This window comes from Mesoplodon bidens (genome assembly GCF_964165515.1).
Source record: "Mesoplodon bidens genome assembly, chromosome: 2".
NCBI classification, from domain to species: Eukaryota; Metazoa; Chordata; class Mammalia; order Artiodactyla; family Ziphiidae; genus Mesoplodon; species Mesoplodon bidens.
Genome location: NC_138177.1, coordinates 85,532,242 through 85,654,137, shown reverse-complemented (window position 1 = coordinate 85,654,137; position 121,896 = coordinate 85,532,242). Strand labels below are relative to the sequence as shown.

General features: G+C 42.6%; 5 protein-coding genes across 10 annotated transcripts; 3 read left to right on the top strand and 2 right to left on the bottom strand.

Moving 5' to 3' along the window:
- Positions 1–2,926: 2,926 nt before the first annotated feature.
- BCL2L15 (BCL2 like 15) lies at positions 2,927–10,670 on the bottom strand. Of its 3 annotated transcripts, none has more exons than XM_081222624.1 (4): positions 10,345–10,659; positions 9,903–10,024; positions 5,493–5,717; positions 2,927–4,856 (listed from the first exon to the last, which is right to left on the bottom strand). In XM_081222624.1, the coding sequence occupies exons 1-4, from the start codon at positions 10,469–10,471 to the stop codon at positions 4,839–4,841; spliced, it is 492 nt and encodes a 163-aa protein (XP_081078750.1). In that variant the 5' UTR covers positions 10,472–10,659; the 3' UTR covers positions 2,927–4,838. The 3 variants fall into 3 exon arrangements, with proteins under 3 accessions (XP_081078750.1, XP_081078749.1, XP_081078748.1); XM_081222623.1 differs by lacking the exon at positions 2,927–4,856 and having other exon boundaries at positions 5,334–5,717; positions 10,345–10,501; positions 10,604–10,670; XM_081222622.1 differs by lacking the exon at positions 2,927–4,856 and having other exon boundaries at positions 5,334–5,717.
- A 2,638-nt stretch (positions 10,671–13,308) lies between these two features.
- On the bottom strand, positions 13,309–26,300 carry AP4B1 (adaptor related protein complex 4 subunit beta 1). 4 transcript variants are annotated; one of them, XM_081222545.1, is made up of 11 exons: positions 26,114–26,300; positions 24,924–25,113; positions 22,426–22,650; positions 21,677–21,807; positions 20,923–21,070; positions 19,902–20,398; positions 18,784–18,867; positions 17,789–17,892; positions 16,829–17,036; positions 16,199–16,480; positions 13,309–15,937 (listed from the first exon to the last, which is right to left on the bottom strand). In XM_081222545.1, the coding sequence occupies exons 2-11, from the start codon at positions 25,034–25,036 to the stop codon at positions 15,510–15,512; spliced, it is 2,220 nt and encodes a 739-aa protein (XP_081078671.1). In that variant the 5' UTR covers positions 25,037–25,113; positions 26,114–26,300; the 3' UTR covers positions 13,309–15,509. The 4 variants fall into 4 exon arrangements, with proteins under 4 accessions (XP_081078671.1, XP_081078670.1, XP_081078669.1 ...); XM_081222544.1 differs by lacking the exon at positions 26,114–26,300 and adding an exon at positions 25,214–25,433; XM_081222543.1 differs by lacking the exon at positions 26,114–26,300 and adding an exon at positions 25,256–25,433.
- Positions 25,656–33,367, top strand: DCLRE1B (DNA cross-link repair 1B). Its single transcript, XM_081222585.1, has 4 exons — positions 25,656–26,134; positions 26,752–26,917; positions 27,628–27,810; positions 30,179–33,367. The coding sequence occupies exons 1-4, from the start codon at positions 25,946–25,948 to the stop codon at positions 31,258–31,260; spliced, it is 1,620 nt and encodes a 539-aa protein (XP_081078711.1). The 5' UTR covers positions 25,656–25,945; the 3' UTR covers positions 31,261–33,367.
- An 8,432-nt stretch (positions 33,368–41,799) lies between these two features.
- On the top strand, positions 41,800–91,915 carry HIPK1 (homeodomain interacting protein kinase 1). Its single transcript, XM_081222660.1, has 16 exons — positions 41,800–42,166; positions 52,435–53,512; positions 61,034–61,157; positions 69,823–69,942; positions 70,723–70,809; positions 71,538–71,722; positions 72,047–72,209; positions 73,070–73,295; positions 77,108–77,229; positions 78,175–78,309; positions 80,943–81,085; positions 81,497–81,679; positions 82,172–82,378; positions 83,970–84,211; positions 85,892–86,022; positions 87,114–91,915. Exons 1-16 carry the CDS (start codon positions 41,824–41,826, stop codon positions 87,600–87,602), a joined length of 3,978 nt encoding a protein of 1,325 aa, XP_081078786.1. The 5' UTR covers positions 41,800–41,823; the 3' UTR covers positions 87,603–91,915.
- A 1,949-nt stretch (positions 91,916–93,864) lies between these two features.
- OLFML3 (olfactomedin like 3) lies at positions 93,865–96,669 on the top strand. Its single transcript, XM_081222610.1, has 3 exons — positions 93,865–94,082; positions 94,789–95,074; positions 95,386–96,669. Exons 1-3 carry the CDS (start codon positions 93,969–93,971, stop codon positions 96,204–96,206), a joined length of 1,221 nt encoding a protein of 406 aa, XP_081078736.1. The 5' UTR covers positions 93,865–93,968; the 3' UTR covers positions 96,207–96,669.
- Positions 96,670–121,896: the final 25,227 nt, after the last annotated feature.

The window sequence follows — 121,896 nt, the reverse complement described above, 5'->3', positions numbered from 1 at the left end:
AAAAAAAAAGCAAAGAAAACATGAAACACAAAAATGACTAAAAAAAAGATTAAAAACAAAACATAACAAGGAAAAAACAGAAAACACCAAAAAAGCAAAGTAAAAGCAGAAAAATAAAAAATATATTTTAAAAAAATTTTAATAAAAAATAAAATAATAATTTTTAAAAACAGAACAAAACATTAAAAAATGGTAATAATAATATTTTCCTGGGGTCTCAGCTGTCAGTGTCCTTGCCCCCACCATGAGTTGCAGCTAACCTCCACCTCCCTAGGAGGCCTCCAGTACCTCTGGGTAGGTCTCTGGACCCACTCTGGGCACTGTGTCGGTAGCTCAGCCTCTGACCTGGCCCACTGTCACTTGTATTTGCCCCCAGTCTCAGTTGTGGGAACACTCACTGTCCATTCAGATATTTCATATATGCAGGGTTTACCAAGTTGATTGCAGGGATTTAATCTGTGACTTGTGCAGCTGCATGTAAAGATTTTCATTCCTCTTCCTTAGTTGACCCGCCCCTGGGGCTCAGCTCTGCACATGCGCCACCCACAGGGGTCTGCTCCCGAAGCTGCCCTCGAGCACTCGGGTCTGCCCTGGTGATGATGAGAGATGTAGAGGTGGCATGGCTGCTGGGGTTGTGGGAGCCCCGGCGGTGACAGGTGTGCAGGGTTTGGGGGGTTGGCAGCTGTGAGAGATCCAGTCTTGTCAGTGAGGAGGTGCTCGGGGAAGCTGGTGGCCATGGGCATGAGAGATCTGGCCCTAGTAGGAGCCTATCCCAGCACTCATTGGCCACTGTGAGAGGATCAGCCCTGGTGTAGGCCCTTCCTAGTGCCCGGGGGCAGACACAAGAAAGCCAGCCACAGTAGGGGCTTCTCCTAGCACCTGGCGGCAGGTGTGTGCGTGCAGCCTTTCCTAGCACTTGGGGGTACAGGGGGTGGCGCATGGGGAGAGAGAAGCTGAAATGGCGGCTCCACCCCCTGCATGTCACTCAACAGTGGCACCTGGCTTCTGTGGCAGTCCAGGTTTCCTCCATAAGCATTCCTAGTTGCAATTGTCTTCTTCCCGTCCCCTCAGGCTGTCTCCTCACAGCCAACTGCTGTTGCCACAGACCTTCAACTTGTAAAAAACGCAGCATTTTCAAAGCACAATAAACCCAAGAGCAAGAAAACGAGGTACGCTTGTATTTCATTAGATTTCCTAATAGGTTTAACTAGTTAAAAACAGACTTAAGAACTAACTTGGTAACTGGTGAGAGCAGCAAGACATAGGCATAATAGAGAGTAGACCTGTAGCGTAGAGTACGCTCGATGTTATGAGCACCTGTCTATGTTTTTTTTTTTTAATTGGAGGATAGTTGATTCACAATGTTGTGTTAGTTTCAGGTGTACAGCAAAGTGATTCAGTTATGCATATACATATATGTATTCTTTTTCAAATTCTTTCCCAATTTAGGTTATTGCAAACATTGAGTAGAGTTACGTATGCTATACAGTAGGTCTCTGTTGGTTATCTATTTTAAATATAGTAGTGTGTATATGTCAATCCCAAACCCCCAATTTATCCCCCCCTCCACCTTTCCCCTTTGGTAACCATAAGTTTGTTTTCTAAGTCTATGAGTCTGTTTCTGTTTTGTAAACAAGTTCATTTGTATCATTTTTCTTACATTCCACATTTAAGTATCATATGATATTTGTCTTTCTCTGTCTGACTTAACTTCACTTAGTATGATAATCTCTAGGTCCATCCATGTTGCTGTAAATGGCATTATTTCATTCTTTTTAATGGCTGAGTAATATTCCATTGTATATACGTACCACAATGGATTTTCTTTATCCATTCATCTGTTGATGGACGTTTAGGTTGCTTCCATGTCTTGGCTCTTGTAAACAGCACTGCAATGAACATTGGGGTGCATGTATCCTTTCCAACCATAGTTTTCTCTGGATATATGCCCAGGAGTGGGATTGCTGGATCATGTCCTCTGCGTGTTCTCTCTTCCTCTCCCCTTGTAGGAAATGTGACTGGAAACTGTAACTCCACGTTTATTTCCAGCGGGCAGGTGATGAATTTCAAGGGCAACATCATCGTGGTCTACATCAGTCAGAACTCACAGGAGGGTCCGGAGGGGCCGGGCAGCGGCGCGGGGGAGCCGGTGGGCTGCCTGGTGCAGGAGGAGAGACCGCTGTGCTGCGACTCATTCGCTGGCCTCGGGCCGTGCTTCCCGGACACGTGTGCCAGCCTCGAGGTGGGCCCGGGACTGCAGGAGCGAGGCACCCCCAGGCCCGACAAGGCCTTGCGGCCAGTGCAGGAGCAGGGGAAGGCCAAGGCCGGCGTGCCCAAGATGCAGCGCTGAGCAGCCAAGAACCCACTGCGGTTCACAGCACCCCTCAGAGCTGCGATGCAGCCGGGCAGGCGCAGACCTGTGGGCCTTCCAGCCCACCCTTTGCGCTGCACACGTCAGGAGCCTGTAGATGTATTCTTTTTTTTTTTTTTTTTTTTTTTTTTTTTTTTTTTGCGGTAAGCGGGCCTCTCACTGTTGTGGCCTCTCCCATTGCGGAGCACAGGCTCCGGATGCGCAGGCTCAGCGGCCATGGCTCATGGGCCCAGCCACTCTGCGGCATGTGGGATCTTCCCAGACTGGGGCACGAACCCATGTCTCCTGCATTGGCAGGCGGACTCTCAACCACTGTGCCACCAGGGAAGCCCTCTCTAAGCGACTTTTAAATATACATTACAGTATTGTTAACTACAGTCACCATGCTGTGTGTTACATCCCCAGAACTTTTCATCTCATAGGAAGTTTGTATCCTTTGATGACCTTCACCTGTTTCCTCTACCCCCCCCACCCCCTGCCCCTGGCAACCACCAATCTGCTCCCTATTTCTATATCATTCAATTCAGATTGCATTTGCTGAGAATTAGATCAAATGCATAGAGAGAATTTTATTTCATGAACAGAACAGCATTAGTCAAAGTGAAAATAATGATTTCACCTAAGAGGTCAAATACCACAAAACTCACCATGCTGAGTTTACAGTAATGTAAGGGACAAAGGAATACATCAAGTGTCTTAAATTGGTAGCAAAAAAAGATAATTTCTACTAAGGAGAAACATGAAATCTCATTTCTGGATTACTAACCTAATTGTGATTTATCGAAGAATAGAGGAAATAGCATAACTTGAAAAAGTCAGAATACATTAACAGCACTACAGCTTTATTTCTGTGTATCTAGGGGAGCCAGATGGCTGGCTGGGTGAAGGGAGGGGATGTGGTTAACTCTGTTAAACTTTAGCCAAAGCCATTAACGCCTCTCTTAAAAAAATAGATATAGTAATGCTTTAGTAGTGATTTTCTTCTTGATGTTCAGGTAAATCGTCTGGTTTGGGGACTTAGAGATAAAGAAGTCTCTATGTGATGACTGCCTACTAATCTATGAGATTATTAAGAACTGTTATGAGATACACAGACCATAGAAACCATATGCTTTACCTCCAATCACTTGTGGCAGGGCCAGGGAAATGTATACCTTCTATCGAATACTCAGGAGTCACAGAGCTCCTTTTGCCAAAGGTTCTAAAGAAAGTGTAGACTATGCAAAATCTAACAAGTGCTCAGACTAAATTCTGAAAAAGGAGTTATCCTATCTACAGTTCTGTTTGGAATTATCAGGATTGCAACAGAGTTTAAATTACACAAGGAGAAATGTTCATTTAGCATTAGAGCAGGGGTCTGCAAACTTAAAGGGCCAGATAGTAAATATTTTAAGCTTTACAGGGCAGGCTATATGGTGTCTGCTATAACTACTCAGCTCTGCTGCTGCAATGCTAAAACGACCATAAATAATAGGTAAACAAGTGAGTGTAGCTGCATTCCAATAAAACTTGCTTTACAAAAAAAAAATTTTTAAAGCGGTGGTCTGATTGGGCCCGTGGGCTCTAATTTCCCAACCCTTGCTCTAAAGTGATGGTTTTCAAAATTTATGTGTACATTAGAATCACCAGTGGATCTGATTAAAAAGTTAGGAACCTAGGCCCCAGCCCTCCCCTACAGAATCAGAATCTCTAGTGGATGGGGCCTGGAAATCAGCAACCTATAAGGTCACATGCAAGTGGTATGTAAACTGCACTTTGAAAAACACTGTGGTATGTAGCTAGCCTCATCTAAGCTGGGATGGCCCTACTGTCCCAGAAGTGGGCCAGCACTTCCTGCATCCTGTGGCAATAAAAATGCAGCAACTGTTTTATTGCTCTTTGGCCTTCCTAGTACAAGAGCAGATGAACAAAGTGCTATTTTTTTGCTTCCAGCCTTGAAAATACATAAAATAATTTGGCTCAGGCGAAATTAATATGAGATTTAGGTTATGAATTTAAAAGAAAATCCTCAACTTAAAATAACAAGGTTTTCTAACCAAAGATCTCCCTGAAACCCTTTAGATTGCAAAATTAGTAGACAAGATCCTTAACAGAGGACAGGACTAAATCTGAAGGAATGGTTTACTGTGTGTTCCCTTTTCCCCACAGTATCTCCAGCAAATGCCTGCCCTGTTGCCTGGAATTCCACTACTGACAAGTCACTACTTTAAGTCTGGAGGTCTCTGCTTCAACAAAACCTCATTAAAATTCATGTAAGAACAGAAAGTATAAAATCTCTACAGACCTCTGGGAGCTGCTCCTAACTTTAACAATCAGTAGAAAACAGGTTACTCAGCTAAGTTCAGTTCTGTCCAAGAGAAAGAGGGTTTTGATTTGGTTGTTTCTGTTTTAATTGCCAGAGATCAATCACCTGATCAGTCAAAGAAGATCAAAGTTTTTCAGGCTGGAAAACAGCTCCACCTCTTCTTTAGCTCTCCAGATTTTCCTAGGAAGAACAATGAATATCCTACAGTCAAAGAAATGGTCTTCAGGAACTCCCTAAAGAAGCCAGAATGACCCACAGATAACTCCAGGGAAGGCAGCTCTTACTAAGGCTTCTGCTGATCTTGGAAATGAAGGGGAGTGCTCTAAGAGAGCAGATGTTCTAATGATTACTAAGACATGGACTTAGAATGCCTCCTACCGTTACCACTACAGCAGATGTCACTAATTGTTTTTTGTTAAATAATAGTAAGATGATTCTGAACTTCCTCAACACACACCAAAAAGATGTTAGAGAAAAAAGACCCAGAAATTTACCAGTAGAGCAAAGTCACACTGAGATTAGAACTCCACCACTAATATACTTCATAGATGATTATGTATAGGAAGTGGAAATTAGCTTGACAAAGTTAGCAGTCAACATTTTAGGCAGCCTGGCTCTGGGGTCCAAGACCCGCTGGCTGAGCTTCTGACTCCTCCCCTTTTCCATGGCAAAAAAATCCCAGCATTTTCAGCAACTGGAAGGCCAGTTTCCCTGCATGGTTTCCAACTGATGGAAAGAACCACTAATTGGAGTCCCAGAGATTAGTACAAAAACAATGCAAATGGCTAGCAAAGCCAGGGGCCCCAAAATACTTACCCAACCTCCCTGGCCCTGGATATACTCTCGGACGGCAGTGTTCCCAATGATCATATTTGTCATGGACGTAGCCACCTGTCTTGCCATCTCAGGAGTCATGCGGACCACACATTCAAGAAGTTTCACTGACACTGCCAGAAAGGCTCTCTCATAAGCCAAGCTGGAATCCTGGGCACACCAGGCCTTGCTGAGAGATTTAACTGTGTCCTGAAGCATAGCTCCTGCCTGGGGTAAGATATGGGATCTATCAGTGGAGTATCACTAAAAAAAGTACAGTAGGCTGCAGGTGTAGGAATCCAGTAAAGCAAGTGTTTCTCAAAGAGTGGCAAGTGCACATTGGTTGTATCTAAGGTAATCTTAAGAAGTAGATGGATATAATTCAAAAAGAGTCATGTACCACAATGTTCATTGCAGCTCTATTTACAATAGCCAGGACATGGAAGCAACCTAAGCGTCCATCCACAGATGAATGGATAAAGATGTAGCACATATATACAATGGAATATTACTCAGCCATACAAAGAAACGAAACTGAGTTATTTGTAGTGAGGTGGACGGACCTAGAGTCTGTCATACAGAGTAAAGTAAGTAAGAAAGAGAAAAACAAATACCATATTGTAACACATATATATGGAATCTAAAGAAAAAAAAAATGGTCATGAAGAACCTAGGGGCAGGATGGGAATAAAGATGCAGACCTACTAGAGAATGGACTTGAGGACATGGGGAGGGAGAAGGGTAAGCTGGGACAAAGTGAGAGAGTGGCATGGACATACATATACTACCAAATGTAAAACCGATAGCTTGTGGGAAGCAGCCTCATAGCACAGGGAGATCAGCTCGGTGCTTTGTGACCACCTACAGGGGTGGGATAGGGTGGGTGGGTGGGAGGGAGATACAAGAGGGAGGAGATATGGGGATATATGTATATGTATAGCTGATTCACTTTGTTATAAAGCAGAAACTAACACACCATTGTAAAGCAATCATACTCCAATAAAGATGTTAAAAAAAAGAACAGAAAAAAAAGAAGTAGATGGATAAACTTTTCTTACTTCAGTATTTTTAATTTATTGTACTGGGTATTAGAAAAAACCTAAGCAGCCCATCAAACCCATGATTTGCTCAGGATGAACAAAATGATTAAAGGAAAAACAAAATGATTTGAAAGAAAAATACCAAGTACATCATAGCAGAGTTGGTCAAATTCTGAAGGTATGGCTTGAATGACTGAAGTCTGGGAAACTCTAAAGTAAAAAATAGATTCGCTTTTCCTCTTTCTCTTTCCTTCCCCAAAAGTTTGATCCAAGAGTCATTAGACGGGGCCGAGCAAGGTCTATTGTGGTGTAGTGTAGGGGACCCATGGTGCTCAAAGCAGGGTGTCAGAATGCAAACAAGCCAAGAAGGGCATCCATGGTGAAAGTACCTAGATCCTGGTTTCCAAATAGCATTCTCCATTAAAAGAAACTAGAGCTCCCTGGAGAATGGCTAATTTCAGGCTGGGGCTTGGAAAATACAAGATCTTCTGTCAGAAATTAAAGAAGTACTCAGAGAATGATAGGGACATGCCAAAAAGACACAGTTCAGGTTGAAAGGTAGAAGCTAGGGCAATTTGAGCATGCACATAAATAATAATAGTAACAGATTATAACCCACTGAATAAAGTAGGAATTCATGGGTCCACGTTGATATAAAAAATAAATAAATGAATAGATTAAAATTTTGGTGAGAAATGGGGTATCTACGTGGTTTCAAAGTACTTCCCTACAAGACACTTATTAATTAAAGGTGAAAAGATTAATTTGATAGTGAAAAAGCCTTGCAGACACCATTTTAAGTGATTAAAGTTAACACCAGTACTGGGACAAATTGAAATCTGCGCCACTTCATAGGATGCAGTGAAATGAACACAGCAACACTTCTGTGCTATTCCTACCAAAGGTACGTATCCTGTATCGATTCAAGAGGAAACATCGAACAAACCCAAGTTAAGGGACATTCTTCAAAATAATTGGCCCATAATTGTCAAGGGTCAAGGTCATGAAAATCAAGGAAAGACTGAGGAACTACTCCAAATTGAAGGGGACGAAAGAGACATGACAACTAAGTGTAATATCTGATTCTGGCCTAGATCCTTCTGCTATGCAGGTGACCCTTGAACAACACAGAGATTAGGGGAAACAATCCCCTGCATAGTTGAAAACCTACATATAACTTTATGGTTGGCCCTCCATATCTGCGGTTCCACATCTGCAGATTCAACCAACTGCAGATCGTGTAGTACTGTACTATTTATTGAAAAAAAAATGCATATAAGTGGACCCATGCAGTTCAAACCTGTGTTGTTCAAGGGCCAGCTGTAAGTGAAAGTGACATCATTGGGACAACTGAGAAAATCTGAGTGGGATCTGAGGATGAGATGATAATGTATTAATGCTAAATTCCTGGTTTTGATGGTTAGACTGTGGTTATATAAGAGAATGTCCTTGTTTGAAGGGCGTGATGGAACAACATGTTGGCTACTTACTCTCAAATGATTCAACTTTTCTGTGAGTTTGAAGCTGTTTCCAAAATAATTTTTTTAATTAAAAAGAAAAAGTAGGGCTTCCCTGGTGGCGCAGTGGTTGAGAGTCTGCCTGCCGATGCAGGGCACACGGGTTCGTGCCCCGGTCCGGGAAGATCCCACATGCCGCGGAGCGGCTGGGCCCGTGAGCCATGGCCGCTGAGCCTGCGTGTCCGGAGCCTGTGCTCCGCAACGGGAGAGGCCGCAAGAGTGAGAGGCCCACGTACTGCAAAAAAAAAAAAAAGAAAAAAAGAAAAAGTAGATCCAGCTACCAGCTACCTAGGAAAGCTTCAGTGCAAGCAATTAAGTGTGATAAGTCCAGTTCTGCCTGAGCTGCATTCAGTAGGAAGATAAAGCATAATGGTTAAGGGTGTGGTTCAGCACAGAGATACAGAGAATAGATTGGTGGTGACCAGGAGATAGGGCGAGGTCAAAATGGGTAAAGGGGGGACTTCCCTGGTGACACAGTGGTTAAGAATCCGCCTGCCAATGCAGGGGACACGGGTTCGAGCCTTGGTCCAGGAAGGTCCCACATGCCACGGAGCAACAAAGCCTGTGGGCCACAACTACTGAAGCCCGCGTGCCTAGAGCCCGTGCTCCACAACAAAGAGAAGCCACTGCAATGAGAAGCCTGCGCACCACCACGAAGAGGAGCCCCCGCTCACCGCAACTAGAGAAAGCCCACGTACAGCAACGAAGACCCAATGCAGCCAAAAATAAAATATTAATTAATTAATTAATTAATTTAGAAAAACAAAAAGAACCAAAATGGGTAAAGGGGGTCAATTTTATGGTGACAGAGAGAAACTAGACTTTTGGTGGCAAGCATGCTGTGGTGTATACAAAAGTGGAATTATAATGTTGTACACATGAAACTTATGTAAAGTTATAAAGCAATGCTACCTCAATTTAAAAAAAGGTGTGATTCTGGAATCAGTCTGGGTTCAAATCCTAACTTCAATGCTTACTAAATAATCTAATTACTTATTTCCCTATTCTTCAGTTTCCTTATCTGCTTAAATGGATACTAAGTCAGAAAATACTTTTTGAGGGCCTATTGTATATCATGTTCTGTTCTAGGTTGTGTGAATATAGCAGTGGACAAAATGGGTTAGATGTTTGCTCTCACAGTGTTACATGCAGATGGGAGAGGTTGCACTGTGGATAACAGTTTCTATAATGCCTCATAGAGTGGTGTAAGGATTAAATGAGATAATAAGGGTAAAGCATTTAGAATACTGTCTGGCACATGGTAAGTGATAAGTTAATATTAGCTGTCATTATTGATATTAATCAGCAACCTCTTCTAGAACATTGCCTATGGTATTTACATCCCATACAGAGTCCAGGAATCAGGACACTGATGAAAAGCCAGATACGCCCTAGTGGGCTGCTGTAAGTACTTATCCTTCATTGCATCGGATTTGTCAAATGCCTATCCTTCCTGTATATAATTTTATTGCTGGACCTTGAGGAAAAAAAGATGTCCACTACCAGCAAAATAAATATTAAAACAGGTGCATAAAAGAATAAAATGCTTTACCAAGAATAAAATGCTATATATATGCTCTATGCCATTAAGCACAGCTCTGATGAAAAACAAATAGAAACAATCTGAAGGCTGATCAGCCTATGCCAAAAGCTCTCCACCTCGATACCACCTAGGCTTTGATTAAGGGCTAAAGAATTGGCAGTTGAAGAATTCCTGCTGTATCTCCTTGGATGCATTAAGCCCCCAAATCTTTCACAGAACATTTCTAGTCACAGTCATATAGGAGTAGTAAGAGAAGGATATCTGAAATAGAAAAAAAGCAGCAAACAATAGAAGGAAGTAGCAGAAACTTGACCTGTCCCTGAATGGTTTCTGCGATGATGTTTTTGGCAGGAGCTTCCAATTCTCCATTGAACTTGTCACCCAACATCCGAAGGCGACCAGCAATGATGGCCACATCAAAAGAGCAGACCTCTCCTAAAACAGAGGGAACACAGTCACATTCGTCACAATGCTTGAAGGGATGGCAAGTCCCAGGAATCTGGGCATTGAAGAAAGTTCTCTAGACTTTTTAAACAATTTGGGCATCATTCTCTCCCAAGAAAATCTTCAATATTCTGTCAACACCAATAGAAGACAGAAAACCTCCCTTCACTGAGAATCTCTTTCCCTTCTATAAAGACTTCAGATATTTCTGAAAGCTTAGAGTTTACCTTTTGAAACTTAAGAAGAAATAAGTAAGCATATTCAGATTCTCTTGTTGACCTGCAATTACCACTTCGGGCCAGAAGCCTTACCTGAATCTGGTTCGTCTGCACAACGAAGGGTCCGGTTAGCAACCTGACAAGTGGGACCTAAGAAGTCTGTGAGTAGAGAGTCTACAATGCATTCCGTTTGCTCCTCAAAGGTTCGGGGGCTCTTCATTTTAGGTGTTTATGGCCAAGTTTTGCTTTTCTACAAAACAAAGCAGCTTTCAGTTCAGAAGGAAGTCAGAAACACTGGTAAACCAGATGTGTCCCTCTTATAAAGTTTCTTAATGGAGTCCTGGAGCCTTACCCACCACCTGTCTTCAAAACAGCTGCTCAGAAAGGTGGGACTTCTCTGAAGAGCTCACCCACACACAGCTGGGGAGGTTTGTCGAAGACTTTCAGTTCCTTATCTCAGAGCCACACCCAAGCCAGTACCTAGGGTTAATGAATAACTTTAATAGTTAGATAGCCAATCTAGAACTGAAAGAGTCAAGGAAAAGCCTCTTGGGCAACACTGAGAAACTTCCTGCTGGGTTCTGGGTACGGTGTAATTTAAAGAAAGAAATTTTGAAGTTCTATTACACAAGCATTCAACTCCTGACTATGGCATTTGTTTGCCACTATCACACACCGATTACTTACTGAGTACCAGTGTGTAAGAAACTACACATACTTGGCACTATAAATAACCCAGAAAAACGACACAGATACAGTTCCCATCCTCATGGAGTCATATTTCAGCATGAATGACAGATATTAAATGACTAATCATATAATTTCTTGTGCTTATTAAGATACAGTGTGTTAGTACAGTGTATAATAAGGAAACAAACCTGGGGGTAAGGAAGGCTTCCTTGAGTAGTAACATCTGAGTTGAGCTCTGAAGGACAAGCAGGGATTCATTAGGCAAAGAGTAGGAATAAGACCATTCCAGATTTACAGGATATATAAAAGCTGAAAAGGTGAATAAAAATTTGGGCATTTGGGCTTCCCTGGTGGCGCAGTGGTTGAGAGTCCGCCTGCCCATGCAGGGGACACGGGTTTGTGCCCCGGTCCGGGAGGATCCCACATGCCGCGGAGCGGCTGGGCCCGTGGGCCATGGCCGCTGGGCCTGCGTGTCCGGAGCCTGTGCTCCGCAACGGGAGAGGCCACAAGCAGTGAGAGGCCCGCATACGGCAAAAAAAAAAAAAAAAAATTCGGGCATTTGAGGAATTGTAAATGGGGACAACACAAAGTATTTCACAGGGAAATAACAAGGATTAAATAAGATAATGTTATGTGGAATGACCCAACAGTATCTGACACACAGCAAGTGTTAAATATCTTCCTTTTAGCCCAAGGTCTAATGACCAGGATAAAAGGGATCTGGGATTTACTCTGTAATAGAATTAATTGGGATTTTCCTAACAGGGTTGGACTCCATTGTCGTTTTACAGGTTCTCAGGATTGGACACTTCATAGTGGCTGCCTTCTTAATGTAACTACACGTAGATTCTGGGTTTGTATCTCAGAAGCAGCACTCAAACCTATCAGCCCTTCCAGGTATTCTGACCTGGTGAACTAGTAAGAGATTCAAGCAGAAACAGTAAGTTAGTTGTTCAAAGTGGAATTTCTAGCTTGCAAGATAATCAGAGCCAATCTTCTGCTTTCTATTCCATTCTAAAAAAAAAAACATCATAAATTCCTTTCAGACTAGGAACAGGAATTATGTAGCTGAAGGGCCATTTTTATTTGTCATTATCAATCATTAGGGCTGAAACTTCAGTTTCTACTAAATAGCCTTCAGACCTCTAATGTCAGAGAGAATTCTAGGTCAACCTCCTTTCACACTAGAGTGAGCCACTGACAAGTTAAGGATTCCAACAAGTACATTTATGACATACTCCCAATATAATATACAAAAACAAAAAATTATAAGATACTATCCAACTGGTGTTAAATAGCTTGCCCAAGGTAAGTGGCATCAGTAAGTGGCAGAATAGAAATTTAAAACCAAGTGTGTCTTACCATTAATAATAAACCTTTTCCCACAATAATAAACCACCTTCCTCATTTCACTACTGATATGCTTATGGGCAAATGCCATCTTGGGAATCTAATCTTTGCGTAATCTTATCTATCCTTTGCATTATCTGTACAATCAATGTTGTAAGGCTACAGAAACAGAGTATACCCTTCATGAGCAATGTGGGGTAAAAATTCCTTCTTTGTTTATTTCTCTCTGGGCCTTCAATGTAGCACCCTCCCAACTACCCCTTCCCCTCCCTACCAGCCCACATACCCTTCACTCTTGCAGTTCAAATACTGTACTCTTAATTATTACTGAAAAATGAGGCCAGAATTTTTTCACTATCACTTGCTCCTCTTGCTGTTCTGGCGATAACAATTAATATCCCTTTCCCAAAGCCTCATCTCATTATATCATTGGCTCAAAATCCAGGATCTTGTCATCTGCACCAGGTCCACATGTGAATGAGGATCCTGGGATACAGCTCCTCTCAACATGAAGACCTATAACTAAGAAAAAAAGTTCTTTGTCTCCCCTCCCCCAAACACCCAATATATGAGAAAGGGACAAAATAATTGTAACAGAACTCCCATTCTAAAAGGAGGAGGGAATGGAGACATTTAACAGTCGCTGGTCCATAGCAGTAAAATGATCATCAGGAACTATGCAAATGATTGCCTCTGTAATATTCCAAAGCACCACTGTCATTGGTGGGCACTCATTGTATGTGTTACTATTTACCAACTAAGACAGACATTAGAAGTCCATTTATCTAAAAGCAGAGTATCAACTACCCTTGTGGATTTTAAAGATAAGCATCTACTTATATCATCAAACCATGTATCTGCAGAGGCTAGAGAGCTCCGAGGGAGAAGGAATATTAAATAATTAACTTCATGGTATACTTAAGCTTTAGTCATTTTGCTTGTAAATTAGTAAAACCAGACTACAGTTAAGAGAAATCAGTTCTTCATTGAGATCATTTTAAAATTACACTTTTCAAAAGCAACAGTTGCATATTCTGCCATGCCCCTACTTTACAGAAAAGCAACCAGGTAGGGCTTAATCTTCTAAAAGCTCCAATAGTTGGGATCACTTTAGCAACATTCAATTGCTGAGCTGTACCTAATTTTCTTTAGGTCAATATTTCAATTATAGTCTTTAATTTTTTAAAAAGTCAATCAATTTACTCAGTTTCTACCACTTACATTCTGTTCCCTTGTAACACTTAAAACTGGCAGCACTTAACACTTCGATTTTGTTTTAATACCTAATTAAACATTCACAGTTTAACTAAACAAGTCAAAACATGGAAAGCAATTCTGAAGCTGTTCTGATCCCCCTACTTCCAGTCCCTGGGGATCCATGGTCTAGATCAGACTTTTCAACTGGGGGTGATTCTGACCCCCACAGTAACTGGCAATGTCTGAAGACAGTTTTAGTTGTCACAACTAGGGGTTCTATTGGCATCTAATGGTATAGATCAGAGATACGGCTAATGATTATCCTACAGTGCACAGGAAAACCCCCTACGGCAAAGAATTATATGGCCCCAAATGTCCGTAGTACCACTTTTGAGAAACCCTAGTCTAGATGGAATTCCATCTATTGTCCTCTATGTGGTCAACACAATATAATAAAACACACTTCAAACACCAACCCCCAAACACCATCAGAATCTAATTACTTACAGCCATTCATTCAATGCTATTTATTGAGACATCGCTATGTGGTCGGCACCGTAGAGACAGTAGGAAAGAAAGATAATCACTGTCCTTAGAAACTGTCTGGTTGAGACAGACAACTCACAAACCCAGGCCCTTGCCAGAAAATTCAGCACTGTTATCTACTCTTATTAAAAGCTTAATTGAGAGAAATGATGGTGAAGCATTATTTGAAGGATATGCAGTCCACCTATGTATCTAGGAAGAAGTCCTTAAATTAAGCTGGATGATATTTGGGTCACAGTGTCTGTAATCCTTGAAGAAATGCCCTCACTAAGCTCCATATTAAAGTTATGCTGTTTGTACTGAAGAACACCATAAGCAAATCATGTGAAACTCTTTACTAACTTCCCATAGGAATCTTCTGCATATCACTCAGTGCCATCCATGTGAAACTACATGTAAATTTCTCTTCAAAATTAGAATTGAAATGTTTCTTCCTCCCTTGTAACAACTATACAACCATTTCTCTTTATTCTGACTACCAAATCTCTTAGAGAGCTAAATCTGAGGTTCAACTGTATCAACTACGTAGGCCCTTTCAGCCTGAACATTTGTATATGTTCCCATCCCTGACCCAGCTGGTTTTCACAGGTATTTTTATTTTTCCTGTGCTGGATTCCCTGGTTATTTATACTTTACCATCACCTTATTACATCTGTTTTTTCCATAAGTTGTCTCAGTGATTAAAACGTGGTCAGGTATGAATAAAATTAAACATGAGAAAGCGTGACAAGAAAACAATTACAACAGTGCTGCTAGACGTGTGCACTGACTGCTTTCACAGCTTGAATGAGACCCCTGATGAAGGCAGGAGGGTCACAGAAAACTTCCTGAAAGAGCTCATGCCTGAGCTGAACACTGAAAGATAGACGAGGTGTTACTTAAAGAAGACATGAGGGTGAGGAAATGGTCTAGGCAAGAAGAAAAAGCAGGTACCAAAGCACAAAGGTGAGAGAGAGCCAAGTGTATTCAGGGAACTGCAAGTGGTTTGCTTTTGCCAGAACAGAGGGTATCCTGGGGAGTGCTGAGACATGGCACTGACGAGGTACTTTAGATGCCAGGCTAAGGACTCTGAACTCTGGCCTAAAAAGCATGATTAGAAATATGAGAACAGTCAGGAATTTACTGCAATAATCTAGGGAAGAAAAGATGACCCCCACAAATGATGATCCAGTCAGTTTCCAGACACATCAGGCATCTTTAATGAGTAAAATAATCCCTTAAACTGATTAGGAAAGAATCCAAATCCTACCCTCACCCCATTCCCACCCCCTTACCAACCACATTAACCTTTACCACATCACCTGGAAAAACAGGGTCATTCACCAATGATCTTTGGACAAGAATGTAAGAATTCTCATTCCCAGATTCCCATTCTCCTTTGCCTTTGATATTATCTGGACTTACAAGCAGCTATAATAAGAAAAACTAAGGAACTCTGACAGCTATTCATCTCACTCAGGACAGGCAAGAAGCTGTTATGATTTTATGTCTCCAATTGTTCCAATCACAGTTTCTAATACAGAAATAAAACTGTTCAGTGTCTCTGTCCTCGCCTTGTTTTGTTTTACTGAGATCTGCATTTGCAAGTTCTCGGGCTCCAACAGCAGTTCTGTCAGGAACAGACAGCCAGTGTCATCCTGAGCGCTGAGGTAGGCTTTCCACGGCTGAGCCCCAGCCCTGTTCATCGCGATGGTCTGGATGTTCACGACTTGCAGGGCCATCTGGAGGGTGTCAGGATGGACTGCTCCCTGCCACGGGAACACCTGCTGATGAGCAACTTTGAGGCTCAGCCAAGTTTTCTCAAAACACTCAGCAGTAAGCTGGTGACTGGGGACTAGCACGAGGGCTCTGGAATCAGGGAGTTCTTGGACCCTCTCCTTGTTCTCTTCAGGAATCAGGGGTCCTACAAGAGTCAGAAAGGTCGTGTAAGAGATGCTCTTAGTCTGTAGAACTACATTTTAAAATCTAGATTTCCAGTAGTACACAATGTGACTTTTGTCTTTGGAGAAATGGCTTAAATCACCAATGATGAACTTCCTTCTTACTCACAGAGACAAAATTCGGGCAACAGTCTGAGGTTTAGCTAGGGTACTCTGCTCTCTACCAGTCATTGCAAAAGATAAAGATTTTTCATGACAAGGTATAAAGTAAGGACTATTTTTACCTGATGTGGCAAAAGGTGCAGTGTTAGGAAGCTCTGGGCCACGACGTTCTACTCCCTGGCATTTAGAGATGGTTGCCCAGCGGGCTTTGCCATATACTGGCACCAGTGTGTTGAAGTCCGAGGCCCAGCTGTTCACAGGTCTTTCTGCCTGATCCTCCAAGAGTCTGAGAGAAGGGTCAGATGGAGGGCTACACAGGATCCGCTTCACCTCATCAATGCCAGCTAAGAGGAGGCGATAGTGGAAGAGACCTCGGTCCCGTACTGCCATATCCTTTTCTTCCTCTGAGGTAGGACAACAGACTAAGTTAATTAAAAACAAACACGAAAACACTCTTTCTACCCCTGTGCCCACCAGAATAGGAGAAAAAATGAAGGAGGGAGGAAACCGTAGAAAACATTGACATTTTCTTCTTGGGTCCCAGATGGCTCACCAAACAATGAAAGCTGTGAGAACCGGTATGACTGGTCATGGCAAGTACCATTTCCTTCTTTTTTTTTTTTTTTTTTTAATTTGATTTTATTTATTTATTTTATACAGCAGGCCCTCATTAGTTATCCATTTTATACATATTAGTGTATATATGTCAATCCCAATCTCCCAATTCAACCGTTTCCTTCTGAAGAGCCTACCTATGCAGTAGTATAACAAACGGCCCAGCGTGTCCTGGCACTCGGCGGGTCGAGAGAGGAAAAGGCGCAGCAGAGCCGTGAGCAGCTCCATCTTGACAGCTGGAAATGTCTCCGACTTCACATTCTCTACGAAGTCTTCCAACACATAAGGAGCATTGGGGATTCTCTCCCCATGGACACCGAGTAGCCAAATAAGCGCCTGCTTCCCCTAGGTAATAAGGGAGTAAGAACAGGTGCTCAACATTTGGCTGTCCAGAACACAGGCCAAAGCAGACAGTAGATAGCAGCAGGTTTTGCTTTTCCCCTAGAGTCAGTAGAAAAGGTATATTTTATTTACTTCCACTTGCATTTATTAATCCACCCCCTACTAAACTCTCTACAACAAATAGGAATGAAATTCTACCACACAAAAGGAGACTTAAGACTCTCGCAGCCTATGCTGCTTAAGCAATAAGGCTTCCTCAGCTTTGAGGCTTCTTCCCCAATTTGGGGTTTAATGCTTCAGTGGACGCTACTGGAAGATTCCCCTAAGTTACTCTATTAAAGTGGTGATTAACCTAGAGTGCACATCAGAGTGACCTGCGAAGTTTCTTAAAACTCTATGTGTCTAGGGCTTCCACTCTTGAATATCTGAGTAGATACTGGAAGCCCAAATGTTTGTAAAAATTCCACAGATGAGTCTGATTTTCATGCCAGCTGAAAACCCTATGGTCTAAATCTCTGACTCAAAACTGTTCACAAGAACAATGGTATCAAAATATTTGTAAGAAAACCATAGCTAAATCCTAATGTTTTTATAATTTATATCCCACCTACACCCAAAACAGAATCTGAGGTGGCAATCAATTCTAAGAATTCCACTTCAGACACTGGGTGGAAAGAATAATTAGATTCCATTTCACAGAGCAGGGTCCCAAGCACTCCCCATCTGCCTAGAAGTAAAGGAGAATTACAGCCTACCTCGCTATCTTGAATGCTCTCTTCACAGCCGGGCAGGGCCTGACACACAGCTTCTGTACACTGAGGACACAACCAAACCAGGTCTCGGAAAGTCTGCACAACCACTAGAGCACAGCTCAGGACACAAGAGCACAGGATTAGAGCCTCCGCACGGGAAGGAATCTTAAGAAAAGTCACATATTCAGGCTAGATTACTGGGGGAATTTCTGTAAAATAGGTGTTTGGTGGGGTGGTCAAAAATTATCTGAGAAATGTCTGACATGGGCAACAATTTCTTAAATAAATGTTGCTCATCAGATTGCCATGAGGATAAACGAGTTAACGTATGTGAAAGCACTTGGCAAACCAGAAAGCATATACAAATGTGGGGGAATGCTGCTGTCAAATGATGCTCTGAGGACAGTATAAATGGAGCCACCAGGGCTGGAGCTACGGTGAAGCAAGCAAGGTGCCAGGGTGTAAAATTTAAGAAGACACACAGAGTTAGCATTTGCACAAACTTGAGAGCGAGTGCCTCTTTATATACATTCTTTTTTTGAAATATATATTCTTTCCATTCTGGTTTATCATAGGATATTGAATATAGTTCCCTGTGCTATACAGTAGGACCTTGTTGTTTGTCCATTCTCTATATAAAAGTGAGTGCCTCTTTAAATGTTTGCATCCTAGGCACTTTGCTTGCCTCCCCCTAGTCCCAGCCTTGGAAGCCACTGCTTACAGTATGCTGCCATAAAGCAAAAAGAGGGGTAAAGGTGGGGAAATAACAAGCAAGGTCACCCTCGCACCCTTCATGATCAATACAACAGCCTTGTAGACTCATGGCAACCTGAAGACTCCCTACCCTGTTAGATCTATATGTTTCTCTGATGGCAACAGATGATGATGCAAAGAAGAGTTTAAACCTCTGTTACTGAACAACAAGTATGTTTTGAGCAACTACTATAGGTCGGGAAATTGACCAAAAAAAAAAAAAATCCTAGAAAGGCAGCCATTACCTGTGGTAATGTGCTCTTGTCGAAGCCCCAGCAGCTCTGTTAGAATCTGCACACATTGATCCGTGTAGGTCCTGGCGATGCCACCTACAGAGGAAGGGAAAGCAGAAAAACGTGTTAAGTCAAAGACTAGCACCTCATTCTAAAATAATTTCCCATCAGCCAAAGAAAGACCAAGAGGACCAGAAATACCTAAAAAAAAAAGAAAAAGAAAAAGAAAATCACCCCTTGCTTGATGAAATAAGAATCTAAGTTTACTATAAAGGGAACTTTGGTAAAATGAATTTCCCATTGAACAAGGTTGAAAACTTTTAGTAACAAAGGTATTTATGTGGCAGCCAGTTTGTTGCAGCACACCTGTACAGGAATATTCCTGCTGGGAATACTGTGCAACAGCCTCCAGACTGCAGGATTTCTACTCCCCTCTTTGTGCCCTCTTCTCTGCCTCTAAAAATAACCATACTTTATTCTACATACGAGGGTTCCTTCTCCTTCTCTACTTGAAGTCCTCCAAAAGTTAGCTCCCCAGCTGCTTGCACTTGACGTGATCTAGCCCTTTAAATTCCAGACAGAGTAGCATGAAGAGGTCTGTAAGTCTTAGGTTTTACTCTGTGCTGGTCCACTCAGCATAATGCGTAGCCCAGAGCAGAAGCTTGATAAAAGATTGCTAAAATTTCAAAGGACTTTGAGTCAGGAAGGCTGGGTTCCAGTCCCAGTTCAGGAGCTACATGACCTTTGGGCAATTTAAGAAACTTTTTGTGCCTGAGTTTCTTCATCTTTGAAACGAAGTTAATAATAACACTTGTCCACTTTGCTTGACTGCCTCACAAGGCTGTGGGAAGATGATATACAGAAAAGCATTTTGGATAACAGACGACAAAAGGCAATATAAATTGTGTTACAGTTTGAGTCACCTATAGTCTATATCCTAGAAGATATGGAAACACCAGTGTTGACCAAAAAAACCTTTCTCCCCACCTTGTTTGTAGTCACTGACCCAACTGTTTGGTGCAAGATACTTTGCCTCTGAAGCAAGATTCACTCCCTTTTCTCTCTGTGGTTCCACAGCTTTCTAGCTGGTTGGTCTAGGCTCTCACAAAGGAAAAGCAACAGACACCTACCTATGGCAAAGACGGCAGCCTGCGCGAAGTCGGCAGACACATCAGTGCAGTACCCACGAAGCTCCTCCAGCACCTGCTGCACGTTCTCGTCGTTCACCAGCTCACACAGCACCTCCACCTTCTGGAGCTTGATGTAGTGGGGCTCCGAGTAGGAGCAAAAAAACTTTTTGTAGTGGCTGCTGAAGTGACCCGGCAAACTGTGCAGGACCTGGCGCACATGGCAGAGGGCAGCAAAACAGAGCTCGCGGCTCTCTGAAGAACAGGCGGCCAGCAAAGTTCCCTTGACTTGCATGAGCACGTCCGTTTGCACATGGGGGAAGTTTTTTGCCAAGATCAGAAAGAGTTTGGTGGCTCCCATCACCACACCTGGGCTACTGCTCTTGAGAAAACTGTCCAACAGGTTGAGAATGTCAAACAGCTCCTCCTCACTGCGGGGTTGGTAGCGTAGCAGAAAGTTCAATACTTCAGCCTGGCCCCACTGGTCCAGTTTTGACATTCTATCCAAAGAAGAAAACAAAAGTGCTGTCCTAGCAACAAAATTAGGACCACCTCCATGCTACTGCCATGTCAACAGTCATCTATCTGTTCATCACAACAAGGGGAGAATTCTTGAAAATAGGTTGTGCCATAATCAAATTATTCTTTTGATGTACTAAAGTTTACACAAAATAAGGCTTTAAATTCCAAGATGAGTTTACGGTACAAACGCACACTCATTGAAGGCCAAAGACATGCTCACTATACCCTAGATCCAGATTCTCTACATTTTAAGATAGTATGAATGGTTCAGTTTGGAGGACATAATGACTGCAGAGGACAGAACCCTGAAGGATCTGAAGGATCCCTAAGACAAATTAAAAAAAAATTTTCTCAATGAAACATGAGGAAGTTAATAGTTACAGTTAACTTTCTTTACTACTCTACAGAAGTTGTTCAAGACCTCTCCTTCATTCAATACTTCAACAAGATCCCACTAGGATGTAGATCTGAGCATGATAAAACAGCACAGAGGCATCCAAACCGATTTAAGAGATGGTGGGCGATGGGCTTATTGATGACAACACCTCCTTCCTGTTTCAGAATTTCCTCCAGAGACCTCAGGCAGTTCACAACCACAATTGGATCCTGGTCACGCAGCAAACTATATAATTCGTTTACCAGGGCACCATCTATAAAACGGAACAAAGATCTCACATAAAGAAAGGTTTCAGAGTCAAGGTGATAGAGCCAGAATAACAGTTCCAGGCAGACAAAGCTGAACTTCTCTGCCACAAAAATAACAAAGGCAGTAACAAAGTGCAAGGCCAAAACAATGGCCATTTTCAGACTGTGCTAAGCAGCTAAGGCACAGGATCTCACGTGGGCCCCAAAGAAAGGACTTCTCTAATCTCAGAAAATACCAAGCCCTGCATCCTACTTAAAAGAGACGTACAGGGCTTCCCTGGTGGCGCAGTGGTTGGGAGTCTGCCTGCCGATGCAGGGGACACGGGTTCGTGCCCCGGTCCGGGAAGATCCCACATGCCGCGGAGCGGCTAGGCCCGTGAGCCATGGCTGCTGAACCTGCGCGTCCGGAGCCTGTGCTCCGCAACGGGAGGGGCCACAACAGTGAGAGGGCCACGTACTGCAAAAAAAAAAAAAAAAAAAAAAAAAAAAAAAGAGACATACAGAAGTAGGGTCACATTATTATTTTCTACCAAAGCTACATACTCTTTTACAAAGTCATATAATGGAAGCACAAATAAATACTGATCATGGTAGATTACACTGAAACTTACCCACTTCAGAGTCTCCATGAAGAGTATGCATCTTGGCACAGCCAAGGACTGCTACCCTCCTGACATATGAAGCCTTATCATGCAGACCGTTGAGAACTGGCTGTTGGATATATTCCTGCACACCAGGCAACCTAAGCAACACATCCTAGAGTCAGTCAGATCCTAAGGTACTAGTTTTGACACAATTTAGCCCCTATTCACTTAACAGAGGGTTTAGTAGATGTTTGAATATGCATTGGTCAGATTCTTCTCCAACAACGTGGAGAAAGCTGCTGCCAAACTTAAAAAGCCTCACTTGACTCTTCACGTGGAATAATGCCACACAGGCAGGTTAAAAAAAATACACACACACACACACACACACACACATTTAGAAATCTTTAACTATTTCAGGGACTTCCCTGGTGGTCCAGCAGTTAAGACTCCATGCTCCCAATGCAGGGGGCCCGGGTTCAATCCCTGGTCAGGGAACTAGATCCCGTGTGCCGCAACTAAGACCCAGAGCAGCCAAATAAATAAGTAAATAAATATTTAACTATTTCACTAAGAGTAAGAATAGAAAAACTCCTTAATGAAATCACATATATAATTTTTTAAACCAAAGCAATGGCCGAAAACCTGAGTTCAGGTTACAACAGTGTCTTCCCAAGTATTAAGGAGCTCAAATAAATTGTTGTCATTAAAAACCTGCCCCATGACCACATGAACTTATCAGCCACTGAGATACAGGAAGGGAGGAGAGTGCTCACCTGAGGCTACACATGCTCCTTAGTGCCAACCCTCGCACCATCGGGTTGGGGTCTGAACAGTCTTTGCACAGTGTATTGATGGCCAGGAGAGCCAGATCTGGTTTCAGGGGGGCATAGGTACACATGTAGAGATAAACCAACTTCTTCTGAACAATATCCATAGTGGCACTGGCCTTCACCATTTCCATGAAAACACCAGACATGTCCGAGCCCTGAGTCATGTGCCTGAAACCAACACACACAGCAGGAAAAAAGTAAAATACATAATCCCCAATCTACAACAGAAAGCCTTTTACTTATACGTGCCCTGGATATCCAACTAGATTGTGATCTCTTAGGAGCAACCAGGTCTACTTCGTCTATCATATCACACAATACTTCACAATGGGCCTGCAATAAACGTTCTTCTATTCATTCAACGAACTAGTACATTCCAGTCACATTCAGATTTTACATTCCAGGGATATGTTCTGGGGAATAATCTTGAAGAAGGCATGGTCTCAGATCTCAAGGAACTCAGAAGTCTATCAAGGAGGCAGACAAGAACACCACTAATTACAGAATGATAGATTGGTATTATAACAGAAGTAACAGACAAGGTGCAGTGGGGAGCAGGAGGTCTAACACTGCCAAAAAGTCATAAAATGTTTCCACAGAGGAAGAAATAGTTGAGCGGAATGAGCAGGAGCTCCAGGCAGGTATAGTAGATAGGTAATGATACACACTGTGAGGCATGTGGACATGAGAAAGAATGGTACATTCTTTTTAGAGTATGCAGGTAGTTAACTGGGTGTTCCTTGGGTGCTATGATAAGAAATTTGGGCTTTATTCTGTAGATCACTGTTTCTCAAACTGTGATCTCCTATAGCAATTAGAGGGGATGTCTGTTTAAAATGCAGGTTCCTGGGTTCCATCCCACCCTACTGAAATCAGAATTACTGGATTGGATGAAAAATTTACATTTTCTAAAAAAGCACCCCAAGGGGGCTTCCCTGGTGGCGCAGTGGTTGAGAGTCCCCCTGCTGATGCAAGGGACGCGGGTTCCTGCCCTGGTCCGTCCGAGAGGATCCCACATGCCGCGGAGCGGCTGGGCCCGTGAGCCATGGCCGCTGAGCTTGTGCGTCCGGAGCCTGTGCTCCGCAACGGGAGAGGCTACAACAGTGAGAGGCCCGCGTACCACCAAAAAAAAAAAAAAAAAAAAAGCACCCCAAGGGACTTTTGTGCATACTGAAGTTTGTGATCCACAGATATACACAAGAGTTATATTGTCAAATTCATATGCTGGAAAATCAATCTGGCTGAAATGAGGGCCTAAGGTGACCTACTACTAAGCTACTGCAATTGCTTTAAAAAGGGAACCAGAACAGCAGTGCCAGTTAAAAAAAAAAAGGATGGACCACAATGTTCATTGCAGCTCTATTTACAATAGCCAGGACATGGAAGCAACCTAAGTGTCCACCCACAGATGGATGGATAAAGAAGATGTGGCACATACATACAATGGAATATTACTCAGCCATAAAAAGAAACGAAATTGAGTTAATTGTAGTGAGGTGGATGGACCTAGAGTCTGTCATACAGAGTGAAGTCAGAAAGAGAAAAACAAACACCGTATGCTAACACATATATATGGAATCTAAAAAAAAAAATGGTTCTGAAGAACCTAGGGGTAGGACAGGAATAAAGATGCAGACATAGAGAATGGACTTGAGGATGTGGGGAGGGGGAAGGGTAAGCGGGGACGAAGTGAGAGAGTGGCATGGACATATATACACCACCAAGTATAAAACTGACAGCTGGTGGGAAGCAGCCGCATAGCACAGGGAGATCAGCTCGGTGCTTTGTGACCACCTAGAGGGATGGGATAGGGAGGGTGGGAGGGAGATACAAGAGGGAGGAGATATGGGGATATATGTATATGTATACCTGATTCACTTTGTTATAAAGCAGAAACTAACACACCACTGTAAAGCAATTATACTCCAATAAAGATGTTAAAAAAAAAAAAGAGGATGGATACTTAGAACCATGAATCCATACCATCTGACTTGAACAGTGACAATCAGGTGTCACCAAGACTGACTCCCCATTTGCTCAGCTGGGTGGTGACGTTCATCAACACAAATACAAGTGGAAGAGCAGGTTTGGGGAGGGCGGAAGGATGTAGGTACTATTTTGCATGTCTTTGAAGAAATATCCAGGTGGAAATGCCAAGTAGGCAGTAAGATCTGTGTGTCTGATGATAAAAAAAAGGAGGTCTGTGCTAGACATAGAGCTGGAAGTCAGCAGTACAAGTTCAAGATATGGGTGAAACCACCGAGCTGAGTAAAAGAAGCAAAATATGTCCCACAAGGGAGATTTAGACGGCAGTCCAGAGAAGCAGGAAGACCAAATCATACAACTGCCATGGGTGCAAGTTCACTTAATCTTTCTGAGCGGCCAGGGGTAGAGAGCCCTGATGGGGAAGGCAATGGGGGAGTTAGAGCGTTAGGTGATACCTAATCACTCGCTGGATGACATTCCGATAGCGCAGCCTATCAGCCTGAATGTGAGGGTTACACAGAGCCTTCTTCAGCTCCTTCACCACGTCCTCGGAGCCCAGGTACGGCATCTTCTCGAACAGTCACGAGGCAGTTCCCAGAGATCCCTAGGTAACTCGTGGGCTCCTTCTGGCCCTGATGTGGGGACCTGGGTAAAGGAAACGTCAGTCAGTGAAAAGACGACAGGCGCGATCTGGCCCAGCCTTGGCTTCCCCCAGGGCCGGCAAGGGCCGGCACCCGGGCCCTACCACACTGGAACTTCAACCCTCTCGCTCCCTGGCGAGGCCCACCCTAGGCTCTGCGGATCCTTCCCGGGGACCTGCAGGCTGGTTCGCTCCGCCCACAGAGCTCTCCCGCAACCTCTAGGCCCTCTGCCCGACTTCCAGCCCCGCAGCCAACAGTCCGTGGACCCCTCCCTCTCCAGTTCCAGCCTTTCTTGCGCCTCCACGCGGTTGCCGTCACCAAGAGGCCCAATCAACCTTTCTGCGGAAGTCCCGCCTCCTCCAGGGGGACCACACAGAGCAGCTGCCAATCACCCTCTCCCAGTGAGCGCCGAGCGCAGCCTGGATCCCGACCTTAGGGTGCCCTTCCCCCAACCTCTCACCTCCCGGCGCCGCCGCGCGGCTAACCTCTGGCACAGCGGAGGCGGGCAATCGGAAATCGGCTACTTCCGCCTGTCTCCGCCCGGCAGCGCGCGCTTTGAGACCAGGGCCTCGGCCCCTGGTCCCGCGCGCCGGGGGGAGTGGCGCTCCGTTGGGCGCCTTCTGTGGTTTGCGATTCCACCCCCAGACTCCCACAGCACGGTCACTTCCTTTTCTGCCCAGTCTAGTCACTCATTCCCCCACTGAGCTGGCTTTCCTTACGGCCTCTGGCCCTGTTCTTGCCCCAGCATGACTTTTTTCAGGGCGCCGTTGTAGGAGCCTCCCGCAGGAGCTCTGTTCCCATGAAGATCCCACTGGTGACTCTCCAACCCCGCCACCATGAACGGGGTCTTGATCCCTCAAACGCCCATCGCTGTGGACTTTTGGAGCCTGCGCCGGGCTGGCTCCGCCCGGCTCTTCTTCTTGTCCCACATGCACTCGGACCACACCGTGGGTCTCTCTAGCACCTGGACCCGGCCCCTCTACTGCTCCCCAATCACCGCTTACCTCTTGCACCGCCACCGACAGGTATGGGGGGCTGGAGTCGGCCTCCGAGAGTTGGTCCCGGCAGCTGGGTGGGGACTTCCGATCTGTCACAGCTTTGGAGTCATAGAGTTGGGGTCAGGAAGACTGAGTTTTACAAAAGCGAGAACCCAGAATGCATCTTTAGCCCAGAATAGGAGTGTGGTTTCCAACTGGCCGGCTTGGGATGTTTCAGTGATAAATTGGGGAGGACTTTTAGTCCAGCCAAGGAAATTGTTCCTACCTCTTCCCATAAGCTAGGCCAGTGTTTCCCAAACTTGCCTCATCATAAGAATCCACCCAATGTGCTGAGTAAAATACAGATCCTCCAGCGCCTCCCTTCTCCCCCATCTGATTCAGTAGACATAGCTAGCGCAGGTCGTGGAAATCTGGTTGGAATTTTTTTTAACAGGTGCCCTCCAAAGGATTATTATGATTTGGAAAGTCTGAGAATCGCTGACTAGACTTGTTTTCTGCACTCTTAATTTAAACTTGTACGAAGGGTGAGGTAGAGGGTGGGAAGAGGAAGGGAGGATTGTTTGGGAATCCCCATCACAGCTTCTGATCCAGGGAGGTATCAGGGAGGGGAGTCTGTTCCCTGGGATGACCAGCTGTTTCCTCAGGTATCTAAGCAGTGGATCCGAGCCCTGGAGGTTGGTGAGAGCCATATGCTGCCTCTAGATGAAGTTGGGCGAGAGACCATGACTGTAACCCTCATCGATGCCAATCACTGCCCTGGCTCTGTCATGTTTCTCTTTGAAGGATACTTTGGAACCATCCTCTACACAGGTGGGCTTCCGGAGGGGTCCTTTCCACTTTCCCAGCCTAGACACTACTTTTTTTTGCCGGGGTGGGGGGTGGATCTTAGTTCCCCAACCAGGGCGGAACCTGCCCCCTCAGCAGTGAAAGCGCGGGGTCCTAACCACTGGACCGCCAGGGAATTCCCAACACTACTTTTCTTTTTTTCTTTCTTTTTTTTTTTTTTTTTTTTTTTTGCGGTACGCGGGCCTCTCACTGTTGTGGCCTCTCCCGTTGCGGAGCACAGGCTCCGGACGCGCAGGCTCAGCGGCCATGGCTCACGGGCCCAGCCGCTCCATGGCATGTGGGATCTTCCCGGACCGGGGCACGAACCCGTGTCCCCTGCATTGGCAGGCGGACTCTCAACCACTGCACCACCAGGGAAGCCCAACACTACTTTTCTTGAGCATCTTTGACTCATAGTAGAAGTCTGGAGACCTCCTAGCTTCATGCCACACGAGCACAGTGACCCTTTCTCAACTGATTTCCCACTCTTTAAGGTTATGAACTTTGCAAAGAATCATGAAAAAACAGGAGCACGATGGAGACGTTTCCACAAAGAAGCTGTACTACATCATTGCTAGACTCTAGTTTTTTCCAACAGGCCAGTAGGCAAATGCCCATTGTTATTGGAATTGGGAGAGGCTTGTCTTCTATACTTTTGTCTCTGACTGTCTGCCTCCCATATATTCTTCTTCCAGGTGATTTTCGGTATACACCGGCCATGCTGAAGGAGCCAGCCCTGAGACTGGGGAAACAGATCCATACCTTATACCTAGACAACACCAATTGCAACCCCGCCCTGGTTCTTCCTTCCCAAGAAGAAGCTGCCCGCCAGATTGTTGAGCTCATTCGAAAGCACCCACAACATAACATAAAGATTGGTGAGGGCTTTCCTTTCCTTTTGTTCTCACTCATGGAGCTAGTGAATCTAGGTTCTTTGGAGTGTCTCACATCTTTCAGGTCTTTGTGTAGATGTCCTTTTCTCCATGAAATCTACCCTGACCTTTTTATTTAAAATTACAATCTGCCCACCATCTGTACTCCCACATTCCCAACTCCTGATCCCCTAAACCAATTCAACTTTTTCATTTTTTCATAGCACTCATCAACTTCCCATATACTCCATATGTTTTAATATACTGTTGCTTATTGTTGATTGTCTATCTCCACTTTCCCTGCCACACACACACACACACACACACACACGTATTCCTTGAGGGTGTGGATGGAGGTGGGAAGAAGTCTTATGTGTTTGTGGAACAGAGAAGCAGCAGTATGACAGGTGCACAGTGGTTGAGGAGACTGGAAAGGCTGGAGGGGCTGAAGTGCCTGTAAGCCATTTTGAACTTGATCCTAAATGCAACCATTGCTCTTAGGATAAAGAGCTATTGAAGGGTTTTAAGCAGGAGAGGGACACTATTGCCCTTATCACCTTACAGTGTATTCCATAATTTATGTATTTATTGTATTTAGTTTTTATTATCTGTCTCCTTGTGCTAGAATGTAAATTTCACAATAGACAGGCTCTTTGTTTCACTTATGGATATATCCCAGATGCCTAGGTTAATGCCTGATAGAGGCATTCGGTAAATATTTGTTAGCAATTGAATGAAGTTTATCAGAATGTAGATATTCAGGTGAGTGTTGTTCTTGCAGTTAGATACATTAAAAACCCAGCTGTCTGCTTGTTCTAGTGACTCCACAACAGTACAAAATATTTTGGGCTTCTTGGAATTGCCTTTTGGGATAGTTTATGAAAATCCATTTTTATTTATTAAAATGTAATAGATTTAGTTCCAAATGATTTTTTTGATTGTTTCCAAAATTGTAGTAAATCCACAAAAGGAAAAAAAATTTGCCACCATGATGAACATTTTAAAAGGATATGCCCCAGCTCTGAAAGGTGTTTCAAAATAGATTTAAACAAAGGCATTGAAAAAAAAAATTATATACCTTCCAGAGTGACTACCAAATTGATGGAGAGATATTCCCTCTCAGGATTGCTTGACTACTCATGAAGAAATATCAGTGCTAACTATTCTTGGGGTTTTCCACGCAGAGTTTTCCCAGAGAAGCACAGCTGGCTGGTAGGGTGCTGTAGTAGGGCTTGATTAATTTTGCAGATATACAATAATCCCCTACTGTGTGCCAAGTATTCTGATAGGCAGTGGGAATAGAAAAAAATGAATAAAATATGAGGGCTTACAGTTTAGTAGTAAAGGGCCTAGAAGAGGAAAAATAAAAGGCGGGAGGATAGGGAGAGAGAAAAGAAAATCAGCTAGCTTTGTGCCCAAAGAGTGAGATTTTGAACCATGATGAGGAATAAGGTGGATATAAAGGAAATATAGATTCTTTAAAGGCATTCACAGTCTGGTTGTAGACTTGAAATATACCTTCAGAAAAGGTCTGAGAACAACTACTTAAACAACATCTCCCATATCTGTTACCATAACCATTACCCAAATTCAGGCCTCCATTTCTTTCTCTATATGTACTATTTGGGCCTTCTAACTGGTACTTCTGCTTTCAGTATATTCTCATGCAGGTCTTTGAATAATACGGCTGCCACTTGTTTTTCTAGAGCCCTGCTCTGATCCTATGAATCCTATAATTAGAATTAGCCATTTTCCTGCTTGCAGCTCCTTAATGACTCACCTTCACTTACAGAATTAAATCCAAGCTCCCTAGCAGTACATACAAAGCCCCCTATTACATGGTCCTTACTCACCTCTCTAGTGTCATTTCTTACCAGTTTCTCTGTACCTTAGTAACACTGAAATGACCTCTCTTAAAATGTTCTCTACCATCCCCTTCCCTTGCCAGATTAACTTGCACCCATCATTTAGGACTTATCTAAGTTGTCATTTTCAGGAAGCTATCCCTAACTCTATCAACTGGTAGATGTTTTTCTGTGCCCTCATAATACTGTGTGCATGTCTGTAGCATGCATTGTTTCTGGGTCCCCAAATAGATTACACTCCTTGAGGACTGAGATTTTTGTTTGTTTTCACAGTGCCTAACACCTGATAGATGCTTTCCTTTGTTGAACTGAATGAATGAGTGGATTCTGTGCTAAACTTCTCCCTACCCCATCCTCCATATACCTCAGCTCAAATGCCACCTCCTTCCTGATAGACAGTCAGGGGGTAGTCCCATTAATTTTGTGTATTTCTATTAAACATTTGGTTGACTTATTAGCTTCATCCTCTTCCTTCTCTTACTTTCCCCAATCCCTTGAACATTATTCAGGACTCTATAGCCTGGGAAAAGAGTCATTGCTGGAGCAGCTGGCCCTGGAGTTTCAGACCTGGGTGGTATTGAGTCCTCGGCGCCTGGAGTTGGTGCAGCTGCTGGGCCTGGCAGATGTGTTCACAGTGGAGGAGAAGGCTGGCCGCATCCATGCCGTGGACCACATGGAGATCTGCCATTCAGCTATGCTGCGTTGGAACCAGACCCACCCTACCATTGCTATCCTCCCCACCAGCCGGAAAATCTACCGTTCCCATCCCAATATCCACATCATCCCTTACTCTGACCATTCCTCCTACCCTGAGCTCCGTGCCTTTGTCACAGCACTGAGGCCTTGCCAGGTGGTGCCCATTGTCAGGCGACAACCCTGTAGGGACTACTTTCAGGACAGCCTGAGCCCCAGGCTCTCTGTGCCTCTGATTCCAGACTCTGTACAGCAATACATGAGTTCCTCCTCTAGAAATCCAAGTTTTCTCTGGCTGTTGTTAGAAAGGAAGCTAAAGAGACTGAGAACCCAGGGTGTCGTGTTTGAATCCCTTGAGGAAAATGCTGATCACTCTCAAACTGACGGGGACTTGAAGAAGACCAAGAATGAGAACCTTTCTGGGGAGCTTGAGAAGCAGCCCTCCCACCATCCTTTGAAGATCAAGAAGCAGTCGTTCCCGGACATCTGCAACAAAGAACGGGAGGGGGCAGTCTCTTCCTCCGGGTCCCAGAAGATGGTGACTGTATTGACTGCCCCCTCGGGTTTTTCAGTGCACTTAGGGTCTACAGATAAAGAATTTCCCTCTCCGGAAACTGGGGGGGAAATCGGTGTAGGGCCCTACTCGGTACCCAGGGGAGACAATGTGGGCTCAGCAGCCACAGGGAATCAGAGATTCTGGATGGGCCAGGATTCTCCCCAGCCTCACAGCAGCAAGGCTGCCCCTCTTCTGGCTCCTGAGTACAGGGGCCTGGCACTCAAATACCTTCTGACTCCAGTGAACTTTCTTCAGGCAGGGTTCTCTTCCAGGAGCTTTGACCAGCAAGCGGAAAAATACCATCAACTCTTGCTTAAGTACAGACAGGAGAGTACAGAGTAACAACCTTGTTTGATCCAACACTGCACTTTTTTAAAAAAAAATTCATCAAGAGTTGTTTATTTTCAAAGTTAGCACTCTTTGTATTTCTACCACTAACAGATGGGCAGTGCCACATCAACACTGTACTTTTGAAGATAGTGGCTGATGGCTTATTTGGGGCCTTACTTTTCTGTGGTGCATGCCCACCCTGTAACAAGACTTCTCAAAGCGTGTTCATTGGAATCCTAGTGCCTATGGAATCCTTAGTTCTATAATTGACTGGTGTTTAAGAAACACTTTACATTATAACCCCTTTACAGTATATATGAGCACATTAAATGTTCTGGGAAGTCCTGCAGTAATTTAATCTGTTTAACTTTGTTTAACCCAGTATTTCTCCAAACTTCTTTTTTTTTTTTTGGCTGTGTGGCATGCGGGATCTTAGTTCCCTGATCAGGGATTGAACCCACGCCCCCTGCAGTGGAAGCAGAGTCCTAACCAGTCTCCAGACTTTTTGAATATGCAGTCCTCTTGTATGGCTGCAGAAAGAGATAAAGAGTCTGATCAAAAAGGACCAGTTTATTCCCATTGTTTTGTGTGTCATGTGTCATTCCCCATGTCCCCTTCTGTCTCTTCCTAGATAAAAGTCCCTAGGTAGTTCTGTTTTTTAATTTAGGAACTGTGGTGCAGGAGGATAAAGTGACCCAGGCAGCATGTTCCAATCCTGAAGGTCACTGATTTGCTGTGACCCCATCCAAGCCACTTCCTGTCTCTGCCTCTGGGAGGGAACAGGAAGTGATGAAGATCCTTGAAAACCTGGAGAAAATTTCCACCTCTGCCTCCGTGAGAGTTTGCAGTTAGTGTCCCTGAGGACCTACCTGGAAGACAGCCAGCTGGGGGACTGGGCACCCCTCACCAAGGCAGTATCTGGAACCCAGCCAAACATTAGGCTCAGGGTAAGATGGGCGTCCCAGCTGCCTAGAGGCCCTATTTGGCTGAAATAAGGTTACAAAAGATCAAATGTGCTGCCAGATAGACTTGATTGTTCACACAGCTGGGATATTTGCTGCTCCCCTCCACCCAGTATCCCCCCCTTCCATCCTTGGGTTGAGTAGGGAGCTGGAGGACATAGCCTGTTTGTTTCAGTAACCAGGGCAGAGACCAAGCAGCCAGCTGGTGGAAGGGGTGAGGGTGTGCAGTTCTGCCCTGACCTTCTGCACACAGCCTGACAAAATGCCAAACCAATAAGCAGGACAGCAGATACCACAGTCACAGAGGGCACAGGCATGTGGAGCTGGGCACATGGATAAAAACTGTTTCACAATGGAGCTTCAAGCCTTCACAATGAAGAAGCTTCTGATTCTTGTCCAGGGGGCCGGAAATTGTCTACTTCTGGAGGAAGATACGAAGAGTTTAGAAAGCAAAATAAGGCCTTTCTCTTGGGCAAGCTGTATACAGCTCTGTTTTGTCAGTGACCCTCACTGTAAGCCTCCCATGGGCCCATTAGGAGCCATAGCAGGTGAGGCATGTGGGGTAGCAGGGGACATGGGCACTGTCCTGGGCTTGAATCCAGGGTACCTGGGCAAATAGAGATATCAGGCTTCCATAGCAGAGCCTCAGTTTCTCATCTGTAAACCAGGGACTGAGGTACCTACCTCTCCTGATTGCTTTGGAGGTTAGAGAATTGGTAAAATTCCTAGCTCAGTACCTAGCACATGATGGATATTTTATATATTGGTTCTCAGCCTCTGGTTCTTTAAAAAAAAATTATTCTCTATATAAAATAAGAAACTTTGGAAGTCATACAAAATATAAAGAAGAAAAAATCAGAATTCCTCCATGTAGATCAATTGTTTTCTTCTAGTCTTTTTCTGTGCATGTAAATATATTAATTATATAATTTTTTTCCAAATTGGGGTAATACTGTATACAGTTTTATATCCTGCATTTTACTTTCTTAATATCTTAAGCATTTTCTCATATCATTAAATATTATGCAAAATGTCATTTTAATAGTGTATAATACCCTATCATATGGGTATACCTTAATTAAAACTATTCTGTTTTATTCAACATTTTGTGTGCTCTTTTTTTCACAATTATACATATTACAATGGACATTCTTATGCATATATCATGGCATTTGTGTCTATTTTCTTGGAGTAAATTACTGGAAGCGGGATAACAGTTTTAAGTTTCTTAAATTTATTTTATTGAAGTATAGTTGATTACCAATGTTGTGTTAATCTCTACTGTACAGCAGAGCGATTCCGTTATACATATATATACATTCTTTTCCATATTCTTTTCCATATGGTTGAATATAGTTCCCTGTGCTATATAGTAGGACCTTGTTTACCCATTCTCTCTATAATAGTTTGCATCTGCTAATCCCAACAGTCTTAAGTTCTTGATGCAAATTGTGTCCAGTGCCCCCCAGATAGGTTTCCTTACTATCCTTTCTGCAGAAGAGGATAGAATTAAAATACCTTGAAGACTCATTAAGTTCAAATGGTGTCATTAGAATGGTACGTGTCAACACGTGGAAAATTATCTTGTGTGCTACGTTAATATTTACTAAGCTGTGTGGGCAAGGCTTAGCCTGACTTCATCTGGGAGCCTCTAGCTGTCTCACTTCTGTGCTACTCGAAGGTGGCTGGGAGAGATAAGGTAGTCTTCAGTACAAGGGCCCCCAGATGGGAGTAATCTTCTAGCAACAAGGAAACCTGTCAACTCTTGGCATGTGCTGTGTCACACATATTCCTATAGAATACCTTCCATATAGAAGCAGGATCTATATGAATTCAGGTGGGGGGGAGGTAGAAGCAAAGGGCTTTGAGGAATTTAGTTGTTGGTGGCATGTTTCTGTATTAATAATGGGAAGGGACTTCCCTGGTGGCGCAGTGGTTAAGAATCCTCCTGCCAGTGCAGGGGACATGGGTTCGAGCCCTGGTCCGGGAAGATCCCACATGCCGCGGAGGATCCCACATGCCGCTGAGCAACTAAGCCCGTGCGCCACAACTACTGAGCCTGTGCTCTAGAGCCTGCGAGCCATAACTACTGAGCCCTCGTGCCACAACTACTGAAGCCCGCATTCCTAGAGCCCGTGCTCCGCAACGAGAAGCCACTGCAATGAGAAGCCTGCACACCACGACGAAGAGTAGCCCCCACTCGCCGCAACTAGAGAAAGCCCACGCATAGCAACGAAGATCCAACGCAGCCATAAATAAATAAATAAATAAATAAATAAATAAATAAATAAATAAATAAATAAATAAAAAGAAATAATGGGAAGATTTCATACTATTCTAAATTAAATTTGTCTGGCTTATAATAGAGATTGGCAGTTGTCTTATTTGTTTCATTTCTCAACACTCCCTCATATAAACATGCTGCATTGCTATATCTTTAAGAAGCCAATTTAATTTATTTTTAGAATCTAAGGATGACCCCCCCATAGATCTATGAAGATCTTGCAATGAAGCTTGAAGTTACTGGGAGAAAGGAAGTTCCCTAGAGATCAATTAGTTATTTGCTTCATGACCTGTGGGAAAACTTGTACTTTTCCACAAGGAGACTGACAGTGATTTAAGTCCCTTTAGGGAAGAAAATCTGCCTGACTGGCCTTGGGGAACCATCTCTTACTCCTGACCCAGACTACCCTTTGTGGTAGGAAATAGAAGGTAAGTGAGTCCACTTGTTCAAGAAAAGGGATTTAGACCTGGGTTCTCTATCTCAAGTCCACCCCCAGGGAGACAGTTCTCTCTGCATTCTTGGAGTGGTTCATAAGCAGGAGAAATTCCATCTGGAGGTCCATTTAAAAGAAAAATTATTTTACTGAAGTATAACTGATTTCCAATATGTTGTGTGAATTTCTACTGTAGAGCAAAGTGATTCAGTTATATATATATGTGTATATATACATATATATATATACATATATGTATGTGTATATATATACACATATATATATACACATTCTTTTTCATATTCTTTTCCATTATGGTTTATCACAGGATATTGAATATAGTTCCCTGTATGTGCACGTAGTTCCGATGCTATCTCTAGTGAGTAACTGTCAGTCCATAACCTGTTCCCACCTCTCACCCTCTCTAACCACCACCACCACAAGCTGTTTTGTCTTGGGTTCATGGCACTTCCCCCTTTCTCTTCCATAGGATATCCCACCTACATCACTACAGGATGATTTTGCTTGCCCTTATTAGTATCTGTATCTACAGCTGCCCGTGGGGGATTCTCATCCTCGGAATGGATAAGCTTGTCTTTATTTTGGCCACAGTGCTTTTATTTAGATACACCCTTCCACCTTGACTATCTCATTCCCGGGTAACTTTCTCTTCTCTGACCACATCCTGGACCCACCAGGTCACGGAAAGCTCCCAGATTCTTGGGCTTGGTTCTTTCCCTAAACGGATAGCTTATTGAATCATCTTGCAATCACACAAAACTTCTGGTTAGCCTTGGGTTAGTGTTTCCCTTGCAGTATCCATATATTTAAAACACTATTGTATTAGGGCTATCTAACCAGTCCTAACTCCTCCCGTCAATTTATAATAACTTTGGGGAGTGGAGGATGAAGTCTGTCCCCAGTGCTACAACCCCATCCTTAATGTGCTCACTGAAAGGTGTGCTTCTAAGAAGCCAAGAAAATTGGGTCAAGCTCACTCACCCTACTAACCAGGCTCTGTAGAAACAAAGCATGAGGGTGAGACCAGACATCTGGTGCTTAGGGAGTCGGGAATATAAGGTTTGGAGAAAACCTGCTAAAAGGTCTGAGCACCCAAAATTCCAAGCAGGGGTTCTGCTGCCAGCCAACAATGCTCTAACACCAGTTGGGTGTCCTATAATTCAACTCAGTTCGGACACTATCTACTCGGAGAGGACATCAGATCTCACAGACTAAGGCTTAAGTCTCACAAGACTGCCCCCGCCACCACTTGAGATGTCCATCACAAGTCCAGGTTATCATCTGTGCTTCTGACCGGTCACACTATAGATTGGAGGTTTCAATGACCCCCTCTTTGGGTTTGACTAATTTGCTAGAGCAACTCACAGAACTCAGAGAAACATTTTACTCACTAGATCATCAGTTTATTATAAAAGGATATAACTCAGGAAGAGCCAGATGGAAGCGATGCATAGGGCAAAGGATGTGGGAAAGGGCCAGGAGTTTCCACCCTCTCTGAGAGCCACTCTCCCCATATCTCCACCTGTTCACTTCCTCCTTCAGAACTCTGTCTTCATCTCAGTTTCTTTGACCTCCTCGTCTCCAAAGACCTTATTTCCCTCTCTCTACCTTACCACCCTGTCATTATCATAAGTTGTACTACATCTGAAATCTCAAATTTAAACCCTCTTTTCTCCCAGATTATCTGCTCAAGTACCCTCACTGCCAATGTTTTACTGTTCATAAGCTCTCTCTGAGCTTCACTTCCTACCTTGACTGGACTGTATGCTACAGTCCATCAATATAATATCACTCCCTTGCTCTCTTTCACTCAAACTTGCCTCAAAAAACTCCAGTTCTGGATAAATCATAATATCTATCTACTCTTTGCCTGCACTAGAGCAGCTAGATGTTGCTGGAGAAATCATTCCACCAGGCTGACTGGTTTCATTTTAAAATCATGATCTCATACATCAGAATGGCGTTCCATACTGCTGAGTAACCCTATTATGTGTCTCTAGTAAGCTTGGTTTCCTATTCTCCCTTTCTTGTTGCTTTCCCCTCCTACCCGCACTACCATCTGTCAGTATATCCTGTTGACTCTACCTTGAAACATATCCTGAATCTTATTTCTTTTCACCATCTTCACCGCTACCACCCTTGGCCAAGCAACCTTTGTCTCTTGTCCGAGGTCTTCAGTAGCCTCTTAAATGTTCTCCCTGCTTCCAACACTGCTCCCCTCCTCTCCAAACACACAAGTAGAGTCCCCACAGCAGCCATGACATAAATCATAGCATGTTACTTCTCTGCTCAAATCCTCCGATGGCTTTCCAGCTCACTCAGAATAAAAACCAAAGCTCCCCTGGTGGTCTGAATGGTGCCCACCATCTGCCGGCTCCTCTCCTTGTCTCCCACACTTCACTGACTCTGCTCCAGGCACACTGACCTCCTTGCAGTTACTCCAATGTGCCCGGTAAGCACTCACCTCACTTCTTCCCTCTCCCTACCATCTTTTCCACCCAGGATACCCACGTGGCTCCCTCACCTCCTTCAAGGTTTTGCTCAGTGAGGCTATTCCTGATCATCGTATTTAAAATTACAACCACCTTGCCTGCCACTCCCTTTCCCTGCCTTGCTTTTTCTCCATAGAGCACTTCACATATGATATCATTTACCTATTGAGGTTAGTGTGTGCCTCACTGTACTAGAATGTAAACTCCAGGACTCTTTTTTTTTTGTCTGTTTTGTTCACTATTTCATCCCTATTGTCTAGAACACATAGCACGTTCTTAATGATAAACATCCGGTGAATGAATAAATGAATCAATCTGGAGGAATGGATAGATTGCACATCCCTTAGGCAATCCTTCCTCAATAAATACTATTTCTCTCCAAGAGGGAATAAAGCAGAGTTCATAGCCCTCAAGGGGCTGACAACCATTGAATGCTTAGTTCGGCAGATACTGTATAAATATTATCTCTATAACTTGCAACTACCCTGTGTGAAAACGAGTGTCCATAAATCCCTTCATTCATTTGTTCATTCAACAAATATTTATTGAATGCCTACTATGTGCCAGGCATGTGTTACAGACATTGAGGATATAAAACAGTGAACAAGACAGAAAATGTCCTGCCCACATGGAACTTAAATTCTAAAAGAGAGAGACAGGCAGTATATATAAATAAATATCAGATAGTGATACGGTGTTAAGAAGAAAATAAGACTGGCTAATGGGGGTGAAGAGCAGTTCAGATAAAGGTCAAGGAAGTGTCCCTGTGGAATAGAATAGAAACAGACTCACAGACATAGAAAACAAACATGTTTAACAAAGGGGAAAAAGGGGGGGGGGGAAGGGATAAATTAGGAGTATGGAATTAACAGATATAAACTACTATACATAAAATAGGTAAGCATCAAGGATTTACCGTATATCACAGGGAACTATATTCAATATCTTGTAATAACCTATAATAGAAGATAATCTGAAAAAAATATATATATATATAACCGAATCACTTTGCTGTACACCTGAAAACTACCACAATATTGTAAATCAACTACACTTCAATTAAAAAATATTGTCACCCAATGAGGGACAGAGACATTCATCTAACTTTGGGTGTGATACCCTGAGAAGAACACAGTGTCATTATTCCGGCCGGAAATGGATAACTTGAACCTAGTAATGAAGAAACATGAGATAAACATAAATGACAAACCTAAAATGAGGAGCACTGTATTATTTTAAAGAAGGATTCTGTATTCTTCAAAAATATCAAAGACAAAGAAAGTCTAAGGATCTCTTTCAGATTAACAGAGACTGAAGAGACTGACAATTAAGTGGTATATTTGATTCTAAACTGGATCTTGTACTGGAAGAGGAAAAGATGGTAAGAAAGACATTATTGGATTGACAAATTTGGAATACAGATGGTAGATGAGATAAAAGTATTTTATCAATGTTAAGTTTCCTGGAATTGATAATTGTATGTATTGTGTCTGTAAAAGAATGTATTTATTCTTAGGACATTCAAATATTAAGGGATAAAGGTGCATGACGTATGCGATTTACTTGCAAATGGTCAGATAAAAACGTGTGTGTAATCTATTTGGCTGAGAATGCAAATGTTAAAGCAACAGGGTCAAAATGTTAATAAGTAAATCTGAGTAAAGGGTATATGGGTGCTCCTTTTACTATTCTTGCAACTTTTCTATCAGTGTGAAATCATTTTCAAATAAAAAGTTTCCTGGAGTCTAGGTTTGAAAAATCAGTGAGGATTCTCTCTTGTTGATTCAAAGGATTTGCCCACATTCTGCCTCCTATTCTTTACTTCAGACCTTCACTCTCATCTGGTTTTCCCAGTTTTAGAACTGTTGGCTTCTACTTGAATTCTCTTTTTCTTCTGGGTCCCTTGGATTTACTACTTGTTTGGATAGTTTGCCTAGTTTTTGGACTCAATTTCTCTCAAGACACAGCCTTTTGGTCAGGTTCTCCTACTTGGCCTTAAACACTGCAGATCCTGAGTGACTTCTAGTCTACAACACTGAATCTAGGCCCTAGAGGGATATCACACCCTAGATGACACATTAATGCTTCCAACTGGCAACAGCTCCATCTCCCTCTCCAGCTGCCCCGACTTTGGGAGGAAATAGTTCACATATCTTCTCCCTTCTCCCCATGTTCCCTGCTTGATCAAACCCTCATCACAGTTTTCTAATTAGCCTCTCTTTGTCCAGTCTTTGCCCACTCCAGCCTGCCATCCTCCTCACTGCTACCAGTTCTCTCTTTAAAGCACAGATTCCTTCATATTACCTGTCTGATTAAACCTCCACTAGCTCTGCATTGCCTTTCAAAATCTGACTTGGCCTACCTTACTGTTTCCATATTCTGCCATTTCTCTGCTGAACTGTATGCTCCTTCAGGGCACAGACCATACCCTTTTCTTCTTTGTTATCTTTAATTCTAACACAGTACCTGGCATACAGAAGATACTCAATAGATATTTGCTGAATTGACAAATGAACTCTAGTTACACTAAACTCTGAAACTTCTTTGAGCATACCATGTTTAAACATCACCTTCTCTGAAGATCTTCCCTGACTCTGTCATTCAAATCTTAGATATATGTCCCCATGCATTTTTTTCCTCAAGCTTTCCTGTAAGCTTTCTGAGGGAAAAGATCATGACTTATTCATCTTGCATCTGACTCAGTGTGTAGGAGAGTGCCTGGCATCAAGCAGGCAGAGTTTGTTGGATGGATATACAAAAACTAGAGAGAGGAAAATGCTAGATTTTAAGAAGGTCTCAATGTAGTGAGACAGACTGAGGAAATGACCAAAGAACAATGAAAATAGAGATCAACAAGTATAAACAAATAAGGTACAAGAAGTAAATGAAGTAGTCAAATGATGATGCAGAACTGAATAACCAGAATCAAGTGGGAGTCAAAGAGGAAAGTCTTCCTAAAGGCAGATTTTGAGATGTGTTTGAAAAGAGGAAAGGGACATAATGTGGGAGAGTAGGAGCTTAGAGGCCTGTCATGGAGTTGGGTTGAACCAAGGCATGGTAAGCAATTAATGTTTTGGAAGCCTGCTTTTCAAGCAGGATCTGTTCTACCCCAGAGCTCAAGTTCTGCCTTTTTCCTGGCTCCCCAAGGAGGCATGTTCACCAACTCTCCATGTCTTGAGGTTTCCCAGGTCAGTCCATCGTAGGGCTTTATGTTCTCTAAGTTTCTGTGAAAATAAGCAAACAAACCTGCCCTGTGGGATTGAACACTCTTGCTAACCCTGGTCTTCTAGGGAAATAAAGTTCCTTGTTCCCAATAAAACAGAACTGTTCCCAGTGCTGTTAAGCCAGGAGAGAAACCCAAAGGTAGCATAACCACTTTAGCACATCTTCACAAAAATTATCTCTTCCATCCAAAGAGGTCAAGGATGTATAATGAATGTCTTAGCCACATCTGCCCTCTCCTTAAAGCGTATATGCAAATAAATACCCATGGTGCTGTACAGCCACTTTCTAGGGCTCAGATCCTTGTCGCCTCCAGCACTTGCGGGATGGAAAAAAATATACTACCGTCTCCCTACAAATGTCCCACACTTTAGGAATCAGGGCATTTTACACAGCAAGAGGTATACCTGAAGTTTTCCAGAATTTCTTGGCCCAGGGAGATGGCAACTGTCTTTCTATTAGGATAACCTAGTTTTCACGCAGTGTTTATTTTCCCAGAATGTTGTGTGCCCAACGCATTCCGTTTCCTGAATACCCGGTTTTGTTATCTCCTGGTAGAGGAGAGAAAATTATGTATTAGTCCACTGCAGGTTTTGAGGGGGTTGGGTTCAGAGCACAACTATTCTTTCTCACCTCCTAATGCAAACCCAGGTTCCCAAGGAGGCAAGGGAAGAGCCCGCTCAGGGGCTCCTACTGCGTGTGGAGGCTTACGGATCCTATACACCCCTGTCACGCAGCTAGAACGTCCCTAGATTGCAACGATACATCAAAGCCTAAACTAAGGTAAATCTCACCAGCAGGGGGCTACCTCGGTAGGCACTGCCTCCTTGCGCGCTGTCCAATCTCTGGGGGTGTCACACTAGGCGGTGGTGATGTCACACTGGCGGGGATGACATTCTAAAGCTGGACCGCCACACCGCCACCAATCACCTTTAAATCACCGCGGAGTCGGCCGTGAGGAGGGGGCGGGGAGCCGATCCCCGCACTTGATCCACGCTGGCTCCCCACGGAGGCCCACCCACTCCCCCTCCCCCTCCCCTCCCCTCCCCTCCCACCAGTATTATGACGTCATCCTAACCCGCCCGCTCTCCGACACTTCCGCCTCAGTAGGTGTCATGGCGCGGGGCTGGGGACTAGTTCCCGCGAGGAGGGGCCGGCCGGATGGGGCGGCCGCTCGGCGCTCAGCTCGTCGAGTCTGGCGACAACGGCGGCTGCGGAGCCAGGGGCCCGGCGGTGGCCCCGGACGGCAGCGGGAGGCTGAGGCGGGAGCGCGCGGTGCTGAGGCGGCGCCGGCGGCGAGAGGCCGGGCGGCGGAGCTGGGGGGAGGCTGAGGGGGCTCCCCCCGTGGGACGGGCGCGGGGACGGCTCCGGGAGGCGGGGGCCGGGGCCCGGGCCGGCTCGCGCGGGGGATATGATGACCCGGCGGCGGGGCCCCGGATCTCGTCTCCTCCGCCGCCTCCTCACTGCAGCCCCAGCTCGCGGCTGAGAACCAGACACACCGGCGGTGAGTCGAGGCGGGGGGGCAGTGGCCTTGGCAGGGAGCGACCTCCCATCGGCTTCCCGCGGCGGGGCTGGGCCGGCCACAGGCTCTCCGGGGCGCCCGGCCTGCGGGGGGCACCTCCCTCAGCGGCCCCCACCCGGGACCCGGCGCCGAGCCCTGCGCCCCGGCCGGTGACGGCCGCGGAGGGGATAGCGTTCCCAGGAAAGTGAGGAGGCTGCGGGCTTGTTTTCGGGGCAACTCCCCCGTGTCCTGCCACTTCTCTCCTGGGCGTGTTGTTGTCCTCAGATGACAGGGGGCCGCCTGGCGTCTTCTCACCCGGCCGGTTTTTTCTCGGCTGTCGTGGCCGGTTCCCAGTGTGTGGCTTGTGCGTGTGAATTTCACAGCTCTGCTTAGTGCCGTGGTTTGGGGTTATTTGTGCTGTTGGGGACCAGGAAGCGGTGTCTGGAACGGACGGCCGCGGAGAGGTGGGTGTGGGAGTCCTCCTATCCTCTCCACTGCTGTTCTTTAATCGTTAGGTTGGTAAATTGTAATGATGGTGGAGACTGCGTGGGACCGGCCCACCTAATGTATATCTATGCAAGGCAGATCTAGATGTCTGGCTCAAAGGGAAACTTTTGCTGTCTGACTCCACTTTCCCAAAGCTTTCGTTTAAAAAAAGGAGGGGGGGGGCGGGGGGCGGGGAAACAACCGAAACTCTTGGTAAGGCCCCCCGCTGTTCACAGGTCTGTGGGAAAGAGGCCGTTTTTTTTGCCTAGCAACCAAGACCTGGGGCTCGGTCTCCAAGAGCGCGAGACTAACGTCCAATTTGTTGTGGTGACAAACCGTGAGCTCTGGCCTGTGTTTACGCTCGGCGCGCTTTCTTTCCTGTTTAGGTGGGGGAAGGGAGGAGGAGCTAGAGAAGGGGGAAAAAAACCACCCCAAGCTCCAGTGTCTTTCCTCCACTTAACCCCGTGACTCAGTTGTAGATACTCTTTGAGGCAGCCCTAGATGCTTTTTCTTAGTGACACTTTGGGAATTTTCAGTCATTGCATCAAAATATTAATTTCAGCTATAGACTCTTCTGCCCAATCTGTCCTTTATCTTATTTGTTTCCTGGTAACTGATGAAAATAGCAGCATGGCTTCCTTCTTCTGATGAAGTGGGGTTTAAATTAAGTGGCTGATGCCCTCAGTAGAACCTACAATTTTGCTCTTGTTTGTGTAAAGCTATTTTTGATTCCTGGTCTGTAGTGGGTTCTTTTTTTTTTTTTTAAGATTATAGAGAATGCAAATCTTCACCAGCTCTTTTTCATATGTAGGTCTAAAGCTTTTTGTAAAACATCTAAAAATCTACTAACAAGTCATATAATAGTTGTTAATTCAGCTGGTGATTTTGGAGATACCTGTAATCTCAGGGCTCTGTGTTATAAAACTGGTACGATGGTATGATGAAAGATATCATTGACTTTAAGACACTGTTCCAGGCTTGAAGGATATTTTGGTAAAGTACTTGTGGCTGGAACTGGAGGCAGCCATGCCAGTAAAACATCTTACCAGTAAAATGGTGAATGAGATGTTGTAAACATACTGAGTCTGGCTAGTAAGTAGGACTTTTGCTGGCGATATCTTCATGAATAGTTTATCCTATCTTTGGACATTGTAGTTTTATGGATTGCAGAACAAGTTGATTGGTAACTTGAGATTGAAAACCAAGTCAGAACTCTCTCCTAAAAGAAAAAAAGATAATCTCAACATTCACAATTCTCTGGAAAATAGACTTCTTTTATTCTCTGGTTTTGTTTTCATAAGCACAGCTTAGTCAGTGGTTGTGTTGGTAGAAATCAGTGAGCCAAACCTGCCTTATAAACTTCTTACAGTTGGAACTTGTGCAGCTTGTTGTTAGTTATATATCGTAACTGGTTCTTTTGTAATTTGAAGTAATTTTGCAAACATGAACTTCCTGATTGGCCCTTTTATTTTCATTTTCATGACTATATAAAGCAATCCATTTTATAAAAAGTTACAGTTATTAATTTTTCCCCAGTTTCTTCCCTTAAATTTTATGCCATTCTGAACACAAGTCATCAAAATAATTTTTCTCTCAAGTATCACTTCAACAATCACTGATTTGCTTTTCGCTTCCTTTTTTGTTTTTTATTTTTTGTTCCTAATCTCCCATCTCCCTAAATGCCTTATGTATTTTTGTAGAGCATAATTTGGCACTTAAAATTTTTTTACATCCTGTTTTTATATTTTTCTTTTTTATGTGTCATATCACCTAAGCAACATTTTAAGTTCTTTGAAGATAGGGAAACTTAGGTGTATTTCTTTTGGATTCTTTAAGAGCGCCTTGTACAGTGCTTTCCCACCATACTTAATGAAAAAGAATCAGAAAACCTGAATTCTTTGCCAGCATTACTACTCATTAGCTCTGTGTAAAACTTGTTTGGCTTTCCTGGGTCTACTTTTTCTCATCTTGGAATTACAGGGTTTTAGAAAGTCTTTTAAGGTTCATTTTAGCCGTAAGAATCCCTGTACTTTTTTTGCCAGTGTCTTCTGCTCCAATCAAATGCATTACTCTAAATGGTTTTTCATTTTTCCATATCCCCTAGCATACTGGCAAAAGTTATCTCATTCATCTAAGACCTCCTCATCTGCCAAACTGTCGTTACCTTAGTTGAGTCCTGTTTTCCTTAGGCCTTTTCTGGCTGATCTAAACAGGGTTCTATCTTAGTGTTTATGTTTCATATTGATTTGCTAATTTGTCATTTTTGTTAATTTGTCATTTTTCTTATGATAGAAACTCCGAGGTATAGTTTTCTTTATTCTAAACTTTATAGACCTTATAGACTGTCCTGTGCACATACTAAGATAGTGCCATTTTACCAAATACAAAAAACACTTTTCTTTTGTTCTGTTGCTATAGATTCTTCATTCCAAATAAATCTAAGAGAGCAGTTGAAATTTAGGAAAAAATATACTGCCTAGAAGGAAAACGCCACTCAGCCAGTTTACCAAAATATTACAAAATTGGTTTAAATGGCTGTAAATTACATAGAATTGTAGGGTTCCTTCTTTGTCAGCTACCACCACCTATTCCACACCCTATTTTTGCATACTAGTTGAGGAACTGGCTCTTTCACATGGTTCCATGTGAAGGAAGTGCTACAGGAAAGGGGGTGGGGAACTTTGATTCAAATACTGTTCTCACGGTTTCAAGCTTATTTTTCTCCTTCTGTATCACTATACTTAGAATAAGTATTCTCTTGTAGACAACAAACTATAATTTCTATCTCATGTGAGTATTTCTCTAATTTAGTCAGAATGACTTCTGAGATCCCCTTACATTTATATATGGAGCAATAATGTGATCTCTTTATAGTCATTCATTCTAGCAAACATTTGACACACGCTGTATGCCAGCCATTGTGATTGATGCCGGTGATACAAAAGAAGAAGATACCTATTCTGCTGTTGGGAATTGCCCTCATGGAACTTGCAGTTTAGAAGAGAAGTCAACTTTTAAATAAGTAGTTACAAGTAGTCATACTTAGAATAAAAATCCAGAGTGACCACAAGTCAGTATGTATTCTGGCCCTTGTCTCCCTTTTTGGGTTCTGCTTCTAGTATTTTTTCCCTTGTTCCGTTCCATCCATTCTGGTCTCTTCTTCAGATAGGCCAAGAATGTATCTTGGCACTAACTGTTCTCTCACTAGGATGGCTTCTTCTTGTCAATTAGGTCTCAGCTTTAAGTGCCACCATGCTACAGTGCCTCCCCTGACCACCAAAGAGTATCTCTCCCCTGACCACCATCTCTATCATGTCATTGTGTTTGTTTTCATCATAACATTTATCACTAGCTGCCATTTTCTTGGGGAAGAGGTGTTTATCTCCCCAGTAGAAAGTAAACTCCAGGAGATAAGGGATCTTGTCCTTCCGGAACCACTGTTATCCCTGGGAACTAGAACAGTGCCAGCAGACATACTAGATGCTCAAAATACGTTTGTTCAATGAATAAATGAAATAAATAAGTACAAGTGTGGTAAGTGCTACTACTTCTGTAGTAGAGGATGCTGGGGGAGCCTTTATCAGGAAATCTAACCTAGTGGTCTGGAGAAGGCTTTCCTGAATGTATTTGTCAGTGTAGGGCTGGCTAAACAGTCTTGCTGAAGGAAAATTGTTTTTCTCTCATGAAACAGCCTAAAGTGAATGTTGTAGGTTGAAGTGAGCATTCCTGCTGGGCAGGTTGCTCTGCTCTACATGATCATTCAGGTACCCATGTTCTTTACATCTTGCTGCTCTGCCAACCCTTGAGTGTTGTCTTAGGGCAGAAGCTGGATCTCCATGGGTTCCTCCTGGTGTCAAGGGAATGGAACACTAAAGGCTCACACGTCACTTTTTATTGGAGGGAGGGACTGGTAAATGTAGTCTAGCCTTGTGCCTGGGATGAAGGAGAAAGTAGATTGTGGTCCAGACCAACAGCCTATGCCACATTGAAAAAGTGAGCTTTAAGTAAAGGCTGAAAGGATAAGTGGTAGTTAAGAGAAGACAGGGGTAAAATGAAGTTCAGAGAGAGAATGTTATGTATGAAGGAACTGGGGCAGGAGAAGCATTTCGAATTACTGGAAAAGAGAGTGCCTGGGGGAAAGAGTCAGTGAAACGAGGCTACAAAAATAATCAGGGTCCAGATCTTATAAAGCCTGACAATCCAAATTAGAGATTTTGGACTTTATCCTAAAGTTTTTATTTTATTTTGTTATTTTATTTATTTATTTTTGGCTGCGTTGGGTCTTCATTACCACACGTGGGCTTTCTCTAGTTGCTGCGAGCGAGGGCTACTCTTTGTTGTGGTGCATGGGCTTCTCATCACGGTGGCTTTTCCTTGTTGTGGAGCATAGGCTCTAGTTGTGCGGGCTTCAGTAGTTGTGGCTTGTGGGCTCTAGAGCACAGGCTCAGTAGTTGTGGTGCAGGGGCTTAGTTGCTCTGTGGAATGTGGGATCTTTCTGGACCAGGGCTTGAACCCGTGTCCCCTGCATTGGCAGGCGGATTCTTAACCACTGGGCCACCAGAGAAGTCCCTATCCTAAAGTTTTAAATGAGGGATAGATACGCATTTTTAAAAGCTTCAGTTGTAAGGTGAAGAATGAATTGAGAAGGGCTAGAGGGTACCATTTGGGGAAAGTTAGGCTGTTGAACTAAGTAGTGCAGGATTGTGCAGTAGGTGGGAGATATTTGGTATCCCAGTGAAAGAGTTTTCTTCCCAATCTTATCTTTTTCCAGAATGTGTATTGTTATTTACCCACTTTAATGATATGAATACTCTTTATATATCAGTGTGCTGGAGAATATGTACATCTGTGTACATGTCAGCTGAGGACAAGTGCTAGAGGAAGAAATCAATATGCAGTACTGATGGTAGGTTATTTAGATCACCAATTGTTAAATTGTATCAAAAAGACAAAGATGGCTCCAAGCAAAAGCATTAGAAATTTATTATTGGTATGTCCGGGAAAAGGTGGAAGTTAGTCAAGACTAAGGGCAAAACACTGATAAATGATTACCTCCATTGTCATACTCAACTATTTCATTCATAGTTATAATATTTGAATTCTTTATGGTAAGATCATCTAACTGTAGTGCCCAGAGGGTGGGGCACCCAGTAAATGTTGTTAAATAGATGTGCGCATGGCAGGGAGTGGGGAAGCTGTTAATCTGACTGTTTTTGAAAGCCTTCGAGTCTAGCAAGACTCAATTCTCTTTTTAGCAATAAGTACAAGTACCAGTAGCCTTTTGCCTTTTGTTCTAGTTTGGGATTAATGCAGTGGGAAAGTTTGTCATTATATTTAGATGGTTAAATCCTTGGAAAGTCAGGTTTGAAATGAAAAGACTAGTTTATTGCTAGAGTCAAGAGGGGAAACCTTTTCAGGAAGTTAGCTTTTAATTTATTGGGAGCTGTTCTCATGTGAATTGAAAATAGTGTAATGTGCTTAACGGAGTGTGATACATTGTAAATTTCCCACAGATGTTAATTCTATTCCGTGGTTTTGTTTGGGGTCTCAGCCTAGGGAGAAAACTTCCTCTCACCCGGCCACCCCACCCCCTGCAAAAAAAAAAAGAAAAAAAAAATTTTGTGGGGGGACATAGTATCTTTATTTCGTGTTTAGAAATGGCTGTTTTTAGCTGAATTTCAGAGTGTTATATAAATAAGAGTATAGATTTTTCTAGGCAATTTTGATTCTGTATTTTCTTCTCACCTAGTGCTTGTTGAGGTCAGGCTGAGTCTCAGCCCCACTGTAAGAGTCCTGGTGTCATGGCATTGACTTCAGTACCATACACCCTTGCTGGGGGGAAGACCAGTGAAATTCTGGGTTGTTATTTCCCTATGGGTGGACTTAAGTTTGTCTTACTGAGTAAGAATTATTATATTTATTTATATACTTAAACTTTTGGAGCAATTTCCTAGAACTTGTGCTTTTTGCAGTGCTCAGTGTGAATTTGAAACCATCAGTATCTGTTATTTTGTTCACTGGGTGAAAGGTTGTCATTAACATTCCTCTGGTAAACAGAATACTTTTGAAAAGTGTCCAGTTATGATCATCATACTTTTAAAAACTTGGAGTTACATTTCATGAATTCTTTTCAGTATTATTACTTTAAGCCCCCATATTCCTATACATAGCTACAAACTGCAAATTTTGTATAGTATTCAAATTTTTTACTAAATACTTTTAGGTACATGAAGGTTGTGCTTACGTATTTTGATAGATTGTTAAAAGTAGTAACTCAACAAATATACGATGGAAAACAAATTTCAAAAATTTGCTTCCTTTTCGTTGTTCAGAAATTGGTTTGATATTATGGCAAGAAATATTTTTGCATATATTAATAGGTAAATTTTGTAAAGGCACTACTTGATTTCAATTTTTCTCTTATAGTTTGGTATTATGTCAGTGATATAGGTAGAATAAGACGATTTGTAAATCTGTAACCTAGAAGTTAAATTGCAATAACATTTTTTAAAAATATTTATTTATTTATTTTGGTTGCTCCAGGTCTTAATTGCGGCTCCAGAGCTCCTTAGTTGCAGCACGTGGGCTCCTTAGTTGTGGCATGCATGTAGGATCTAGTTCCCTGACCAGGGATCGAACCCAGGCCCACTACATTGGGAGCGCTTAGTCTTATCCACTGCGCCACCAGGGAAGTCCCGCAATAACATTTTTTTAATTTATACTTTTTTTCTCTTCAAGGTTCATATAAATTATAGAAACTCTTGTTTAAAGTAAATCCAGACAGCATTTTAGAAATTGAAGGTTGAGGGTTTGTTCTTCCTTCTAGCTATCTGTTCCAGTGCAGATGGTTTTTAGTTGCATTCAAGCACAAAGAAATGTATACTTTGTTTTTTTATGTTCTGTAACATCCCTTGTCATGTTTCCTTCCTTTCTAGTTGTGTGTGTTTATTCTCTTATGACTAATAAAATTACACTGTGTGTACTAGAGTGGAGACTTCCCCATATCTCAAGGACTGCACAGATAAAAGAGAGGGACGTCAAAAAACCAAAACAAAAGAAGCATTTGAGAATCCTGCAGTTTAACATGAGTAGTAGGGAGTAGAAATGAAGTTGGTAGGCAGTGGTCAAATCACCCAGCAAATACTGAGTGTCTGTATATTGTCAGAATCTGTGGTAGGTTCTGGTGATATAAGCAAAAGAACAAGACAGATATGGTACCTGCTCTTTTACAGTATCCGGGGATGTAACATTAAATAAATAATGTTATAAGGTAGGTAGGTACAGAGTGTTGTGGGAATGCAGTGGTGGTGGTGATTGTGGGAGAGAGAGAGAGAGAGAGAGAGAGAGAGAGAGAGAGAGAGAGAGAGAGAGAGAGAGAGAGTGTGTGTGTGTGTGTGTGTGTGTGTGTGTGAGAGAGAGAGAGAGAGAGTGTGTGAGTGTGTGAGAGTATGAGAGAGAAGAAACAGTTTTCCTAGCAGAAAGTCTTCAACATAGAGGGCCTCCCAAGAACTGAAAGAAGGGGCAGTATGGCTGGAGTGGTGGAGGAATCGAGGTGGGGAGATTTTGGAAGACAGCAACCAGATTTTGGGGGAGCTTTTTAAGGCAAGTTGAGGATTTTGGATTTTATCCCTAAAGCAATGAAAGACCCTGGAGGCAGAAGGAGGGAGATGGTTAACAAAGAGCAGTCCTCCAATATATAATACATAGTTTAAAAGCAAAGGTCCCCTGAGTGTATTCAGAATGAGTTTGGAGGCTACTGGCAGCTTGAACTAGAAAGGTTCCAATAAGGGTAGAGAAAAAATGGCTGATTTGAAATATGCTTAGGAAGTAGATAAGATTTGTTATAGGTTAGATATGGGGATTAAGGGAGGGGAACAAGGGAGGGGAACAAGGGAGGGGAATGAGTCAGGATAATAATATTAAGTGAGTTTTTGGCACTAAGCATGTCATGTGTATTAAATCATTTAATTCACCATTTTATAGATGAGGAAACTGAGACTCATTGCCTCCCTGATTTTTTAGCTTGAGGTGTTAGGTGCATGGTGGTGTCTCATAATTGAGGTAAAAAACTGGGCGTGGGGTGGAGGCTCAGAAGTTTAATTCTGGACATCTTGAATTTGAGTTGTCTCTGAGATATCCAAGTTGAAGTGTGGAGTGGTTATTTGAAAATAAGGATTTGGAGTTCAAGAGAGAAGTCTGGATTAGAGAGGGAAATTTGTTACTTTTTCGCAGATGACTAATGCTGGGAAGTAGTGAAAAGAGGGAACATGTGGAGCAAGAGAAGAGGGATTAGTGTGGAGCCCCGAGGCACCTGAGGGTTATGTGATTCAGAAGGAAGAAGATAAATATGAAATGGCTTGTATGCTAGGTCAAATGTTTGGACTTTATTCTGAAAATATTAGCTTTGGGATTAGTCTTTGGGCTTATTGAGCTTGAGGTGTCTCTGGGACATTCAGGCACAGAAAGGTGGGCAGTTCTTATTACCTTTCCCCATATTTTTCTAAGGATGACTTCCCGAGGTTCTTCAGAAGATCCCATCTGGGCTTTGCCTCATCCTGATTACTTTCTTCTGGTCAGTTTATCAATGGTCCTTTTACAGTGTAGTGGGCAGAGCTAGACACTGTTTTATTTGTGATCTGAGCAGAGTGGGTTGCCTTCACTTTGCTACATTCTGGACACTACTTTTTCTGTGAATATAGTTTAAGATTGAATTAGCTTTTGAGGGGAGGGGAACATTATTGCATAGTGTTTCTCTTGCTAACAAAGTGTTTTTCTTATATGATCCTGTGAAACCTTGTATCTCTTATCCTTGTGCTTTGTGCTAGCCAGATTTTGGACCTAAGTAGGAAGTCAGTATTTGTGTTAAATGTCATCAGCTAGATTTACCTTATGGTTTCTGCTCTTTATGATCTTTTTGGACTTGTTACTTAGCAATATTGAGTATCCTGCCCAAATTTGGTTCATCTGTGAATTTTATAAGCATGTCATCTATGTCTACATTTAAATAATTGATTAAAAAACTAATCAGGGGGCTTCCCTGGTGGCGCAGTGGTTGAGAGTCCGCCTGCTGATGCAGGGGACACGGGTTCGTGCCCCGGTCCGGGAAGATCCCACATGCTGCGTGCGGAGTGGCTGGGCCTGTGAGCCATGGCTGCTGAGCCTGCGCGTCCGGAGCCTGTGCTCCGCAACGGGAGAGGCCACAACAGTGAGAGGCCTGCGTACCGCAAAAAAAAAAGAAGCTAATCAGGGCAGGAATGAAGACAGCTGTGGAATGAGCTCTGGGGCCAAAGAGCTTGGGTTTGAATTCTAGTGCTGCCACTTAAGAGCTGTGTTATTTTGAGCAAATTATTTTAACCAGTTCTGTGTCTTAGTTTCCTCATCTGTAGAATGGAAATAATGATAGTATGTTTTTCAAAAGGTTGTGGTGAGAATTAAATGAGTTATGTGTATGAAGTGCTTAGACTACCACTTGGCACGTACTAAAGTGATCAATCATCTAAGCTATTGTTGTTGTTGTTTTTATTTTATAAACCATCTTAGATGTTCATACTCTTTTAACAGTATGTCCTATTATTGCTGAGTCTCAAAAATGTGATTCAGGATGTGTAATTAGACCAAAAAGTTTATCCTTCTATAATAGAAAACATGTTTTGGAAAATGTATAAAATAAAATCTCAGCCAGATATACGTTTACTTGTTTTTTTTCTAAACTGAAAGTTTTCTGATATGCTAATTGAGGGGTTGTATAAAATTGAGGGCCTAATTCTTCCTCTTTCTTGGTGTAGGTATGGCATCACAGCTGCAGGTGTTTTCCCCCCCATCAGTGTCGTCGAGTGCCTTCTGCAGTGCAAAGAAACTGAAAATAGAGGCTTCTGGTTGGGATGTTTCTGGACAGAGCAGCAACGACAAATACTATACCCACAGCAAAACCCTCCCAGCCACACAAGGGCAAACCAGCTCTTCTCACCAGGTAGCAAATTTCAACATCCCTGCTTACGACCAGGGCCTCCTCCTCCCAGCTCCTGCAGTGGAGCATATTGTTGTCACAGCTGCTGATAGCTCTGCCAGTGCTGCTACATCAACCTTCCAAAGCAGCCAGACCCTGACTCACAGAAGCAACGTTTCTTTGCTTGAGCCATATCAAAAATGTGGATTGAAAAGAAAAAGTGAGGAAGTTGACAGCAACGGTAGCGTGCAAATCATAGAAGAACATCCCCCTCTCATGCTGCAAAACAGGACTGTGGTGGGTGCTGCTGCCACGACCACCACGGTGACCACGAAAAGTAGCAGTTCCAGTGGAGAAGGGGATTACCAGCTGGTCCAGCATGAGATCCTTTGCTCTATGACAAACAGCTATGAAGTCTTGGAGTTCTTAGGCCGGGGAACATTTGGACAGGTGGCTAAGTGCTGGAAGCGGAGCACCAAGGAAATTGTGGCTATTAAAATCTTGAAGAACCACCCCTCCTATGCCAGGCAAGGACAGATTGAAGTGAGCATCCTTTCCCGCCTAAGCAGTGAAAATGCCGATGAGTATAATTTTGTCCGTTCTTATGAGTGCTTTCAGCATAAGAATCATACCTGCCTTGTGTTCGAGATGCTGGAGCAGAACTTATATGATTTTCTAAAGCAGAACAAGTTTAGCCCACTGCCACTCAAGTACATCAGACCCATCTTGCAGCAGGTGGCCACAGCCCTGATGAAGCTCAAGAGCCTTGGTCTAATTCACGCTGACCTTAAGCCTGAAAACATAATGCTGGTCGATCCAGTGCGCCAACCCTACCGAGTGAAGGTCATTGACTTTGGTTCTGCTAGTCACGTTTCCAAAGCTGTGTGCTCAACCTACTTACAGTCACGTTACTACAGGCAAGTGGCAAATGCTAAAAAGCATGTCTTAAACTAGAGATCTGTCTTTGTATTTAACATATATTACAAAGGACTACGTATAACAATGAATTTATTTACAGATTTCAACACAGAATAGAATAATATATTTTGGTGTTATCCTAAATATATTTAGTATTTAATATTCCATGTGTGTGGCATTCCTATATGTAACATTTTATTTCTGAAATTTTAACTCTAGAAAAATTAATTCAGTCTGATTCTGAAGGTTGTTCCTAGTTGAATTATAGTAGCATCTGGTTCCTTCTTTACTACCATTATACCTAATTTTCCCATTATAAAGTATGTTTAAATATATAAGATGTTTACTTATATGTGATGAATTTGGGCATATGCTGCTATTTTTCCCAGGTTCCTATCTTGGCAGGTAAGATGCCTTGGGAATAATTCCAAGTTTAACTCTAGCAACATTTTATTATTTTACATTTTCTTTCTTGTATAATAGAATTGGATTAGATGATTGCTAAGGTCTCTTCTTGTTTTAATATTCTCCATAGTCCTTTGAACTTATTTGCATATGAACTTATTTGGTTATCCTAAAATGGCCTTGACCCAAACACCTTATACTTTAGTGATTTATATTTCCATATTGATACTTCTAATAAAGCTACCTTTTCAATATATAATAATTATTTGGACAGAACTTAAATGCTGGTATGTAGAAGTTTGTCTGTAGTGTAACCAAGGAGCATTACTGAAAGAGAGAAGACAGGAAAGTCTTTTATTTCTCAGTACGTCATTTATCTGTCTAGTTATTTTAAGGAATCTGATATTTTAATGGTCGCATTAAACACAGATTGTACACTCACCCAATCATGAAGTGAAATAATAAAAAAAGATAACCCACAAAATAAGTTTTATCAAGAGATATGTCCAACATGCCAAATGGCTATAATAAATTTTGAGGAAATAGAAATTCTGAACTAAGAATTTTATATTATGTGTGAAAATAATGTAAAGACATTTTAACCTGTATAGGGCCTCAGAAAATATGCCATCTACATATTTTTGTTTTTCTAATTGTGATAAAACCTACCTAACATGAAGTTTACCATTTTAACATGTACCATTCAGTGTTGTGAAGTATCTTCATAGTGTTGTATAGCCTTCACCACTATATCCAAATTTTTTTTATCACCCAAAACAGAAACTCTGTAACCATTAAGCAGTAACTACTCCACCCTCCTACCCCCTACCCCTGTTACCTCTATTTGACTTTCTGTCTCTATGAAATTACCTATTCTAGATATTGCATATAAGTGGAATCATACAATATTTCTCCTTTTGGGTCTGACTTACTTCACTTAGCATAATGATTTCAAGGTTAATCTCTGAAATTCTGTAGCGTATATCAGAATTTCATTCCTTTTCAGGACTGAATAATACTCTATTGCATGTATATACCACATTTTATTTATCTATTCATCTGTTGATGGACACTTGGGTTGTTTCCACATTTTTGGCTATTGTGAATAATGATGTAATATGAACATTGGCATTCAAATGTTTGAGTCCCTGTTTTCAATTCTTTTGGGCATAAAACTAGAAGTAGAGTTGCTGGGTCATATGGTAATTCTTTAACTTTTTGAGGAACCACCAAACTGTTTTTCTCAGCCACTGCACGATTTTATATTCCCATCAGCAATGCATGAGGATTCCAATTTCTCCATATCCTCACCAGTACACCAACACTTGTTATTTTCTTTCTCTCTCTCTCTCTCTCTTTTTTTTTTTGATAATAGCCATCCTTATGTATGTGAAATGATATCTCATATAGTTTTGATTTGCATTTCCCTAATGATTAGTGATGGTGAGCATCATTTCATGTGCTTATTGGCCATCTGTATGTCTTCTCTGGAGAGATGTCTTAAGTCCTTTGTCCATCTTTGAATTGGTTGTCTTTTGTTGTTGCTGAGTTGTAGGAGTTCTTTATATATTCTGAGTATTAATCCCTGGTCATATACATGATTTGCAGATATTTTCTCCCATTCCATGGGGTTGCCTTTTCACTATATTGATAGTGTTGTTAGCACAAAAGTTTTAAATTTTGATGAAGTCCTATTTGTCTTTTTTGTTGTTGCTTATACTTTTGGTATATTCAAGAAATCGTTGTCAAACCAATGTCATGAAGCTTTTCCCCATGTTTTCTTCAAATAGCTTAGCTCTTATATTTAAGCTTCTGATCCGTTTTGAATTAATTTTCGTATGGTATAAAGTATGGGTCCAATTTCATTCTTTTGCATGTGGATATTCAGTTTTCCCAGCACCATTTGCTAAAAAGACTGTCCTTTCTCCATTGAATGGTCTTGACACTCTTGTCAGAATCCTTTGGCCATATATGTGAGGGTTCATTTCTGGGCTCTCCCTTCTGTTCCATTTTTCTAAATGTCTGTCTTTATGCTAGTACCATGCTTTTTTGATTACTTGTAGCTTTGTAATAAGTTTTGAAATCAGGAAGTGTGAGACCTCTAGTTTTATTTTCTTTCAAGATTGTTTGGGCTTTTTTGGAGTCTCCTGAAATTCCGTATGAGTTTTAGGATGGACTTTTCTAATTCTGAAAAAAACCTCATTGGTGTTTATAGGGATCGCACTGAGTCTGCAAATCACTTTGCGCAGTATTGACGTCTTAACAACATTGTCTTCCAATCCACCCTAATCTATTTTTATCTTTTCTTTTTATAGTTTTCTAAAACTCTATCACAGTAATACTTGATGATGAGCCTAGGGCAAGTGGAATAGCAGCTCAGGCATTCCTTCTTTATATAAATTTTATCCACAGTGGTCCTGTGCTTGTTGCATTGTTGCTTTATTAGAGTCCATTAAATCCTCACCCTCTTGTCTTTCAGAAAACCTCTCTGAAATCCTTTTGACCATTGAAGCATTTTGACTCCAGAGCCAGCCTTCCTCTTACCCTCCTTTTTACATTGCATTGTTTACATTGCTTCATCTTGCTGATAACATGGCAAAGTACTATCAGTTGACGTAAATTTTTGCCACCATGCTGCCTCTGTTGGCCATGGGCACGGCTAAATGACTCAGGCAGTAAAAATACTTTATTTCCTAGCCCACTGTAAATGTAAATGTAGACTAATTCCAAGAAAAGTTGCTGTCTTTGGGGCTTGAGTTTTAGGCACAAAGGTTTGTCATGCTTATAAGCTCAATGCTTTTCCATTCTGAACAGGCTAGCTGGCCTTAATGCTGAGATCACTTTGTTATGTATGGAAGGACAAGATCTAGATAAGGAAAACATATTTTCAGTTTATCCTAGACAAACAAACAATCCAATTTCATCTGACACTGAAACCACAGTTAACACCTGAGCCACAGATGTAGGAAGTTCGACTTTATGTAACATCTCTTATTTGGTTTGATGCCTCTGAGATGGGTGGGAAGAAACAAGAGTGTTCATGAAGATGAGCAGAGAGTGATTTGTGCTGTTAAGTGATTCCAACCTCAGCTTGCTCTGGGTTCCAGTGAAATAGAGCTTTATGACTTAGGTGGAATTTTTCAATTTAAAGGAGTTTGAAGTTGGGAAATCAAAACGCAAGGATTGCTATTTCTACCTCCTGGTTATAGCAATGAGAGCCTGTTTAGTATTTGTTCTCAAAGGATGGGATGTATCTTCAAAGAGGAGAGTCACCGTGTCCAAAGTACAATTAATGCCATTTTCCTACTAAAGGGAAGACTGCTAGTTTTGTTTTCCTTTTTCCTGTACTTTAATAGGTAATCTTTTTTACTGCCCAGTTGTTTGGATGTCAGAGCTGGAAAGGGACCTAGAAGAGTAATTAACTTATTATATAGATGAAATAGAACAAGAATTTCAGTGTATAGTTTATATTGAGGGATTGAGAAATATTGGAGGCCAAGGGGAAAGATGATATAGTAATGAAAATATTGTCAAGAATTTTGATCTGAATTCAGAGGTTAAAACAGTCTTTAGAGGTGAACCTGCTCTAAATGATGTTCAGTAAAAGAAGATAACTTAAGTCTTTTTGCTTCCTGGAGTTTACATAAGTCTAACACTTTTAGGCTCTAATGAAAGTGAAAAGTCCTCAATAGACTGAGCAGCCTTAGTTTATTTTACTTTATTTTTACTGCTTTCCTTTTTTTTCCTTTTGATACTTACCTTTTTGCATGGTAGATGTGGTAGAGTTAACTGTTTTGGTTGAGCTTTTACTTGAAATACTTAGCTGCTTTTGTTACTCCAGAAGCAGAGGAAGACCAAATGGAAAAACTGATTCCAGTCAGTCTTCAGGGTTTTTTTGTTTAGTGGGGCTTGGGAGATGGAATTAGTGTTTTTCTTAATTTCCCTTAAACTTTAAGCCTTAGAAGCCTAACAGTTATCACATCTTATGGCTACCTTTTTAAAGAAGTAAGTTATTGGGTGGCCTGGCCCCTCCCTGTGACCTGCCTTTTGGATTTTAAAATGTCTTCCTGGTATAGTGGGAATGGCAAAATCAATCTGCTGCTCTTCAGTTAATGTTTAGGAATGTTCTAAGCCCAGTTTTTATTTTGGCACAAAGCCATTTGCATTCTCCCTGCCAGCTATTTTTGGCACTGTCATGAACTTAGAAATTAATGAGTCTGCTCAGTGAAAGTAAAAATTTTGTTCCTTTTCAATTTTAGAAAGGCTTTTATGTTTCTGGGTACTCTTACCCTCTAGTTTATTAATGCTATCAAACATGCCACAGTGGTTGTATTTAATTGAACTCTGAAATTCCATCAGTAATATGGGGCTCTAGCCACCTGCGACAGGAATATCACTTTTTTGTTTTCTTTGGCTAACAGAACCACAGTTCACATCAAATAGCCCCAAAATTGATGGTATTAGTGGTTTCACCCTTAGCTGTCAAATAGTGTAAGTCCCAGCAGGCCTGGATCTTCTGCTGTTTCTGTTCAAGGATCAGGAAAGTTTTTAGACCCTATGGAGTCCTCTAATTTACCATTTTCTAGGGGCTACTTAGAAAATTACTCTGGGAGGATATTCTTATTTAGGGAAATATCTTTATACCCTCCCCACTCAGTCTTTGTCTGCCCCCCCCCCATACACACAATGCAGCAATAAGCACATACTGCTTAAGAATAAAATTTGGGGGGCTTCCCTGGTGGCACAGTGGTTAAGAATCTGCCTGCCAATGCAGGGGACACGGGTTCGAGCCCTGGTCTGGGAAGATCCCACATGCCGCGGAGCAACTAAGCCCGTGCGTCACAACTACTGAGCCTGCGCATCTGGAGCCTGCACTCCGCAACAGGAGAGGCCGCGACAGTGAGAGGCCCGCGCACCGCGATGAAGAGTGGCTGCCGCTCGCCGCAACTAGAGAAAGCTCTCGCACAGAAACGAAGACCCAACACAGCCATAAAATAAATAAATAAATAATTAATTAATTAAAAAAAAAAAAAAGAATAAAATTTGGGAAACCTAGGCACTTCATGAGGAGTCATGGCCTATTAGATGGTTCCTAATGGAGAGATCTGCTTTTCCATTTAGCTCCTGATTAATGAGGGATCTGGATCTGGAGTGTCCTTACAGATTCAAATTGTGTGACTTGTAAGAAGGAAAGGAAATCATTTGGAGATGATAAAGTGTTTCAGAGCTTAGACCTTGGATCCAGACTGCCTGGGCTCCAGCCTTGGGCAAGTTACTTAAACTGCCAGTGCCCAGTTTCTACATCTGTAAAATGGAAATAATACTTTCTTATGTAGAATCTAAGGTGCCATTGATTATAAGATGAAATATAATATTATTTATGTACCAATAAGAAAGTAAAGGCACTGCCATTAAACTAAAATATACCATCATCTGCAGGAATCTTCTAAATTTTAGAGATGTTAAAATGTGAAAAATGTGTACCTTATAATTGATGACTTAACAGTGATAATATCTACTTTCATAGGATTGTTGTAAGAATTAAGTGAACCCCACATTTATAAAGAACTTAGTGCATGGCACATACTAAGTACTATATAAGTGTCATCTATTATTATCAATATAATATTACCTATTATTAGCATCCCCCTTTTGAATCCATTTATCTCTTAATTTTAGTTACAATTTGAAAAATACCATGTATACCACCATTCCAAATAGATGAGTATAGATGGGTATGTATTTAACTTTTACTTATTTAGAGACAGTATAATGTACTCAACTTCAGAGCTAGGCTACCAGGATTCAAATTCTAGCTCTGCCACTTATTAGCTGTGTGATTTTGGGCAAATTACTTAATCTATTTGCCTCTGTTTCCTCCTCTATAAGTATAATATAGACGGGATAATAATTTTGCCTTGGATATATTCATATATAGAGAGCTCTTAGTTTATGGTATTACCATAGTTTTCTCTTTAAGGTTTCGTAGGGTTGGGTTTCTCACATGGAGTGTTAGTGGAAATGAGTATTTCTGAAAGCACACAGAGAGTTCAAAGTTTTAAAAGAATGGTGGTATAATAATAATAGTCATTGTTTTATCCAACACTTACATAATGCTAACCATGTGCCAGGCGCTGGTCAAGAGCTTTAATATTTGAACGACATCATTATCATCATCATCATTATTTTTTACTTATTTATTTTAACCTTACCACAACCTCATGTAGTAAGAGGTACTCATCTCCATTTTATGAATGAAGAACGTGAGGCTCATAGTGGGAATCAGCCGCATAGCACAGGGAGATCAGCTCAGTGCTTTGTGACCACCTAGAGGGGTGGGATAGGGAGGGTGGGAGGGAGACGCAAGAGGGAGGAGATATGGGGATATATGTATATGTATAGCTGATTCACGTTGTTATACAGCAGAAACTAGCACACCATTGTAAAGCAATTATACTCCAATAAAGTCGTTAAAAAAAAAAAAAAAGGAACCTGAGGCTCAGAAAGATTAATTGCCTACAGCTGTTAAATAATGGAATTAGGATTTGAACCACTGTGTCTCTACAGAAGGCATTTCTGTCATAAAGGGGTATTTATTGATCAGGCCATTTAATTGATTTTTCTGTAATTAAAAAGTTTCTAAGAATAAAAAGAATAAGTCCATAATCCCTTATCTGTAATTTCTAAATTCAGAAAGCTTTCAAAGCTAAAAATCTTTTTCTAAGTTTGGTATAAACTTATTTATTGGCAAGACCTGACTTGAATCAATGTAAAGCTGTTTAAAGTATTTGTCTGGCTTAGTGTGATTGCTCATATGTTTTGTTGCAGAAGTATTAATGTGTTTGATTATGGGATGCTTCCCTAAACTCCATTGGGATTATTATGAAGTATGTAGTTTATGCATGGGTAGTACCTTTCTGAAATTCAAAAAGCTGTGAATTTCAAAACACATCTGGGGCCAAGAGTTTCGAATTATGGATTTTATACCAAAGATTGTTTTCAGTTTCATTAAATCAATGTACCTTTACCTGATACTAAAACAAGACTTAATCAACATAGTTAGTTTCCCAAAATAATGTGTAATTTTTTAAATTTGCTATTTTTGTTTTTTCTAGAGCCCCTGAAATTATTCTTGGATTACCATTTTGTGAAGCTATTGATATGTGGTCATTGGGCTGTGTGATAGCTGAGCTGTTCCTGGGGTGGCCTCTTTATCCTGGTGCTTCAGAATATGATCAGGTAAGAGTGTTTATTTGGATGGCAATAGAAAGCAAGTCGTTACTGGTGAAAGATTCTAGAGGAATAGAAGTACTAGTGAAGTATTTAGATTGTAGGGAAAGAATAGTCCAATTAAAAATAATTCTTTAAAGAATAGAATTTTCTCTACCTGCTTCTTAGTCTGAAGTTATATTTACAATTCTAAACTTTAAAAAGGATTTTATTTTATATTACTTTAGATTCCTACTTTTCCAGATCTGTAATGATTTATTAGAGACTTAACTTGTCAGCCAATGTGTCTTGTGAATTAGGATATGAAAGTAGAGTAAGGATGTGAAGTTGGAGTTTTAACAGCAAACTTTGGCTCATTCAGTGCTGTTTATTCCCTTTTATACATGACACACACTGAAGTAATTACTCTTTGCATACTGAAACACATTGGACCCTAGAAGTTGTGATGTGTATTAGGTCTCTGTAACATAGGATTTGGGAGGGAAATCTTATGAGTTGAAAAGTATTGTAACAAATTATCTATGTTTCAAAACGGACAAGCTTTAGAAGATATGCTACAACTTCCTAAGAAACTGGTCCTGAGGAAAAAAAGTTTTGCCATGGAAGTAAATTGTGAATTCTCATTTTTTGTTCTTTCAAAAAAATGGTTCTAACTACTATGCTGTAAGCTCTTTGAGGGCAGAGACTGTTTGATTCTACCAGTGTATCCTCAGCTGCTGACATTGCATCTGGGACACAGTAGGTACATCAGGTTTTTTTTCGTTCTTTTGAGAAATGAATGTTTATTTTGAACCATTAAAAGAGAAAAGAGCAAAATAGTGTTTTTCCCTATTCAACCTGGAATTTTGACTCCTCAGTCCATTTTAGAGTAGATGTAACATTTACCAACTTTCAAAAATTTGACTCTGGATTTGTCTCTGAGTGAGACCTAAAAAATGAGTTGTCCTTACGATAAGTAACCAGTTACATTGAGCTTTGTAATTTTTCAGTCTTTCATCCACCTCGTGAGACATGAACCACCTTCCTTATTTTAACAACAACAACAAAGAAGTGTGAGGGAGATTAAATGATGCAAAACCACAGTTACTTGAACCAATCCATTGATTCTCCTCTTTGGGTTTTAGACTCTTGAGAATCTGAGGAAGCTATGGATCTTCTCAGAAAAATATGCTTGCAATGTTTTATATACAAAGCTAGGGAATTCGTGGAACCCCCGATTAAGAAACCTTGCTCCGAGCAATTATAGCCTCTAAAGTGCCATTCCTAGGCCAAATGTTTTGTGGTATCTCTTCAACCTTAGTAAACAGATTGCATTGTAAATATTCCTAGGAAGTGGAACCAAATAAAATAAGATTTAGAAGCTAAGGTACAATGGGGGGTTACCTTGTAAAGAAATGATATGGTAGTTTTGAGAATTTTTGCCTGGTGCGTGCACAGATGTGAAACTGGGTTGTAGGAGAAAGTTGTTTTTTCCCCATGCTTAATAATGAATAAATAGGGTGTTGCTGTTGTAGAGCAGGATTGGGAATACTTTATCTTTATGCATCTTTGCTTATACAAAAAGGTTCCTATGGCAGGATCCTTGTTCTTACAGCTGAGTTTTTTAAAAAACAACTGTATTGAGATATAATTCACATACCATATAATTCAGCCATTTAAAGTGTGCAACTCAGTGGTCTTTAGTATGTTCACAGGGTTGTGAACCATAGCCACAATCAGTTTAGAACATTTTCATGACTCTAAAATGAAACCCGGTACTTACTAGCAGTCAGTACCCATTCTTCCCTAACTACCCCACCACCACGCTGGGAGCCAGTAATCTACTTTCTCTCTGTATAGATTTGCCTATTCTAGCATAGCATATTCATCACATACAATATGTGGTCTTTTGTGCTGGGCTTCTTTCACTTAGCATGATGTTTTTCATCCATGCTGTTGCCTGTATCAGAACTTCATTACTTTTTATGGCTGATCAATGTTTCATTGTGTGTATGTATATATGTATATATGTGTGTGTGTCTGTGTGTGTGTGTTTATATCTATCTATATCTATATCTATATCTATATCTATATCTATATCTATATATGCCACGTTGTTTTATGTGCTCATCTGTTGATGGACACTTGGGGTGTTACCACCTTTTGGCTGTCGTGAATAATGGTGCTATGAATATTGGTGTACCAGGGTTTAAGTCCCTGTTTTCCGTTCCTTTGGGTATAAAGCTAGAAGTAGAATTGCTGGGTCATATGCTAATTCTATGTTTAACTTTCTGAGGAACCAACAAACTGTTTTCCACAGTGGTTATACCATTTTACATTCCTACCAACAATGTACAAGAGTTGCAGTTTCCCTACATCCTTCATCCTTGCCAATGCTGGTTATTTTCTTTCTTTTTAAAAAAAATGATAGCCATCCTTATGGATGTGTGGTGGTAGCTCATTGTGGTTTTGATTTGTATTTCTCTAATGATTAGTGATGTTGAGCATCGTTTTATGTGCTTATTGGGCATCTGTATATCTTCTTTGGGGAGGTCTATTTAAGTCCACTGCCCGTTTTTGAATTTTATTTTTGTTGTTGAGTTGTAGGAGTTCTTTCTGTATTCTTATTATTAATCCCTTATCAGATAAGTGATTTGCAGATACTCTCTCCCATTCCATGGGGTTGCCTTTTCACTCGGTTTAGAGTATTTGCACAAAAGTTTTAAATTTTGATGAAGTCCAATTTGCTTATTTTTTCTTTTGTTGCTTATACTTGTGGTATCATATCCAAGAAATCATTGCCAAATCAAGTGTCATGAAGCTTTTCTCTTATGTTTTCTTCTAAGAGTTTTATAGTTTTAGCTCTTACATTTAGGTTTTTGAGTCATTTTAAGTTAATTTTTGAATATGTTGTAAGGAAAGGGTCCAGTTTCTATCTTTTGCATGTGGGTGTTCATTATCCCAGTACTACTTGCTAAAAGACTGTTCTTTCCCCAAGAATTGTCTTGGCATCCTTGTCAAAAATCAGTTGACCAGGGCTTCCCTGGTCATGCAGTGGTTGAGAGTTCGCCTGCCAATGCAGGGGACATGGGTTCGTGCCCTGGTCCGGGTAGATCCCACATGCTGCTGAGCGTCTAGGTCCGTGAGCCATGGCTGCTGAGCCTGCGCGTCTGGAGCCTGTGCTCCGCAACAGGAGAGGCCACAACAGTGAGAGGCCCACGTACCGCAAAAAAAAAAAAGAAAAGAAAAAAGAAAAAAGAAAAAAAAATCAGTTGACCATAAGTAAGTATAATGATGTATGTCTGGATTGTCAGTTCTGTTCCATTGATCTATATCCTATATCTATACTTATGCCAGTACCACACTGTTTTGATTACTATAGTTTGGTAGTAAGTTTTTTTCTTTCTTTTTTTTTTTTCAATTGAAGTATAGTTGATTTACAATGTTGTGTTAGTTTCAGGTATACAGCAAAGTGATTCCCGTGTGTGTGTGTGTGTGTGTGTGTGTGTGTGTGTATTCTCTTTTCAGATTCTTTTCCATTATAGGTTATTATAAGATAATGAATATAGTTACCTGTAGTGTGTATCTGTTAATCCCAGACTCCTAATTTATCCCTCCCCTCCCATTCCCCTTTGGTAACCATAAGTTTGTTTTCTATGTCAGTGAGTCTATTTCTGTTTTGTAAATAAGTTCATTTGTATCATATTTTAGATTCCACATATAAGTAATATCGTATGTATTTGTCTTTCTCTGGTGGTAGTCAGTTTTCAAACCAAGACTTTATTCTTTTTCAAGATTGTTCTGGCTATTTGGGGTCCCTTGAAATTCCATATAAATTTTAGGGATTTTTCTATTTCTGCCCCAAAAAAGTTATTGATTTTTTTTAATAGGGATTGCTTGAATCTGTAGATCACTTTAGGAAGTATCACCATCTTAAAAATATTGGTTTCTGATCCATAAACATGATCAGATTTATTTCAGTTTTCTTTAGCAGTGTTTTATAATTTCCAGAGTTCAAGTTTTATACTTCTTTTGTTATTTTATTTCTAAGTATTTTTTTTGATGCTATAGTGAGTAGAATTATTGTCTTAATTTTATTTTAAAGATCCTTCTTTTTAAAATTTATTTATCTCTACAATGGGTCTTCGTTGCTGTGCATGGGCTTTCTCTAGTTGCGGCGAGCGGGGGCTACTCTTCGTTGCAGTGTGTGGGCTTCTCATTGTGGTAGCTTCTCTTGTTGTGGAGCATGAGCGCTAGGCACGCGGGCTTCAGTAATTGTGGCATGCGGGCTCAGGAGTTGTGGCTTTCAGGCTCTAGAGCGCAGGCTCAGTAGTTGTGGTGCACGGGCTTAGTTGCTCTGCGGCAGGTGGATTCTTAACCACTGTGCCACCAGGGAAATCCCTTAATTTTACTTTCAGTTGTTCTTTACTAGTGTATAGAAATGCAGTGAGTTTTGTAATCTTGTATTCTGCACCCTTGAACTCTTTTTCTGATAGTTTTCTAATTGAACTCTAGTTCTAATAGTTTTGGATTCCTTATAATTTTCTAACTACAATATCATGTCGTCTACAAATAAAGATAATTTTATATCTTCCTTTCCAATCTGGATTGCTTTTTTTCCCCTTGCCTAACTGCTTTGCATTGAACCACACTAGTACAGTGTTGGAAAGAAAATAGCAAGAGTGGATGTTCTCGTCTTGTTCGTGATTTTAGGGGGAAAGCAGTCTCTCACTATTAACTATGGTATCAGCTGTGGATTTTTTGTAAATGCGATAGCTGAGATTTTACAGCAGATGTTTGTGAGTCTTGAAGTCAAATGTGTTTACCCTCTCTAGATATTAGTTAATGGCTTCACCTTTGTTGGAAACATTTTAATTGTTTAAAATAACAAATGGGCTTCCCTGGTGGCGCAGTGGTTGAGAGTCCACCTGCCTATGCAGGGGACACGGGTTCGTGCCCCGGTCCGGGAAGATCCCACAGGCTGTGGAGCGGCTAGGCCCATGAGCCATGGCTGCTGAGCCTGTGCTCTGCAACGGGAGAGGCCACACAGTGAGAGGCCCGCGTACCGAAAAAAAAAATAAATAAATAAAATAAAATAAAATAATAAATGACAATAATACTTTCTGTTTGCATAAAGGTAGGGCCTTTGTTGTTGCTTTATTTTAAGCTATGTGAAAAGCAGTATCTGTATGATAGTTCCCATTCTACTTTTACCGTTTAACTCTTTTCATTCTATAATATTAAAAATTTTTAATGTTTTAATTTTGTAAGTGCATTATTGTAGAGAAATTAGAAAAGATGCAGTAAGCTAAGAGACAAAGATTTCAACCTTTAGTGGTTCTACCCCTCAAAGGTAACCTGTTACGTTTTGGGATATTTTATATTTATTTATATATTTAATTTGTTAATTTTCTTTATTTATTGACTACTGTCATAGGTACTCTGGTTGCTGGGGATACAGTGCTGAATAAAACATCGTCCTTGCCCCCATGGAGGCTATAGTTTGGTGGTGGGAAATAGACATTAAGTAAATAATCACACAAATAATTATATAGTACAATTGGGATAAATTCTATGAAGGGAAATGTAGTTTTGCAGTTTGTGTGTGTGTGTGTGTGTGTGAGAGAGAGAGAGAGAGCAGACATGCGCTCACACGCGCACACATGCATGTATGGACATGCATGTATCTCCTGACCATGTATGTCCTAATGCCTCTTGATTATACTCATTTTTTCCTATTGCTATTACCCTCGTCCAGGCTGTCTTCATCACTTACATGGGCTACTAGACAACCTCCCTTTTATCTATTCTGGCCTCCCTCTAGTCTTTTTTCCAGAGTGATTGTTTTTCAGAACACAAATTTGATCATGCCACTCTCATGCTCTTTAGTGGTTTCCCATGATTTAGAATTAAGGGCTAAATCCTTAATATGGCCTCTGAGCCTCTACCTGGGTTGTTCTCCTCTTCCTCTCTTCCTTTCTAGATTTGATCTTACACCATTTCTTCTTGCTTTTCTTGCACCAGCCCCACTGGCATCATTTCAGCACTGGTTAAGAATGTTTCCTTCTAGCACAGGCCCTCACATATACTGTTCTCTTAGTCTGGAATGCTTTTCTACCACCCATTCATTTTGTTTAGTCAGTCCCTACTCATTTATTAGCTAACGTGTCACTTCTTCAAGGATGTTTTCCTCACCAGTCCCCAGTCTAGGTCAGGTTCCTTTGTTATGTATTTTTAAGAAGCCTGTTTATTTTCTTCAGGATGCCAATTCAGTTTGAATTATGCATTCAGTGTCTGTTTCCCTCACTTGACTGCAAGGTCTATGAAAGCAAGAACCATGTCTATTTTAACAATCACCACTGCCTGGCTCAATAAGTACTTACTGAAAGAATGAATGAATATGTGCTACATATAGTTATGTTTCATATATAAACTTACGGACATAGAGGAATACATATACTGTGTTTCATCAAATCTAAGACACCGTTCATTGAGAGATGCACTACTTTTCTCTACCTCTAAGAAAGAATGCTTCCAATTAAACCATGATTTATCATGGCTATCAGTTTTAAGACATATCCTAATTTCAAAGATGTTAATGTGAAAAAATGTGCCTCTTATAATCAGTGAAGTGTAATTTTTTTAAGTGAGGTCATATTTAATTTGTAATATGCTTTTTCACTTAGTATATTATGAAATATCTTTCTTTACAATGTCGGTAAATATACTTTTACCCTATCATTTAAAATGTCTGCATAGTATTTCATTGTACAGATTTTATCCTGGATTTTAAATGTTTCACCCTTTTTGTATGGAAAAGAAGTTCACATTTAAAATGTTCTCATCCACATTAATTCTTTTTTCTATTTTTCCAATGCTGTATTTTGGCTTCCAGTTAGGTACCTCTCACAGATTCAGAGTAATAGCCTGCTGTTTTCTAAAATTGTCTTGTGATGGCCGGCCAGATTTGGCCTGTAGGCCATAGTTTGCTGACCTCTGCTTTACACTCTTAAAAAATTGTTGAGGACCCCAAAGAGCCCTGTTTATATAGCTTATATCTATTAATATATATTGCATTAGAAATTAAAACTGAAATTTTGGGGGAGGAGAGGTGAGAAGTAAGATTTCCTTGCTTAAAAGTTTCTAATTTCATCATTAAATATAGCCATTCTTATGTGGAGGGGGGATGGTTAAAAAATTACCTCTTGTTTTACTTTCAGTAGGTCAAAAAAGAAGCAGATTGCTTTTTTGGATAGGGAGAATTGTGAAAGCAAACAGAAATGTGAACAATAAAACTGGGAAACTTTTATTTTTATTTTTTTTAATATTTATTTTATTTGGTTGTACTGGGTCTTAGTTGCAGCAGGTGGGCTCCTTAGTTGTGGCACACAGGCTCCTTAGTTGCGGGAGGTGGGCTCCTTAGTTGTGGTATGCAAACTCTTGAGTTGTGGCATGCATGTGGGATCTAGTTCCCTGACCAGGGGTCAAACCTGAGGCCCCTGCATTGGGAGCACAGAGTATTATCCACTGTGCCATCAGGGAAGTCCCAAAACTGGGAAACATTTAAAACACAAGAATATACAGGCACATGTCTCATTAGCTATCAGAGCAATGACATCATCACACATCACCTCTGGAAATCTCTATACCCATGAGAAAGAAATGAAAAAGGTAAATAACTTCTTAGTATTATTATGAAAATAGTTTATATTTCATAGACTCCCTAAAAGGATCTTGGGGGCCCCTCAGTGTTCCCCAGACCACACTTTGAGAACTGCTGGTCTAGTTCAAAGTAGGTGTTCAATAAATATTGAATGGGGACTTCCCTGGTGGCACAGTGGTTAAGAATCGCCTGCCAATACAGGGGACATGGGTTCGACCCCTGGTCCGGGACGGTCCCACATTTCTCTAGGCCACGGAGAAACTAAGCCCGCGAGCCACAACTACTGAGCCTGCGTGCTACAGCTAGTGAAGTCTGTGCGCCTAGAGCCTGTGCTCCACAACAAGAGAAACCACCGCAATGAGAAGCCCGTGCACCGCAGCAAAGAGTAGCCCCTGCTCACCACAACTAGAGAAAGCCCATGTACAGCAATGAAGACCTAATGCAACTAAAAATAAAAATAAAAATTGAATGAGTGAACATAGTACCTGACCTTTATTGATGTGGGGATAGAGAAACTAAATTGTTTAATTTTATGGTATGAGCAATTTAGAGTGGGGACAATTGACAAGAGCTAGAGTAGCCAAGGAAGGAAGAGGTTTATGGAAATTTTTTCCTAATCTCTTAAATTTGATAATGATTCAACAAACAAACAAAACCTTGGTAATCCATGAAATAGTTTGTTGGAAACTATTCTGTCCTAGAAATCTCTTAAAGTTTTTTGAACTCTGTATCAGAAATCTACAAAAAAACAAAAAAGGTCACACAGAATTTTCAAAACTGAGTTTTCCTTGTAAATAACAGGTATAGCAACAAGGAAGTTACTGAATAAATATTTGGGAATTATCTGTGAGTGGGTTAGCATATATATTTATCTACAGATAAATTTCATTTGTATTGATCAAATAGTTAATTTCTTTGCATTACCTTTCTTTTTTTTTGACTAGAGCTAATATTTATAATATTTTAGTGTAAAAGTTTTTAATAATTTATCTTTTCACTCCAATCAATGTTTTGATGGTTTTGACATTTCAGATTCGTTACATTTCACAAACACAAGGCCTGCCAGCTGAATATCTTCTCAGTGCCGGAACAAAAACAACCAGGTTTTTCAACAGAGATCCTAATTTGGGGTACCCACTGTGGAGGCTTAAGGTCTGGCTCCCTTGCTATACTATACTATTCATTCCTGTACTCCTTAATTCCAATTTGAATTCAAAGTTTAGTTATTAAATTCTTGAGGTGGAGGGGGGCAAAGGGGGGGACAGTGGGAATGTTCGTTTGCAGGAGCAAATACTTTGAGAAATTATATCATTGTACCCGTATGGCCTTCTCCTTAGTTAAAAAAACAAAACATTAAATGCCAGTTCAATTGGCTGAGGTTACTTTATATATTTGAATCAGCAGCTAAGAAGGGGTTATGGAGAGTAGTGCTTATCATTAATTGATAGGAAGAACTAGAGTAATTTAGTAGTGGCTGTTTTTTAGAGAATTCTCAATAAATATGACAAAACAACACAATTTTATAACTGCCCATATTAAGACCTTACATATTTTCTTAAAACAAATAGATGTCTGAGTAATTTGATTAACCCAGTGACTCTGTCTCTGAGCCTATTGAATAGTTAGTATTTGAAATATTGTTTCATTTGAAAGTAGCTTTTAAAGAAAAATGGTAATGTCTCTTCTTAATTGACATTCTTCAGGAACTGTGCTACATCGTTGCTTGCACAATTATTTTATCATTGTTGAAAGGGTGGCCAGGTATCAAGGTCCCATCTCTCTACCAGAAGATTTTCTTGTTGTATATTACTTTCACGTTTGTGATCTCTGGTTGGCAAGGTGACAACACTTGTATCTCTGTATTCTGACTTTAATTTAGAATAAAAGGTGAAAACATACAGATGGAATTTTTTTTAAATCTGTATTTTGTAGACACCTGAAGAACATGAATTGGAGACTGGGATCAAATCAAAAGAAGCTCGAAAGTACATTTTTAATTGTTTAGATGATATGGCTCAGGTAAGTATGGAATGTTTCAGAAAGCCAGACATTTATGTATCTCTTTAATCAGAGATACAGTTCCATTGGTTATATTAAAATAGATTCAATTTGTTATCGTCTAATATATGTTTTCATTTTTTACATAAATACATTAATATTCTTCCACATATTAAAAGAATGTTTGAATCCTAGCAAAGGATATTTTTAGAATTATATATTTCTCCTTTGCTTTTGCTTAACTAGTCTTTTGCGTGTCAGGATTTTGAAATATTAGTTACGAAGGTTCCTTTCTTGTCCATTTTTTCTACTAAATAAATACTTACATAAGAGCTAACATTTATTTAGTGCTTTTGTTCCAAACTCTGTTTAAACACATACTATGTCATTTAATCTTTTCAGCAATAGAAACTATATTTAAGTAATAACAATCATTTTTACTTAACTTCTTTGATCTGGATTTTGAAAGAAAAGAGCTTATTCAGCTTTATTCTACCAACAGACTGTACCAAATTGAAGGTTTTAATTAGACAGTATAAGAAGAGCTTCCATTTGTGAAAAAATTTCCTCAGGTTTTTCTCTTGAGCTATATATATATATATACACACACACACACACACACACATACACACACACATATAATACATATGAATATTATATATATAAATATGTATACATAGCGCACATGTAAAATGTCTGCATTAAAGGTTGAGTGATGAAGTATAATATTTCTAAATTTTCCTTGTAAGGTGAACATGTCCACAGACTTAGAGGGAACAGATATGTTGGCAGAGAAGGCAGATCGAAGAGAATACATTGATCTGTTAAAAAAAATGCTAACAATTGATGCGGATAAGAGAATTACTCCTCTGAAAACTCTTAACCATCAGTTTGTGACAATGACTCACCTTCTGGATTTTCCACATAGCAATCAGTGAGTATAGTATGGTCTGGGGCATTTTGCCATGATCTGGTTTTCTGTTGAGTTACCATCTTACAGCTAAATGGAAGTATCACAAGAGTAGTGGCTTTGATACTTGCATATTTGGCTTACTGATGCTTTTCCTTCTCATTGAAAAATCATGAGATTAAAAATTAGATGTGTATTTTTCCTTTTTATGGTTATAAAAACTCTTGGTTCATTTTCTCTGAAAGTACTCAGGGGTAAAAAACCATTGATCTGTATTTATCTTGAGTTATTTGCTATCTGTTTAAATCTCGGCATTTATTTAATTGAATTTTTAATCTCTTTTTTCAGTGTTAAGTCTTGTTTTCAGAACATGGAGATCTGCAAACGGAGGGTTCACATGTATGATACAGTGAGTCAGATCAAGAGTCCCTTCACCACGCATGTTGCCCCAAATACAAGCACAAATCTAACCATGAGCTTCAGCAACCAACTCAATACAGTGCACAATCAGGTATTCAGTAAATGATTTTGGAAACTCAGACCTAAGTGGGATAAAAACTAGTAAAAGTACAGGGTGAGGTAAAGAAACCAGTCTTTGCTTTGGTGGTCTTGTTGCTTCGTAAGAATTTTCAGATTGATAATACCTACACATCATGTGCTGACAAAAATTAAATACAAAGGCCTAATCCATGCCCTCATAGTCTTAGCATAGCCAAATAAGTGGAACCTGGCTCCTATACTACTTACTGCTGTTGATTGTACTGACTTCAGCCAAATGACTCTCCTTTTGTTAGATAGCTCTCATTACATGTATCGAAAGGTGTTCCCAATCATTTTTTTCTATGCTGTATATTAGGTCCTCAGAACTTACTCATCTGATAACTGGAAGTTTGTACCCTTTGACCACCTCCCCAGCCATCTCCTACCCTGCCCCACCAACTACTGATCTACTCTTTGTTTCTATGAATTCCAATAATTAACTTTAAGAGTGGTTTTGCATTTGTTTGCCGAACAGTGATATTTATATTTAAGTTTGTTTCTGAAGATGTAAGTTTCCTAATTTCTTAGCTAGGTCTACTTTCTAAATGGAAGATCATATGAGATTTGGTGGGATCTCACATCCAGTAACTTTTTGCAAAGAAAGAAGAGGTAGGGGTTTATTTATATAGCCTCAACCAGAGCAGGACTGTTTTTTTATTCTTTGTTTTTCAGCTTTATAATCTACCTTAAATTTAAGAGATAGGAAGAATTTCTTAAGCAGAGAGTTATTTCAAAGACAGTTAACATTACATTTTAAAACTTCATTCTTAGTTTTTCTGGATAGAATCTATGTATGTAAAAATGTTTATACCAATATCCTTTTGTTTTTAGGCCAGTGTTCTAGCTTCCAGTTCTACTGCAGCAGCTGCTACTCTTTCTCTGGCTAATTCAGATGTCTCACTGCTAAACTACCAGTCGGCTTTGTACCCATCATCTGCAGCACCAGTTCCTGGAGTTGCCCAGCAGGGTGTTTCCTTGCAGCCTGGAACCACCCAGATTTGCACTCAGACAGATCCATTCCAACAAACATTTATAGTATGTCCACCTGCTTTTCAAAGTAAGTGGGGAAACTCCTATATCATATGGTATATATCAGACCTACCTGCTTTAGGCAGATCCTAAGTAAGTATCTAGTTGTTTAGTTTTGATCTTTGACAAGTTTAAACTCAGTCTTTGATTATGAAGATAACTGAAGTAGGTTGATCTTTTTTACATTGGTTATTTGTCTAATTATGATACTATCTGACACGTAGGCATTCAATTAATGTTTCCTTATTTGAACTGCCTGATAACCAGTTTTCTTGCCCATTGAGACCTTGTACTGATGTCCTATATCTAGCATAAACACGTATCTCTCAATGTGCAGAGTATATACATCTTGAAAAAACTTTTTGGAAACAGAACTGCTATATATTGAATCTTATTCCCTGTATCATTCCATTATAAAATAAAATTAGTATTCCAAATAAAAGGTAATTTTATTAAAAAATGTAAAAATCATGTTTAAGAATGTAGAAACCTCTTAAGTTACATTCAGAAGATCATTATTGAACTGAAAAATTCTACAAGCTGAGGTATTTGTGTGGGTAAGGCATTAACATTATCTGCTTCAGCTTATGAATTATATTGTTCCTGCAAACTCCTATCAGTAGAGGAACAGAATAGCTGAAGAAGGGGGCTCTCACCTGATGTGTTGCAATAAGATTTTAATTTTTACATTTCCATCCTTCCTCATTTTCTCATTGTTGTTCCGTGTTTATTGATCTGGTGAGCTACTTAAAAGGTTAAATAAATTATTTTAAGGATATATTCTGATGACATCTTGACTTTCCCAGTAGAAAGTCAATGTCATGCCCTCTGGGAATACACCAGGATTCAGGCTTCTCATAGCAGTTCACGTAGAAGCAGTTAGCATTTTTATCTTTTTACTTCAGTTACTTATTGACTGTGACTCTTGTTTGTGTGGTTTCTGGCAGAGTCAGAGCAAGCAGAAGGAAAAGAGGGGCTAGGGGAGACTGAGAGATTACCGGGAGGACAGGAGAGCGATAGCAATGTAAATTAGGGAGAAACCACAGGGAGAGCGGAGGAGCAGATTCAAAACCCGTAAATGCAAATTTAGCCTAATATACCCAGTTATTTTTTGCGTATGCTTCATAATAGTAAATTCTATACTTTGGGTTGTCATATGTTGAGTGATTCTTCTACTGAACTTAGCAAATAGCCACCCCTCTCCCCTTCACTTTTCCCAAAGTGAGTTTCATTGGAACAGTTTTCAGATGTGCGACTGAAGTTTTCTGCTTCTTCTCAGATGATATTTAAGAGATGAGGCAGAAGAACTTTTAGTTCCTTTAACAAAACAAAATGTAAGGAGAAGAGGTAGAGGGGAAAAGTGGTTTAACCCCTTTTGGTATAATTAGGTAAGTATAAGCTTTGGACATTTTTTTCCTATTTGGGAAGTCTAAATAACCTGAGGAGCTAGATAGAGCAAATTTTAAAATTTACAAATGAAAGGGAGTTTTAAAATTAAAGTGATGACAGTAGGAAAACTGATATGTATTACTTACTACATGCCAGAAAATGTTCTAAGTGCTTTTACATGCATGTATTCATACTCACAAACAACCCTGGGAAGTGGATAATGTCATTATGCCCAATTTATAGGTGAGAAAACTGATCGTGATTCCCTCATTTGCCCAGTTTTTATGCCTAGTCAGAGGCAGGGCCATGATTTGAACCCAGGCAGTGGGCCCATAGCTTATACATCTTGAAGTGTTATACTCTGTACTGCCTTTCAGTGTCTAAACTCAAAGAGCTGTAGGGAGTTGTCGGTTCATTTGCCAACCATAGCCATATGCTGGTTTCTGCCCAGCAGGCCTCTGTACCAGGTTGCCTACTTTTCTTTTACCATCTGCTCTTTCACAAGATGCCTACACTTAGAGGAGAATAGACCCTCATCCATTTGACAGCTTTACTCTTCTTGCCATACTTTCATAGTTTTTTTTTTTTTTATTTAAAGGGCTATGTTCAACAAAAACAAAAAACAAAACAAATAAAAACAAAACTTTAATCCTTTTAGTTCAGGGTTCAGGGAGAACCTTCCCAAAGTGTTGCCTTTTGTTAATTCTTTGTTTCCACTTGGGGTTCCCTGAAAAAGCTAGTTTTAAACTAGCTTGACTGCTGTGGCTTAGCCTAAATTACTATAGCAATCTAATACTTATTTAGAGTCACATTTGTGGGTCAGTATATAAATACTACTTTCTATAGTATTCCAGTTGACCAAAATAGATAGACATTTTGCTCAGTGGAAACTATAATTCTGTAATTTTGTCCTCTTCTATTTCATCACCCTGGGACACAAAGATGAGCTTCTATAGTGAACATTTCTTCCTAAATTTTGCCATAGGAGGCTATTGCAATAATGTTGTCTTGTAGTTAGCCATGGAAATATAGACAAGAATCCTTGATGTTACTTAGCTTTCTGATTAGGTAGCATTGCCTTAGGAAGAATGGCTGGCAATTTTTTTTTTTTCGATCTGGATACCTGGATTTGTTTCCTTTTATTTGATGTAAGTAGCACTTTTAAAAAAGTTATTATTAGAGTGTTGTAATTCTGATTTTACTAGTCTCTTTTACTTTGTACATTTCTGGATTATGTTTTCCTATGTGACAATTAGTTACTAAATTAAATTACTGAAATGCAAACTTGGAAGACTTAACTTGCTGAAAACAACAATATTAGAGTTTATGAGTTATGCTCATTTGATACCTCCATAGTAATATTCAGAGAAATTAGTTGGTGATAGCCTAGAAATTGTCACTGAAGGAATATTCTAATTAAAATGGCTGTATCCTCACTTAACAAAACGCAAGCATCAGTGAATCAGAGGCATTATAGAAACTTAAATTCTTTACGTTGAAAGCTTTGATAGGGTAGGTTTAAAAGAAAGTTTTGAAGGTTCTCTTCTCAAGTCTTGGCAGAAGGGAGAACTATCTTGATCCCCTCTTTTCCCCAGAATGAGATACTCCTGATTGCACTAAACATTTATTCAACATTTGTGCCCAGAGGATAATGAATAAAATGATAAAGAGACATGGTCACTGTTCTAAAGGCAGCAAAATTTCTTAATTTTCCTAGCTTTCCATTAGCTAGAGAAGAGCTTTAGAAAGCTGTCAGTGACGAGAGCAGATTTCTAAAATAAGTACAAAAAAGTGTTTCTGTAAACCACAATGTCTACTTTTAAAATATTTTTGTCCTAGGCATAATTCCTTCAGTTCACATACTGGTTAAAGATAAAATATATGACTGAATTGTGAACTAGGTTATATATTTTTGAGGAGTTGGGTAAAAACATCCCCTTAAAATATTCTAAATAAAAGCGTAGCTAAGATAATAAATTATTGAGCTTTTCATAATGTTTCTTATCTAATTAACCAGAAGTTATAAAGTCTTTGCTTTTAATAGATTACACTTTTTAAATGCTTAAGTTTTTTTCCCTCTAGGATTAAAAGCTGAACATAACTTACTAAGTGAAGGTTTTTTGTTTGTTTGTTTTTACCTCTGCTGTTAATGGAAGTGGGATGAGTGTTGTGTTTTAAGCTTTGTTGGATAAAAAAAAAAATTTTGAATTTCCTGAAGCCAGCCCTCCCTCTGTCAGGCATCTTTCCATTAATCCAACCTGAAGGGAATCAAGTCTCCCTTTCCTTAACTTGCCAGACTTCGGTGAAACTCCTTTGTCTTAAGTGTCTAGAACTAAAACCTGGGTGGTAGATTTTTCGAACTGAAAGGCTAAAAACAAACCCAGAAACCCCCAAACAAGCAGTACTCCCAGACCTAGCAAAGCAACATAACTGTGATGTTACTTTTTACAGCTGGACTACAAGCAACAACAAAGCATTCTGGATTCCCTGTAAGGATGGATAATGCTGTGCCAATTGTACCCCAGGCACCAGCTGCTCAGCCACTACAGATACAGTCGGGAGTTCTTACACAGGTAAAAGACAGAGCAGCTTGGATACTCAATAGTGCTGAAGTTCTCTGAAGCACTGTTGAGAATCAGATATTTTGTCCTAGGAAATGGTATTTGCTTTGACTGTAAGATCTTTCTTGGTCACGATTCAGTGGACTTAAAATGAAACATCTATAATGGAATGACATACTCATTCCTAACACTATTGCAACTCTGCCAGTGACTTCCTTAGACTTGGAGACATAAATATCCAGACTTTGAGAAGTTGTCTACTGAGTAAATTTAATTTTGTGGGATGAAGTTATTTTTTTATCTTGATGTTCTTAAAGGTATAGGACACATGTAACAACACTTTGATTCTAAGAGTAAAAGGTTCCCCTTTTGCTCTCTTAGTGTCCCCATTACTCACGCTTTGAGAATTTTATCACAGTTGAGAGGCTGGATTATATCAGGATGCCTCTTCGAGTATTACATTCCTTCATTCCTTGTGTTTAACTAGGCTGTAGAAAGGTTTAAAACATTATCCCTGCCATGCAAAATGCAGCTAAGATGGTCAAGAAACTCATGAAATATTCATATAAGCAACAAACACTATATTTTTAATTCTGTGTATAAATGTTTGTGGCCCATAACACATCGCAAATCTGAAATCCAAAACCCTGATTTTGTGAGTAGGAAGAGGAAGAATTCTTAATACATGCCTTTGTTAACTGAGTTTTTTAGAACTGATCCTCTGAATCCAGCCCAAGAAGGATTCCCATACTTTTTTGCTTTAGGCCATTGACATTTGACCTAGTGGTCCAATGCTGTGCGGAGTTGAAGGGGAAAGTTGTGTTTGGTACATGCATTTTAAGTGATATGAAATTACTGCTTATTGTTGGTAATAACTTGGGGGAAATGAAAACTCTTCTGAATCCAGATAACCTGCCTCCATGTTTGTTTCACTCACCTGCCTAATCTACATTTCAGGGAAGCTGTACACCACTAATGGTAGCAACTCTCCACCCTCAAGTAGCCACCATCACACCGCAGTATGCGGTGCCCTTTACTCTGAGCTGCGCAGCCGGCCGGCCGGCGCTGGTTGAACAGACTGCCGCTGTACTGGTAATTCCCCTCACTTGATTGTGTTACTAACGGAGTTTCTTTGGTTTCTTTCTTTTTTTTACTTTTTCCTGTTTGTTTTTGTTCTGTTTTCTTCTGGTTTTCTCATTTTTCAAAAAAAATTTTTTTAACTTAGTCTTTGCAGAGGGCATGGAAGCATGTGCCATCTTGTGGCTGTGTTCTTGCTACATCTTTAATGTCTCATTGTTTTCCTCCCCAACATTTGCTGAAGCACTGTTTGACTCTGATGTTCAGTGTGGCTCTGAAAGGGGTCAGACCCCTTGATTCTTCTTTGCCAGCCTAGTGTGATAAAAGCTCTTGGCGTAGCCTCAGAAGAGCTTCAACACTGTTATCTGTTTCTCTGCCCTATCCTTTACCCTCTGAACCTTGAGAATAAAGGAAATGGCCTTTAGTTTGGCTCTGCTACAGGTACCGGATGGCCAGAATTGGAACTCCTTGGCAAGTTAGCTTCCTTCTTTATTGACTGCTTTAAGCTTCTAAAACTTTTGTGTATGTAGAAATGTTTAAGATGCTCTTACTTTATTTCTTTATTAGTTGACTGTAACTTTCCCTCTATGAACACATGAAGATAACTCTTTGCTACTCATGATCAGTGGCAGCTAATATCTTCCATTTAAACATCTTCCCTTTAGAGCCTTTTTAGATCATATTTCATTTGTTGGTTGAAATCAAAGGTGAACTCGTTTATAGGGGTTTTGGAGAAATTAATTATTTTACAAATAGGTCTTTATACAAAGATGAGAATATGACTGAAAAACTTTATGCAAGAATATCTTTGTTATCAAAAGTCATGGGGAAAATTTATTAAATATAGCAGCAAATATAGTGTGGGTTTTAGAGATAGGAAAACAAACAAATAGGACTTTGAGGTATATTTCAGCATTTGTAACCTTAATAGTGATTTTTGGATGTGTTTGGTTTACTTGGGGGAGTTAGAATTATTTATTTGACATGTGGCATTTTATCATTTAAAATTTAAAATTAGATAAGCATTCAAAAACCTAATTGATACTGTTGACCCCTGATATTTCTCCATCTTTCAGAGTGGCTTTAAATTTCTCTTGTTGTTTCTCAAGGACTCGTGTGAGTGAAAAACACTTTCAGAATACATACTTTAGTTGCTGGAATTTCTTTGGTTTTCAATTTAAGGGTCTTTGTCACCACCAAATTAATTACATCATAAGCATAAGCCCTGAGTGTGAGGGAGTCAGATATATTTCCAACTTGATTGATCCAAGCCACTGGTTTTAACTTGCACACCTATAGTTTTGAGGTTGGGAATGTTAGTTGACACTTCTCCTTTGCTGCTTCTCTTAAGTTTGCACTAGCCATTTGCTAAGCTTTGCATATTTTTGTTCTTCCTCTGTCAAAACAGTTCGTCGCTTGGAACGCCAGATTTCTGCCTCACGTTGAAATGTTATTTCTTGCTTTGTATTAAACTACATGCTTTGTCTTGTGCAGGTGTTGGCTTATGGAAAGACGCATGGTGTGACTTAACATACTTCTCTTATTTTTTGTTTTGTTTTGTTTTGTTTTGTTTTGAATTCTGCTTATGGTAGCAGACATGTTTGCAGTTTCTCTGATTTGAAGGCTTCTTGTTTGGAACCGGTATTTGTAACAAGTGGATCTGTTACTTGCAGAAATATTTTTAAAACAGTGTGTTGATGGCCTTGCAGTTTGGAATTCAAGAAACAGAACCATATGTACCCAAGCATTGTAGGTGATTGTACTGTGGAATTCAGGTTTAAAAAGCAGACTTTCAAATCTGTTCCTATTTTTCTAGGAAATGCCACAATTTCCGTAAGAAGTACAGAAAACATATTTGTTGCTATTTATTGCAAGTGGCATGGCTTGTTAAGAACTACAAACAATGTATTTTCCTTTAGTGATTAGTTTTTATGTTGAGTTATGTTTCTACAAATGATGCATATTTAGGAAACTACTAAGAACAAAATATGGTACTCTCTGCATCTATTTCTTAAATATTTTTCTTATTGCATTTTTTTAAAATGCTACCACATGGCTATAAATGATGAAGTTAGCTTTCTCTTGCTGGCATTAAGCTTGTTTGCCAAAGGATTTTGGCCTTTGGTCATCCACATCTGGCTCCATTTTCCAAGTACTACCCTTTTAAAAAGGAACAATTCTCCTCTTTGTTTTATGGGTTGAATTGACCTGATGTCTTTTATCTGATTGGCACTCAAATTTTTAAATTCCTATTTTTAATCTCAAGGGAGTTGTCTTAACTCTTTCTTGGGATGTTTTTAGACTCTTTGCAAAAATGTTACTCCAGCATTTAACTAGAGCTTACTTCTGAACTTTCAGACTCCTTTACTCTGCAGTATAATAGAAACTCTTAACCACAGGGATCTTCTTTTCTTTAATACCCTGGTGGTCAGGTTATGGAGGTGGCCAAGAGAAGGCAGCGTGTTCTTTTTCCCTGTTCATAAGACTTGTAACCTTGAGCCCCTCTGACCTTTCTTTTTTTAACCTCTGCAAGTTAACAATCTACAAGAAACTTCTTTTAAGATATGAATTTTTCTTTCATCTAAAAAACAGAAGAAAAAGCCAAGAGTGAGTCAAGTCTGGATCTTTTTGTGTTTGTTTCCTTACAGCAGGCTTGGCCTGGAGGAACCCAACAAATTCTCCTGCCTTCAACTTGGCAACAGTTGCCTGGGGTAGCTCTACACAACTCAGTCCAGCCCACTGCAGTGATTCCAGAGGCCATGGGCAGTGGCCAGCAGCTCACAGACTGGAGGCAAGTGCCCTATGTTCCTCTCTGGGAGAATTTACAAGGGCAGATCCCTTAGGGAAGGACCACTTGAGGATTTGGTGAGACAGGAAGACGGTAAAGGAAAGGAGAGATTTATCTCTGTGTGAAATCCTTGAAGAAAAGAATCCATATCAGGCTAGGAGACAGAGTTATAAGAAAACTTTGAATACAGGAAAATAGTAGGTTCTAAGTTCAGGAATTATTTACTTCAGATTTAAAGAAAGTCTTATGCAATAAGAAACCATACAGTGAAAACCCCTAAAGCCTTATAATCCAGGTGCCCAACTATAATAATAAAACACAGCTTTATTTGGTTGTTTTAATTGCTTTTAGTGCCTATTTCGTCCTGACTTCCCAGTGTTTTCAGCATTCATGCTTCTCTTTCTGATGATACAGGAATGCCCACTCTCATGGCAACCAGTACAGCACTATTATGCAGCAGCCATCCTTGCTGACTAACCATGTGACATTGGCCACTGCTCAGCCCCTTAATGTTGGCGTTGCCCATGTTGTCAGACAACAACAATCCAGTTCCCTCCCTTCAAAGAAGAATAAGCAGTCTGCTCCAGTCTCTTCTAAGTAAGTCTCTGTTAGGGCTGATAGTTAAAACTGCCAATTTGAAAGATATGTCGCCTGGCATTTAGAGTGTTGGAGTATAGACACTTTTGGTATGAGGCAGCAAGAAGCTGCCAAATTGAAAAGAGCTAACCTTCGGGCATGCATACAAAGGTGTTCTGGTTATGCTAATCCTCTCTCTCTGCTGCCACTTTGAATCCAGCCTTCTTTTGGCTGATGCTTTTATTTTTCTGCCCACTTCACAGAGTGAAATTTAACCATGGGGTAAAGGGCATACAAAAATAAAATCTATATTCTAATTTTGGTGTTCTTGTCCTGGAAACCCTGGCTAGAGTGGTTAGTTTATTTTTTATTGGAACTTTTATAGTTAAGTGTATTGGCTTAATGATTTGGTAAGAAGGAATCAAAGAGCAAATTGGAAAGAGTTCTGGGGAAAAGATATCTAGTTTTGGGGACCAAGCACTGAATGATCTTTCTTGTGACCTTTTCCTACAGGTCCTCTCTGGATGTTCTGCCTTCTCAAGTCTATTCTCTGGTTGGGAGCAGCCCCCTCCGTACCACATCTTCTTATAATTCCCTAGTCCCTGTACAAGATCAGCATCAGCCAATCATCATTCCAGATACTCCCAGCCCTCCTGTGAGTGTCATCACTATCCGCAGTGACACTGATGAGGAAGAGGACAACAAATACAAGCCCAATAGGTAAGGCAGGTGAATGGTTCCCTAGCTCTGTGGCTCCTGCCCTTGGTCTTAGTCTGTTGGCTTCACACAAGTGGCTCAATTTTGGCTATGAAAGGAAGGACTAAAAAGGGGTATTTAGGAAGCATGGCCGTGGATGAGTGAGCCAGAACACTCAAGTTTCCATAACTGAGCATTGTCAAGTTTTCTGTAATATTATACATGTCCATCAGTTAAATCAGTCGTTCAGATACATTAGATGGAAGGTATAGATTACGTTGTCAGGCTATTCTGGCTTGGAATGCACATTATATACTACAGACATGATCCCCTGCCTTTAAGGAACTTTAGAGTCTGAAAACAGATACTGTAACAGAAGCACGTAAAAAATAATTAATTGGAACAAGTTGGTAGATATGAGATTATATGAAATTCGTGTAATTTTTTAATCTGAACAGACCTCTTCGGAAGAGGTAGAACTTTAAGTAGGGCTACCTTCTTTTCCCCCCTCTGCTATATGGTCATTCAGCTTACGAATTTAAGTACCAGATTATTTCCTCTTATCCCAGCACCTTAATCCAAGTCCTTAATTGGGCAGTTAACTAAGAGAGATAGGATACATTTAAGAACTGTGATACACACCTCTCTTGGTGTGAACATAGTCAGTTGCCTTGATTGTTCTGTGTTCTTCTTCATTGCGTTTTTGGTGTTCGGCATATAGAAGAGGCAATAACTCTACTTTTACCTGAGGAGGAAGGATTCACGCATGAAAGTAACTTAGGAGACTTAACAGAGTCATGTGTAAATGAAGTTTAAATGAACTTGAAAGAGTAACTTTAGAATGAAATACTTCAAAAGGGCTATTTACAAATGGTATTTACAAATGGCTATTTACAAATGGTAAATAGACTTGAAACTAAGTTTTGAAAGTGGTTATTGAACTGATTTGGGGAAGAAAAAAGTAAACTTTCCAGTGAAGAAAAGGGGCCTAGTACTGACAAAAATTATATAACCAGCAGGATTGCTTTGACCTGAGGCAAGCCTATTAAAAATTAAGGAAAAGGTAAAGTTAGTAAGGTAGGGATCATTTTGTGAAGAAACTTTTTTTAGAAACATCTATAGTGAGAAGTTTGATTAGATACAGTAAAGAACCATTTATAGTCTAGCAGGGTGATATGAAAATAAAGTGGTGTTTGAAGAATACTGGTGAAATAACTGCGAATGGGAATGGCTAAGCGGCAACATAGAATAGTTGCTAGAGGTGTGTACTTTGGAGTCATTCTGTCCTGGATCTGAATCCTGTCTTCACGACTTACCACTTGTGTGACCTTGGTCAAGTTTCTTAATCTCCATCTCCTTCTGCCTCAGTTGCCTTATCTGCAAAACAGGGATAAAGTACCTACTTCATGGAAGTGTTGTGAGGATTCAGTGAGATATGTGTAGAGTGTAAGAATAGTGCCTGATGCATAATAAGCACTCAGAAATTTGTTGCTGCTACTGTTGTTATTATTACTAGCATTATGATTATCATCATTTTTATTATGGGAAGACCAGAGACCAGCAAAGAAACATTGCTAAAAGGGGGTTGAATTTTCATGTATTTTCTTCTCCTCAGCTCTGGCCTGAAGGCACGGTCTAATGTCATCAGTTATGTCACTGTCAATGATTCTCCAGACTCTGACTCTTCCTTGAGCAGCCCATATTCCACTGATACCCTGAGTGCTCTCCGGGGCAATAGTGGACCCCTTCCGGAGGGTCCCGGCAGAGTCGTGGGGGATGGCACTGGCACCCGCACCATCATTGTACCTCCACTGAAAACTCAGCTTGGTGACTGCACTGTAGCAACCCAGGCCTCAGGTGAGTTTCTTCACAGCTGGAGTTGAATGCTCCTTTGATGTGTGTATCTTTAGTATTTTGCTATAATCTATTTTTGCCAATGGTACAGACCAGTGGCATAGATTTTTCCTAAAGATTGCCTAGTTCAGAAATCAGTTCCTTGTGATGTGAAATTATTTTTGGCCATCAGTTTATCTTCCTGTGTTTATTTTGCTTGGATCAATATAAAAGTGAGTTTGTAGACACAGTAATACACTCACTGTTGATGGGAGAAGGTAGATACGACTTTTGTTAGATGGCAGGGAGAATTAACAGGCAGGTTTTTTTGCCACAGGTGATTCAGATTTGACAATCCAGAAATGAACGGGAACTGATAATATTAAAAGTGATTGCAAAAGTTTTTTTGGAAAACAATATGTACTTTAGGTCTTTTCTTGCCCAGTGGCATAGCAGCGATGCTTTTGTGGGTTGTATTATCAACCAAATTACCTCCATCTGTTTTGCTTTGTGAGATGCTGGTTTTAGGTTCCCTGGTTCAGTTATTGGGTAATGAAATGCTAACTGCAGTAACAAGCCCCGGTTTTCGTGGCTTAACATGATAGAAATTTATTTCTTAGTCATATGAGTTCCCAGTGCAAGTGCTCCTGGTTGGTAGGCCTGGCAGCGAGTTAAGGATCAGAGCCTTGGAATCCTCGGCATCCAGTCAGAAGGAGAAGGAAAGTATGGAGGAGGCACACACAGTTTTTAACCTCTTTAGCCCCGGAAATAGTGAAAACTCATCACATGGCCCCACCTAGAGGCAAGGGGGCCCAGAAAAATGTAGTCCTTGTCTAGGCAGCTCTTTTCCAGTGGCAACTCTATACACCAAAGGCGAGGACTGTGAAATTTTGGCATCGATATAGCCATCTCTTCGTACTTTTATAAATTAGTGTTTTACCATGAATTATAATACTGCCGAAGACATAAACAGTGTTCTAGTTTGAGGGTGACGTGTGGTTCTCCTCCTGAGAAGTAGACAACTGTCCATTGCAGAGAGGGCAAAACTTCCTGATGCCAGGCTACTGAGAAACATTATTAGGAGCTCTGTCCACTATTGGGTCCAAAGAAAATAGGTTGCTCCACAAGTCACTGAATAAATGCTCCAGTTTTCCTAGTGGGACCACAGAAGGAAGCAAAATTTTGAAAATTGATCGTGCTTATATTCAGCTGCACTTTCTGCAGTTTCTTAGAATTTGAAGACAGTGAATGCCCAAGAAGATATAATCTTGTCTTCCTTTAAACCCCTTTGACACCTAAATGTTCCTAAGTATTACCAATATCTTACTCAGCTTCACATTGTCATTTCTGTACTTGTTTAATCCCTTCCTACATAAACTCTAGGCTCCTTGAGAGCAGGGACCGTGTCTTACTTGTGTTTATATTTCTAATAGTACCTTTCACATTACTGGAGATTAGATAATATTTACTGAAGTGAACCTTTTAAAGATCTTTATGGAGCTTTGTAGAAAAACAGAAAAGAAATGGATAATACAGTTTTTGTTCTTCTAGTGTAAATGTAATTGAGGAAGTAAGATACACATGAAACCTTAACTCTTACAAACCTCATACAAACATGGACTGATTAATATGATGCCATCTGAGGTTTAGCTCAGTGATACTGAGTCCGTGTCTGCTCATAACTAAAGCCTGACCCTTTCTTAGGTCTCCTGAGCAGTAAGACCAAGCCAGTGGCTTCAGTGAGCGGGCAGTCATCTGGATGCTGTATCACCCCCACAGGATATCGAGCTCAGCGTGGGGGGACCAGCGCAGCACAGCCACTCAACCTTAGCCAGGTAAGCACTAGGGGCTGCTGCCTTCTGTTTGGGGCCCCCGCTATTGTTACTCCCTGGAGAACCCTGCTTCTGGCTGGACTGCTGAATAAAGCCAAATGAAGCCCCTTTTGTGTCAAACAATTTGGTGTTCCATGGCCTGTGTCATATCTGTATGTGCTGTGTCTCTTCATTCCCTCTGTAAATGTGTTCAGAATGTACATTCCAGGTTTTCCATCAGACCTCCCTAGTCTATCCTGGAAGATTAGAGAAATGTGTGGAATTTAGAAAGTGCTTAGGATGCTTTAGTTCTTGCCTGGTTCTGCACCACCACATGCATTGAGACCAGATTCTCTTTCTTTATCTCCTGGGTCATAAATAACCTGAGCCTTACACTGTTTACTTGAAGCAAGAGACAGTGAAAAAGCTTTCTGGATACTTAATCAACTGGTTCTAGTCTTACATGGTGCTTGAGTCTGGGATTTGGGCTTTTTTCTCCCCATCTGATCCTCTGATGGGGTGGGGAGGGTCACTATTCTATTTGTGTTCACTTTTTCCTCAGCTGAAATTCTGGTGCTTGTATGATGTCTACTAGTAGTGAGAAAGTGTAAATATGAGGGTATAATTGTGTGGTTGTGCTGTGTGTGTGAGAGAGAGCGAGCACATGCAAGTGCAAATTCGAGTTAGTGCATGTGTCTTGGGCTCCACAATTCAAGAGGGATATGAAGGGATATGCAGAACTTAGAGGAGAGCAAGAGAAAACAATGGCAAAGGAAGAAAGGTTAGGAAAAATTCAGTCACTGACGCCAGAATAGGGCGAATTGAGTCGACAGTTATTTACTTGAAGGAGTGAGTAACCCTATGAACTCTTGATTTCCGCCTTTCCTCTGTCATACTTGAGAGCAGACTGCTGCTGTCTGGGCTGGGTTAGGGTCTATTCTGCCAGGAGGCAGAGGGATGGATGGCTCACTTCTGACAGCATTGTCAGTCTGGGAGATTCTATGCTATGGCAGCCCAGAAGCAGTATGAGTTAGAACCTCAACTCTCAAATTGGCCTTTGGTGCCCTGAGCCAGGGTGACCTCAAGATTCCTCACTCCCTTCTTCCTCCTTCCAGAACCAGCAGTCATCGTCAGCTCCAACCTCGCAGGAGAGAAGCAGCAACCCTGCCCCCCGCAGGCAGCAGGCGTTTGTGACCCCACTCTCCCAAGCCCCTTACGCCTTCCAGCATGGCAGCCCACTACATTCGACCGGGCACCCACACCTGGCCCCAGCCCCTGCTCACCTGCCAAGCCAGCCTCACCTGTATACGTATGCTGCCCCCACTTCTGCTGCTGCATTGGGTTCCACCAGCTCCATTGCTCATCTCTTCTCCCCGCAGGGCTCCTCAAGGCATGCTGCAGCGTATACCACCCACCCTAGCACTCTGGTGCACCAGGTCCCTGTCAGTGTTGGGCCCAGTCTCCTCACTTCTGCCAGCGTGGCCCCTGCTCAGTACCAACACCAATTTGCCACCCAGTCTTACATTGGGTCTTCCCGAGGCTCAACCATTTACACTGGATACCCACTGAGCCCTACCAAGATCAGCCAGTATTCTTACTTGTAGTTGGTGAGTGTGAGGGAGGAGGGGTCAGAGTTCTTAATGGGCTGTGATGAGCTCCTCCCTCACCCTCTCCTGAAACTCCTTAGCCAGCAACTTGCTCTGCAGGGGCCCACTGAAGCAGAAGGCTTTTCTCTGGGGAACCTGTCTCAGTGTTGACTGCATTGTTGTAGTCTCCCAAAGTCTGCCCTATTTTTTAATTCTTTATTTTTGTGACAGCATTTTTGGTATTTGGAAGAGTTCAGATGCCCATCGTCTGCAGTTACCAAGGAAGAGAGATAATTCTGAAGTTAACCTTTGAAAAATATTTTCTCTCTCTGACTTGATTTCTATAAATGCTTTTAAAAAACAAGTGAAGTTCCTCTTTATTTAACTTTATTTTATTGTAATTGCTGGTCAGAGGGAAAATGCTGATAGAAGAACTTGAAATCTGGTAATAAGAAAAGAAAAGTCATTACTTTCTGCTTGTTTAAAAACCAAGACTTAATTGCTTATCTTAAGAGCAGCTTGCACAAGTCTGTATTTTACTATCTCGCATTTCTCCTCAAAATTTTACCTTTGCTAATGGGACATTTAAGCTTACAGTGTTTTAATTTTGTTTTCATGTCATGTTATATTTAGTGGGAAATTGTTATTTTTGCAAAACTGGTTACATACTACTCTCTGTTACTGTTGGGATTCTCTCAGTTGCTCCTGTGTTTATTATTAAAGTAGTGTTAAAAAGGCAGCTCACCATTTGCTGGTAACTTAGGGTGAGAGAATCCATACCTACCGTGAAAGCACCAGGTATTCTTTCTAAATGAAGCCCTGTGCATTCTTTTTAAATTATTTTTAAAAAGTCCTTCTCTCTGATTTAGCTTAAATTTTATTATTGGAAAAGCCATTAAGGTGGTTATTATTGTATGGTGGTAGTTGTTTTATTATATGCAAAATCTCTTTGTATTATGTGATACTGGCATTGATGAGCTTTGCCTAAAGGTTGTTGGCATTGATGAGCTTTGCCTGAATAGTAGTATGAATTTTCAATAATACACCTCTTTCTCTCTTTGCCTCAGCTCTCCCTTCATTCTATGTGATTTATTTGGGGAGAAAGCTAAAGGATCTGAAACCAGATAAGAAACGTTGTGTATAGCTTTTATACTTTAAAGTAGCTTTCTTTGTATGCCAGCAGCAAATTGAATGCTCTCTTATTAAGACTTATATAATAAGTGCATGTAGGAATTGCAAAAAATATTTTAAAAATTTATTACTGAATTTAAAAATATTTTAGAAGTTTTGTAATGGTGGTGTTTTAATATTTTGCATAATTAAATATGTACATATTGATTAGAAGAATATAACAAGCAATTTTTCCTGCTAACCCAAAATGTTATTTGTAATCAGATGTGTAGTGATTACACTTGAATTGTGTATTTAGTGTGTTTCTGATCCTCCAGTGTTACCCCGGAGATGGAATTGATGTCTCCATTGTATTTAAACCAAAATGAACTGATACTTGTTGGAATGTATGTGAACTAATTGCAGTTATATTAGAGCATATTACTGTAGTGCTGAGTGAGCAGGGGCATTGCCTGCAAGGAGAGGAGACCCTTGGAATTGTTTTGCACAGGTGTGTCTGGGTGAGGAGTTAGTTGTTCAGTGTGTGTCTCTTCCTTCCCTTTCTCCTCCTTCCCTTATTGTAGTGCCTTATATGATAATGTAGTGGTTAATAGAGTTTACAGTGAGCTTGCCTTAGGACGGACCAGCAAGCCCCCGTGGACCCTAAGCTGTTCACTGGGATTTATCAGAACAGGATTAATAGCTGTGTTGTGTATATGCATTGTTCTCAGTTTCCCTGCTGACACTGAAAAATAAAAACAGCAGCTTCTCTTTTTTACCGCCACCTCTACCCCTTTCCATTTTGGATTCTCAGCCGAATTCTCACAGAAGCATTTTCCCCATGTGGCTCTCTCATTGTGCATTGCTACCTTGCTTCTTTGAGAATTCGGGAAGCAGGTGAGAGGAGTCAAGCCAATATTAAATATGCATTTTTTTCTTTTTTCTTTCTTTTTTTTTAAGTATGTGCAATCACTTTTAGATGAGATTTATTTTTTCCTTTTCCCATGTGGCAGTCCTTCCTGCAAATAGTTGATATTCCTAGTAAAATATTTGCTTGTTGAAAAAAACATGTAACAGATGTGTTTATACCAAAGAGCCTGTTGTATTGCTTCCCACATCCCCAATACTATGAGGAGGAGTTTTGTGAAGCCACTGGTGACAGGGAACTCAAAGAAAGGTTTCTTAGCTGGTGAAGAATATTTAGACGGAACCAAAGCCTGTTGAGCCATCGGGCTTTTGAGGTTTCTTTTTAACAACTTGTGTATTCTTGGGGCCCTTCAAACTGTGAAAGTGTCCTGGTACTCTCAGCTCCTACACGGATCTGGGTCAAGTAGAGAGTACTGGGGATGGCAAAGTTCCTGCCCATTAAAGGTTTGGGGGAAGAAGGTTAACCCTAAGATGTAGACATGTTCCATCTGAACTGAAAATTACGTATTTGAGGGATAAGTCTAGGACTGGTTCTTTGTAGAGATGGTGTCAAGGAGGTGCAGGATGGAGATGGGAGATTTCATGGAGCCTGGTCGGCAAGCTCTGTACCAGGTTGAACACCGAGGAGCTGTCAAGGTATTTGGAATTTCTTCATTGTAAGGAGGAAGGGCTTTCAAGATGGGGCAGATAGTCAGTACAGCCCACCAGGAACATGTTGGTGTTTTCTACTTTTTTCTTTTTGAGCATTATTTTGGGTTTTCAGCACTATATTGGTCAAGATACCCAAGCAGTTTGTATAGTTTCTGTCACTAGTGTTATACAGTTTTCTGGTCAGCGTGTGCAATCTTTGTGTCTCTTTTTGCCAAGCGCATTCTCATTTTCTTGCTCAAAGGCAGATCTAGTTTCTAATGGAAATATTTTTTGTTCCTTATCTTTACAAGGGATAAGATTTGTTGTTTTTGTAAGAAATGAGATGCAGGAAAAAAACACTCCACTCCTGCGCACCCTACCCCCCACCCCCAGTCCTCCAGTAAGTGGATACCACTTAAGATAGAAGTCTTCACGGGGAGAAGACAATACCAAGAGCTTATATTGTTACCATAATCACCTTACTAGCAGTGTGTGGCTTTAAGAATTTTAGAGATCTTCAGTCTTAGTTTTGCAAATTGGCATTTCAGATTTACCAAGATAAAAATCCACCTGTGTCTGCTGAATGTGTATGTGCTCAGTGTGGCTTTAGATTCTGTCTCTGGGGCTTAACATTGCTGGCCCTGACAGGATGGGGGAAGCTCCAAGAATAAAGTGAGCAGCTGGCCCAGGTCACAGTGGCCTGACCTCAGACCAGCTTAAGGCTTTAAGTCCTGTCAGAACTTGTATTTCCAGCTTCTCCCCTTCAGGGTGAGAGAGAAAATGGGAAGGGTTAGGTACAGCCACTCTAGGCTCATCAGGACACTTGATCACTCCGGAGTTTTTAGTATCTTCCAGGAAGTGATACTATGGTCAGTGCTCAGCTAAAATCCCAGCCCCAGGAATGAGAACTCCATTTAAACAGTTCTGACCATCCATCCATCCTCCACTAGAGGGGCTAAACTTGACTGCCCTTAGCCAGGCAAGCGCAGTAGTGTGTGTTTTATTCAGCATTATTATGCAAAAACCCACTGTTTAGGATGGTTTGTTTTAGGATAGGAAATTGCCTCTCAGTGACAGGAATGACCCAAGCCTGCTTCCTGTTTCCATTTTTTTTTTAACTGATGGATGGTGCAGCATGTCTACATGGTTGTTTGTTGCTAAACTTTATATAATATGTGGTTTTGATTCAGCCTGAAAAATAATCTCACTACATGTAGCAGTACATTTTATGTACATTATATGTAACGTTAGTACTTCTGCTTTGAATCCTTGATATTGCAATGGAATTCCAAGTTTATTAAATGTATTTGATATGCTAGTTATTGTGTGCGATTTAAACTTTTTTTGCTTTCTCCCTTTTCTGGTTGTGCGCTTCCTTTTATGACAAGCCTCTAGAAACAGTTTCTGAGAATTACTGAGCTATGTTTGTAATGCAGATGTACTTAGGGAGTATGTAAAATAATCATTTTAACAAAAAGAAATAGATATTTAAAATTTAATACTAACTACGGGAAAAGGGTCCATTGTGTAAAAACATAGTTTATCTTTGGATTCAATGTTTGTCTTTGGTTTTACAAAGTAGCTTGTATTTTCAGTATTTTCTACATAATATGGTAAAATGTAGAGCAATTGCAATGCATCAATAAAATGGGTAAATTTTCTGATTCATGTGGCTGTTTATTCTTATAGGGGTACAAAGGGGATCAACAATTGGCATCTTTGGAGTGGCTAAATACATTGCATCTGAACGCCAGTAGAGTGTTAGAGACAACTTCATTCTTCATACAAATCTCCGCACCAGAAATAAACAGGGGTCGGTAGGGAATACTTCCCAAGAATGGAGTGTCCAGGGCCCTAACTTAAGATCATCTAGATCTGGCCCTTTGAAAGATGCAGAAACTTCTGACACAGGCTAATTAAACTTTGCTTCCTAGCATGTTCCACCAAACATCTAAAGTACCAGAATGCAAATAAGAATAACCACAAGACGATGCTATTTCCCCTTCCTTTCAGAAAGCTGCACTGTTAGAAGAATCGTTTTTTTTTTCTTTTTATAGCATCTTTGTTGGAGTATAATTGCTTTACAATGGTGTGTTAGTTTCTGCTTTATAACAAGGTGAATCAGCTATACATATACATATATGCCCATATCTCCTCCCTCTTGCGTCTCCCTCCTACCCTCCCTATCCCACCCCTCTAGGTGGTCACGTCTCCCTGTGCTACACGGCTGCTTTCCACTAGCTGGCTATTTTACATTTGGTAGTGTGTATATGTCCATGCCACTCTCTTACTTCATCCCAGCTTACCTTTCCCCCTCCCCATGTCCTCAAGTCCAAGGAATAGTTTTTTTCTTTTTTTTAGAGGAGGACTTTGGCTCAGATTTCTCTTAAGTGAGTGATTAAAGTAAAATTTCTCCTGATCAGGAATTAGAGATTTGTCTAGATTCATCACTGCGGGGCTCTGAATAAATGCTATGCTCATTTGACTTCTTTTGGCGCATGTGTTTCAGGACAAGTCTATCTTACAGTGGCCATTAATATTATTTTTGGGCTCCTGTAGTCATAGTTGGGATATGGAAATGAGAAACATTTAGAAACACCCTTTTGGGCCATAACCAAGAGAAGTTATCAATAGTCTGTTCTCTCCCATTAGTAGGGAAGTCAGAGTACATTTATTTTGATTTAGACTGCAACATACATTTTTTTCAGATTTTTTTTTCCTAAATAAATGAATGTAAAATTAGTGTGAATTCACTGGACACTCCCCAGTTTGGGTAAGAGAATATGCCTAGAAGCTTTCAGGCAAAGGAAGACTGTATATAGAAAGACTGCAGTCAGTCTCACTTCCAGATAATCAAGAATTAATTTACTAATTTCTCAATGACCTGTTTTGGGTTTTTTGGTTTTTTTTAGTTTTAATCTCAGATACATTCTCTTTCTTAGGCTAAATCAGAGAGAGACTGGGATAGCCCCATAAGTAATTGGATAGTCCGTAGGGAAAGCTGCATTTTAATCATGAAGACCCTCGTAAATTCAATCTACTTGGCTTGCTTTGCGGGAAATTTTCCACTGGAGGTGAACTTGGTTTCCCTATTAATTCTGAGATGACACCAGGTGCTTAGCACAAGATGGCGCCAGTGAGCTGTAGAAGAAGGTACTACAGACTAGACCACTGTGGCCTTTTTTCCCACCCCTTCCCCTCAAACCTCATCTCCCCTGCTTCCAGCTTCCACTAAAGGCAGAAAACAATCCATGCTGTTATTGCTGGGAAAGGAAAGGATTTACGAAGGATGGTTCTTAAGTCAGCATTGGAAGCATTCTAAAGCAGGAATAGAGTTTGCTGGGTTTCCTCCGGAGCCTCTTGCCTCCCCCTGCTAGCTCCTTTTCCTGGGTGACTGCCCAGAAGGCCTTTGCCCTAGGATTTCCAATCTCCTTCTCCTCTCCTGGGGAGCCCACGGCCTAGGCGGGAGGCGGTTAAGCCTTCTGGCTGCTCTGCAATAGGGCCATCTGTGTTTGATCAATCCAAGCGGAAAGGAGGGGGTGGGGCCTGTAAAGAGACTGAAAGCATTCCAGAGTAGTGAGAGAGTCCTGAGATCCTGCAAGAGAGAAGGCACCGCCCCCAGCCCGGCCTCCAAAGCTAACCCGCCGGCTTGAGTGGAAGAGGCCGTGTGCACACGACTACACACTTGGTCTGCCCTGGCCCTACTCTCCCGTAGCCATGGGGCCCTGCACCTCGCTCCTTATCTTGTTCCTTTTGTCTTGGTCGGGACCCCTTCGAGGACAGCAGCACCACCTTGTGGAGTATATGGAACGCCGACTAGCTGCCTTAGAGGTAGGTGTCTCCTTTCTCTTCTGGCCCAGCCTGGAAGGATTCCACATCTCCTGTTGATTCACCCAGTTTGTCAGGGATGTGGGGTTGACAAATTAGGGCTCTTGTAAGAACCTACAGAAAACTCCATCTTTTAATAAGAGGATCCTCAAAATTGTAAGTCCTCCTCTTTCCCCACATACATAAAGCAATTCCAAAGCAAATAGACCTTTGTGTTTCACCCCTGGGATTAGATGGGATAAGGGAATAGAGTGGAAATGAGAGCTAGAATTGTGGGGATGCATCTCAGGACGAGCTGATGATTCTATTAAAAGTTGGAAGTTCTCAGAGAATCTGTAACTTTCTGCCTTTTTAACAGCTTGGAGTCTGTATCATCCTAATTCCCAAGAGGAGGATCGTATAATGGAGCAGAGATCCCTTCTCACCCTCATGCACTTAGACTGCCCTAGAGGCTCAAGAGAAGTCAGTGGCACTGCTCACAGCACGGCCGGAGGATGCAGAGTCGGGATTGGGGCCTAGATGGATCTTAGCTGAGCTCTTTGCACATTTTAGCACCTTGAACATTTGGTTTTCTCTCTGTGGCGGTTGAAGGGGACGCTGATGCCTGGCTGAGTTTTGCTTTTTCCCATTCCTGACTCCCTGGCTGGGCCTCTCCCTGCCTCGGAGTTGTAACCCTCCGGCCCTCCTTCCTGCTGCCCCATCCCTTTAGGAACGGCTGGCCCAGTGCCAGGACCAGAGCAGTCGGCACACTGCTGAGCTGCGGGATTTCAAGAACAAGATGCTGCCGCTGTTGGAGGTGGCCGAGAAGGAGCGGGAGGCACTCAGAACTGAGGCTGACACCATCTCGGGGAGAGTGGACCGTCTGGAGCGGGAGGTAGACTATCTGGAGACTCAGAACCCAGCCCTACCCTGTGTAGAGGTTGACGAGAAGGTGACTGGAGGCCCTGGGGCCAAAGGCAAGGGCAGAAGAAATGAGAAGTACGATATGGTGACAGGTAAGCAATCTGAAACAGACCCCCGTATTCTTCCTTGGTTCTTTCCCTTTTTTCTCCTTATCCCAGTCCATTTGGCTCTATCTTCTAGAATCTGTTTTAGGGAAATCTCTGTACTATCAGGTTCATTAAGGAGAGTTTCTGGGGACCCAGGGCTCTGTGGTGCTCTTTTTCCCAATCCTCCATGAGAGTGGAGGCGTCCACTGGGCAAAGGCCCACTGTTCTCCAAATAGCCCACCCTGGGGAGTTCCTGCAGTGAGCATCTAACTCTTGCCTGTTTTTCCTTGTCCTGTGCTTTTCTCCTTTCCCACCAGACTGTGGCTACACAATCTCTCAGGTGAGATCAATGAAGATCCTGAAGCGGTTTGGTGGCCCAGCTGGTCTGTGGACCAAGGATCCACTGGGGCCAGCAGAGAAGATCTACGTGTTAGATGGGACCCAGAATGACACAGCCTTTGTCTTCCCAAGGCTGCGTGACTTCACCCTTGCCATGGCTGCCCGGAAAGCTTCCCGAGTCCGGGTGCCCTTCCCCTGGGTAGGCACAGGCCAGCTGGTATATGGTGGCTTTCTTTACTATGCCCGGAGGCCCCCTGGAGGACCTGGAGGGGGCGGTGAGTTGGAGAACACTTTGCAGCTCATCAAATTCCACCTGGCAAACCGAACAGTGGTGGACAGTTCAGTGTTCCCAGCAGAGGGTTTGATCCCCCCGTATGGGCTGACGGCAGACACGTACATAGACCTGGCGGCTGATGAGGAGGGCCTTTGGGCTGTCTATGCCACCCGGGAGGACGACAGGCACTTGTGTCTGGCCAAGTTAGACCCGCAGACACTGGACACAGAGCAGCAGTGGGACACACCATGTCCCAGAGAGAATGCTGAGGCTGCCTTTGTCATCTGTGGGACCCTATACGTTGTTTATAATACCCGCCCTGCCAGTCGGGCCCGCATCCAGTGCTCCTTTGATGCCAGTGGCACCCTGACCCCTGAAAGGGCAGCACTCCCTTATTTCCCCCGCCGATATGGTGCCCACGCCAGCCTCCGCTATAACCCCCGAGAGCGCCAGCTTTATGCCTGGGATGATGGCTACCAGATTGTCTATAAGCTGGAGATGAGGAAGAAAGAGGAAGAAGTTTGAGGGAGCTAGTCTTGTTTTTTGAATCTCTTTCACCTCCATACATTTATATCCCGACTAAATTTCCTGCTCGTCATTCCGGGCAAGTTGTGATTCACATCTCATATTTTCAGCCAATGGAAGCCAAATTCTCATTGCCCCTTCATTTCACATGGGACTCCAGATCTCGAGGAATCCTTTTAGAGCTAAAAGAGAGAAAGCCCTAAATGTTCACTCCTCTCTTGCCCCATGACAACAGATTTCAGGCCGGTGAAAGATGAGCCAGTTCCAGAGCTCTGACCCTTATACATATGGGGGCAACCCCAGTGAACAGGCAACAGAATATTTCTTGCCTCAGTGCGAGTCAGGGGAGAGAGGGCTAGGAGGAGATGTTAGACTCTGCTCTCTCTCCCTTCTCCCTTCAGTGCCCTAGAGGATGGGACTCGTTCTGTACTGCAGCGTTTTGCATTAAAAGGAAAATCCACTGCTCCTTGCCTGTGTTTGTTTGGGGTAGCCCTCAGATCAGATTTCTCCCCATGATCGTCCATCTTCTCTGCCCCATCCCCGCCCCTTAAGCTGCATTAGGGACTTGGCTGGGCTCCCTTGCCGAGCGAGAGGGGCTTCTCCAGTTTCAGACTTCACTGGGAGGTGCCTGGGGAGGCGGCAGAATCCCAGCACTTCCAGAGGCTGAGGCGAAAGCCCCTGGTGCCCACCGTCCTCCGCAGCAGCCTTCCCAGAACCACCAGCAGCACCGCGCCTCCGGCCGCGAGACTGGGGCCCAGGGGCACAGCTTCCAATTCCAATTCTCCGAGATTTTGATGCAGACAATGGGTTTTAGTCACACTGAAGTCGAATGTGGAAACCAGAGCCCTGAATGCGTGTGGGTTCTGTAAGAACTTTAAGTCTCACCCATGAAGTGGACTCTGCCCCCAGGACCGAACCCCATTCCCATCTCCAGCATCAAGCTCATCACCAGGGCCAGGTTGCACAATCGCGCTTGGTCTGAACCGCTCTGATTTTCCTGCTGCCACGGCGTCTGTGGTTTGGGCGAGGAGGAGGGGCAGTGACCACGTCCCAGATGTTAGTCTTACCAGTTTCCCAACACATTCCTCCCACCACCCTCCTCACCCCCACATACCTACCCCAGTCCTGGAACCTGGCTGAAGTCTGTCCAGAAGTCCTGGAAACTTAACCCTTTCCTGCCTAGCACTCTGGCCTCTGGGCTGCAATTGCAGAAGGCCATCTGGGGAAGGGAGAAGGGAGAAAGAACAGGAGGAGACCCCGGTTTCGGACTCCAGTCTCTAGGCATCTGCTGAGCTCTGTACCAGGCCCCACTCCAGCCTCATCCTCATGTCCAACACTCCGGAGCAAGGCCATCTGATGGACAAGATCCACTGCTTAGACCGTGAAGTTGACCTCAAGCAGCCCTGGGAGTCCTCCTGGTTATTTACCCCTTGGTGGGGAGGGGAAAGGGACCCGGTCTTCTCCCCCCCACCTCCAGAGTAGGGTGGATCAGTCAGGACCCTGTGATCCTCCTTTTGTCTTCTTCTCTTCCCTCCCCAGGCAGAGCTGCTCCTGACGTAGGTTGGCGACGCAGGGGAAATGAAAGGCAGTGAAGCACCTCACAAAGGCGCTATTGTGGGGAGCCTGGGCGGGTGGAGGCTCGCTCCCATTCAGTTCTCTCTAATATGGGGCCGGCAGCAGTAATCACCGCCTGTCAGCCCACAGAGGGGTCTGCCCACGGAACATCTGGCTCAGCTCTAGCAGCGCGTGGTTCGCTGAGGAGGGCGTGGAGGAGGGAGGGAGTTCTCAGTGGAGGCCTGGGCAAGAGGGGGCCAGGCCCCCAGGAGGGGTGTGTGGGGACGTGCACACATGGGGGGCTCGTCTCCTTAGTGTGACACCACTGTGTGAGAGGGTGAGGCCCCGCCTGTAGAGGCATCTTGATCCAGCACCAATTGCCAGAAACGGCTTGTTGAGGACCCTGAGGAGGGAATAGCTTGGAGTCTCTGTGTGTAGATGATGTCAGTGTGAGGAGTGAGTCCCAACACCGGGTCCTTCCATCTCACAACGTGTGTGCCTGTCTTTGTGGCATCTTTTTTTCCCTGGTTCTTCAATGAGGGAAGACGCAGCTTTTTTTTTTTTTTCTTTTTTTCCCTGGTTCCTCAACGAGGGAAGATGCAGCTTGTTTTTTTTTTTTCTTGCTTAAAATTTCTTTGGAAAAGTTCACTCAGACTTTTCTGAAAGGGCAGAAATCTCTGGGGCCTTGTCACTTACTACTTTTTCCTTTTTGTTTTTTCTTTTTTTGGCTTGTGTACAATAGCTAGTGCTATTTTGGAAGCGTTTTAGAAGGTGAGTGGAACTGTGTGGGCAGATCCAGTGAACTGTCCAAATTCATTAAGCTTAATTATCTGCTGCTCAAGGAGAGAGCCTCCGTGGCTGAATCCTGTCATCAAAAAGCAGCCTCACTGCTCCTTCTCAGACCCTCCATAACATGTCACTTGACAGAAACAGGTATGACCTCTGGTTTGAGTTGACAGTGGGAAGACAGTGGGAAGCAGAGACCCTATGGGGTAAAAAGGCGCTAAGAGTCCAAAAAGAAGTTCCACGTGTGCCCCCAACACCTGGCCCTAAGACAGTAAAAGCCAGGGATGGGGTTGTAGGAATAGCGTCAAGAAGCAGGAAGGGCCGCTGCTGTGGGGACAGCTGTCTGCCAGACCTTTGGTCCAGGCACTGCCTCTCTGTCACAAGGCAGGGTTGAGAGGGCTCCCTTTACCCCTACTCTGCCCTCAGAACTCCCCACCCTGACTTCCCAGCCCTCCTGTTTTGTTCTCAATATCCTTTCCTCCCTGGTGCTGGTCTTTGTGTCTGCCCATGAGAGAAAGGAACGTGTTCACCTTGTCATTTTCATCAGGGAACCACAGCCAATGTTGTCAGAGCCCCAGATGGTGGCGGAGGGAGAGGGCAGAGATATATAAGGAACGAAGTTGTTGATTCAGCTGTCAGTGCTTCCTCTGGAATCGGGCTCTGAGCTAAACAGGAACCAGAGGCCTTTGCCTCTTCCTCCTCCTCCAGCCTCAGATTTTCTGGATTCCTTCTCATTCCTCTCCTTGTACAGGTGCCCTTCCCCGAGACGCCTGGAAGCATCCCCTTCTACTGCTCCACATTTCTCTACCTGCTTTAGGTCAAAACGTGCCCATTTTGAGAGCTCTTGAGACTGTTCTGGTATTTCTCCCAGCCTGCAGGATGGGTCTCTTGAGCCTCTCTGTGGCTGCCTCGGCAGTGCGGTCTCTGCTCCAGGAGGGCTGTTTCCGTCCTTCAGCCAGAGGGCAGGGGCCGTCCTTCCGCCCTTCGCCCCTCTCTGCAGCTGCAGCCTCTCTTTCTCCTCTGCCCCAGCAGCCTGGACGCGTCTTCCTTTGCTACTTCCAGCCACCAAGGCTGGTAAGCTTTCCTCAGCCTGCTCTTTAACTTCTGCTCTCACAATGCAGAGCTTAAAAGATTAAATCTTTATTTATGGATTTAATAACTCCACAGAAGAATTATAAATAAATGTGGAAGCCAGTGTATTCCTTTAAAGGGCAGAATGAGAAGGTAAAAACGAAGACTTCTCAGCACCCTCTCTCCAGAACATGGGTCTGACAATATCTGGAGTTGGACACATCTCCAGAACACTCCAGCCTGACCTCTGGGGTCATGACCTCCAGCTTCCCCAGCTCCACCTTCTCTGAGAATGGACAGCCTTCCTTCCCATCCATAGCCGTGTGGCCCAAGGGGAACAAATCAGATTCTCTCTCCTGGGGATTTAGAATTGCAGATCAGAGATGTTAAGTCTGAGAGAGTGTCTGGAAGCATCTTTTGCCCTGCTACGGAGAGACAGTGAGAGCCAGACTGCAGAGGGAAAAGAATGAGGAGACACCAGACAGAAGCAGAGACAGGAGAGGAGTGAGGGGTGACTGATCAGGGCCAGTGTGCATGTCTGATCTCAAACCAGCTCTCCTGTGGTCCCAGTACATTGCTAGCCCTTGGGTTCTACAAAATGCCTGAATCCTTAAACTAAATACTCCCTTTTCTTGTTGGTTTGTGTTTATTTTTTTGCTCAAGTTAATATGAGTAGGTTTCTGTTTCCTACAACCCAAATCCGACTCCTCATCTACACCTTACCTTCCCACCCAAAAAATCACCCCATCCGCTGGACGGCCGGGCACATGGCCTTCAGCCTTTAGAGTGTTCCTCCCTGCCCATGACCTAGAGGACTCACTAGAATAATGAAGAATCTGTGCAGGCCTGTCCTGAATCATTGTACCACGGCTCGCCACACCACTCATCCTCCGCGACACCCCACAGACCGCAGCTCACTTACCCTCTCCTGTTCTGGCCCCTCATGGTGTGGTGTTTCTTTCTCCATTGTAGCTTGTAGCACAGTGTTCTCTGAGGCAACCTGACATAACTTCAGGGTCCGGCAAGCTTGGAGTCAGAACTCCTGGGGTGAGAGTCTGCCTCTGCTACTTACTGCTCTGATACCTTGAGCAAGTTACTTAATACCTTATCTATAAGGTAATAATATCTGCCAAACAGGATTGTTGCTGTGAGGATTAGAGATGGTATATGCCAACTCTTTGGCAGTGCAGACAATCTGAATGTAGTTCTCAAGCCCCACTTCCTTTGGGACGCTTTTCTGGCTGTTCTCAATCCCACCTGACAGGGTCAGGGGCCTTTCCTCTGGGCCCTGATTTACCCTGTGTGCTTCCCAGTTGGAGCCGGTACCACTGTGTGTTGTGTCTTGCTCATCTTTGTGTCCCAGAGCCTAACCCAGAGCCTAGCTCAGAGACGGGACTCAATAAATACTTGTATCGTGCTCCCCCAGGATGACTGTGAACCCTTGGAACTCTGGGCAGATTTGTCTCCTAACTCAGGGCCTAACTCAGACCAGCAAGCAGTAAATGTTCTTGGTGGCATTTTTCAATTCAGCTGGACAAAGACAAGCTACAGATAAAAAGAGAAAGCAGTCTCTCTTCAACTGCAGAACGTGTTGGCCTTCCCACAGTGACGATTTCTAGCTCCTACATCTAAGGGGAACGTCTCAAAGTAGGTCAGCACAGCTAAGCCCTGTGGCCATGGGGGAGGAAGGCAATAAAACTCTGGAAGGAAGTCAGTGGGAAGACCTTTGTTGTTCAGCATCTGGTTCACAGCAGGGGTTGTGGAGTAGTTAAGTCTTTTTCCACCCTGGCCCTGCCACTTGCTACCAAGTTACTTCTCTGTGAGCCTCGGTTTCTTCATCTATGTATGATGTAGAGAATACCAATTCCACAGATTGCTGTGAGAATTAAGCGAGGTAATCCCTGTAAAGCAGTAAACCAATGTCTGGCACATAGTAGGTGCTCAGTAAGTATTATTATTGTTATTGTTATCAATATCATCTTGATTGCAGGAGTCTTTTCATGCTTTTTATCTCCTCGGATCCTTTCAACAATTCTGTGAGACAGGCAATTCTCAGGAACCCGAGGATTATAAGAGATTTAATGATTCGTCTAAGGTTGCAGAGCTAGTAAGTGTAGTGGGGCCAGAACCTAGTCTTGGAGGCTGTGTGGAGGAGCGGGGAGAACTGGAGCTCTGAACACAAGCTGAGTTCAAATCGTTGCTCAGCCGCCCGCTGGCCAGGTAATCCTGGGCAAACCAATGCTCTGAGAGTCTGAGCGTCAAAGGCTTGTTGTGAGGGATGGGTGGACTAGTGTGTGTAAAATATCTAGCAGAGCATCCAGAACAATAAAGTTGCTCACGACATGCTCATTCCCAGGCCTGTGACTTGCTGTCTCATATTGGACAGTACACTGCTGAACATCTCTGTTTGGTGATCAACCCTCTGTCTTGATCCAGTGGCTCTCTGGCAGCCTTCTCTCTCCACTTGTACATTATCTACAAGAAGGCAGGACACCTGTTTACCAACATAATCTGTACATTATCAGTAATAGCGGGGTTGACAGGTGTCCTGTGCCAGGGGTGAGGGAAGAAAGCAGGCTGTGTGGGAACATCCCCACCTCTTCTCTGTGCCTGTACCAACTCCACCAGCAGTGGTGTGTGTGTTTGGTGTTTGGTTTTCTTTCTTTTCTTTTCTTTTCTTTTTGAAATATAGTGCTCCCAAGCTGCCTTTTTCCTTCTACCATGTTTTCTCTCTCAGAGATATTCTAGTTGTTCAGCATGTGTCCCTAGTAGCCATCACTATTGACTTTTTGGATTTATCTTGCTGTTGATCTTGCTGTTGACTTTGCCAGATCCTTTGATACCGTTTTGGTTGCACTTGGTCTTACAGATATTTATTACTGTCCAGTTGCACATGATTTTTGTTTTGTGGCTGCTGAATATTGTATTCCAGGCCTGTAAATCCAGGCAGCTGTCAAATGCATGAGCTGTTCTCCATCTAGTCTGCTTGCCCTTTTGGAGGAAGGAAGACAGTGTGGAGAGAGCACAGGGGTGGGAGGAAGAAGACCTTTCTATTTCAGTGTGACTGGTTCATGTGGCTGAGTGTCCTGGCTTTGCTCCTCATTAACTGTGTGACCTTGGGTCAGATGCTAACCTCTCTGAGTCTCAGTGCTCATCTGCAAAATAAGATTATGTTACCTGGATTACCATCTCGTAGGACTGTGGAAGTTCAAGTCGTAATGCATAAAGCTTTTAGGACCTCCAGGAAGGAATCTTAGGAATCACTGAGTTTAGCTCCCTCATTTTACAATTGAAGAAATTGAAGTCCAGAGAGCCTTTTGAGGGCAGGGACCATACCTTATTCATCTTTCTATCCTGGGGATACAGACAGAGTTAGGTGCATACTGGGTGTCCAACAAATATTTTGTAAATGAGCTGAGCAATCAGCTCGCAGTGACATGTCTATGATTTAACCTCTCGATGACTCAGGGTTATCAACATCAATTACTGTACTGTGCCTCTGTGCCCTGATGCCTTCAGAACCAATTATGCTGTGTAGGATGTGGCTATGATGCTTCTCTTCTTTGTGTGTCTCCTCTCTCCTCCCGCACTGTCGCCTGTCAGTTTACCTTGTAGCCTTTGGATCCATTCTGAGAAATCTCCCTCACTGTTTCCAGTTGGCTGTCCACTCAGGCTGGGACAGAACAAGAGTTAAAGGGCTTTGAAAGATGTAAAGTTGGCACACAGGCCAGGTACCTTTACTGGCATCACAAAGACTGTGGCAGAGTATTCCACAGACTAGAAGCATAGCCTATTTTAATCTGGAAGAGGCCTTAATGTCATCTGGTCTAGGAGCCTCAAGTCATGCAAGTATTTTCTTTTTTTTTTTTGCGGTACACGGGCCTCTCACTGTTGTGGCCTCTCCCATTGCGGAGCACAGGGTCCGGATGAGCAGGCTCAGCGGCCATGGCTCACGGGCCCAGCCGCTCCGCGGCATGTGGGATCTTCCCGGACTGGGGCACGAACCCGTGTCCCCTGCATCGGCAGACGGACGCTCAACCACTGCGCCATCAGGGAAGCCCCATGCAAGTATTTTTTAACTCACCATATACTTCCAGAGCCTTCTAGCATGGTGTGATCAGTTTACTCAGTGACTTGTGAAGCAGGTGCATGTTTTATGCTGGCAGTGACTGAGGATTCAATGGTTTCTACCCCCTGGAATCTCTACCCAATGACCTGGATTCTTGAGCATGTTTCCCTCCCAGCAGAGGGGAGGTAAACACACAGATGTGGATTTCTCCTCTCATTCCTGATTATGACCTAGAAATCCCCTTCTCTTCCTCTCTCTGTCCTTTCCAGCCCTCCTTAGTCCTGATGGACGTGAAATACTTTTTACTGTTGTATACTGTTTAGATAACTAGGGGAAACTTTAAAGACGTAAACTAGAAACACTAGCTTAATAATTAAGTCGGTAAGGGGAGACATAGGGGAAATGTTTGTTTTATCAGTGGATTTTTTTTTTTTTTTTTTTTTTTTGGCCGCACCTCGCGGCTTGCAGAATTTTAGTTCCCGATCAGGGATTGAACTTGGGCCCACAGCAGTGAAAGCGCAGAGTCCTAACCCCTGGACCGCCAGGAAAGTCCCTATCACTGGATTTTAAATTGAGGTAGGAGTAATCTCATTTAAACAGACTTCAGTATTCATTTGAAAGCCTGTAAATTGCAGACAAATGATCAGCCACAAATTGGGATTTTATGTTCTGTGGGTTTTTAATGAGGGCAAGGGAGGCAGCTCAACACTTACTGATTCATGGTCTGGAAGAGATCAGCCTGGCTTACCCTCTCCCTGAGGAGAGGGCAGTGGCAGGGCACAGAGCAGACATCTGAGGTTCAAGTTGTAGCTCAGCTCTTTTCTGCCTGTGTGATATCAGTTTCCTCATCTGTAAGAGAACAACAATATTCATGTCTTCCTCACAGGGGCAGTGTGATGACTAAAGTGAGATAATGCATGTGAAAGTGTTTTGTAAATCATAAAGCCACACAAGTACTCACTGCTCAGATTACTCAGTTAAGAGTCAACGTAGAGTGTCTTGTGTATGTGCTGGGTTTCCGGCAGCCAAGGAATGGGACAGGCTGAGGAGCCCGTCCAGCAAGAAGGAGCAAAGGGATGCTGCACAAATGAAAAGTCATCATTAGGAAAGTTGATTATTACAAACAAAAGGAACTTGTAGGTATATCAGACTCAAAAAGGGGATATGATGCCTATGGAACCTGGACCCCGTTATGGGATTGAATTGCTGTGAGTGGTCATCAGCAGGCAGAAAATGCAAAGTCAGAGACGGTGTTCAGACTGCAAAGTCATAACACCATGACTGTGTAGAATGAGACCCAATGCCTAGTTATAGAGCAGGAAGCAAATCTGGGGGTGAGATGCACATCCGCGTCTGGGAAGGTCACTGAGGGATGTTGAAGTCTGAATGGAGCCCGTGTGAGAGGTAGCATCGGTGGGGACCCTTCAATGTCAAAGCCAACTTGGACAGACAATTGATTAATGAAAAATGTAATGGATATTGGTGAAGTATTTACTGTGTGCTAAGTGCTTCTTCACAACAGTGAATAAGACAGTGATGGACATGTCTTCACAGCTCCTGGACTGGTGGTTAAAAAGATGAATCAACAGGAACCACACTGCAGTGCGGTAGGGCTTGTGCTATAGGAGGACCTTCTACCCAAGCCTTTCTTGCAGTGGGGGATGGTCAACTTCTGGAGGGTCCTCAGCCTGGCTGGAGGGACACCCATCAGGACCGCTCTGCACACCATTGCCACCGCTGTCATCATCACTCAGCTGGACCACTGCAGGAGGCTCCCAACTGACCTCCTTGCCCCAGGGTCTCTCCCGGCTCCAGCACCCATGTCATTATGTCTCGCTCTATGTCATTGTTTGTTAGTGGACCCATCTCCCCAGACTAGACTGTGAAACTCTCCTTTTCTGGGGGGATTCAGCCCTTGAGAACAGAGACAGTGACTTACTCTTTATAGCTTTGGTACCTACTTCTTGGGTTCAGTAGATGTTTGAGGAGAACAGGGAGAGGAAAAGGCAGGAAGGCACAAAGGGAGGAAGGAGGTTCCAGGGCTGTCCTCTCCTTCCGAGCTCGTTCTCCATGAGCTTGAGAGGTGAGTGCCCCCGACACTGGGAGTTTGCACAGGTGTAAGCTCTCCCTGAAGCAGCAGCTTCCCTCATGGGACGGCCAGCAGCCAGAACCCAGGCCAGTTCTCCTTTTTTTTGCACACAGTTTTCTTTGCAGGTCTCCTGGGAACAGGACCTTGTTGCCAGCTTTGCGTGCCCTGGAGCAAGTCTCACTGGATTCTCCCTCTAATTCACCTTTGCCTTGGGCTGCAGCCTCTGCAGGGCACTCACCTCCAGGCCCTACCACCCACAGAAATAATAAACAGCAGCACTGTTTACGGAGCCTTTGGCACTCACCCTACAGGGCACAAATGCAGTGGTTTCAGCCTTCAAAACAATGATTCCCAACGCATTTAATGAGAGCCAGGCTTTGTGCTGGGGGCTGAGAAGACATGGTAACGACTTCTGTGCCTCAGAAACTGGCTACTTAGTTGGGGTGGGGCAGTGGGAGGCGGCCAAGGGTAGGGTGATAAGACAGGCATGCGTTTCCCTCTACTACCTACTGCCTGAGGAGTTTAGGATAAGTGCCTTAAGAGAGGGGTGCTTCATGAGAATTCCAAGGAGGAAGCGGTCATACTCCAAGGAGGGGGCTTTGAAGAGGCGCCATCAAGTGGTAGCATTTGAGGTGGCCTCAGAGGAAGGGCTGGACGGAGAGGGTGCTCCAGGAGGGGGACTGGCAGGACCCCAGGTGTAGAGATGGTCAGGTACAAGTGCATTCAGGAAAGAGCTACTAGGTTAGTTTCATGAGAATATAAATTGCCTCTAAGGGTGCACAGGGAAATAAAAGTTAAAAAAACCCAATCAGGCCATATTGCTGAGGGAGCTCTTTTGAGTTGAGGTAAACTTGTTGAAGCTGTGCAGGTAATTGCTAACATTTATTGATCTAACAGTACAACAACCCTGCAGATTAGGACTGATGTCTCCATTTTACAGATGAGGAAACTGAGGTTGAAATACACAATTTGTCCAAGGTCACACACCTAGAAAGCGGTAGAGCCAGAACTTGTACCAAAGTCTGTCTGGCTCTTGTACCAAAGGTCATGCCCTTGACCTTTGTCACTGAGATGATGGCATGAAAGTGGATGAGCCTGACGAGGGAGACAGCACAGATGGAAAAGGTCTGAGGTTCAAGGCGGCATCACTGCATACTCAGGGGCTGGGAGAATGAAGAGAAGCCAGTGTAGGAGAGAGACTGAGTAGAACTAGGAAAAGTCCTCATCTCTAAATCCAAGAGAGGAGGATGGACCAAGAAGGAGGGGGCAGGCAGGACCCTCAAACATGCAGAGAGGTCGGGAAGACGAGGGAAAGAGCTGGAGTGGGGCTGGGAGGCTTTCGCCGTGGAGCACAAGTCAGCAAGGGGAGGGGAGGCCATGAAACAAGGCTGCTCACTGAAGAAACTGGGTGCTCAACAGGCAGCCGGGGTGGGCAGGAGGCAGGAGGGAGAAAGAGAAGCAGGGTGAAGGGAAGGTTTTTTTTTTTTCAATGTATTTTTAATTATGAAATATTTTGAATGTACAGAAAATAATATAATTGGCAACCATGAACCACCGCTCGGACTTAGAATGTTAACATTTCTGATGCTTGCTGTAGATCTTTCTTTCTTTCTTTAAAAAAAAAAAAGACATGTAAGCTTACGGATTTGGCTAACCCTCCCCTTTCCCATCCTCACTGGCCTCTTTCCCTCCTCACAGGTAATTACCATCCTTCAGTGAGTATCATCCCCTTGTGTTTAAAACAGCATATTTATTGCACATATCTGTACCAATGCAGCTTGTAGAATTCTTTTGTATATTTTAAAATTCGCCTAAAAGGTATCTCCTATAAATACATGTATGCAATCTTTTTAAACCCCAGCATTATTTTGGAGACTGCCCAGGATGATCATAGAGCTCTGGTTCCTTCATTTTAACTACCGCTATATTCATAAGCCATGACCCTCCCCTCCTGAGGGTTGTTTCCACTTCTCACTCTTACACACAGCATGGGGCATCCTTGCTCAGGCCTCCCTGTGCCCACGCGGGAGGGTCCTCGACAGACTCCGGAAGTGGGGCAAGCTGTGCATCACGGTACGTCTGTTTGTCTTCAGTTTCACCGGGCGCTAGGGCTCCTCAAAGTGAGGAGTGTGTGTGGTGTGGCTGCTCCATTCCTGATTCTCCTCAGTGTTTGTTTCCAGAAGGGGAAAGATAGGCGTCTGGGCAGAGGCTGATGGTGTGATGGAGAGAGAGAACCAGCCTATTTAGGATGAGGACAGACGTGTGGGGAGGAGAGGGGACAGGGCTTCTCGGAGAGGAGCAAGGAGACGAGATGCCGAGTGACATGGAGAGAGTTGGCTTTAGAAAGGATCCCCTTTCTAAAGGTGAGGGTGACGGGCTGGGAAGTAGCTCTGAGTTTGAGAAGGAAGAAGAGGGGAAGTAGCCAGCGCTAAAGGGAATTTGGCATGAAGGCAGTGAGAGATGGCGGAGATATATGGCTGGGAAGTGAGGGCCAGCTGAAACTGCCGGGGTCCACAGCGAGTCGCCTCATGGCCAGCATCCCCTATCCTCCTCCTCCTGGATGATGTTTGTCCACTGCTAACAGCTAACAACTCCGCACTTTTTTGATCCCTTACTATGCGCACTTGACAGGCATCTTCCTATTTCACAACCATCTTTTTTTTTTTTTGCGGTACGCGGGCCTCTCACTGTTGTGGCCTCTCTCGTTGCGGAGCACAGGCTCCGGACGCACAGGCTCAGCGGCCATGGCTCACGGACCCAGCCGCTCCGCGGCATGTGGGCTCCTCCCGGACCAGGACACGAACCCGCGTCCCCTGAATCAGCAGGCGGACTCTCAACCACTGCGCCACCAGGGAAGCCCCACAACCATCTTTAATTGCATGATAGGCTTAAAGCAAAAAGACTTCAGGGTTTTGGTTGATATAAGGTTTATATTAGTAGGTGCTGTGTGTGTGGTATGGCTGCCCCCAAAGATGATACTCCTTAGGCCAAATGAATAGAAGCACAGCGTTAGCAGGAGAGGAGGGGAAACAGTCTGGCCGCTCTGCTGTGGTCAGGTCCGAGAAGCAATCTTCTTTTCTGTCCTAGGTGAAGAGGATAATTAGAGCTGCTTCTATTTGTTAGGCACCTACTGTGCGCTAGCCTCCTGTGAGATGCTTTGCATGCGTTCTTTTTTAACCCCAACCACAATCCTGAAAAGTTGATGTTATTATCTACATTTTACAAGCAAAAAAATTGAGCCTCCAAGGGGCTGTCACAGGCCAAGATCACTGGGAACTGGTGTGGTTAACACCCACTGAAAAGAAGACCTATGGGAAGTAAGAACACTCTCTTCAAATATCAGAAAGGTCATCATAATAGTTGTTTTATCCAACTAGCCCAAAAATGTAGAACAAGGCTCTCAATAGAGGTGAGGTAAGTTACACAAAGAGAGGGAGTTCCACTTAACAAAGGGAGGAACAGTCAGCCCTGTGCCTGTATGTTTTGCGTTACCTGTGGTGGTAGTGAGCTCCCTGTTTCTGGAGGTGTTCAAGCAAAGTCTGGTTGAATGTTGGGTGGGGTTTTATGGAGGATGCAAGTGTTAGAGGAGTGGAATAGATGCTCCTCATAATATTTTCCAACATTCAGGTTTTGTTCCAGTTTTCAGCAAGATAAAAAAGAAGAAAAGTTATGAGGGAAGAGGTTCAAAGGCCTTGGAATGGCTGGCCATGGGTCAAAGCTCCACGTGCCATATCTTAGAAGATGAGAGGGGTTCTTCTGGCCACTGGGGCGAGGGGTAGAACTGGAGCCCTGCCCCACCCGCCTCTGACCTGGAGAAGTCTCCTGGAGAAGTTAGAGGAAGAAGCTAGTGTGTGCTTTTCTGCCTGAGCAGCTCCCCATCCATTTTTCACAAGCTCTGTCTCAGGCAGGTGTCTGGCTATGGTTTGAATCTGATTTGTTTGCATTTCTGCAGCAGGCGGCTGCTGCAACTGATTGCAGAGGGAGAGATTTGCTTTGCACATAATTTAATCCAATGAGTTTGCCCGCCGCCCACCCCCGCCCCCCACCGCCCCAGAAGGGGAATCAACACGCTTTCTTCCAACCTTGCCTTCGCTTGGTCATTAGCAGGGATGCTGCTCTGTGCACCTCGTTAGATTCATGGGATCACAACTCAGGGGTGATTTACTGTAACTCCTGATATTAAAAACCTCTGAGTGAGACATGTGGAATGAATAATGCTCTGTAGTGAATTTGTTAATGAATTTCCCCTCTGCTCTCAAAATAAAGGGATTGGGAAAAAAAAAGGGGGGGGGTAGTTGGACCAGAAAAAGACCATGAAGCTGTGCAAATAGGGGTTCCTGATGATTCTGGAGAGAAAACAATCAGAAATTGCTGTTTTAAAAAATTCCACTTTGGGGCTTCCCTGGTGGCGCAGTGGTTGAGAGTCTGCCTGCCGATGCAGGGGACACGGGTTCGTGCCGTGGTCCAGGAGGATCCCACATGCCGCGGAGCAGCTGGGCCTGTGAGCCATGGCCGCTGAGCCTGCGCGTCCAGAGCCTGTGCTTCGCAACGGGAGAGGCCACAGCAGTGAGAGGCCCGCGTACCACAAAAATAAACAAACAAACAAATAAATAAAACATAAATAAATAAATTCATAAAAAGAAAAAGCATACCAGAAAGATGCCAAGCCGTCTTTTACCCTGAAATTAATGACAGTCCCTACTGAGAATAGAAAGTGGAACTTTTTTTTTTTTTTTTTTTTTGTGGTACGCGGGCCTCTCACTGCTGTGGCCTCTCCTGTTGTGGAGCACAGGCTCCGGAGGCGCAAGCTCAGCAGCCATGGCTCATGGGCCCAGCCGCTCTGCGGCATGTAGGGTCCTCCCGGACCGGGGCACGAACCCGTGTCCCCTGCATCGGCAGGTGGACTCTCAACCACTGCGCCACCAGGGAAGCCCTGAAATTCTTAATTTTGAAAAAGGAGCCCCCTCGCTTTCATTTCGTACTGGGCCTTACAAATTATGTAGCCAGACCAACCGACCAGTAATTCTTTCATTGATCCATCACCTGCCCTGTGTCTTCCGCCCTTTCCAACTCTGGCTTTTCTCAGAGGAAAAAACGATAAGATGTTTGCTCTACCAATATGTGTATTAGGTAAAACTATGTGCCTGTGTTTTAGAAAGATGGACAATTTATTGCTTTTTACACCTGATTAAAATATAATACATGTTAATTTGGGGAAATTGAGAAGTACAAGGAAGAAAAAAAATTATCCATATACCTACCACACAACAACACATAGCTTTCCAGTCCTCTTTTGTACATATTTTTGTTTTCCTCTATCTTTATATCATTGAGAATATGTGGAAATAATGTTTTGGAAAGTGCTTTTAAAAAATTCCCAACATAGCAGGAGTTTTCCCCATATTTTTTCCCCCAGATTTTATGGTACTCTAGTGTACAAGGATACTGTCATTTACTCAGTCCCTTACTGTTGGGTCATTTTATGTTTATTATAAATAACACTCCAAAGAGAACACACAGATATAAACAAAACAAAACAGATGATTTTCTTGGGATAGTTCCTAGAAATCAGACTTAGACCTCTGGCACACATCACAAATAGGCCTCTGGAAAACTGTTCCAATTTCCAGTGGGGGAGGGAGGGGGTTAAAGGGAGGGTGGAAGAAAATAGAAGACAAGGGAGCTCTGCTTGGGCCTTTGGGCTCTGGGCCAACAGCGGAGTTTCTCTTTCAGGTTCAGATCGTGGTCTACACTACAGTGATTTGGAACAGAGCTAGTTTTCCACTGATCCAGAACATTTCCAGCGTTCTGATCCTGGTATTTCCTGCCTCTGCCGGTGCTGTCACGGGCGATCTGACAGCTGGCGGAAGGAGGGCTCCCAGGAGCTGTGTCACATTCGGTTGCTGTAGGACAAGGGCACTCTGCCCTTTCAGAGTTGCTACTGCGGACGTTTTAGGGAGCTAGGCTTGGCTTCACATCTGTACTCCTTCCAAAGTCTCCTGAGCGGAGGAAAAAAAGCATTCCAAACTTGAGAGCCTCTTCTGGTTGAGAAAAAGGAGGCTGGGAACTTGAGAGCCTCTTCTGGTTGAGAAAAAGGAGGCTGGGAACTTGAGAGCCTCTTCTGGTTGAGAAAAAGGAGGCTGGGAACTTGAGAGCCTCTTCTGATTGAGAAAAAGGAGGCTGGGAACTTGAGAGCCTCTTCTGGTTGAGAAAAAGGAGGCTGGGAACTTGAGAGCCTCTTCTGGTTGAGAAAAAGGAGGCTGGGAACTTGAGAGCCTCTTCTGGTTGAGAAAAAGGAGGCTGGGAACTTGAGAGCCTCTTCTGGTTGAGAAAAAGGAGGCTGGGAACTTGAGAGCCTCTTCTGGTTGAGAAAAAGGAGGCTGGGAACTTGAGAGCCTCTTCTGGTTGAGAAAAAGGAGGCTGGGAACTTGAGAGCCTCTTCTGGTTGAGAAAAAGGAGGCTGGGAACTTGAGAGCCTCTTCTGGTTGAGAAAAAGGAGGCTGGGAACTTGAGAGCCTCTTCTGGTTGAGAAAAAGGAGGCTGGGAACTTGAGAGCCTCTTCTGATTGAGAAAAAGGAGTCTGGGAACTTGAGAGCCTCTTCTGGTTGAGAAAAAGGAGCCTGGAGAGGCCGCTGCCCTCTGCAGATTCATTCCGAATGTAAAATGATCTCTGTTTGCATTCGCAGAATGAGTCTGCCAGTCGCTGTCTGGATCATTTAGACTTTTATTTAGGTTTGGGGGAGGGGGAATGGTGCGTGGTTGGTCTGTTTACTACAGAGGCTGAGGCCTGTCTGACTGTGTGGGAGAAGCTGCCATATGTTGCTGGTGGGGAGGGAGCTCTTGAGATCTCTTTGAAATGCAAGTTGAGAATCTCTGGATGTTTCCACGCTGGGTCTGTGGCCAGGGGAAGTCCCAGAAACTGGTTTCTGCTAGGGGAGAGGGGAGGTGAGGAGTGTGCTCTGGGCAGCGTGGGGTTGGGAAGTGCCTGTAGAGACCAGCAGTGCAGCAGACCCCAAAGGCTCCTCAGTCCCTGCCCCGTCTGGGGCCAGGAAGGAGTGGGGGACAGGGGTCTGGCTTTCTGTTTAGTTGCCGTGGTTCTTCTTGGCTTGGATGACCCTCTCTTGACGAGGTGATTTTTCCCATCTGCTGCAGATAAAAGATTTCTGAGTTAAATCATTTCCCCTGGACTTCTTTCTGCCTCTGTCCAGAGTTCATCTCCACTCAGTCTTCTGCAAGGTGCTGCTGGCTCCAGGGCTCTGGTGGGAGGCCACTCACTCCCACTGGCCAGCCCCACAGCCGGCTAGAGTCGCCAAGGACAAACCACTGGCCTTCTGGTTCCTTCTCCCCCCTCCCCCCACAGGAAGAACAAAGGGCCCCCAGCTCTGCAGACCAACACGATGAACGCCTTCTGGAGGGAAACTGCTCCGCCGTCCTCTGCCTTTGGTTCTGCCCCAAGGCCACTAAGTAAACAAAGGCTCCTCCCTTAGAGTCTGTGGGCACAGTCTGAGCTTCTGCAAGTTCTCCAACAATTGCTTGAATTTTGACTTTTCTATCGTATGGTAAGCTTTACAAAAGTTCTGACACCATTTATAAAGATACAACTTATTTTTAAGTCGATGTCTTTGCACATGTGTTCTAAGGGATCTTAGGACAATTTTTCTCCTTTAAAAGGGACAGAACTTCAAACAAATGTGAGAAATTCTGCACAGGGCCTCTAATGACCACAGCTGCCTTTGTTGAGCCCTTGATCAGTGGCAAGCCCTGTGCTCATTTAACTCCTTCAATAGCGCTATGAAACAGGCATCCCCATCCTCATCCCCATTTTCCAAAAAAGGAGAAAAAAGCTTAGAGGTAAAATGGCTGGACAAGGCCACACAGGCCTGGAAGCCAAGAATCAAATGCCAGCCCGATCCCAAAGCCTGCGCTCTTAATTCTATTAGAATATCCCTGTGAGAGGCATCATTCTAGGTAGTGTGGGGATGAGGGTGGAAAGTTTAATTAATTAAACAAAAATTAATTCCAATGTTCCTGAACAGTTAGTTTATATCCCAGGAGGGTCTATAACAGCTGTACACACATAACTAATGAAGGTTGGATTGTGATAACAGCTAAAAATCAAATGCAAGAAAGTGCTGAAGAGCAGAGGAAAGATTAATTCTAGCTTAATGGGCTGGGATTGAAGAGGGTAGGAAAGAGATCACTTATTTTAAAACTAAAATTTAATTGAGCCGCTACTACGTGCAAGGAATTGTACCAAGAACTAGAGACACTGAGTTGAAAAAGACACTGTCTAGTCTCCAGAGCATCTCTAGGGTAGACAGATGAATGAACAATGAGAAAGCAATGGAACAGCGTTATTGTAGAGATACACACAAGATGGGAACCTCCTGGCCCCTCCCCACCCCGAGGCTGGTTAGGGAAGCACTTGGTGGGTAGAGAGGGAAGGGAAAGGGGTTGAACATTTCAAACAGAGGGAGCAGCTGGAACAAATACAGGGTGAGAGGCTGGGTCCACACAGGGAATTAGAATAGGTTTCACATTGTTGAGGGCAGGGCATGCTCCTTGGGCAGCGGTGAGTCACAAAGTTTTAAATTTCCTCAATGAGGAAATTGACATTTTCTGGCAACAACGGGGACCTGTTGAAGGTGTTAAGAATGGGAGTGATGAGAGACCTTCAAGATGGCAGAGGAGTAAGACGTGGAGGTCAGATCCCAGGGAGAGGACTGAGGTTGGCTACGTGAACACAGCCTGAAGGGGGCTAGTGCACCACAGGTAGCCGGGAGGGAGTCTGAGGAAAAGTCTCGACCTGCCTAAGAGGCAAGGGACCATTGTTTCGGGGTGCGTGAGGAGAGGGGATTCCTTCCCTGTCTGCCACAGAAGGCAGAGCACCGCCTAAATGAGCTCCAGAGACGGGCGTGAGCTGCGGCTAACAGCACAGACCCCAGAGACGGGCCTGAACCGCTAAGGCTGCTGCTGCCGCCACCAAGAAGCCTGTGTGCGAGCACAGGTCACTATCCACACCTCCCCTCCCGGGAGCCTGTGCAGCCCACCACTGCCAGGGTCCCGGGATCCAGGGACAACTCCCCTGGGAGAACACACGGCGCCCCTCAGGCTGTTGCAACATCACACCGGCCTCTGCCGTCACAGGCTCACCCTGCATTCCAATTATAACTACCGTATTCTTCTGTATGGAGGATACAGATACATACCATCTGTATGTCTTCTTTGGAGAAATGTCTACTTAGGTTTTCTGCCCATTTTTTGATTGGGTTGTTTGTTTTTTTGTTGTTGAATGAGCTATTTGTATATTTTGGAAATGAAGACCTTGTCGGTCGTAAATATTTTCTCCCATTCCATAGGTTGTCTTTTTGTTTTGTTTATGGTTTCCTTTGCTGTGCAAAAGCTTATAAGTTTGATTAGGTCCCATCTGTTTATTTTTGTTTTTATTTCTATTGCCTTAGGAGACTGATATAAGGAAACATCAGTACAATTTATTTCAGAGAATGCTTCGCCTATGTTCTCTTCTAGGAGTTTTATAGTGTCTTGTCTTAAAGTCTTTAAGCCATTTTGAGTTTATTATTGTGTATTGTGTGAGGGTGTGTTCTGACTTCATTGATTTACATGTGGCTGTCCAAATTTCCCAGTACCACTAGCTGAAAAGGCTGTCTTTTTTATTTTATATTTTTACATTCTTTGTTGAGGATTAATTGACTGTAGGTATATGGGTTTATATCTGGGCTCTCTATTATTTTTTTAAATTAATTAATTAATTTTTGGCTGTGTTGGGTCTTTGTTGCTACATGTGGGCTTTCTTTAGTTGCGACGAGTGGGGGCTACTCTTTGTTGTGGTGCATGGGCTTCTCATTGCGGTAGCTTCTCTTGTTGCGAAGCATGGGCTCTAGGCACGTGGGCTTCAGTAGTTGCAGGACATGGGCTCAGTGGTTGTGGCTCTTGGGCTCTAGAGCACAGACTCCGTAGTTTTGGTGCATGGGCTTAGTTGCTCTGTGGCATGTGGGATCTTCCCGGACCAGGGTTTGAACCTATTTACCCTGCATTGGCAGGTGGATTCTTAAACACTGTGCCACCAGGGAAGCCTGAATTATTTTAATCTTAAAACAAGTGATGGCAGGTGCTAATGGTACAGTACGAAAGTATACTCCACTTCTAGAGTCTTGGGCTGTTCCAGATACACAGTCACACTCCTCTTTTCTGCAGAGTCCACCATTCTCAGAGCTTCTATTCCTACATCTCTCTTCCAAAGTGAGGAATAAGCACAGGTGTGGTCCTTCTTCAGGAAGGTGGCAGCTGGCCTGCAGGTAGCCTGGAGTGCCACTGCCATGGTCGTAGGCACTCCAGTCTTCCTCTCTCTTCCCTTCTCCTCCTCTGCCTCCTCCTTGCAGACTCCTCCTGCTGTATCCCTCCAAGTCTGTGTGGGAGTACGGGGACCCTGCCCACCCTGTACTGCCACCCTGGCGCCCCACCACCCAGCCCGAGGTGGCAAGCTGTGTTTGGTCCCCCACAGCATCTGCAGGCAGGTGCCCAATGCTGGACAGCGGTGTGCCCTCTGAGCTCTCTATTCTATTCCATTGATCTGTATGTCTGTTTTTGTGCCCATACCACACCGTTTTGATTACTGCAGCTTTGTAGTACAGTTGGAAGATGAAAAGTGGTTTTAAACTAAGTTTGGAGGACCCCTGGGTGTGAATCCCTTGGGATTTACTGGAATCACTTCAGAGGCCATTGAAGGGAGGAAGGGGAGTGCTCCAACCAGAGAAAATCTGCATTTCTCTATTTTGCTTTTGGTTTTCTTGTTTTTGTTTGGTTTCATTTTTAAGTCATGAGATCAGAAATTATAATAGATTACAGTTACTGAGTTCTTACTATGTTCTGAATATTAGGCTAAGTAGGCATTAAAACCTGGATTATCTCATGTAGTCTTCACAACAGCTCAGTGAGGGTGACACTAATCTTATCCTCTTTCTACAGACCAGGAAACTGAGGGAGAAGAGAGATTAAGTGATTTGCCCAAGGTCACAGAGCTAGTAAGTATAGAGCAGTGTGATTCCTGAATCCACGGTCTAAAGAGAAAATAGACAACTGTGTAGACTGATGGAGAACAAAGTATCACCGTTATTAATGATTAAAGCTCTCATATGTAGAGCAAAATGGGGTCGTTAACATTCTTCCCTCTAACACACGTCCATAAGGCTGGAAGACACCCAAGCAAACACACGCTTGGTGGGTGGGAGGTTTGGGCCAGAGGAGAAGGAAGAAGGACTGCATCGCCAGGTTTCTCCCAGCCCGCCCTCCAATCAGGAATGGGGGGTGGAGTCAGGCAGGAGTGTTCGCTCAGGTAGGTCCCTTCCTGGGTAAGGAAATGTCAGCAATGGGAAGAAGAGCATGCATGAGGGTGAGCTCCCTTGTGAGAGGAGCCGCCGGGTGGAGAGAGTTCCTAAAATGGCAAGCAGTGGCCTGAAACCAGTAAAACCAACTGCTGGCAGAGAAACATTCACCAGTTTTTGAAGATCTAAAACAAAGATCCTAAACCAGGGTCAAGAAGGCAGAATCATCAAAAAGAAATTGGTCTTGTGGGGACTGTGGGGAGCCTGTGCTCCATCTGAAGGGCAGCTGCTGCCCCAATCAAGCCAATTCTTGCCACCAGGGAGTGTGGGCTTGGGGTTGCCTCATTTTCCGTTTTTGTTTTTGTTTTTTTTAAGCTAGAAATCTTTATTTTTGTATAAAATGTTCTGACCTTTAAATATTGCAACCCTCCCTCCCCCAAACTCTGTGTGGTCCAAACCAATAACCTTAGAAGGCTGCATCTGGCCTGCATGCCCTGAACCTCTTTGGGCCTTGAGAATCTGATGAAAACTGGTCTTTTCCTTAGGGGGGAAAAATGTCTGAACAAACACACAAAATCGTGGATGTCCTTTGTGGGTGTCCCTGTGCCCCTGGAATCATCCTGTTCTAAAGGCACACTTTGTAGATGCAAAAGTGACAAGGGTTGGGGCTTCCCTGGTGGCGCAGTGGTTGAGAGTCCACCTGCCGATGCAGGGGACACAGGTTCATGCCCCGGTCCGGGAAGATGCCACATGCCACGGAGCGGCTGGGCCCGTGAGCCATGGCCGCTGAGCCTGCGTGTCTGGAGCCTGTGCTCCGCAACGGGAGAGGCCACAACAGTGAGAGGCCCATGTACCGCAAAAAAAAAAAGTGACAGGGTTTCTTGTAAACAGACCTGAGGTCTAGGAAGGTCCAAGCCTGGATGTAGTGTGTCATGTACCTGAATGAGACAGTGGAGTTTGTTGGGGTCACTACGTCCACCCTGTTAACCATACTTTGTACAGAGAAAGGTCCAAGAGGCCTGGACACTGGTCTGGAGGAAGTAGAAGAGCAGGTGTGGAGGGAGTGAAGGAGCCTTGATGGGCAGGGAGATTTTAAGCTGGACTTTGAGAGTCGACAGAACTATAAAAGAGGGAATTTTAGAAGATGGAATGAATCCTTTTTTCTGCTCTTGGGCAAAAAGGAAGGGTGTGGATTTAAAGTTGGGATGCCCTAAATGTCATGGCTGTCTGCAAGGAGGACAGGTATTACATGCAAGAGGCTGTCCTTCCAACCATGCATGTGTCCTAGCCAGGCTCCTGAACTTTCCCGGGTGGATGACAGCCCATCTCCTGCTCAGCCTATTAAAGAATGTGGATCTGCCCTTAATTGGTAGCAGGGAGGAGCTGAACTCCATGTACTTGTCAGATAGCATAACACTGAGATCCCTGCAGCTCAACATTTACCAAATGCTCGGCTGCAAAAAATAGCATCAATGGAGGCAAAAGACAAGCATTCCCACCATTCCTCTAGATTCCCCATCTTATTCACATATAAGTCAGAACTACAGAGACCTTCAGAGAGCTGGGTGCCGGAACATATCATTTTGGCCTCTGGTTGGCTACCTTTTTAGAACAGGTCTTCTCTGCTATGCCACTGGCCTAACGCTGTCCTTATCATAAGAATGTTAAGGATGAGGTACACTTTATTAGGCAAGTTTCTACTTTTTGATACTTGTGTAGCAGCCTTCAGTAATTCATGTCTTTCTGTAGTCACTGCCCTCACTGAGTAGGGCTGTCCCATGTGACCAGTAGGATATACCTGCAATGATGGCATGTGACTTCTGAAGCTAGATCATAAGGTACTGTGGCTTCCACCATGTTCTTTCTCATCTTGCCACTCTGGGGGAATTTGACTGCTTGTCATGAGGACACTCAAGCAACCCTATGGAGAGGTCTGTGTGGTGAGGAACTGAGGCCTCCTGCCTACAGCCAGCAAGAACTTGCCTGCCGTGTGAATGAGCCATCTTAGAAGCGGATCTCCAGCCCCAAATTTTGTAAGCTAATTTTTTGTTACAAACTTTCATATCTCTAAATAACAAGCTTAAACTGCTACTTCCTGATTTCTTTGTTTGTTTGTTTTAGGCATTATCAATTTCCCACTTTTTAATTTTTATAGTGAGAAATACACCAAAACTTAGCAGATTAAAACAATAAACATTATCTCTCACAATCACTTTCTTCTCCTCTCAATATATTGTAGAATAAATTTGATCAACATTATATTGATATTTCATGATTACATAATTAGGACCACAGAAATGATATTTGTAGCAGAGCTATTTTTCTTTCTTACACTATTTTATTTTTTTATGCTGGGGATAATTATTATCTTGTCTTTATGCTTAATTTCTAAGTATTTATCATTATTTCATGCTGAACATTTCCCTAATTGTCTAAACTCTTTAATACTTCCGAACAAATCAGGTATTCCATCAATTTCCTCTGATGGAGACAGCTCCTAGAACGTTCTAGTGATCTCTAATGACTAGTACCCTGGGATTTTCCTTACTCTCATCCTGGAGAGTTCCCTTTGCCCCTCTTTCATTTTGGATTCCCTTTTTCTTGTATTTCAATACATTTGTTTTTATTTAAAATCACAGTGAATTGCATACCTCCTCCTGTTTCCTCTTTACACCGGTTGCTAGGAGGCACAGAAAATCTATAACCATTTAAAGTAAGGTTTACAGAGACTTATGGAATGTATTTTTGGCATTTTCACCTTACCCTTGAATTTATCCTATTTCTTCTAACTTTGCTTTTCCTTTTGATTCATGATCTAATTTTAAAAACATTTGCTATATTCAATATATCTTTGTTAACCATCTCAAATCCCTTTACCCAAGATGGACAAAAGCTGGAGTGTCAAAATATTGAATACAAGGCAAAACTCTGGAGGCGGAGCGAAGCATCAGGATCCAGCAATGAAAGAACACCAAAGACCAAAGGAGCAGGGGGAAGTTAAACACTGAGAGGTGGAGGCTGGAGTTGGGAGGTGGGGGAAGTGAGAACAGGTTTAAACAGTGGAGAAGCCAGGACAGTTTCCCCATAAATTAATGAGAGTCCTCAGCCTGCCTTATGGTTCAGCGGAGGCATTGAGTTGGGGATTATGAGGGATGTCAACGCCTTTCTATGTCCCATTACAGTCTGCTTCCCTTTCCTATCCCCACCTCTACTGGCTCCTGGCCCTTTGTCCTGCTTCTCAGGTACCTCAGTGTTCTTGTCATTGTTGGAGGAAGCTGGGGAAAGAGGAAATGAGGAAGTGGAACAAACTTTACAGTAATCTCATTAACAGATACCAGTCTTATTTTACAGGGAGCAGAAAGCTGTGTACATAGCATTATTTTAGGAAAGCTGGAAAATTCACTGCATCCAGGGGAAGAGGTGTCCCTTCTTCAATCCATGTGAACCCTTTCAGCTGTGCCCTTGAACTCCGCCCTCATCACCTTCTCCAGGATCCCCTACCATCAGTTTTCCCATCTCTCTTGTATCTTCAATCTCTTCCTCTTTTCCCAAACCTTTCCTCTATCGATGCTCAAGTTGTTCTCATCCTTTAAAAATTTTTTTAATTGAAGTATAGATAATTTACAATGTTTCAGGTATACAGCAAAGTGGTTCAGATATATATAATATATATTCTTTTTCAGATTCTTTTCCATTATAGGTTATTACAAGATAGTGAATACAGCTCCGTGCGCTGTATGTTCTCATTCTTTAAAAATTCCTTCCTTTTTTTTAAGTTTATTTTTTTATTTTTGGCTGCATTGGGTCTTTGTTGCTGCACGGGGGCTTTCTCTAGTTGTGGCGAGCAGGGGCTACTCTTCGTTGCGGTGCGCAGGCTTCTCAATGCAGTGACTTCTCTTGTTGTGGAGCACGGGCTCTAGGCACGTGGGCTTCAGTAGTTGCAGCACGTGGGCTCAGTAGTTGTGGCTCACGGGTTCTAGAGTGCAGGCTCAATAGTTGTGGTGCATGGGCTTATCTGCTCCGCGGCATGTGGGATCTTCCCGGACCAAGGCTCGAACCCTTGACCCCTGCATTGGCAGGCGAAGTCTTAACCACTGCGCCACCAGGGAAACCCCCAAAATTCCTTCCTTGATTCCCTCTAGTCACAGTTCTATCTCCCTCTTTCCCTTCCCGGTCAGATTTCTTGAAAAAGTCTTCTGCACCTGCTGCTTTTATTTTCTCTGTTTCTCAGCCCACTCCCTGTTGTTACCAGTGGCGTTTTGGATGCTGTTCTCATCTCAGGCTTGATGTTATTTGACTGGTTTGCATTATCTGCTGACCCCAACTTCCTCCTTCCTGAAACCTCCCTCCTTAATTTTCATGACTCACTTTTAATCTCTTCTTCTCTGGTTTCTTCTTTCTACAGTTTCCAATTCCTCCATTCACCCCTTAAATGAATGGTCCATTCTTGACCCTCTTGTCTTTTCACCTCTAAGTTCTCCCTGATGTGTCATCTCCTCCAGTGGCTTCACATTTCACTGCTGCCAAATGTGGATATTTCCAACCCAGGGCCCTCTCCTGAGTTGCATACCTGCATATACAACCACCTTCTGCAACTTAAACTCAGTATCTCCAAAATCAAATTCATTGTCTTGCACAAGCCTGCCTCCGCCTGGATTTCCTGTTCTGGAGAAGCGCATGGTCAGCTGACCTTGGTGTCCGAAGAGAAACTTGGAACTAAAGAGGTGGCCATGCGGATGGAGAAGGGAGACCAAGGACGTGAGATAGGAAGAGGGAGGA

Coding starts and splice junctions, on each gene's coding strand:
- BCL2L15 (XM_081222623.1), bottom strand. CDS start 10,471: ATGAAGAGCCCCCGAACCTTTGAGGAGCAAACGGAATGCATTGTAGAC. Junction 10,025..10,344: donor TGCAGACGAACCAGATTCAG/GTAAGGCTTCTG, acceptor CCTCTGTTTTAG/GAGAGGTCTGCTCTTTTGAT. Junction 5,718..9,902: donor CAGAAACCATTCAGGGACAG/GTCAAGTTTCTG, acceptor ATCTTACCCCAG/GCAGGAGCTATGCTTCAGGA.
- AP4B1 (XM_081222545.1), bottom strand. CDS start 25,036: ATGCCGTACCTGGGCTCCGAGGACGTGGTGAAGGAGCTGAAGAAGGCT. Junction 21,808..22,425: donor AGGAGCATGTGTAGCCTCAG/GTGAGCACTCTC, acceptor TGTGTTGCTTAG/GTTGCCTGGTGTGCAGGAAT. Junction 17,037..17,788: donor AGAGCATTCAAGATAGCGAG/GTAGGCTGTAAT, acceptor CTTATTACCTAG/GGGAAGCAGGCGCTTATTTG.
- DCLRE1B (XM_081222585.1), top strand. CDS start 25,946: ATGAACGGGGTCTTGATCCCTCAAACGCCCATCGCTGTGGACTTTTGG. Junction 26,135..26,751: donor TCTTGCACCGCCACCGACAG/GTATGGGGGGCT, acceptor CTGTTTCCTCAG/GTATCTAAGCAGTGGATCCG. Junction 27,811..30,178: donor ACAACATAACATAAAGATTG/GTGAGGGCTTTC, acceptor AACATTATTCAG/GACTCTATAGCCTGGGAAAA.
- HIPK1 (XM_081222660.1), top strand. CDS start 41,824: ATGGGGCGGCCGCTCGGCGCTCAGCTCGTCGAGTCTGGCGACAACGGC. Junction 61,158..69,822: donor GTGCTTCAGAATATGATCAG/GTAAGAGTGTTT, acceptor TTGACATTTCAG/ATTCGTTACATTTCACAAAC. Junction 69,943..70,722: donor ACCCACTGTGGAGGCTTAAG/GTCTGGCTCCCT, acceptor TGTATTTTGTAG/ACACCTGAAGAACATGAATT.
- OLFML3 (XM_081222610.1), top strand. CDS start 93,969: ATGGGGCCCTGCACCTCGCTCCTTATCTTGTTCCTTTTGTCTTGGTCG. Junction 94,083..94,788: donor GCCGACTAGCTGCCTTAGAG/GTAGGTGTCTCC, acceptor CCATCCCTTTAG/GAACGGCTGGCCCAGTGCCA. Junction 95,075..95,385: donor GAAGTACGATATGGTGACAG/GTAAGCAATCTG, acceptor CTTTCCCACCAG/ACTGTGGCTACACAATCTCT.